Below are 125615 nucleotides of genomic sequence, written 5' to 3'. Positions count from 1 at the left end.
TCATAATAAAAATGCATAATGCCAAAAAGATATCACTTCATTTCGTCAAGTTGTGAGTCTTTGTGTCTTCAGTACACTCACGTAAAAGGTTTAACATCATATTTTATCACAGGTTTAGACTGCCCATGATCGCATATTTGTAACACTCGCATTTTTGTTCATTTTGTAAATAGCATGAATCGTTCAGAAAGCTCAATTTACTGCATCTTATCCCACAACAGTGAAATAGGCTTTGCTATCTTGCTTATCTGTGGTAAGCTGGAAATGATTGAGTTTGTGGGGATGATTGAAAAACGATTGTTACAAATATGCGACCATGGGCAGTAGAGGGCACACATCATTTTAAAAAAAGAAATTGGGTTTAAAATTACAAAAATAAAGAAAATATCTATCACCTTAGTTCTTCTTAGTTTTAAATTGTCTATTCCCCAAATGTGTCTTATAAAACATATAAGAAACCACTGCTAAAATGGTTCGACGTTTCATAAACATATTAACATATTAACCTTTTGAACCGCGCCGTTGACGATCGTCATTCCCCGCCACTCAAACCACAGTGCGAGCGCACAATTTCGGCACCACCATTCATTCAATACTTTTGAGTATCCAATTCTTCCAGGGATCCACGCGCGGTCACGGATGGATCACTGCCGAACGTCGTCGGTATGAAACAATAAGCGACCCTCTCGATGGGCAAACTGCAGGGGAACCGTGAAGCCAAAGATAAGAAACAGGTAAGAGTAGTAGTGATGGTTCACAAGAAAACAACCTAAAACGGGTAATATCTGGATCGGAACCCGGTTTGATCCGGCCTTTTGCGCCCCGAGACGAAAAACGATGACGAAAGATTAGGTTGTTGCGATATTCGAGAGCCATTATGACCAGCATGATTTCAGACCAGGCGTATGGGGAATTTTGCCGGCATGTTCCTAATGAGGGCCGTATTTTTTGAATTGCTTGTCTTCATTGTTAGTCATACCTTTGAAGATGGAAACGTGTGGGGTCATACACGTGGGTTCGGTTCCATTTGTTGTTACTAGGCCAATTCGTCTCGGATGTATGAATTCAAAGCCACACATTTAAAGTCGATTGTCAAATTGAAACATTTTTAAAGTCAATACCGTAAGTTTTGATTCAAAATATTCAGTTCATCATCTCGAATTACAGAATTGCTTGATCAATTCAGTTTTTATTCAAAATAAAAACCTATTCATTATTTCAGTCGCACTGATAATTACGATCATAATTATTGACTTGCCCGGAATTGGCACACCACTTCCTTTTTTATTTGAATTTTACATTCGATTCTTTAGCATTTTTACTATTACAGACCATTTATAAAACATTTCCAAATAGTTAACTTTGCCAATAATAAGCATTTCTTGAATGAAAATAGCAGGTTCACATTAGAGGCCTGAATAAGAGATACGCTGCAGCGCTGATAGGTATGTGCCGCCAATCGAACCGTCATAAAACAGCAGCCAGCAGCAGGAGACCTGTCAAGCAGCCAAAATGTTGGCTCAAATACTGAAAACGGCCAAATTCGATTTTATGCCATTTTAAAATAAACAAAATTGAATGTATTTTACATTAGTTTGCAATAATATAAGCAAATCATTTATAGATTATGAAATGAAATTCCATTGTTTATTGGATTCTATTATTATGTGATGTGGACTCATAAAATAGCGGATTGTGAGATTTTATCTACATAAACCATTTCTTCCTTTTCATCTGTTGTTCTTTGATGAAGAAGATTGAATGCAGTGTTGGCAGAGTCATATTTTCTATCCGCGTTTCTCTTATTCAGGCCTCTAGTTCACATATGCCTTTCTCACGACTTAAAAAAAACAACACCAATACCATTATAATGACCCATAATGAAAATGATTATACAGAATTATTCAACGAAAGGAAGCTAACATTATTTCAAAACTTTTTAAAATAGCAAATATGACAAATGCAAAAACTATATAAAAAGTGGTGAAATATGTTTATTTTCTTATTTGCATTGCTTTTGAAGATATCTCCAATGTTAGACTCTTTGGTCAAATTTTGCTCGGGATACTTTTTAAACTAATTTTAATTGCTAATGATCGAACTCATTTCTTAAACTAGGTTTTCCGTAAGAAATGATCAATATTCATGCTATTTGTTTATATTACACATCACCACATTTATCATGAGCATAGCACCCAATAACGAAACATAAGCAACTAATCATTCTTTTCAGTCCTTTCGATTTCATCTGATGCATAATTGAACACAACAGAGAGAATTGGAGCAAATACCCTAATAATAAAATCACGATTGGGAAGGTATTTGCACTGACATAATCTCAAGGAAAGGCTCTTATCAATTGACGGATGTCAACAGTTATTATCATCTATTCCGGGCATCAGTTGCCTAAAAAAGAAGTTCGGATGTACTTCATCTGAATAGCACCATTTAAAAATTTGAATTACTCAGAATATGGATGTACTGAGCAAATGACGGTATAATAAAATCAAATTATCTGAATCCAGTCTGACTCTTGCATTCACCTTTTTTTTTTGCGAATTTTAATGCAAATAAGAGTTATTGCACCAAAGCCAAATGATAACATCAAAATTGAGATGAATTCACTCGAAAACAGAAACACACAGATCACCAACAGGTATGCAGCACGCTGGAAATTATGTTGATCTTTATCTACCAACCTAAGGTTTCTAATCGTTAAGGCAAAGATAAGAATAGTGATGTTGTACTATCCCCTTGAAATAAAGTGGGATATGACCTGCCTGCCAGTTACGTTGACTAACTAGGAAACGGCTAAGGGGGTGGTTTTCCGCATGTGCTTAAACTCCATTCAAAGCAAAAATGGAGGGAGCGTGGAAGACGTCTCACGTTTTTAGTTCGTCAAGTCTGTTTTAAAATTGCCGCAAAACCGTTTATAACAATCCCATCATGCGCGATTTGCATGTTGTATGACAACAGTTTTCCGATTACTTCGGCCATCAATCATTCGAACGACCTATTTTCTAATTGAGCAAATACTGCATTTAGATGAATCTAGAGTTCGCTTATATTTGATAAGACACTGAACGTTTCCGACAAGGAACGTGAATGATAAGAAGAGGCCAGAAACGCTGCAAAGTAAATGGGCAAAGCAAATTTAACTTGTGATGTCGCTGATGACTGGAAGTATGCCCACACTTATTGTAACTAGCATGTTCCTATCAACATGAAGATCTTCGATGTCTCAACTCTTTTTATGAGTTGGAATAGCTCCACGGGACTTCATTACACCATTACAGACAAACTACAGAATTCGTTCGACATCTACCGCAGGAACTCTGAGAATGTTGAGATTTTTGTATACTGGTGTAATGATGTCCCGTGGGGTTGCTCCAACTATCACACAAGCTCAGGACCCTATGAATCACTCTGTTTGTGTTGTAGACTTCCAATATCTGAACTCCAGAATGGTCCAACTACTTAGAATACTTGTAGAATAGATTGAATGTATCTAAGGGCAAGAAGACTGAAATATAAGAGACTTTTTTAAACGATTTTGCTCTACGAACCCTAGACTGCCGGTGAGAGCTATGACCCATTCTCACCCCCAGACCAATTGTCACCCCCGATGGCAGTAATACGCTTTTTTCCCAAAACGGTGTTAACGAGTAGTCATGGGCGTAGATAAAGTCATGGTTTAGGGGTGGGGTGGGTGTGGTGGGCTGGCATAACTTTTTTTTATTCTTTTGTATAGAGGTTTTCAGCCCTTGTCTTACTCTAGGAAGTGGTTTAGACTCACGATTATTATTCGCGATGTTCTATAATCGTATCTGGTTTGAGCGTTTTTCATAGTATTTTCATGAATTATGCACAAGGTTTTCTAAATCAGCTATGTAATTTTTAGATCTCTTCATTTACGTTTGAATGCTTCAAAAACGTTTAAATAAAGCGGCCGTACTTTTTTCCCAATTTCATGATAATGATTCGCCTTCTTTGAGCGTGCTTATAGCGGCACACTAGGAGTTAACTTTCGGAAATCAGTATTACGGAAGGCATATAAGGTTTAATCTCTTGAAAATAAACGCATTAATCGAAAAAATTATTTAGTATGCGTAGTAGCAGACCCCTTCCTACATATTTTCATTTATTTAGTTAACAGCTAAACAGATAACACTGAATCAACAATTTGACGCCACAATGCACGGTTCAAGGCGGCATCTCTCCAAACTCGGATACGCCCCACGCTCGCCAAGTCGTTTTGCACCTGATCTCGTCTCGTACCTGCCGGATCGGAAGCGAACACCATCTTTGCAGGGTTGCTGTCCGGCATTCTTGCAACATTTCCTGCCCATCGTACCCTTCCGGCTTTAGCTACCTTCTGGATACTGGGTTCGCCGTAGAGTTGGGCGAACTCATGGTTCACTCTTCGCCGCCACACACCGTCTTCTTGCACACCGCCAAAGATGGTCCTAAGCACCCGTCTCTCGAATACTCCGAGTGCTTGCAACTCCTCGAGCATTGTCCATGTTTCATGTCCGTAGAGGACAACCGGTCTTTCAAGCGTCTTGTACATGACACATTTGGTGCGGTGGCAAATTTTTTTCGACCGCAGTTTCTTCTGGAGCCCGTAGTAGACCCGACTTCCACAGATGATGCGCCTTCGTATTTCACGACTAACGTTGTTGTCAGCCGTTAGCAAGGATCCGAGGTAGACGAATTCCTCGACCACCTCGAAGGTATCCCCGTCTATGGTAACACTGCTTCCCAGGCGGGCCCTGTCGCGCTCGGTTCCGCCCACAAGCATGTACTTTGTCTTTGACGCATTCACCACCAGTCCGACTTTTGTTGCTTCACGTTTCAGGCGGGTGTACAGTTCTGCCACCTTTGCAAATGTTCGGCCGACAATGTCCATGTCATCCGCGAAGCAAATAAATTGACTGGATCTGTTGAAAATCGTACCCCGGCTGTTACACCCGGCTCTCCGCATGACACCTTCTGGCGCAATGTTGAACAACAGGCACGAAAGTCCATCACCTTGTCTTAGTCCCCGGCGCGATTCGAACGAACTGGAGTGTTCGCCCGAAATCTTCACACAGTTTTGCACACCATCCACCGTTGCTTTGATCAGTCTGGTAAGCTTCCCAGGGAAGCTGTTCTCGTCCATAATTTTCTATAGCTCTACGCGGTCTATACTGTCGTATGCCGCCTTGAAAGCAACGAACAGATGGTGCGTTGGGACCTGGTATTCACGGCATTTTTGAAGGATTTGCCGTACAGTAAAGATCTGGTCCGTTGTCGAGCGGCCGTCAACGAAGCCGGCTTGATAACTTCCCACGAACTCATTCACTAATGGTGACAGACGACGGAAGATGATCTGGGATATTACTTTGTAGGCGGCATTAAGGATGGTGATCGCTCGAAAGTTCTCACACTCCAGTTTGTCGCCTTTCTTGTAGATGGGGCATATAACCCAGATTCTGACTGATCAGTTTGTGCAGGCAAGTGGCCAGCTTTTCCGGGCCCATCTTGATGAGCTCAGCTCCGATACCATCCTTACCAGCTGCTTTATTGGTCTTTAGCTGTTGAATGGCATCCTTAACTTCCCTCAAGGTGGGGGCTGGTTAGCTTCCTTCGTCCGCTGATCTGACGTAGTCATCTCCTCCGCTGCCTTGACTTTCACTGCCTGTACTCTCTGCGCCATTCAGATGTTCCTCGTAGTGCTGCTTCCACCTTTCGATCACCACACGTTCGTCCGTCAAGATGCTCCCATCCTTATCCCCGTACATTTCGGCTCGCGGCACGAAGCCTTTGCGGGATGCGTTGAGCTTCTGGTAGAACTTGCGTGTTTCTTGAGAACGGCACAGCTGTTCCATCTCCTCGCACTCCGCTTCTTCCAGGCGGCGTTTCTTCTCCTGAAAAAGGCAGGTCTGCTGTCTCCGCTTCCATCTATAACGTTCCACGTTCTGCCGGGTACCTTGCTGCTGCGCGACCGCCCGCGCTGCGTCCTTCTCCTCCAGATTCTGTCTGCACTCTTCGTCGAACCAATCGTTCCGTCGACTTCGACCCATATACCCGACGTTGTTCTCCGCTGCGTCGTTAATGGCTGCTTTGACTGCATTCCAGCAGTCCTCAAGAGGAGCCCCATCGAGCTCTCCCTCTTCCGGCAACGCTGCCTCGAGATGCTGCGCGTATGCAGTGGCGACATCAGGTTGCTTCAGTCGCTCTAGGTCGTACCGCGGCGGTCGTCGGTACCGAACATTGTTGATGACGGATAGTTTTAGGCGCAGTTTAACCATCACCAGATATTGGTCAGAGTCAATGTTAGCGCCACGATATGTCCTGACGTCGATAATGTCGGAGAAGGGCCGTCCTTCAATCAGAACGTGGTCGATTTGTGATTCTGTCTGTAGTGGGGATCTCCAGGTGTACCGATACGGGAGGCTGTGTTGGAAGTAGGTGCTGCGAATGGCCATATTCTTGGAGGCGGCGAAATCAATTAGTCGTAGGCCGTTTTCGTTCGTCAGCCGTCGAGTGCTGTACTTTCCAATAGTCGGTCTAAACTCCTCCTCTTGGCCAACCTGAGCGTTCAAATCTCCTATGATGATTTTTACGTCGTGGCTTGGGCAGCTGTCGTACTCACGTTTCAGCTGCACGTAGAATGCGTCCTTATCATCATCAGTGCTTCCGGAGTGTGGGCTATGGACGTTGATTATGCTGAAGTTGAAGAACCGGCCTTTGATCCTCAACCTGCACATTCTTTCATTGATCGGCCACCACCCGATCACGCGCCTTTACATATCGCCCATCACTATGAAAGCTGTTCCCAGCTCGTGTGTGTTGCCGCAGCTCTGGTAGATGGTATGATTACCTCCTAACGTTCGCACCATTGATCCCTTCCAACAAACCTCCTGCAGCGCTACGATGCCGAATCCACTGTCCTTGAGCACATCGGCGAGTATGCGTGTGCTCCCGATGAAGTTGAGAGATTTGCAGTTCCACGAACCGAGTTTCCAATCGCTAGTCCCTTTTCGTCGCAGTGGTCTTCGCCGATGGTTCCGGTCCGTACTCTCTTGTTGATTGTTCGTTGCTTATGATTTTTTAAAGGCTGGCTTGCAGGGCCTGACACCAAACCCCCTAAATTTCCGGAGGACCATTCCTCCTTATTTCCGGTGGACCATGGTGCACAGTTTCACTTAGAGTACCTCGCTGGCACTCGGACGATGATCAGCCGCCCCTAACATGGAGAACAGACGCTGTTGTGAGCCGATCCTGACATGGAGAACAGACGCTCAATAAGATTTGCACCTCCGGAGAGGAGCAAACCCCCCCTTCCCTGTCAGCATACGACCATAGTTTCCACCGGGGTTGGTTATCCGATCTTCCCTAAGGTTGCTCGTATCCCGGCCAGCACCGCGGGGAGGTAGGGATAGGAGTTGCTGGGTAAGAGGCTAAGGACCGCGAGATGGGGTCTATTTTATTCCTTCAGGTACGCGAAGTACCAATGTTACGGTTTACCCAGCATTTGCCCTGCCAAACATAACTGCCTTCCTACATAACTGGTACCAAATAGTATTCATGAAAGGTTCCTACTGTTGAGAAAACCCGCGTTAGATGTCTTTCGCTATATAAACTTCAGGTGGTTAACTTATGCTGGCTATTATCACATATACGTTAGCGCCTGAAGCTGCGAGTACGAAACCACCCACTGTATGTGATCATTGTATGTTATTCCGATTTTTGAGAGCTTTGAAGGTTGCGGACGTGCACTAATCACGTAAGGGCTAACGGAGAAAGAAGGACGTCGGTTATTTTCGCTCCCTATAAATAAAAAATATATTTTTAATGAAAAAAAATCGTACATGGTGAGACGGTAAGTTGAAATGTCTGGGAAAATCCATAACTCAATAAAAGTAGAAACGAAGATGATTTGTTTATATTGTGGGGTCCATAAAAAAATGAGAGTTTAATAATCCTAATATTTTCATACTAAAGAATTACGGCTCCGCAAAGCGTCATACACGACTGAGCCTATTATATAAATACTAATATTTGCATTGATTTTTGAGATTCTGTGAGATTTTTGTCAATTATTTCTTTGTTTTATAATTCTGGAAATATTTTAAAGATTTTTGAAAAAAAAAGTCATTGGGATCCAATGATTTATTTATTTATTTATTTATTTATTTATTTATTTCGTCAAACATAATGTAGACTACATTAAAAAACTTATAACTATGTTCTATTGTAACTAATGTTCCGTAAATATTTTCTTAGGCTCATACGAGGCATGGCTAAATCAATTGCTTCACAATACTGATTGTAAACAGACATCATTTGATTCATTGGACTAAATTTTGCATAATTTGTTCGATGATGACAGGTGGCAAACAAGTTTCGATTTCTCAATTGCCGAGTAGGAGTGTAAAAATTTAAACAAGACAATAGTTTGGTGGAATCAATGCGGTGCGAAACAATATCATTCACAAATGAGATCATGGCAAACTCACGACGCTTTTTCAATGATTGGATATCTATAAGCATACATCGCGCCTCGTACGACGGAAGTGGGAATGTTGTCCACCCTAATTTCCGGAAGGTGTTATTGAAGTATTGAATGTAAGGGACGAGAAAACCGAATTTTAATGAGATTTTGTGAATAAACCTGATTCTTTTCTTTCAGCGGAAAACCGAAGAAAGCCCTGGCAACAATAAAATTTTCTGCCATTTTCTGTCGCATCGCAACTGCATCCATCACAAGTGGTGTACATCTATTCCTCATCATGCACACTACTCGCGAAGTAGCTGAAACATCTGGAAAGATTTTCAACAAGAACTATAATACAAGCACTGTGAGAAATTCTTGTTGGTTTTCGTCAGAATTTTTAATTTCTTTAATTAAGCATAGCAAGCATTAAGCATTCAAGTAGTCTATTATAAGAAAAAAAAACCCAGATTAATCCACCTAGCGTTGGTGGTGCCTTTCTCGCATTTAGTTAAGACACCAACCTTATATGGGGTTTATATGGTCCGATGTACCATTTTCTTCATAACTTTTAAACGCAATGACCGATCGTTATAAAAATCAATAATGATCAACAAGGCCTTGTCCCCTGTCGAATGAAACTTGTTGCGATAAAATCGGTTAAGGATTACTATACGAAAAGTTGCCTAATGTTTTTTAGCTTTTGTGCACACACATACACACATACATACACAGCCCAATGAAAGAGATTGGCAATAACAATCTGAAAAATCTATATTACTGGGACTTGACAATTTGCAGCAATAAGTTTTATACTTTGCCGAAAAATTGTTAAATGAAGACATGCGATGCAATAAGGAATGAGGAAATATTTATATTTTGAATAAAAATTGACTATTTTGGAATACAATTTTCAAATTTTCTGAGAAGGGCTACAAGTGGGTCTGAAGGGGGCCTTCTCTACCACCTGAGTCTACAGTCCTACATCCTACATATATTATTTGCCTTAATACCCTGAAAACTTGGTTAGAACATACTAATGCAAGACATTGTTTATTGGAATCAAACCCGACTCCTAGTTTCAAGTCGGACAACATCAATGTGAACCCAAATATTCAAATTGAATCCCATTTTTCCGTGGCAAAACAGCACAATTGTACTACAGTAGCTTGATTTTTCAAAGTTGTAAATTCATTTTGTCAATGCAAGTAATGAACAGTGCCCGCATTTGTACAACATTTACAAACGGAGTATTTTTAAATACTGTTTTGAATCAAGTCTACGCCAAACGTGTTTTTGAAATTGAATTATCAACTCTTGGCTTTTCTTGCCGTACCGATGTGATGGGTTACGAGACAAAATAATATTTTACCGTCTATTCATCATAAGTAACACCCATGCGTCAATTGAATCATCAATATTTGTGATTCATTTGGCAACGTCTCTCACCGGTTTTACGTGCAGCGAATCACATTTATTTATGTTTCAATCATTTATTAGTGGTACTGTACGATGATAGCAATCTTTTACAAAAAAAGTGAACATAAACATGAAAATCGGGGCGAGTTAATATAAATGAGTTACAATTTTGTTATGACTTTCTGATCGGGTGGTTCGACGGTCTAGAGAACGTCCTTCAGAACGCCTCGGAAGAAGGTGAACAAGACGATTTGGTATTCCTTGACATCTCGAAGGCGTTCGATCGAACCTGGACACCACTAATTTTGCAGCAACTCAGCTAAAAAGGATTCTCGGGTACCATATTGGCTTTTGCTCGGAATTTCGTCAAGGGGCGATCGTTTCAAGTCCTCATCTGAAATCGGTCTTTTCAAATCTATCAGGCGTACCCCAAGCGTCGGTCCTGGCAGTTTACATCTTCATTAACGCCGACAACATCCTATTGGTCGGCGTCGGATACACACTCGGATGTACTAGTATTAAAGCGCCATCCACCGCAAGTGACATCCTCCGTTGGACCACCTCGGTAGAATTTAGAGTCACCGCCAGCAAATGCGTACGCGGATTGAAACATCAACGGTCAGGGTCGTGCATTAAGTTGGAACATCTCCTTCCCAACAGTGAACAAGTTAGTGAACTAAACGTCTCAATTGAACATGGGCTCACCTTTCTGTCTCCTTTACCTTCCGTTGAAGTCAACTGCCGTACCAGAGTCAACTTGATTTTTGTAAATATAAGTGTTAATAGTTTAGATAGGTTATATTTTTTCAAAACGAAACTCAAGGCTCTAATGCAAAATAGAATTTGAAAACAGAAAACATTATTGATCTGGTAATTTCAGAATAATTCCAACCAACGTTGAAGGGCCTATAGGCCAACGACTTAGCATGTAAAATACTGTTAGGGGAAGTGACAATTTTTGAATGGCATCAACTAGCTATCTTGTTTAACTGATGCATAATGTAAAAATACCCATGAATAGCGTTACAAATAATACAATAGAGCAGTGTTTGCTAAGCTAGGGCATATTGCCCCCCCTTCCCCTATACACAAAATTGGTGAATAAATGGAATTTTAGTAAAAAAAAAACACTGCTTCATTTTCTCTGTGCATAAAAAGGCTCGTGTTATGCAACGTACACACCAGTCAAGCAGTTTGACGAACATTGACTCCGCCGCCAAGAAAACGCTTCGGTTGATGCTTTGTTTGAACGTGGGTGAAGTTGTTCGAACAACCATTTGACAGTTGGCGGCTCGGTTGGAAAAAATTAAAACGGTTTGATTTTGGTTTGAGTTGTCGGGGGTGGAGTCACGGTTCGCCGAACATGTTTGAGCATAATGGAACGTACACACGTTCCATAATGGAACGTACACACGGTCAAGCAGTTTGACTAACATTGACTCCACCTCTCGTTTGTTCAAACATCCATCAAGTTTTACCAACAGCGGCACGAACAATCAATTTATTCGACCAACAATATCACACACGAACGACCGAAACGCCAACTTGAACACCAACCATCAACAAATATATGGGGGTTTGTGCAACTTCACTACAAATGCTCAAACATGTTCGGCGAACCGTGACTCCACCCCCGACAACTCAAACCAAAATCAAACCGTTTTAATTTTTTCCAACCGAGCCGCCAACTGTCAAATGGTTGTTCGAACAACTTCACACACGTTCAAACAAAACAGCAACCGGAGCGTTTTCTTGGGGGCGGAGTCAATGTTCGTTAAACTGCTTGACTGGTGTGTACTTTGCATTATGCACGCGCGTCAATATCGTTCCGGATTTTGTAGAGAGCATATGTGGCGGTTTGGCAGCAGCAGCGCGTGATTTACGTTTGAGACAGTCAGTGCCGTAGCCACGGAGTGGTTTTAGACAAAATGTTTCCGTCCATCGTCGTAGAGGCTAAAACCAACCAAACCGTCCATTTGCTAGAATTCCGCTATAGCAGAGCAATTGTGGGCTTCGTGGCCGTGCGGTTAGCGACGTCAATTGTCTAGACGCATGAGTTATGGAGCGTGGGTTCGATTCCCGCCCCGATAAGAAGAAAACTTTTCGTGATCGAAAAATTCTCCACCGGTCCACTGGGTGTTATGTGTCCTGTCCGTTGCTTAGGTGTTAAGTGATCAGTCTGTACGACCTCTGGTCGAAGACGGTGTTCCTGTCTTTTTTTTTTAATTCTGCTGAGATCACGATTTGATAAGGATGAAAAATAGATCGTAATGATGTGGTCCCCAGCATGCTTACTATCAAGGGCCGGATAACAATTTTGAGTTGTTGAAGCGGGTCGCTTTATATTTATAACATTTGTTTCATGTAGAATTTTAAAGCATTATACAAAATGTTTTTTTATATTTCATCCCTGTAATTTTTGGTTTTTCAAATAGCATACTTGAAAGGGCTTTTTATTTTTTAGATTTTATTGTCGTATTACTTGATACATTGACAAAATTTTGATTTAAATAAACTTAATACTAACATTTTAAAACTTAATACTAACACTTTAAAATTTGAGTAGAATTGCGCTGCTCTCCGGAGATAATTGAAACAGCTTGAGGCAGGAAACCAGGTATATCCAGATGTATAGAGCGCCGAAAAATAAATTAAACAAAATCAGAAAGCTGAATGTCATCTATAGAGCTCTGAAATTGTTGAAAGCAGCATTTTCGCTCTTGCATTGCTGCAGTAAAAAAACAGGGAATTTGTGGCTGTGCAGATGAGGCGACAGAAATGGGATTGGGAAAATGCCAGGCCCCTCCAGCTGATCTTGATGAAATCGATGGTGGATGTTGCGAGGGACTTGGAACCCGGGTTGAGGTTCCCGGGCAGCCCAATCTCTGGAGGGGTGGGGACTTATAGCCTTAAAGTAAACCAAAGAATGCCCAAAACACTTCTATTGTAGGGATTTACTACCGAGATTGATCTCAGGATACCTGTGAAGCCGTTTGTATTAACTGATTTTTCTGGAGCTACCAATTCAGCTATTTATCTGTTAAGTTTTATAGAACGTAACTTACTTTTAAGAATCGAATCACTCTTAAGATGAAAGAATGCATGACAACATTATTTGTGCCTGAAGTTTAACAATTTTTAATATACGATAAATAGATTAGCGTTTTTGAAGATACAAAAATAAATATATACATATTTGTTATTTTCATAATCCAGGGAAACAACATCGAAAAATTCATCCTGTTGGTCTACATGACATTTATGAAGTGATGAATTTCACTAATAATGGTGATAAAACTTCTTCTTCTTCTTATTGGCATTACATCCCCACACTGGGACAGAGCCGCCTCGCAGCTTAGTGTTCATTAAGCACTTCCACAGTTATTAACTGCGAGGTTTCTAAGCCAAGTTACCATTTTTTTGCATTCGTATATCATGAGGCTAACACGACGATACTTTTATGCCCAGGGAAGTCGAGACAATTTCCAATCCGAAAATTGCCTAGACTGGCACCGGGAATCGAACCCAGCCACCCTCAGCATGGTCTTGCTTTGTAGCCGCGCGTCTTAAGGAGGGTGATAAAACTAGTCATGTCTTATTCATGTACTTCGACACCGATTACTTGACATGTTTCGTACTTTTATCGTTATTAATTAGTTTCATGTTTTATTCATTGAGACTACCCAGTTAACCAGTAAACTTTAAATAAAGCATTTAAGTGGCATTATATGCGCCTTTTCGGCAGCCCATTAAATGCCTATAAGCCATATAGCCGCCTTAAATGCTATTTTAATGCAAGCTTTTGCCCAATATACAGCTGCTTAAGTGCTTTATCCTACTTTATCGATGAAGTAGAACTTTTTGCTGATAAATGCTCAATTTAGAAAACAAGAAAAAAACAGTGACATTTTTTCCTAATTCTATTTGTACTATGTTTTTTTTTAATATTATATCGTTATTATATTTTCATATTCAAATGGAATACAATTTTGTAATTTTTTTTTAGCAGGATTCTAACTCGCGCTCTTGCCACCCGACGCTGTAGTCGTCATCGCTTTTTACCAGCTGGTCCATAAAAGAGAAGTCGTAGTGTGAATAATTTTGCCCGACATAAGCATCACACCCCTTCAGGAACATTGAAACTTAATCTAACTCATCTCAGAATGCATTCATCACAAACGACATACCCAGGTGCAATGAAACAGATACAGTAGTGTCGCTTTAAAGCACCTTTCGAACATGGTACAATGGAATAATAAAAAGTAGACAAACTATGTAATTAGTGATAGGGTAACATGTACTCCTGACAGCGGTCGGAATGGAAAAAGATTGTTTTTGTACCGATTTCTATTCTCAACTTTAAGTTCATTGGACAAATAGTACACCCATTTAAACCTGCATCATTACCGCATAATAACTTAGTTTTCAACAAAGTGCATCGTAAGCTCTTGAGTGTATGAAAAACTCTCTTGTTTTCTAAGTCGTGAGTATTGTCAAAACGACTTCTGCCGGGAATACCTGCCAATGCCCTAATATAGAGCCGTTGAAAAAGAATAACCTAATATTAGTTCTGAATATTGTCCAATTGTACAGTGAACTCTCCATTACTCGATATTGAAGAGACCAGCGAGTTAGAGAGAGGTATCGAGTTAGAGAACACATTGATATTTGTCTTCCAAAATATCAAACACCTTTCGTAACATGTAGAAATATGGTTTAGGGTCATTTGACAGAATGCCGTTTAGACGAATAGTTAACATTGATTTGCTTATTAAATGAAGTGAGGAGTGAGATGTTCCAAATGAATAGTGAGAAGTGAGAATTGAGAAATGAAATGTTCGGAATCAGCATTTCTCACTTTTCACTTTTTACCTTTCAATACTCACTATTCACTTCTCCTTTTTCACTTCTTACTTCGCATATTTTTCACTTCTATTTTCTCATGGAAAGCAGGAAGAAGGAGAAGGAATGATGAGAAAGAATAAATATTCAGTTAAAAAATCCAAATTTCACCTCACTTTTCACTTCTCGCTACTTGATCCTTTTACTTCTCAGTTCTCACTTCACTTTTCTCTCTTTTCCCTTCCCACTACTCACTTTGTACTTCTCATTTCTCACCATTCACTTCGCACTTCTCACTTCACACTTCTTACTTCTCACTTCTCACTTGTCACAATTTTCTTTTCACTCTTTGCTATTCTTTTCTCACTTTTCGTTTCTCACATCTCACTTCACAATTCTCGCAATTTGTCACTTCTCACTTCTTGTCTTTAACTTCTTACTTTTCACTTGTGACTTCTTACTTTTCACTTCTCACTTTTCACTAGCGTGCATTGATGACAGCTAAGGTAAGACGGTATAATATGCCCCCCTAAGGCAACTCCTTGATAACTTTTTACTTTTCAACGCAATTTATGCAAACTTTGTGTTATTTGGTAGTCCAGGAAGTCGCAAATGTATTGCCCATGAGTAGTCATATAAAAATATTACAGATAACACGTAATAAAGCTTTTTTGAAAAGTCGTGAAAAAGTGGATTTCAAAAAGTGCCTGGGCAATACGCCCCACCTCAACCAAAGACGTTTCATATCACTTCATTAGTATTTTATCAATCCCATAATAAAAAGATTACAAATCCTTATGTGCTTGACATTAAAAAAACCAACATAAGTCCAATTGAGCAGGTTGGAATTACATTTCAATAGTTTCCATATAATTTGGTAGCAACTGCTGCAAGCTCGCCGCGCTTGTGTCCAGTTGGTAAGAGCATATCGTCCTGCCTACACTGGGGCGTTTTGACCAGTGAATCATATTTTTGAAAAACGTTACATTTTAGAACATGGAAGCAATTTTATGTCATATTACCCAGAGTTATTTGGTTGCCCAACTGAGTGTTCCAGTGCAAGTTTTGCGGATAGTATGCTAGCGTCGCTCCAGAATGCTGAGCAAACAACCATTGAAAGTTACATCAAAACTGTAACTTTTTGTATTTTTCTATTATTTTTATTACGTAATACAAAAATACTCCCATATTCACATAGGATGATGGTTTTATAAATATTCATAGGTACCAACTGATTTTGACCCTTAGTTAGTTATAGTTTTCTAGAAATCAAAGTGGGGCGTTTTGGCCAGGTGGGGCGCATTATACCGTCTTACCCTATGCAAATATCATCCATATAACGGTTCGGTTTCCAACATTGACTAGTGAATAGCAGGCCATAACTTTGCCTCTTTCCTCGTCGGGCAACAACCAATGGAGTTGCACGCTCGATAAGACAGCACTTTAGCGATCACACCAACGGATAACTCGTTCGGCGGAATTGGCCACACATTTGTCGATCCTGCCAGATTGTTCCTGGTTGGAAATTATTGTATCGAAATTATTGTATTGTTTAAATTATAGTATCCTTTGGGCGTGATTGGGACATTTTTTCTTCGATTTTGTTATTATGTCGAGCGTGAGGAAAGAGCGCCGGAATAAACGATTTGTTTTCTCATCGGTTTCGATTAGTAATGTCGAAGACGCACTGGAAGAGCGTCGGATTGATTGATTTGGTCATCGGTTTCGACTTGTGGTGTCGAAGACGCTCTGGAAGAGCATCGGATTGAATGATTTGGTCATCCGTTTTGACTTGTGATGTTGAAGACGCTCTGGAAGAGCGTCACATTAAATGATTTGGTCGTCGGTTTCGACTTGTGATGTCGTGGACGCTCTGGAAGAGCGTCAGATTGAATGATTTGGTCATCGGTTTCGACTTGTAATGTCGAAGACGCTCTGGTAGAGCATCGGATTGAATGATTTTGTCATTAGTTTCGACTTGTGATGTTGAAGACGCTCTGGTAGAGCATCGGATTGAATGATTTGGTCATTGGTTTCGACTTGTGATGTCGAAGACGCTCTAGAAGAGCGTCGGATTAAATGATTTGGTCATCGGTTTCGACTTATAATGTCGAAGACGCTCTCGCAGAGCGTCGGATTGAATGATATTTTCATCGGTTTCGACTTGTGATGTCAAAGACGCTCTAGAAGATTAAATCGGATTAAATGATTTGGTTATCGGTTTCGACTTGTAATGTCGAAGAAGCTCTGGAAGAGCGTCAGGTTGAATGATTTGGTCATCGGTTTCGACTTGTAATGTCGAAGACGCTCTGGAAGAGCGTCGGATTGAATGATTTGGTCATCGGTTTCGACTTGTGGTGTCAAAGACGCTCTAGAAGATTAAATCGGATTAAATGATTTGGTCGTCGGTTTCGACTTGTGATGTCGTAGACGCTCTGGAAGAGCGTCAGATTGAATGATTTGGCCATCGGTTTCGACTTGTAATGTCGAAGACGCTCTGGAAGAGCGTCGGATTGAATGATTTGGTCATCGGTTTCGACTTATGGTGTCGAAGACGCTCTGGAAGAGCATCGGATTGAATGATTTGGTCATCCGTTTTGACTTGTGATGTTGAAGACGCTCTGGAAGAGCGTCACATTAAATGATTTGGTCATCGGTTTCGACTTGTGATGTCGTAGACGCTCTGGAAGAGCGTCGGATTAAATGATTTGGTCATCGGTTTCGACTTATAATGTCGAAGACGCTCTCGCAGAGCGTCGGATTGAATGATTTTTTCATCGGTTTCGACTTGTGATGTCAAAGACGCTCTAGAAGATTAAATCGGATTAAATGATTTGGTAATCGGTTTCGACTTGTAATGTCGAAGACGCTCTGGAATAGCGTCAGACTGAATGATTTGGTCATCGGTTTCGACTTGTGGTGTCGAAGACGCTCTGGAAGAGCGTCGGATTGAATGATTTGGTCATCGGTTTCGACTTATAATGTCGAAGACGCTCTGGAAGAGCGTCAGATTGAATGATTTGGTCATCGGTTTCGACTTGTAATGTTGAAGACGCTCTGGTAGAGCATCGGATTGAATGATTTGGTCATTGGTTTCGACTTGTGATGTCGAAGACGCTCTAGAAGAGCGTCGGATTAAATGATTTGGTCATCGGTTTCGACTTATAATGTCGAAGACGCTCTCGCAGAGCGTCGGATTGAATGATTTTTTCATCGGTTTCGACTTGTGATGTCAAAGACGCTCTAGAAGATTAAATCGGATTAAATGATTTGGTCATCGGTTTTATATCGGGCTTGGTAGTCATATGGCTACTGCTTCTGCCTCATACGCAGGAGGTCGTGGATTCAATTTCAGGTCCGTTCCATTCTCCTACTTTGTATCTCTCTCTATATTTCTCATGTTCTAGCAATCGCTAGAACTGGAAATGGACTTCCATACCGTTTCCATTACTATTCCTATACTTTCAACTTGAGTATTCTAACAGTAATCTGCTAGAATTGGAAATGAACTATAGAGCTCGTTTCCTACGTCCAATTAGAAATTCCATCGATTGCCTTCTCCTATCTATCACATTGGCAGCTCGTTAACCAAGACGGACCTCTGCCTCTCGAACCTAACCCAAAAATTCCAACGAATTCCGCATGATCTCGTGGCAAGTGCAGAGGTATATTCGGCTTGCAGTGGGCGAGTGATTGCGTCATCATGTCCTCCCCCTTTCCTACATTGAATTCTGACGTGGCAGGCGCCAGTATGACCTAACAAATGAGATCACCAGTACTTGTACATTGAAGATATGTGCTAGTCCCAAGCAAACTCTGTTGGTTCCCTGTGCAAGAACAGCTGATCTGATCATAATGGAGTAGCAACTACAAGCAGTCAATCAAGCTCAAGCTCAAGCTTAAATGATTTGGTCATCGGTTTCGACTTGTAATGTCGAAGACGCTCTGGAAGAGCGTCAGATTGAATGATTTGGTCATCGGTTTCGACTTGTGGTGTCGAAGACGCTCTGGAAGAGCATCGAATTGAATGATTTGGTCATCCGTTTTGACTTGTGATGTTGAAGACGCTCTAGAAGATTAAATCGGATTAAATGATTTGGTCATCGTTTTCGACTTATAATGTCGAAGTGGAAGAGCGTCGGATTGATTGATTTGGTCATCGGTTTCAACTTGTGGTGTCGAAGACGCTCTGGAAGAGCATCGGATCGAATGATTTGGTCATCCGTTTTGACTTGTGATGTTGAAGACGCTCTGGAAGAGCGTCACATTAAATGATTTGGTCATCGGTTTCGACTTGTGATGTCGTAGACGCTCTGGAAGAGCGTCAGATTTAATGATTTGGTCATCGGTTTCGACTTATAATGTCGAAGACGCTCTGGTAGAGCATCGGATTGAATGATTTGGTCATCGGTTTCGACTTGTAATGTCGAAGACGCTCTCGCAGAGCGTGGGATTTAATGATTTTTTCATCGGTTTCGATTTGTGATGTCGAATGGAAGAGCGTCGGATTGAATAATTTGCTCATCGGTTTCGACTTGTAATGTCGAAGACGCTCTGGAAGAGCGTCAGATTGAATGATTTGGCATCGGTTTCGACTTGTAATGTTGAAGGCACTCTGTGTTGTTTCTCAACTGTTTTGACTTAAACATTTGAAGGCTCTCTGGAAGAGCGCTAGCATAAATGATTTGTGTTCTCATCGGTTTCGATATGTGGTGACAAAGCTGCTGTGGTAGAGCGCTGGATTGAATGACTTGCCCATTAGTTTTGGCTTCTGACGTGATAAGTGATTTGTTTTCTCATCGGTTTGACCTAATCGAGCTAAGATGTCGGAAGAACTCGGGATTAGCGCTGAAGCAAATGATTCGTTTTCTCATCGGTTTTCACTTGTAATGTCGAAGGTACCAGATTCAATGATTTGTTGTACTTATCGGTTTCGATTTCGAGTTAACATGATTTGTTTTTTCATCGGTATTCTGGTTGTGTTGTCGAGGTGCTCTTGAAGAGTATCGGAGTGCTGCAGCTTTTGATGGTAAAGGTTGTGTAGAAGAGGGCGAATTGTTCGTGTAAAAGAAACGTTAATGCGGTGGATTCAAACTTGAATTAGGATGTATTTGAAAATGGGAATTGAGTACTGATATTGGATTGTAAAAACAGACTTAGCAGTAATTAAAAAATGAGACGTAGGGTAAATGCTCCCATATTAATAACAGCCCGTATATCCATCACATCCATCGATAAACCAAATTGAAAATCGATTTATACACAATATCTCCCATCAAATGTTCACAATAAGTAATGGAATACATTCTTGAAAATTCGGACTATTTTTTGAAATTTTGTTTAAAATATGTATTAATTCACGAGACTCAAATTAACGAAAACAAAATTGGAAAACACATTTATTTTCATTTTCCTACCTCTGAACTGTTGAATCGTTGAGCTGCTTAATTATTACTAGCAGATTAAACTTTTATCACCACATTGTTTTCCACTGAATTTACAGGTAAAACGAATTTATTTTTTTGAAATTCACTGCTCAATTTATAAAGTACACTCCACTTTCAATATTAATCAAATTACATTTGCAAAACAACGCAATTACGTATAGTTTAATATAGGTTTAATTTTCACTACTTCTCAAATATCCTCGTCCGTATTCCAAACTGCTTACATGTCCTACAGTATCCACAAGGGTTGCCGACCTACATTTTTAATTCAGTAATGCTTGAATATATTTTCTTTGTGAAATTCATCCGTTATGTTTGTGAAATAAAGTGTATTGATGAGAAGGGATATAACAATCATCTAATTGAACGGATAAGTTAGGAAACCGTCCAAAAAACTGTAATTATGTAATTATATTTCCAATTATATGTTTTAATATTTATTCAGCAACGCAAAACATTGAAGAATTCGACATCACTGCAAATGAATATTTACGTATACACACGAGTAATAGTGTGAGTATTATTTGTTAAATAGAGCTAAACTCGCAATGACGTTATGAAGAGTTATGAATCTCTTTGATTCACCCTCCCTTGTAATGAACTATACACAAGTACATTTGAACTGTCATTCGATTTCGATGCATACCCATACTAAAAAAATAATGTTGAATGACATCAATAGCTCTACTCAAATAATATTTGTTATTTTGAAAGGGCCTAGTTGAACAAAATAGTGAACGAAACGTCATGCTTCCACCACAGACAAACAAACATAATCTTAGAAAAAATTAACAATTATTATAAATTCTCAAATATTATATTATTATATTGCAAAAGTAAGCTATTTAAAACTTATTCTACGCAAAGTTTATGTTCTAGACTGGAAATCGCATACTGTCACTGGATTTACTTCAGTTTATACCGTAGATGCTATTCATGTAACCAAAACGACTGTATCTAATTGTCTGTGCATCATGTGTAGATAGCATAACAATAATTCACATGATGTGATTTTTTGAAAAATATCTTGGAGAGTCCAAACTAAGTACTGCGTACAAAGCCGCTTTTATGTTCTCAAGCAAGTGAAGTGATATTTTGAAGACGATCCCGTAAGCAAAATTATGTTGCAGTTATTTAGCTGTCAAACCTTTCCCGCTCTACAAAATTCTCTTCTTATGCTTCATCAAGGCGCTCAAAGGCATGGAACTCTACACGACTTTACTAAGGTTTGCATACACTCCCGCTCCAATAAGCACTTGAACCTCGTGAAATTCTGTAACAAGTGCTTTTTAATTGCTTCCGAACCAATTCGCTGTTGCCATCTCTTCGGAAAAGTCCGAAAAATTTCAAAATTTCATTTCTTTCAAAAATTCGGAGAGGCAACTAAGCCGAAAGTTGTTCGGCCGATCTTTTTTTATTCTTTATTATATTGATTTTTTATTGTTAAATTTTGTTTATCACTTCACTTTGGTAAAAAGGCACTTGGTCAAGAATATCATTTGACTGAAATGGACTGCGGCCGAAAAAGTCGTTTGGCTAAGCTGGTTATTTATTCAGCCGAATCTTTCGAGAAGTGAGAACAGATGAATGAGTAACGATAAATGCGTAGTGAGGAGTGAGGAGTGAGACATCTCTCTCTTACTTTTCACTGTGTAAAATGAGAAGGGTGAAGTGAGAAGAGAGACATCTCGCTCTTACTTTTCACTGTTCATTTCTCCATTATCACTGTGAAAAGTTTGAGTTCTTATTTCTCACTTCTAAGTTTTTTACTTCTCACTTCTCAATTATCATTAATCACTTCACACTTTTCACAAATCCACTATTCTACAGCCCAGCAAACCAGCAATCGTATAAGAATGGACAAATTAAATTATATATATTCACAGATCAGATCGTAATCATATATAGATCCAGCAGAAGTTGTAAAAAATTGTAGAAAGGTTACATATAATGCAAATGTACAATCTAATTACAATCTATGTCATAAGTTGTAAATATGTAAATTTAAATTCACAACGGAATCATATATCACAAATATTTGAAAAATTGTATATATGCGCATCTGAAGTTATAATGTTGTTAAGATTTGATTGTAAAGTCCTCTGCTATAATGATTTCAAATATACAAACAACAACTCTGTTGATCCTTGAATGTTTAATAAAAAATTCTTATCCAAGAATATTAAAATGAACACATTTGTCATTAAAAACCATTCGAAGACAAATATCAAAAGTAGTAGTTGTTTTATACAAATACATTCCTCAACATTAAACTATCCCACCCACCACTGTCTGTGAAATAGAACTACATTTTGTACTATTGGCCAGAATTATAAGGGAACCTTTTCGTACCCATTCTCCATGGACTGTGTTTTTCCGTACATCTGTAGTTATGTATAACTAGACCTTCAAAGGTAGATTCTTAATAGAATACTTACTGTTATTTGTCATTAGGCATAGTAAACAGCCTGGTGTTGTTTTTTAAGTACCTACTCACTAAATGGATAGAAACATATTTGCAAGAATTTCATTATTTAGTACTTATTGGAAACATGAAATTCAATTCTTAAATTTAGCAACCAGAGAGAGAGTACTAGGTATTAGTCGTTTTATTCCATATTTTGTTCACAACATCACTGCGATCTATAGAACAATTTAGAAATACAATAAACACGATTTTAGGGAAAACAAACTTTAAGGGCAATTTTGTTATATTGACAACGTTGCATTTCTCCTCTTAGAGATGATATACATGTCAATATGAAATTGTATATGTGTTCAATTAAATCGCATATGCTGGTTGATGCAATCATTGTCGACAATGTTGTATAAGATGTAATGCAATGTCTTTTCCAGATTGTATCCGAAGATGCAATATTATCATTAGGTATAAATGATTGCTTAACAACTGCGTACACATGGAGCAACCAGGTAGCGTCTGGACTATGAAGTAGAAGGTCAAAGGATCGAAACTGGAAGCTGGAGGCTAAATTTATAACATTAATATATACATTAACTGATAAGCAACTAACAGCATTTCACATAATGATTATGTTTCGACCTAAGAAATATTTTTGTTGCAAATACAATAACACGTATGTTTTTTTCATGATAATATAATGTATGTATTATGCTGTATGTTTGTTTGAACTGTTTTTTACTGTTCTAGATTTAAAGTTGTAATAGTCCAATTATGCAACTTTAAAACTGAGCATATGCGATCTCTGATGAAAACCAACATGATTGTATATTGATTAAATTGAAATCGGAACACGTCGTATATCTTGTTATTCCATAACACTGATTTGTACGTATATGGCCTCCACTTTTGTTCACATAGAAGGAATCTATGCATTTTGTACAATCAAATTACATCGTATAAGAGTGCATTAAACACAACTGAAAGTAAGTTATGTGAACCAATTTGTTGGCTGGGAGCCAAACGACTTTAATTAAAAAAAAACTCCAAAAGGATCTTTCTTGAAACAATTTCTGGAAGTACTCTATGAGGAATACCCAGGAGAATTCCAGATTTGAAGAAGATTAGAACATAAACTCTGACTTCCAGAAATACCTTGTTTGTGTTCTCCAGCATTGGAGTAACTTAGAATCTATGTCAAATAATGAATTAATATATAGATTTCGCTTGTGGTGATAATTAAGCAGTTTTAGCAAATTTGTCAAAGTACCAAAACAAATGCTCACACTTCCAATTGTATCGAAATTAGCAAAAGCACAAACCAAAACATCATTCTTGCACCTTTTTCCACACCCCCAAAAGCTTTTTTTTGCAGTGGTGACGTCATCCATATATGGAGAAACTGGTGGGAACATATTTTGGTGGGACAAAATTTTTTGCATGGCAGTCGAACACGGCGCAAAATTTGCAATATTATGTTACAATATTTTCATAAATCAATACATATTCGTATCAATATTAGTCCAGGTACCATATACCACACAGGTGTTATAGAACAAATAGCCGATTTCAAGGTCAACTCACTGTATATATATCAAATCATCTTATGACAAGTGAAGACATTCCACTAAGAAGCTCAAAATAATTTTTCTAACTGCCAGTATTTGCCTGATACCGGGAAATATGTTCAATTTAAATTTTCACATTAGTTGATTTCCTTTTTTCAACTGCCTGCAATTATTTTACTGTATGGCGGTGCTCCGTTACTGCCCAGAGAAATAGGAATTTAAGGTGCTATGATGTACACGCATTTCACAGTCAGAATAAATAAGTTGAAGTATGAGCTATATGAGCTCCATGCTAAAAACTTAAAGCATTGTACTAGAAATGCTTTAAACAGCTTAAAACAAGCCTATTAAATAATGTTCTTGTCATATTTTTCTATACTTCGCAACTGCGGACTTCGATTTCGTAGAAGAGCGATAATATCAGTTGATTCAATCTGAATAATAATCTTGGCCCTTTTCGAAATTGCTCTGACGTTTTAGCGCTATGTTTGTAGTAGTGCGGTGTAAAAGCTTGTTTTTCTTTTTTTGCGTTTGAAAATAGTATTATTGAAATAGGTACAGGCATGAGATTAAGTTTTTTCAAATGTTATTGAAATAGGTACATGGTGGTGATGTTCCTTTTTAGTTAAATACTTTACAATTGTACTACTAGGTGAATTTTAAAAGTCATATTCTTGATTTGTATTAAAAACTATATGAGCTAAGTGTAATCCTTTCCATGGTTCTTTTTTATTGGGTGAGTAAACAATGTATTTCATGTGCACATTGCCTTATTGTGATTGATATAGGAACAGATACCCTAAATAATTGTTTATGAAAATCCCAAGTCCCTGTTTTTTTCTCTTTTTTTGTGAGAGAAGAAGGGGAATGTGAGGGTGAGATATATTAGAAAATAGGTAATCCACTTCCAGCGTGCATTGATGACAGATATGCAAATATCATCCATATAACGGTTCGGTTTCCAACATTGACTAGTGAATAGCAGGCCATGACTTTGCCTCTTTCGTTGTCGGGCAACCAATGGAGTTGCACGCTCGATAAGACAGCACTTTAGCGATCACGCCAACGGATAACTCGTTCGGCGGAATTGGCCACACAACTATTAACTATTCACTTCCAATTTCCTATTTATGAGATGTGTGAAATGTCTCATTCCTAACTTTTCGCTTCACACTTTTCGGCCAAACGGCATTCGGCCAAATGGCCCGACATTGTATATATTGTGCATGTGAACTCTTGTGTTTTGGGAAATTACTTCGACTTAGAGAATATCGAGTAAGGGAAGTATCGACTTACGGAGGTAACGCAGTATGCACAATTCAAGGGACGTACAAAATTTCAGTATAAGAAAATATTGAGTCACAGAACATCGAGAGTTCACTGTATATGGTTCCATATTGGAAAACGTTGGACGTATGAACATTGATTGCTTTAAAGTGCATCTGTAGCTGTTCCATTGCAGTTTCCACACACTACACTTTCCATTCAAAATGCTATTATAAGACTATGCCTCTCATGATTGCTTTGAGAATGCCTATTTAGAACAGCCAGGTTTTCGAAATGCTGTTATACAGCATAGAGCATATGCAATGCAATGTAATGCTGCTATAGTGCTTACCTTAATGCTTATTGGTTACCTTGGTATGTTTGCCAGCTGATTTATTACAACAAATAAACGAATACATGATGCTTATACATCATAATGATGTGAACTTGATAGGTTCACCGAGTACAACGAAAAAAATACTTACTAAAAAAAACTATTTGTAATGTTCAAATGGCTCAAAATCCTTCGCGAGCCGCAGGAAAAGGCTCAGAGTGCCGCATACGGCCGCAATTTGGGGATCACTGTCTTACACAGAACAAGAAAAGTCCAACAGTGTTCTTGCTTCTTGATGACGACTGCATATAACTTCATTCCAATTATATATACATTGATATGACATCCAACTATTTGCGTAGTTTTTCGACTAAGATGAATTTATCAATAAAACGCGTATACATCATACTCTGATGCATGACTTCTCACTTATCAACACTAATTGTGGCACAACGCCTAACGAGCCTAGAAAATTATCACCTACTAGAATTTTTTTTCATCAGCGTTAATTGAACACTTGATTCTCATCCTTAGGTTTTGTTTCGTTGAGCTGGGTAAAACTTTTCTATAAACAATTTTGCATATATAATGGAACCAACTTCCAAAAATATTCCAGAACACGGTCAAATATATATACATTGTGGATCAGTTTAAAATTATTTCCGCAACTTTTAAAATACCACCTAATTCTTTTTCGATTTTTATTTCGTGGGGTGAACATTTTGGAGGATTGCAGTTTCGTTGGGTAGCATTTGCATTTAATCCAAAGGTCATAATAAACTAAAACCAAACCGCGTTAAAAGCTGGATTTTCTTAGACATTCACATACTGAATAACCATGTAAATTAACTTGAACATTGTAAAATTACACACGTCGATATTAGTTACAATAGAACAACTACACAACTACGTGAACAACTGAATCTCCGGTTACTGCCTCATAGCACAAAATTTAATATTATTTGAGTTGAGACCTCGAATAGCTTAGGGGAGAACAGTTCAATATGCACCATTGCACCAATTAAGCTTTTTCGATGTCTTCACCAATACAAACAATACCGAATTTTAACGTGCAAATGCAACATTCACAAAACTAGCTGCATTTCACAATTATCAAATGGGCCTGGAGCAAGCGCCTGTCATCCACGAACAAATTAAGCTTACCTAATATGTATTATCCGGGCCTCGCCGGTTGGAGAAGGCGAGCCGCCCGAAAGTGTAACATTGTTTAAAATGAAATCTTGAAGGATAGGACTGATGCTGACTAACGAAATATTTGTGGAATTGTTTATGTTGATTTACACTACATGCTGGCTAGGCGCGATGCATCGCATAGGTATTACCCCTTTGGAAAACTCCCGAATGGTGGTTTATGATGATTCAACTACCTGTGAAATAATGGTGAACGCATGGTTGATTGTTTATCTTCGTGATTCGAACGAAAATTCTGCGGGTGAGGTGGAAGAATCACAAATCGTTAAATTTGAGGGAAAATTATGGGATTTTCCTCAATCTTTCCATTGCATCTCGATAATGAATAACTATTATTGAATTATGAGTGAAATATTCGTTCAGAAATGTCATACAATAGATTATATGCGTCATTTTATAGTTTGTTCACCCGTGGATGCGCTGTTTACTGTTCTTCTCTAATTGGTAAAGTCATCACCAAGCATATTTTACAGTCTGCTTCGGCGTGCGTAAGTTTTCGTATATGAAGAAATTCTTCGTTTGGAATATTGTTATACGAATACCCTTAACGAACAAATGAAACTAATCCCACAATCCATGCTATTCCTATATGTATTTGATGGAAAGATACGCAACACCCACAAAAGTTGGGAGAACATCCATTCTCATCGTCTCTCTGTAGTTCATGTATCCAACCATGGAGGAATCGCTTCGTAAATTCATTCACCAGTAATTTTCCAAGTAGAGATTCAACCTTCGACTAGGCAGGACCGAACGAATCCAGTTGTCTGCAGCATAGTCTCGTTTCAAAGACGAGACCCACCCCATCGTCTGAGAGCTAACGAATTTTAATTGTTGGATAGGTCAATCACATACAACTATCAACTGATAAGCGAATCTGAAGAACAGTTTAATCATTCCGTGTGATAAGAATATCTGCAATACGATCATGAGTTAATCGGATGATTGAAAGGCACACACTAAATGGAAAATGTGCGTCAGTTCTGATAACGGTGTTGACTACTGTGTCTGAAGCATGCATTCGCATAGAAAAGTTACTTTCCAATGATCAATGATGAAAAGCGCAGTTCTGTTTGAATCTTGAATTGAGATTGAAATATAGTGTCTCTTGTGTTCAATTGCACAGCAGTTTGCAGCAGTTTTGTTTTGATTTGAGCAGTTTTATTTTATTATTCGCTTTTTTTTAATAAGCATCAATTATTGGTTCTCTTTTGGGTCATCCTCCTTCACCACATCAGGCACATTTTTCCACTGGAATTTCGAACGCAACACCATCAGCAGAAAGAGAACATAAACATGAGAGTCATTTTGGGCGATGAATGCAAACATGCTCATCGGGGCATTTCCAATTCGCGTCGTTATTTGTTACCGGAATTAACTGGTAATTTAATCAGTTTGGAGCGAGAAGGAAGTATGACGTCGAATTGATGGATTGTATGGCAGTTTGATTGGAGGGCTTATAAACAGGCGTATTAGTGTGACTGTTTTGAAATCACAGTCCATATATATCAAACGTGCAACGATAAATAAAACCGCAAAAACAAAAGACGTCAAATGTTAAAGTTGTTTTAACAGCTTCATGAATCATCTCATCAGATTTTGGTCGCATTCTAGTGCTCTTGACAACAAGAGTATCAATAAAAAAAATTCTGTTTATATATGCATCACCAATATGCTTTGATGACAATGTTATTATCAAACGCCACCAAATATGCGATAAAAAAAAAATTATGAGCTTTAATATATGGCTCAATTATACCAATCTAGGACTGAAATCAAATATTAAACATAAAATAATATGAAAAGCATCTTGAAATGAAAAGTATATCACGAATGTAATTACTGTTCGTATTTTGTGAGAATTACACAGAAATCTAGGTATATCATAACTAGGTATATCATCTTGTACAAAGCAATCGGAATATCTTAACACACTAGCGCCTCCTGAAGGCCGTCATGATACATTATATTTTAAAAATTAAGTAGAAACATAAAAATAATAATAATAATAATAATTAGGTGGGAGCTCAGGTGAAATACCCTGGGCGTCCATGAAAAACCACCATTTCGAGTAGGTGGGAGCTGAAGGCCCAATTCCTAAGCACCAATGAAAAACCACCCTCGGGCGAGCACTGGCGCTTGAACCTAGCTATTTAGCACTGTAAAGAATTAAATAACTTTACAGAACCCGTAGCTTCCGGGAATGAAAGCACACCCAAATATGGAGTTACGCTCAAGAACAATACCACCCATGCGATTGCCCGAGGAGGGAGCCCTACTGGAGTTGGTCCTGGAACGGGGGACAGAGCGAGCGGCCAGCGGCTAGAGGAAGGAGAGGTGCAGCAGCGACCCTCTAGTCATCAGGCTCAGCCCGTGCCGACAAGGCAAAACAGAAACGGCAGCAGAAGAAATCACCAAGGCAATGCTGCACCTGCTGATGTTGCTGTGGTTGATCGACGTCAATCACTCACGTTAGCGGGCCGCCGACGGCAACGGATCATGTGGACAAGGGAGATGAATCAGTACGTGATCCGTTGCTACTACGTTTGCACCAGGATGGAGACGGATATGTCCGGCAGACCGGCGATGCTGGAGATTTGCCCCTCGGTTTGCACCCCAGCTTGACCAGAACAAGTTGTACACACGCCAGAGAGCTATTATGTCACATAATATGCTGACTCCAGAAGACGTAGAGTACATCAAGCGGGAAGTGCAGAGGGAATTAGGAGAGGAGGAGGAGGCAAGATCGAGCGATACGTCGAGAAGGAGTTCTGTTGGGTTGGATGCATCAATCGCAAGTAACCGTCGCGATTCGATTGCACCCGCCGCTCCAGGACCAACAGTGGAATTGCAACGACAGCAATTGAAGGACGAACTAGCTAATCATATGGGCACAGCAGTTACACAGTTCCGTGGGACAGACCCCATGTCCCGACACCGGATACCCAAGTTGCAGTACTCCTATCGGTTGACGAGTACAGTAAGCATCCTTAACCAGGATATTTTGCCACAGTACTTGGAAACCGTGGAGAACCTTGAGGAGCTGCAATTTATCGTGTATTCGGCTGCAGTGGCTGCTGTAAGAACGTTGGGATTGCGAACGCGCCCGCAAGGTGAGAGTGATGGACACGCACGCCCCAAAGCACGAAAACCCGCGTGGATGCGACGTCTGGAGACCCGCATCGCCACACTGCGGTCAAAGGTTGGTCGATTAACACAGTACAAGCAGGGGAATCGATCAACCAGGCTAGTTCGGAATGTTGCTGAAATTGTGAAACCCACAGAACTCCGTGATCTCACCGAGGCGAACATAACTGAGATCCTCGACACCCATGTACAGCGGTTGAGTGCTCTTGCTAAACGACTGCGACGTTATGGAGAATGTTCGAAGAGGAAGGAGCAAAATCGAATGTTCAACATCAACGAAAGGGAGTTCTACAACCACATCCGAAACGACAAAGCCGACTTTGGCGAGGGCCTTCCGGAGATTGGAGAAGTCACGCAGTTTTGGTCCAATCTATGGGAGAACCCCGTCATACACAACGGCGACGGGTGTGGATGGCAGAAGAAGAGCAATATTGTGGTGGAATTGGAGACATGACCGCTATCAACGTGACCGCCCAAGACATACGTGAGGCTACTCGGTATACCAGGAATTGGGCTGCACCAGGACCCGATTTTGTGCATAATTTCTGGTATAAAAACTCACAACGGTCCACGGGCGGATGGCGGAATGCTTCAACACGGTACTAGATAACCCCAGGCAGCTACCGGAATTCATCACTAGGGTGTAACTTATCTTCTGCCGAAGGATCGGAACACTTTGAACCCAGCCAAGTACAGACCAATAACGTGCCTTTCGAGTCTGTACAAAGTGCTGTTATCGGTAATAGCGAGGAGGGTGCAGAACCATTGCGACGTCAACAACCTGATGACCGAGGAACAAAAAGGTTGTCGACGTAACACACGAGGCTGCAAGGATCAGGTCATCATTGATGCAGTCGTTGTTGGGCAGGCCACCCACAAGCAAAGAAACCTGAGCATGGCGTATATCGACTATAAAAAGGCATACGACTCAGTACCTCACTCGTACCTTCTTAAGGTACTGCAGTTGTATAAGATAGACGGTAACGTCATCAGGCTAATGCAGCACGCTATGGGGATGTGGAGCACATCCCTACACATTACCGACGGAGAAAAGGTGTTACGGTCCAGGACTCTCAGCATCAGGAGGGGCATATTCCAAGGCGATACCTTTAGTCCTCTATGGTTTTGCCTTGCCATGAACCCTCTTAGCAGAGCACTCAACCAACACAACTATGGCTATCATTTGAAGAGTGGGGAAAGGAGTACAAACATTACCCACACCTTCTTTATGGACGACTTGAAGCTGTTTGCGGAATCTGTGGAGAAGCTGCACCAATTTCTGCGGCTTGTAACGGTATTCAGCAACGACATCCGGATGGAGTTTGGTATCGATAAATGTCGATCCATACATCTACACCAGGGTCACCTGGTGGATGCCGACAGTTTCCGCGTCAACGAACAGGAGGAGATTCGAAACATGGTTGAAGGCGAAACGTACAAGTTCCTAGGTTTCCTGCAACTGAAAGGAATTCGCCATACGACAATCAAGAAAGAGCTGCAGGAAAAGTTCTTGCATCGTGTCAACGGTATTTTGAAGAGCCTCTTGTCGGCCGGCAACAAGGTGAAGGCGATAAACACGTTTGCTGTGCCCTTGTTGACATACAGTTTCGGGGTGGTGAAGTGGACCAAGACTGACTTGGAGGCGTTAGAACGAGCAGTACGAGTGGCGTTCACTAAGCATCGCATGCGCCATCCAAAATCGTCCATTGAGAGAGTCACCCTGCCACGTACAGTAGGAGGAAGAGGCGTCACCGATATACAAACACTATGTGTTTCCCAGATCCAGCAGTTACGAAGATACTTCGTGGAAAGCCAGAACCGCCACGAAATCTATCGCGCTGTGTGTGAAGCTGACCACGGATTCAGTGCCCTGCATCTGGCGCAGGAGGACTATCAGCTGAATTGCGACATCAAATCTGTCGACGAGATGATCGTATCGTGGAAGCAGAAGGAGTTGCATGGGACGCACCCCCATCAACTGGAGCTGGAATATATCGACAAAGCGGCGTCGAATACGTGGCTGGTGCGGGGTGAACTCTTCTCGGAAACAGAAGGATTCATGGTAGCCGTCCAGGACAGGGTAATTGCGACGAAGAACTATCGGCACTATATATTGCACGAAAACGTGGAGGACCGCTGCAGGAAGTGCAATTCAGTAGGAGAGACGATCGAACATATCGTGTCCGGGTGTTCAGCCTTAGCTGATTCAGCCTATCTCGGTCGTCATAACGAAGTAGCCAAGATCGTGCACCAACAGCTTGCTTTAAAGCACAACTTGGTTAACCAGTTTGTCGCCTACTACAAATATGTGCCTGTCCCGGTTCTGGAAAATAGTTTCGTGAAGCTGTACTGGGATCGCGAGATCATAACGGATGTCCTCATTCGTGCCAATCGGCCCGATATTGTGGTCTACGACAAAAGGATGAAGCGGGTAACCCTCATCGACATTGCTGTACCGCTAGACCATAATGTCCAAACAACATTCTCCAACAAGATAACGAAGTACCACGACTTGGCGGAGGAGTTGAAGCAGATGTGGCACCTGGAGGACGTGCGTATAATTCCGGTTGTTATCTCAGCAACCGGAATCGTCCCGAAATCTCTTCTGAGATCCTTAGGAGAGCTGGAACTATCTCATAACCTCTATAGCATCCAAAAGACAGTGGTTCTTGGAACTTGCAGCATCGTAAGAAGATTCCTGAACCACCATAACTAATACATCCGGTGCAAACGTTTATTATAGGATTTTAAGTCAACCGGCGAATGAGATCCACAGAGCCTAATCCCCTTTGGCATTCAGATTGCCCGGGGTAGGTGAAAATTCCCAGCACGCTTGCTGAGGAAGTGCCAAAACTCTATAATAATAATAATTAAAATTGAAGTTGGAGGGCCAAGCCGGCCGATCACTGTACATGTCAAAAATAATTGTAAAACAAAAAATGTGTAAATAAAGAAGAATTTTACTACTTATCGGAATATCTTGAGTCATAGAAATACAAACTCCCGATCTGATAGCCAGCGTGACCCAATAAATGCCCAGAACATACCGTTCTCTTTTCGTGACATATTATAGAACGAGATAATTGATTGCTCCGCCCCATTCACCCTATGAATTTTTATTTTTTTATTAGCGCCGACAAGTTGATACATTTATACAGTATTCCTGCTAATTTGGAAAATGCAATACCGTGTCATGCTCTCAATAACGTCTAAATTGTTGATTTGAATCCACCCTGTCCGTGATAAAAAAAATGTGTAAGGGAGTTGAAACTAAAATGATCCGAATCTCCATTTGACTAAACAGTTCACTGGCAAAAATTTAATCATATTATGTATGTGTGGCACACATGGATTTTGACTATAGTATTTCCCACATAACGGCTATGTGAATTAGCATAGCAAATATGTAGAAACATACATATCCCTTATTATGATGCATTTCAACTTATTCTACACAGCTGTGTGGTCCCCAACACAAAATGAGCGAAAACAAAGCGAGAATCATCACTTCTCTTCATTTTTTTCACTTATATACAGGTTTGATAAATTTGTTATCATGACTTGTTATGATTCGGAACAGTTTTTGCCTTTCTTTTATCGGTGTTCGATATCTATTGAGAGCCATTTCTGCAAACCCTGGTCATATATGCCCAGCGTTTTAGATAGGCTGTGTAAAATCACAGAAAAGCTAGATCCCCACTTTTTTTAGCAAAATTGTTAATCAGGATGATAGCTTTACCGGAAAAATATGGAAGGTCAAGTTTGACTATACCCTGAAGTCCCAGATATCCAAAACCTTGGAAAGATCTCGCTTCTGAATGTAACAGCCAGGAATACGAGATGTTCAAGGTTCTCCAAAATGTTTTCGAGATCAGCCCACGATATCTGCCGGCTAAACCAAGGCTTTTGCAATATCCTCATCCATGCACATTCTGTATCACAACTATTCATTGCATTACATTGATATTAATGTGGCCCATTTAAATATGAGCTGAAAAATTCATTAAAAGGTGCAAAATAACCACTTTGGAAAAAATATATAATATATTTTTTGACCGATATTTATTTCAAATTGCAGTCAGTTGCCAACAACTAACACGAAAAATGAAGTTGTATACAGAAACGGATGAAACAGAGCTTTGTTCTCAGTAATTTAGCAGAAATAGGTCGAGTACGGCACATTCCTTCGAAATAGATAGTGAAAACTATAGATAGTGGAATATATAGATGAACAAAGATAATTCCCCTGTCTCCAAATGAACTGTCAAACGTGTCTCCAAACGAGCATGACGTCACGATTTCAATGGAAACGGCTGTGACGTCATATGCGCGTGTGCACGGGCAAAAAAATCGACTCAGCCATGCTTTCGCTCATCTATAGATTCTACTATCTATAGTGCGAGTGAAAACGAAATCCTACAATGATGCATGTCTCTTTTTCAGTGAAATCGGTCCTAAAGGCTTCCGATCACATACCGTAGTCGAAGGATTTCAGGAAAATTTCAATGATGGCCATCCCGAAGACAAACGAGGAAAGAGAAGCCAGCTTAGGGAACATCCATAAATTACGTAACGCTTAGAGGGGGGAGAGGGGTTGCCTGAAGTGTGACAACCCATACAAAAATTTCAGATGTTTCATACAAAAAGTGCGACATATGGGGGAAGAGGGGGTTTAAAAATGATCGATTTTTGCGTTACTTAATTATTGGATCTTCCCTTACGGCAAAATATGAGCGAAGAAATTTTATGGAAACAGTGAAGGAGCATCCATAGATTACGCAACGTTTATAGGGGGAGGAGAGTTCTCCGAATCCATATAAAAATTTAAATGATTCATACAAAAAATGTAACACAGGGGGAAGACGTTGAAAATGGTCAATTTTTGTAATTAATAGATCTTCCCTGAACTAAAAGATTAAATAATACCAAAATCGTGCAGAATTGCTATATTGAATGACAACAAGATATGTGAGCCAAATTCTGCCAAGCAACGAAAATTTTAAGTGGCGCAAAAGGCTCGGCAAGCTCTATTTTAAAATCAACAGAAACATAAAAGCAATTTTATTATTGTCTTTATTAAAGAGGTTTTCGGCCTTGAACCGGTTCACCTCGTAAAGCAATTTTAATAAGGTGTACATGAATGTACTTCCTTCGATCGAGAAGTTCAATTTTGATGGTCTTGGTGGTTGACAATACTGACGAATTTCGCGCCAACTCTTCTATGGGGCTGGCCGCACCATCTCAGAATCGAATGAAACTTGGTAGGCATAAAGATATGGTATTTTTAAGCCACTCTGCATACTTAGATTTTCAAAAATTGTCAAGAGTAACATTTGATGAGGGCCTAATTTTTTTCATTGATTTTGAAAAAAATCGATGTAACTCTAAAATGACAAGACCTACAAAAAAGTGTTGTATGGCGGATTGTCGTGAAATTCCCTGAAGTTTTTTGGAAAAATATCAAAAAAATAAAAAACCGATTTCTACACTGAAAAAAATTAGTTTCAAAAATTAAAATCGATATTACAAAAAAAAACCTCTTGTCAGAAATCGATGAAATTTTTTCTGTGGGTAGGTATTTCAATTATCTAACTCTTCTGGGAATAATGTTCCTGTGACATATTTAAGGAAAAAAAGTTTTTCTAACAAAAACTTTTTTCCGTGTCCATATTGAGTAAAAATTTATCAGCGTGTTTTATGCTTACAGCGCCAAATATAGGTTCAGCAGCCTATCATGAACCAACGCCACATTTTGGACGTATAAAAATTTGTTTGGGGAGCAATTTTGCATAATCTAACATATTTGTGGACCAACATTTGAAAAGGGTTTATATTTTCTTTGACTTTTTGTATCGAAGTAACTTAAAAACAATAGAGTTTACAAAAAAACAAATAATTGCTTTGAAAACGGGCAAATGTTGCCGAAACGAAATTGAACTGATATTTAATTGTAATACAAGTCGGACTCGATTATCTGGAGTATCGATTTTATTTTCACTCCGGATAATCGAATCACCACAACAAAAAAATCAAATAACAAAAAACTTATGTTTTATTTTATTTGCAGTGGTGTAGTCGGAATTTATTGGAGAAAAACATTAATTAATCCACCTAGCGGTATCGGTGACTTTGTGTTGTCTACTACGGCTGTCGACAGCTTTATCATTTTATTAGTTTCCGTAGGACTCTCTGTTTCATATATTGAGAGGTGATCAGTCTCTCTTGTTTCTTTGATATTTTCTTTTTCTTTATTCTTTGGTTGTGTTTTCTTGCGGGTCATTGCCCTTGTATTTACTAATAATATTGTTGATTGCTTTAATTCTTCTGATGTAGTAACTATACGCGATAATGCGTCAGCTGCTACGTTTTCCTTACCTTTAATATATACAACATCGTAGTCAAATCCTTCAAGATCGACACGCATTCTAGTTAACTTAGATGTAGGGTTTTTAATATTGAACAGATAGACAAGAGGTCTGTGGTCTGTTCTTACAGTAAATCGTCTTCCGTAAAGGTATGACTCAAAATAATTTATCGCCCAATGTATGGCTGTTAATTCTTTGAGTATTACTGGTTTATTTTTCTCGGCTGGAGTAAAAGTTTTACTCGCAAATGCTATAGGTCGGTCTCCGTTTTCGGTAATCTGCGACAGAACAGCTCCGCATCCAATGTCAGAAGCGTCTGTCGTCAGTATGAATTGGTTTGTAAAATCTGGGTATTGTAGTAATTTTGGTGACATTAATTGTTGTCTGAGAAAATCAAATGCATTTTGACACTCTTGTGTCCATTTGAAAGTTGCATTTTTCTTCAGAAGTTGGTTTAAAGGATAAGCAATGTTGGAAAAATTTGCTACGAATTTACGATAATAGTTGCAGAAAGCAACAAATCTTCGTACATCGTCCGCATTTTTAGGAGTAGGATAATTTTTTATGGTTTCGAATTTAGATTCGTCAGGTAATATCCCTCTATCTGTTATCTTATGACCGAGATAAGTCACTTCGGTTCTAAGAAATTTACATTTTGTTAAGTTAAGTTTAAGGTTGTAATTTCTCAAACGTTCAAATACTGATTGTAAATTTTTCAAGTGATGCTTCAAAGAACATCCAATAACGACAATATCGTCAATGTAAATAAAGGCTTTTTCTGGTGTCAAACCTGCCATTGCGATTGTCATCATTCGCTGAAAACTGTTTGGACTAATATTTAATCCAAATGGTAATCTTTTGAATTGATAATGACCTGAATTACTTGAGAATGCTGTATATTTTCTTGAATTTGCATCTAAAGGTATTTGATGAAATCCAGACATCAAATCTAATGTAGAAAAATATTTTGCTCTACCGAGTTGATCCAATATGCTCTCAATTCTCGGTAGTGGGAATTTATCTGGCATTATTTTCTTATTAAGTTGTCGGAAATCTACGACTAAACGCCATTTTTTGTCTGAATTTTCCGATTTCTTTGGTACTAAAAGTATCGGAGAGTTGTACGATGAAACTGAAGGTTCAATTATCTCTTCGGTTATCATCTTTTGAATTTGCCTTTCAATTTCTTCACCTTGAGCATGAATTGTTTTATAATTTGGGATGTACACAGGAACATTATCATTTAGGCTAATGTTCTGTGTATAAAAATTGTTCGTTGATAATTTTTCATCTTCTATATTAAAAATGTCTTCGTATTGAATTATCAATTTTTCTAATTCTCCTTTTGCATACGTAGGCATATGCTTAGTATCAATTTGATCTAATATTATTTTTCGTCTGTATTTTTGATTTTTTGAACGACCTTTAGGTGAAACTACTTGGAAATTTCGAAGGGGTTCCATCTTAGGCTTAAATTTTGAATATGTTATAAACACAGAACTTTTGGTAGTGTTCATAAATTTGAAAATTGGTTGATTTGCAGATATGATAGTGTTTCCACAGAAAACACCAGGTTCAATTTCTTGTGAATAAACTACCATATCTTCTGTCAACTTAAAATTTGGTATGTATCGAACTACTTCATGCCTAGGGGGTAAGAATATTTTGTTTCGATAGTTATCCTCTATTGGTATTGATATTTCGGTTTGATTAATTGTAAAAGTAAGCAACCATGGCTCATAACTAATGTTACATTTGTATTTTGTTAAAAAATCTCTTCCAAGAATACCATCGGTAGGAATTGGAAAATCATTGTTAACTATGTGAAATTTATGCTCGATTTGTATAGTTTCTGCTTTTATTTTAGCAAAAGTACTACCCAATGAGTATATTCCATCTTGTCCTATCCCAGTTATAATGCATTTTTCGGCGGCGTAATAGATTTGTGTTGGTTTTACCTTATTTATTTTGATTATAGATATATCTGATCCAGTATCTACTATAAAAGTACATTTCGAATCTGATAAATCTACGTTTAAATAGACATAGTTCGATATGGACGCGTTCACTGTGTACGCGGTACACACTGGCCTAAAAAATGAAATTGAGATTCTGTTTGCATGGGTGCCTGATTTGCTAGGTGTTGCTGAAAATTTAGATTTTGTGGTTGTCGTGCTGGTTGCATGTTTGGCGGGGTTTGTGATTGGGCGAAATATGTCGCTTGCTGTGGATGGTAAAAGGAAGTTGGTCTATATCTGCCTCTTCCACGATTACCTTGTCCTCTGTAATTCGGGGCTCTGAACTCCTGTTGATTATAACGATAATCTGAATGACTACTCTGGTTGTTATATTGGATTCGGTTAGGAAAATTATATTGTCTCCTGTATCCTGCTGTATATTTCCCTTTGCCTCGACTACGTTGCGCGTAGTTTCCGCGAGTCATAAAGACTTGCGCTTGCGAGGTATTTGCCTTAATTTTGTCTTCATTGTTACATTCGTGTACTTTCTGAGTTGCATCACTTATTGAAGTGAATGTCCCAGCTCTCAATATGATTTTTGTATCGCTATTACTTACACCATTTATTAATGCTTGCACACCGGCCTTTGTTGCCATTTGGGTGGCTTTGTTTATCGGTATGGCTTCTTGTACGTACGTTGTTGCTAGACGTAAAGTTAGTTGCTCAATTTGGTCGCAAAAATTATCAATTGAGTCTTTTTGCTTGAGACCTTTCAATTTCGCCATTAGGTTTTCTGAATTAATCTTGGTAGAACACTGAGTTTTGAGCTTTGTTATTATTTCGTTTAAATTTTGTGCTCCTGTAATGGCTTGGCGGGCTGTTCCCGTAAGCCTAGTCTTAATAAATTTATATACGGTGTCGTCAGCAGCTGCTTTTTGATCTGCAGTAGCTTGTAAAAATTCTCCTTCGACATTGTCTTTGAAGAGTTCTACTGCATCAAGGAAAGTATTGAGATTATCTGGTGTGCCATCATAGGCTTGCACCAGAGCCGTTCCCAATTTTATGTCGACTTTTGGCATTTTGATTTCAATGTTTGTGTTAGGTAATGATCGAATTGATTTTTGTAATCTTGAGCAGAGCACTACTGCTTTGGCGATTGTTTTCAACTTAAGTATGCGCTTAGGATTTTCTAAGACTTTACTGTTGTCAAGTAGTGATAAACAAGATTTAAATTCTAATTTTGTGTTTTCGTAAATGTCACACTCGACATTCCAATTGAAGGTAGAAAGCTTTCCTTTGAGCCTGTTTAAATTTACCTTGTATTTATGTATAAGGTCTTTCAAATTTTCTGTCTTGGCTAAGATATTTTCAAGCGATCTTGGCCTATTTATATTTTTTTTTAGATTCAAATGTTCCCTTTTTATGATTGTGGCAATTCTTATTAACTCTTCCTTTGACATTTGTAAAAATATGTCATGATGAATATCATTTTTATCGCAAATAAGGTATTTAGAAATTTTATTCACTCACATCCAAATCACAGTTAATTAAAAAAAAATTATAAGCAATCCTCGTAATGTAATACATATTAGAAAATACAAGTTTATAAATATTTCTTACTTTTCACTTACTACTTAAACCACAGGGGTGAATTTCCTGGATGCTGTTGCCGTCAGTCCTCCGGGTGCAGCAAGTTAAGCTGCTTTTCGATGCCGTTGTTTTTCGTTGTTTCCTCGATCGTTGCTTCCAACTGTTCGTTACTGCCTGTTATATTGTTATTCTTTTTATCACTGTTCCTCTTCCTGAGGGAATTGTCATTTTCACACCTCCGCGATGCGATCCATACTTTTCGCAAGGATAAACGCACGTTTTCGCTCTCTTCGTTTGAGCATCGCGTATAGAGTTAACGCCAATTGAAGTATGACCACCACTGCGATTATGTATATTATAAGTTCATGGTGTTCCAGAATCGCGGTGTGATAGTCTTGTGTATTCACTATGCGGATTTGTGGATCCGCGTTATGCACCACTTCTGACTTTGATGATGTTTTTCCCATTTTTTTTTTCTTGTTAACTATTCATAGTATATAATTTTTCCCGATCGCTCTCAGTACACTAGGCCAATAATTTGACCACCAATGCGATTATTCACTGCCTGTATATGGGTTTGTATCCCCATTCTAGTGTAGACAATCAAATTTCCGGCTAACGTGGGTAAACACAGCGTTGCCCACTGTAGTAGGTCGTTCCTTCTAGCGGACACTATTCCTGGTACTACACTAAATTTCACTGCTTCTGTTGTCACTTTAACTAATATTTCATGTTCTTCGCGATTTATTATTTCGACCATTTGCGTTTCTGATAAAATGTTCAGCAATTCTTCTACTGCTTTACTTCGTTTAACTTTTATCGGCGCCTTTGCCGTTCTTGCACGTTCTAATGTCACTATTGCCGTTTTTAATTCTCTTATTGTGGCCATCACGCACTTTGTAGTCTATTCTCACTGTTAATTAATATGGCCTTTCATCTTTGTTAGTGAATTAATATGGCTTTTGATCACCGAATAACACTAATCCTTTGTCGGTAATTGTTATTTTACCATATCTTCTCTGCCAGTACTTCACTAGCCAATTTTCACAGCACTTTTCTTCACATGGTCCGTTTTTGTGCTTGGCAATATGTTCTTCCTCCTTTATTTGGTCTTGCCTCGCTTGAGCATCGATTTGCTCCCAAAACTCGATGCTTTCCTGTTTCTCCATTTTTTTTTTTTCACCAAAAAAAATGTTTCTTGACCACTTTTCACTAATCTTGGCGGCAAGTTCACTGCCGGACGGTCGCCATTTGCTATGATTATTCACTCTTTAATCATATCACTAAATCACAAGTACACTATACGATCATGTTAAATTCCGAGTCTGACAACGGGATGTAAGCGCGGCGATATCGCGAGGACTTTCTCTATTTGTGTGAATGCCTAACTGAAGATTTCCAGCAGGGTCACAAGAGAATACACTTGTTTAAAGTAGTCGAATGCTTAGCTAGAGTCAACTAGTAAGGTCGAGCTTCAAAATCAGAATCGTTTATTTCTCGTAACTGTGGGCATATTTATACCCGTTCGGGTTCAATGTTATAACAATTATTGTATTGTATAAAGAAGACGACTGGAGTGACAAATATCCAAAATAGCATGGCCTTGCATTATCAGTGTGTTTGGTTAACTTGGTTTGAATGCCCTTGTTTGATATTTGACTCCTTCGAACTGCATTGTATCGACCCTCGCGTCCCGCAGTAGGTAGAGAGAGAGACGAGAGAACGATGCAGTTCGACGGTGAATGACTTCCAGATGTACTGTTTACAATTACATAATCCTGCGTTGCACTTTGCGTTCGTTCGTTACATCGGTGCTAGGTTGGTTGGTATGCTATATTAGTTTACTGTGGTTCGATTGATTTTAATTACGCTTTCGTATAAAGGAATGCCACACTGGTGTAATATGGAAAAATAGTATTTTTGCCATAACTTTCGAGTCTATAGTCCGATTCAGTCTTGATGCATCGCAACTTGATGGTTGAGAATAGGTGCCAATAAAATAGCTAGACTATTTAAATGTTTTGTATGTAAAATAGTATGTTTGCCTTTATTTCTTTTGAGTCCATTGTCCGATAAATGAAATTATCAATACAAAACAATATGCTTCAATAGGAAACAGGATTTCCCACTAAATGCAACCAGTTGGAAGCAAATAAGAATAAGGATAAGTACCGCAAAATGGGTTTAGGCCTGGTAGCGGGTCACTTTTTAGAGACTTGGTCACTTTTTTCGGGTCAGTCACTAAAAAGTCTCTTTTTTCGACCTCAAGTCACTAAAGTCACCTTTTCTCCGAAAAAGTCACTATTTTCAACTATTTTGAAATTATTGACTAGATCTCGCTAAAAGCATAGTTACGGAATGAAAAAAATATTCATAAATTTAAAGCATCATCCGTTGAAAGATGCTTTATTCATGACGGATTTAGGAAAAAATAAGGGGTTTTGTATCACAGTGATCCAATTGGGTACATAGTGATGCAAGCAGGATGAGCACAGGGGATTGTGATTTTTAATATATTCACAAGGCCAAGAGGAGACAATTAAACTCCTTATCAATTGAACTGTTAAGTATTCAAATTCATCTTTTCACTAAAATTTTTATATTTTCATCCCAATCGTACACAATTTTAGATACATAGATAGATAGTTTCGGAGAAATCATTAAGGAGCGATGGCTTGATCTCATGCTCATTAGTGCAAACCCAAAACTAGCAAGCTTTTAAGTTATTTTTTTTATAACAAATGTGTTTTATTCATAAACATATATACTTTAAAACATTTTTTTTTTAAATCAAAATGGGAAAAATTGAATGCCTGATACTGAAAACGACTTGGCGTTCAGAACATTTATTATGTAAGGGATCTCTAATAGGAAGATCTATTCCATATTTTTCCGTAAGGAGCAAAATGAATGGTCTCTCGACATCGGTTCCAATAAATACCTACTTAAAAAATATCAAAAATATATTCTGATGACAAGTTAAACATGCGAGACTGCATAAACAAGATAAAATCGTGATTTCTCAGATTTTTATTATTTTGAGTTTTATTCACCGATTACTGACTGAAAACTTCTTTTTTAGGCTTTTTGAAATTCTGAACAAAGGGTTTCGGTTTTGCAAATTCTGAACAAGGCTTCAGGTTTCCAAATGGTGCTTGGGTTTCAGATTTATAAATTTTATAAGTCAAATTAAATCTATGTCGAAAAATTATTTAAATAAATTTCAATAATAAAAAAGTGCCATTTTCACAAACAAAAGAAAATTTTCAGAATAAGTTCGAACCCGTAATAAACATTATTGCACCTTATTTTGTATGAATTGCCTCAAATTGTGTTTTCCAGTGGTAAAAGGAGCGGAAAATACAAAAATAAATATTAAAAAGAATAAAATAAAACATATTCATCAGATTTCATTTGTCACAAAACGAACTATTCCATTTAAGTCCATCACTTTGTAAATATTGATCAGTGATCAGTGTCTCATACTTGATTCGACTTGAGAGACTAAAGACGTCAGTACCGTCATTAGGGTAAGACGGTATAATGCGCCCCACCTGGCCAAAACGCCCCATTTTGATTTCTAGAAAACTATAACTATTTAAGGGTCAAAATCAGTTGGTATCCATAAGTATTTGTAAACCCATTATACTATGTGAATGTGGAAGTATTTTTGTATTACACAATGAAAATAATAGCAAAATACAAAAAGTTATAGTTTTGATGTAACTTTTAATGTTTGTTTGCTCAACATTCTGGAGCGACTCTGGCATACTGTCCGCAAAACTTGCACTGGAACACTCAGTTGGAACACACTGGAACATAAGTTTTCTCAGTGGTTAATATGATATAAAATTGCTTCCATCTTCAAAAATGTAACGATTTTCGAAAACATGTTTCACTGGCCAAAACGCCCCAGTGTAGGCAGGACGATATGCCCTTACCAACTGGACACAAGCGCAGCGAGCCTGTAGCGGTTGCTTCCAAATTGTATGGAAAATATTGAAATGTAATTCACACCTGCTTAAATGGACCTATGATGATTTTTTAATGTCAAGCGCATAAGGATTTGTAGCCATTTTGTTATGGGATTGATAAAATACTAATGAAGGGCTTTGAAATGTCTTTGGTTAAGGTGGGGCGTATTGCCTAGGCATTTTTTGAAATTCACTTTTTCACGACTTTTCAAACCAGCATTATTACGTGTTATCTGTAATATTTTTATATGACTACTCACGGACAACGCATTAGCGACTTCCTGGACTACCAAATAACACAAAGTTTGCATAAATTGCGTTGAAAAGTAAAAAGTTATCGAGGAGTTGCCTTAGGGGGGGCATATTATACCGTCTTACCCTACTATTGATTTCGAAATACGTATAGTTGCAAACAATGCGAAGTAATGGAATTAAATAATTCATTAGACATTCCACTAAATTAGCAGAGATGTTTTGGCAATTCATAATTTTTACAAAATTTATTGCCCCTTCGAATTGGAATTTTCGACCAAAAGTTAATAAAGGGAGACATAATTTTGAAAACTATTTGTGTTCGCCTTATTAACTTCATAGAAATGTCAATTTTTGTCACTGCAAATGAAATTAAAAGTCACTATTCCGTCACTTTTTCTGCAGCTGAAAGTCACTATTTGGTTCCTTTTTCACCAGTGTTGGTCACTAAAGTCACTTTTTTGAGCGGCATTGGCCGCTACCAGCCCTGTGGGTTAGATTTAGTGCTCTCAAAAACACAGACATCACCTCAATTCGCCGATCATAGACGGTTAGTATGTAATACTATGGATCTCCGAGCCATCTAAAATAATGTTAAAAATGTTAAAAATTTAAAATTAACTGAATGTTAAAAATTTAAAGATAATTTGGGAGATTTCCTCTGAAAGCTAGAAGGGGACGCCGTGGTCACTACTAACAATTTGGTTTAGCTGAAGTTGTTAACTAAATCTAAACTCTACTTACCTAAATGAACATCCATGAATTACATAAGTGTGACAATCAATACACAATTTTAAAATGATTGATATAAAAAGTTTGAAGGAGGGTTGGAGGATAGGGTTGAAAATGGTCGATTTTCGTGTTACGAAATTAATGTGTAATTTCAATTCAAAACATGTCTTAGAAGCAGAATAGCACTTTTTTGCAACATCGCACGGAAAAGGCCCTTGCGAAGCTATTGGTGGCTCTCTCAAACGAATGGCAAAACGATCAAGTCTTGGCAAAGATTATGGAAATACTATTAAGTCTCCTCAGTAGTTGTACGAATGGGTAATAACACAATCAGTCAAAAATATCTCTATAAATTACATTTCTGTTATATCTCGATTGATCAATACTCAACAATGGCAGACGAGTTTGATGAACTATTCAAAAAAGTAAAAACTATAACTGGCACACAAAAGTTTCATTATTTTATACCAATCGCTCATAATAAAATCCTGTCTAAAAATGTTCCAACTCAGATGAATACCCAAATGTCTTCAAATTGTTCGAGTAAATTTACAAATTAATGAGTTTTTTTGCTAAACCAATTTTAATCTTTACATTCATTGATTTATTTTCTCGGTGAACGAAACGCTCTTTTATCTTTCAGATTCTACAGTTCAGACAAATTTGCAATAGTCCATCAAACATCACAATTTTGTAAATCTGGTAATTTGTGTGTAACATTGATATAAGAAATCTAGGAAAATATACGCCCTTTTCAAATGTTGGTCCACATTAATAAGCTTCATAAACAAATTTTTAAACGTCCAAAATGTGTCGTTGGTTGATGATAGGCTGCTGAACCTATATTTGGCGCTGTATGCATAAAACACGCTGATAAATTTTCACTCAATATGGACATGAAAAAAGTTTTTGTTAGAAAAACTTTTTTTCCTTAAATATGTCACAGGAACATTATTCCCAGAAAAGTTAGATAATTGAAATACCTATCCGCAGAAAAAATTTCATCAATTTCTGACATAAGGTTTTTTGTAATATCGATTTTTATTTTTAAAACTATTTTTTTTTCAGTGTTTCGGTTTTTTATTTTTTTGATATTTTTCCAAAAAAAACTTCAAGGAATTTCACGACAGTCCGCACAACAACACTTTTTTGTAGGTCTTGTCATTTAAGAGTTACATCGATTTTTTAAAAATCAATGAAAAAAATTAGGCCCTCATCAAATGTTACTCTTGACAATTTTTGAAAAACTAAGTATGCAGAGTGGCTTAGAAATACCATATATTTATGCCCACCACCACATGTGGCAGTGTTGGTTTGAGAAATGGATTGCGAGTGATTTGACTATGCGTCCAATTTGGGAATCTCGAGCTCGTTCAGTAGCCGCTAGGTTGCGAAGGCCGACGGAGGTCCTTCGTAGCTTAGTTGGTTAAAGCACCAGTCTAGCGTACTGTAGGGTCATGGGTTCGAGTCCCATCGAAGGAAAGTGGTTACCTCCAATACATTTTCCAAATCAATATCTTCCACATAACGTACATATTCACATATGAGTTTTCATAACATTGTAAATTAACGTCCAAGTCGGGTGGTTTAATCCCCGGATATAGGCAATTAACTTTGATTGAGCTGCCCACCAAGTTTCATTCGATTCTGAGATGGTGCTGCCAACCGCTGGTCGAGTCTACTATTTGTGCGATTTTCACAAAGAACTGGTTGTTGAAATTTTCTGAAACTTCGGTGATAAAGAAATGGTGCTTTTTTGAAACTTCGGGTAAACCTTTTATTTTTGTGAGTATCGACGAGGATTAAAATGCAAGATCACATCGAAATGCTAGCGATAAGCCTAATCAAACACGGCGAGTCAGAGACGACTCACATCTTTGAATTGACTAAAACAAGGTTTTTAAAGAATAATATAGAGAGTAATATAGTTCCTTACAAAACCTTTGGTTTATACTTGCTCTTTACTTTTATAATAAAGGTGAACGATTCGAAACCATAAATATGATAAAATTTCGTTTTCGTGAATGCTGGGAAAAATAATTCTGTCCATACAATATCGAATTTATAAAGTATTTCCATAGAAAGATGCGTGCTGACATCTCAAAGCACTTTATCATGTATTTTAAGAAGGTTTTTTCTAAAATATGAGCAAACATTGATGAAAAAACTGAAGTAGTGTTAATTTTATTTCGCACCTCTTTTTATTAATTTTTCAGCTTAAATGTAAATCGTCCGCATAAACAGCAATGCAATGTACTGAAAAGTTGTGAAACAGAATGTGCTTGTTCATAATTTCATGAAATATAGGGAAAAAAACATTGTGATTTTATTTCGCTCAGTATACATAATATGTGTTGTTAACACGGAGGCTGGATAAGGAGGAGTGTCCTGTTCTGGATGTTCTCGGTGGGATTATTCTTCGCCTCACCTGCACATCAAAGTTTAAGAATTGAACGACATTCAAAAAAGGAACTGTGAACGCAACCACATAAACATTCGTTAATTAATTGAAGGAGATTGAATTGTACAAGCTAGTGAATTTTGAATTAATTCTAATGTAAAATAGCAGCAGTTCAATTGAAATTTGCGTGATAAAATATTTTACTCTGGTTGTACTTAGTGAATTATTCCTGCCTGTACAATCATACAAGCTGAAAAGCGATTCAAGTTCTACCAGAGCTATAATTGAACAAGAGGAAGACTTATTTTTAAAAATTTGACCAACTTGGCCATTTTTTCGATTTTCGACATTTTCACGTCAAGATTACTTATTTTGATATACTCAATTCACTCCAAATGGAAGTTGGCCTGTTTTCAACTTGATATTCTATTAGCATTTCTTCAGTTATTAATTGAAAGCTTTCTATGCCCTGCCCGCCATTGCATGATTATGTATCTTGTATTGTGTGGCAAAAGTACAATGGATACACTATGCCCAGGGAGCCTAAAACATCCTAGACCGGACCGAGAATCGAACTCGCCATCTCCGGATTGGCAATCCTACGCCTTTGCTCGCAAGCCTAACTAATTGCTTTACCAGATTTACAAGATTTGCGAAATAAACCAAATTCGTTTTCATCAATTCCACTGAGATAGCATTTTTACACAATTGCTTATTTTTCATTTTGCGCAATTGTCCAACCAACCAAATGTTTTATTTTTATTGCACATTTGACGATTTGATTCACTTTCCGATTTGCACAATATGATCAATTATCTTGATCTGCTTGGAAGACACGAATTTCGCAATTTGTTAATTTTTCCCGATTTTTCATTGTACATATTGTTTTTGTTCTATATCAACTTGTCCAATTTGGTCAACTCGTCCGAGCTCAAAAAGTCAAAAACTGAATGATTGGACCGATCTTCGAACATAATGTTCTGCAGGAAAAATAGTCATCCAATGATTTTTTTTATGAGGACATTCTGCTGTGGCATGTTACGTTCCTAAACTAAACTGCAAAAGCCGTATATTGGCGATGCGGAGTTGGTATTTCAGCGTGAATGGGGGCGTACTTTCAGTTACCTGCAATTTATAAATGCGAGGAGATGCTCGAAAAAATTTCCTAAAACTATTTCCAATTTTTCACCTCAGGTTACGTCAACAACAGTTGATACTCATTATATTGGAATTTATGTGCCGAAAATTACAACCCAAATCTATCGGATAATATATAGAACATATTTCGACGTGAGCGGCATATATCACACATAATTATACATAAGTTACAATTAAAAAAGAAAATCTGACTAATTTTCTAAAGTTTCATGTAAGTCTCACACATAAAACTTATCTCCGATAAATTTGAGTGTGCTTTGTTATCAACTAAAGAAAAACATTGTTGGCTTGTTTTGAATATGATTAGTTGGTCGATTTATATAATTAATTATACCTATATTAGTGCATTACGCTTGGATTGATTCGTCGTCGTCTCGTGGATAATAATCTGAACTGCGGTTCCCTTGAGATTTGTTTAGTGTTATTGAATTGTTTTTGTTTGTAAATTTAGCTACATTAAGATTTCAAGGCTTTTGGATACGTATGACATTTTATGTCTTTATGTCGGTAATTTTTAATCAACGAAAGTTAATCACCATTGTGTGTAGTACAGGCATTGAAAGTCCAGGCAGCGGAAGAGATGACTACGTCAGTTCAGCGGGCGATGAAAGCAAACCAGCCCCCACCTTGAGAGAAATTGAGGATGCCACTAAACAGCTAAAGACTAATAAGATCATCTAAAGACCTAAGCTCATCAAGATTGGCCCGGAAAAGTTTTCCACTTGCCTGCACAAACTGATGGTCAGAATTCGGGAAACTTAACAGCTACCAGAGGAGTGGAAAAAAGGGGTCATATGCCCCATGTACAAGAAAGGTGACAGGTTAGAATGTGAGAGGTTTCGAGCGATCACCATCCCAAATGTCACATACAAAAAATCTTTCGCTGTCTATCACAAATAGTGAACGAATTAATGGGAAGATAACTTCGGTAACGCCCGCTCGACAACGAGCCAGATCTTTACTGTACAGCAAAATGCTTTGAATATCAGATCACGATGCACCATCAGTTTGTCGACTACGACAGCATAGACCAAGAAGAGCTTTATCGGGAAGCTTACAAGACTGATGAAAGCAACGATGAATGGTGACTATGAAGAGCATTTCGTTCAGGAGTTCCCCCAGGTTTTCTTCCGGATTGATATATAATTCTCCAAAATACATCAAAAGATAAAGTCGAAATCTTACATAATTTTGTGACAGTACCCAATTTTAGATTCTGATTTGGGACCTATTGCCTTCGGGTAAGACATTGTCCAACGTCAAAAAAATCAAAGAGATTATCATTATGGCTCATGATTTAAAAAATATAATATAACTAGCTTTATGTACCCGGCCTTGCTCGGAATTGCCAGTTTGATTCGCAGTTTTTTTTTTCACAATCGGAAAATGAATAAACCAATTGGTCAACAGGATAATTGCGTTTTCTTATCGATACTTCATCATTTGATCAAAAGAAGGCAGATTTCATTTGAAAACATTGACTGATTTTGAAGAAGGGAGCAAACCCATAATCGCCATATTCCGGGCAAACGTCTATTTCTAAAGAAGGAAAAACATCCACCGATGCCTTATTCCGGGCAAACGTCTATTTTTAAAGAAGGGATCACATTCACCATCCAGAAGGAAACACATTAATCATTGCTTTTCACGTTGGGCAAACCATGATTTCGATAAATGGTTGAATTGATCGATAACTAAACAATACAATAATGGGTTCAGAAGTTAGGCTGGAGCATACACACAAACATACAAACATTGAGTTTTATATATCTCGGCAACTTATTCAAAACGACGTATGTGATTTTGTAAACAAAGATGCATACGTCGATTTGTCAAATATGATGACACTCCCACGCAAACCAACACAACGAACATGTAGCCGAAACCTTCCCCTACCTGTATGTGGCGATAGTTTGCGTGGGAGTGCTATCAGATTGCAGAAATCAACGTTTAAATTTTTGTTTACAAAATCACATACGTCACATACGTTGAATAAGTATCCGAGATATATAGATAGCTAATAGCTATATGTATCCGGCTTTGCTAGGGACTGAAAAGTAAATTATAGAATTAAAATGTCCAATGCTGTAGCACGAAACCCACAGAGGTAGATCTACCGGTCATAGAATTGAACCTTTGTATCAATATATTTTATATCTTTGTTTGGCCCTTCCACCTTTTCAATAAACATCTTCCAAAAATAGAGAATAAGTGTACCAAATCTGGTTGAAATTTATCCTGGGAGTTACACTGAATTGCTCATTTTTAAAGACAACCCTTCCCCCATAACTTCCCTTTTTCCAAAATGACCCTCCCACCTTCTTTGTTATCTTCTCCTTAGGATAGAAAATGTGTGCACCAAATTTGGCTGAAATCGGTCCTGGGAGTTGGGTGTTACACTGAATTGCTCTTTTTCTAAAGACAACCCTTCCCCCTTACCCTCCCCTTTTCCCAATGATCATCCCACCCCTTTGTTATTTTCTCCTTAGGATAGAGAATGTGTTTGGATGAAAGCGGTCCAGGGGTTCAAAAGAAACACTGAATTGCCTGTTTTCTGAACAATACCCCTCCCCCCAGACCCCTCCTCTTTTTCCCAAATTACACTTCCATGTGATCGACTTCTCTTAGTGAATATGTGTACAATATTTGGTTGATATGGGTACTGGAAGTTGGGAGTAACACTGAATTGCTCGTTTTATAAAGACAACCCCTCCCCCCCATACCCTCCCTCTTTTTACAATGACCGCCCCACCCCCTTTGTTATCTTTTCTTTAGGGTAGAGAATGTGTGTATCAAATTTGGTTGAAATCGGTGCAGGGGTTCAGAATTTACTCTAAATTACCCGTTTTCTGAACAATACCCCTCCTCCAGACCCCTCCCCTTTCCAAAATCTCTCATATGATTGTTTCCTTATAGTGAATATGTGTACAAAATTTGGTTGAAATCGGTCCTGGGAGATGAAAGTTACACATAATTGTTCGTTTTCTAAACAAAACCCCTCCCCCTTTCTTAAATGACCCTCCCACCCCCTTTGTTAACTTCCCCTGAGGATAGAGAACGTGTGTACCAAATTTGGGTGGATTCGGCCAAGTGGTTCAGAAGTAGTTAGCGAACATACATACATAGATTGGTTTTTATATATATAGATAGATAGATAGATAGATAGATATAGATCATGATATATTGACAATTTGGAAACTGCTTTTGGATTGTGAATCTGCTGTTTTGCCTTTCTCGTATACTAAGTATACGTAAAGGCTATATGATCGCTGCAAAAACAAACTTTTTATAGAAGGCCCGGAGACCCATAGTGTTATATACCGATCGACTCAGCTCGACGAATTGAGGTGATGTCTGTGTGTATGTGTGTGTGTGTGTGTGTGTGTGTGTGTGTGTGTGTGTGTGTGTGTGTGTGTATGTGTGTGTGTCTGTGCGCACCCACCCAAAAAAAATGTCACTCATTTTTCAGGTACTTATCCTTAACCGATTTACTCACAACAAGTTGAATTCGACGCAGGACACTCTGCCATTGTTTCCTATTGAAAATTGGTCAGATCGGACTATGGGCTCGGAAGTTATGGCCAAAATACCACTTTTTTTTTAAAGAAAAATTGAGTAAAAAATTGTCACTCATTTTTCAGGCACTTATCCTTAACAGATTTACTCGCAACAAGTTGCATTCGACGCAGGATACTCGACCATTGTTTCCTATTGAAAATTGGCCAGATAGGACTATGGGCTCAAGAGTAATAGCCAAAATACTATTTTTATAATGCACGAGAAAGGCACCATTACCGCTAGGTGGATTAATCAGGGTTTTTTAGAATTAATATCTGTAAAAAGATAAAAGTCGTCTCATATTATAGTGTCCATGGAAGAAGTATTTTGAATGCGATAAAAAACATTTTTTTAATTAAAAAGCAATGAATAACTTTATCAACTAATTGCATATTATTCTGCAACTGGGCCGTGCGAAAGTCATTTTTTGTTAAATATCTTAGTTGTGCTTATGGATAGCACATGTTTCGAAGTGGACAAATTGACATGAAATTTGCGAAAAATAATCCACGTGTCTTGGAGGGACTCGAACCTTGGGCAAATCAAGCATCGAAAAGATATTCAAATTTGCAACAAAAGAGCTAACCTCGGCGGAAGTTGGTACTTGGTAAACGGGACTTGTTGTGTAGGGGTTATCACGCCTATCTAGAGAGTAGGAGGTTGAGTCTTTTTCGCAAATTTCAAATCAATTTGTCCATTTCGAAACATATATATTATAATATATTTAACAAAAAAAAACTTTATCAAGCTTAAACATGTTAAAGTTGGACAAAAAATAGAAAATAAATAATCAAAAAAAAAAATTTATCAAATCTACAATCAAAATTTATCATCAAATCATTATTTCACAAGTTCGTCAATCACCACATGACTACAAAGAACAAACAGCACCCTGGGTAATCTGTCATCTGATAAACAGCAAGATAGTACTCAGGGTACTAAGTGTACTTCACCTCTAGTCATAATCTGCCAATGAGAAAAGTAAACATTAGAGAGCGTATTTTAATTGCACTATCACATATCAGGCTTCCCCAGACCTACCCAACATGAGCCACCCTAGTCCACCACCCACAGCGCGCGAAAAAATATGTACGTCCGTTATCGAAGAGAGACGCGCCAACGCCTCCTCTCGAGAGCCTCCGACTCAGACAATAGCAACATCAAATCAACACAAGGGAAGCTTTTGTTTGGCTTTAATTTACACTCCGATATGTCCATATCATCGCCGACCGACGCGACCGCGAGCGAGCGGCGCGCGGCACATTGATGACCGTTGAGAACCTATATAATGGGGTAGCCACAAATGCCACTTTTCACAGTAGATCGGTTGACGGCGCGCGCTTTGAGCATTAGAGCACGAGTATCCTGCGGTTTCGGGTGTCGATCGGATTCAAACGGCTGTGGGTGACCAAACGTGCGGGTGCCCTTTTTGGGGCAAACAGTGGCGGGCCGGGAAACTTATGGCGAACGGCGTCCGATCTTAGTGATGCGGCAGAGATTTTTAGTGTAGTGACTGCAACGGAGGGATTGACACGAACTTGGTTCTAGTTCTGCAGCGATAGTGAATAGTGGTGAAAGCCGACCTTAGAACTTGGTTTGGAGAAAAGTGAAACGATTGTGACAGATTTTACTTAACTTGGGGAAGTTATGCGTAGCGTATTGCCAAACTTGAAGCACTTGCATTATATTTCTCAGCGAGTTTGGACGTTTTAGTATTGGTGAAAGTGAGTAAAAAATCTAAAGTTTTGGCAGCTGACAAGAAGATGGGTGATGTGCTCCACAAAATATGGATTTCAAAAATCATTTTCTGAAGATGGTGATTATCGTATAGCTTATATCGAAAAAAGTGGAGTTACACAGAACACTGAATGAATAATTTACGTTGAAAAGTGTCTCGAATAACTTGCTTCAAAGTGTCCCATATTATATGAAAAAATATCGAAAGGTTAATTCATTTATACAAATGGAAGCTGAATTGGAGTGTTCCAGAATTAAGAAATGTTTTTTTTATTATTTATTATCAAAGGTAAAGTAGTAAAGAGCTGAACCCAGATTTCAAAGTAAATTATAATAATATTCAAGAAAAACAAAGGTAACAATTATCTTCGTACCTGTTTTACAGTTTGTATTTGAGCTGTAAAACGGTCTAAAATCGACTCTTTTTCAATACATTGAAGGCGCAGAGGATGCGTGGTTATAGAACCCAGAAAGTTACATATCCAATTTTATTGGAGTTTCGTTAGGTGCAAAACCATCACAAGATGATAATACTCACATTTTTCTGCTGAAGAAATATTGTGTAGAAATATTGTATAGGCACACGTATAATATGCCTAAAAACACTAGAGGTCGATTAGCACAATTCAATATCATAATTGTGAAAGTTTATTTGAAAAACTGGTTTCTTAGCTCATGTGCTGCAATGTCGGCAAATTTATTAAAATTTAACCTCAATTTATTAAATTAACCTCAATTTATTCAAATTCACGTAATTTCTTGAATTACTTTTCAAACTTCTTTAATTATTCATTTTACAAATCAGGATTATCTATTTTACTCAAGATCAATACACAAAGATTTTTTTACGTCGATCTTTTTCAATGTAAATCAAAACCGCGTTGTTTAAAAAAAACTGACCTGAAAAATCGTGTTATTTCCAAAATCCGATAAAAAAAATTCCGCTAAAAAAAGCTCCTCGCCGTTTCTGCGTTATAAGTTTTCCTGATCTTTACACGTTGTGTTTTGAATTCATGCGCTACCGCGTGAAAATAAACCTCAGTGTAATAAACATTGCCTAGCTATCTGATAATTTTCTCCGTAAATCTGATCTCAAAAGTTTTCAAAGGTCCAAAAAAATCAAAATTTTTATAGCAAGATTTTGAGCACCCCCAAATGTCCGATGGAGCTAAAATTTTGCATAAGGGCATATTTTAGGGCTTAGGACATGTTTGCGTATCGTGCGGTTTCTAGATTCTATGAAAAATTGTTTTCGCGTTAAGAAATATGTTCAAAGTCCCAAAACAGTCGATTTTTTTTCAAAAAAATAATTCTCAAAGTTTCATGCATTTTGAGTCCTTTGTCACCAAAACCAAAAAAAATATTTCCCCCTTGTGAGAAAATAAATTTGATTTTTTTGAGCACCCCTAAATCATGTTCGATTTAGCTCAAATTTTACATAGGGCGATATTTTTAGCTACGAAAACGTTTGCGTAACGTCCGATGTTAAAGTCGATGAAAAAAATTTCATCATCTGAAAAAATAATAACATCAGATCTCGACGTTTCATGCATTTTTAAGTCATTTGGCATTAAAAACAAAAATTCGATTTTCGACTTTTCTATTGGAATTCCCTTGGAAAAATTTCAACCACTAAATCATGTCCGATTGAGCTCAAATTTTGCATGGGGCATATTTTGGGGTAATGAAACTTGCGAGAAATGTCGTTTTTTTGGAATTCGAAAATGTCAACTCCTCCTGACATTCTCTCTGGAGCTACTTCAGAAATTCCACCAAGACTTCTAAATTGATTACTTCGAGGTCTTTCCAGAAATTCCCTTTAAATTTCTTCAGTAACTAACGTGGAAGACCTCGATAGCCAAGAACTCTCCCGGTAAATTGTTCAGGGATTTTTTCTTCGGGAATTCTCCCAGAAATTTCTTGTCTGCAACTTAATCTGCCTATTATTCCAGATATTCTTCTTAAAATTCCGTCAAAACTCTTCCGGAGTATTTTCAAAAAGTCCCATTTAAATTCCTCTGGAACTTATTTAAGGAATTTTCCCGGAAGATCCTGCTGGAATTCTCAATGTATCGGGGGTACTTCGACTAAAATTTCTACAAAAAAAAATCTTCTAAAAAGCCCTTCAGGATTTGCCGAGAATTACTTCCAGGAATTCGCAGCAAAATCTTAAAATAATTACCCTGGCAAATCCTCTAAAAACTCTCCCACTTTTTTCCAGTAATTCCTCCATTGATTCTCCCAAAAATTCCGTTAAGAATTTCCCCGGAGATTATGTGAAGAATTCCTCTAGAAATTCCTTTACAAATTCCTTTATAAGTTCATCGGAAAATTTCTTCAAGATTTTTCCGGGAGTTCGTTTCGTGTTCTCAAGATATTCTGCAGAAAATTCCTCCAAGAATTACTCCGGGAAGCTCATATTTCAGGAAGAATTTCGTAAGAAATATTTGGAGGAGTATTCGAAGGAGTTTCCAAAGGATTTCCTGGAGAATTTCCTTAAGTAATTCCTGAAGAAAAACGCGATGCAGTGCGTGGTTTGAGTCCCAGGAGGATTTTCTGGATACATTCTCGATGGATTTTTTTTTATGTATTTACTGGAGAAATACTTAGAAGGACTCATAGGGAAGAGTATCTGAAACAAATCCAGGAGAAATTCTAAAATAAAAAGTTTTTTCAAATGAAGTTCATAAAGAATTTTCAGAGAAAAATATTTTTCCAAATTCCAAATAAAGTTATAAAATAATTTCAGACTCAAATACGAAAGAAATTGTGGTAGCAATTTCAGGAGCCGTCAGAAGCTATTTTTGAAGATCGATTTCCACATTTTCAGAAAAAAGTGTCTTTACGTTTGGGGGTCTAGCGGCCTGTTGCCAAAGATATCTCTCCACGTCGCTCTTTTTGGTCATCCAATCGCCATCCAATGATTAAGATTTAAAGACTTTATCAGACATTACATTGATTCGTCGAGTTAAGTTGATATTCATATAACTACGATTCATAAAAAAGGTTCCTCCAAACTAACGCGATATGACTGTTGCTATAACCAACAGTTTGTCGCTTTGGTAAGGAAGCGTCAATGGAGCCAATAGAGTCGCAACGAGCTTGACGATAAATAAATAAAAAGTCGCAATGACAGTGACAGTTCAGGGCAACTTTGAAGCTTTTCATTCCCATAAAACAAATCGAAATCCATAAAATACGTTACGCAAAATTTAGTGATCTTTCAACCATCCCCAATCGTCGCGTTTTGTAATAACATGCATAATTATGTACAATGTCATCTTTGGAACATTACTCCTATAAATTTTTCTCAGCGTAATTTATGGATGTTCCAAGGCATTAAAATGCCTCACATTTACAAAGATGCTCAATGCTACATGTAGGCACCATTTCAAGAAAAATCCGGGCCCTGTTAGTCCGTTGTGTACTATATCAAATACAATGTGCTTAGAGCACAGAGCCTTCTATCGAAAGTTTGGCTTCCAGTTGGTTTTATAAACATTCTTCTACTCCTAAATAAACAAAAAAGGCAAAAAAAAAGTTTTTTTTGCTTCGATAGTACGTACACTAAAATAACGCAGGTGTACGTACTATCGAGGTATGCCTGTATATATCCATTGTTAATGCAACTGCCAAAAGCAAATTCGATTAAATTGATATTTTGATTTTTGACAAAATACAATAGTGGAAAAAGACGAAATAAAATAGTGAACGATCAATGTTATGTAGAAACTGAACACAGAAAAAAATCTGAAAACTAATTAGCGCGTAAGAAATATAGACGCGGAAAATTACATTATTCCGGGCGGCCATGGATCTCATCCAACAAGTTCGCCCTAAATGTATGCAATTTTTATAGCATTATGTCAATTCCTATAGCATAAATCAAATAAAAACTGACATAATGCAATGGAAATTGCATACATTCAGGCGATAATATCGTTTAAATTTACGCTCTTTTTGGCGTTCCCTTTATGTGCATTACTTTCCGTGTAAATTTCAACAACTTTTTCTAACAAACAGCACTCTCTAACATTTTAATTATTATCATTTTGCTCTACTATATAATCTACGTTGCTGTTTTATAGTGAGATTTTTTTTAACAAAAAGCTTTAAAGTTTCGGTTAAACTTACATTACCTTTGCAACCGAAACAATTCCTGCTGAAAACACTGAAAACATCACCTTTGGATAGGAACACCTTTGGAGCATCACCTATACCATTTCACAAACACGAAAAGTTTCGGGGTTCGATTTGATTCTACAGAATTCAGAATTCAAATGTTGCACTTAGAATCTGTTAAAGGTAGACATACCTATTTATATTTTTAATGCATATTAAATATATTGGAAATTTGATATCAGTGTGAAAGTGGTCAATTTTGTGAGCTGACAAATGTTATGCTCTGTTTCGGAATAATAAAAGTTTACCTCATATTTATGAACTAATATTGGTGGAGTAGAGTAAAGATATGCATGGCAAATCATGCAAGTAACATAAGACATCTGTATATTGTGCGAATTACTAAATTGCCCCTTATGTCCTAATTAACAACGAAACCCATTTGTATCCAACTAGGGTAAATGATGTATTTTAGACATCTGAATATATTTTGGACTTTTGGCTATATTTTGAGTATACTTAGGTTTCTTAGGAATCATGTGTCTGTTTAGTCTCTTTTATAATCACGTTTCTAACAAAATTTATATAACAAATTGAAGAAAATTTGTAAAAAGTACAAAATATTTTCAGATGTCCAAAATACCATCGTTACCCGAAATTGAATTATTTTTGAAAATCACGCTCATTTTTGAAATTCAGCAGCCACTATACGAATTACAATCAAATATGTCCCATCAGAATTTCCACTAAAATGAAACAGTTCAAGCAGCATAGCTTCACGAAAAATGAGATATTCGTTGACATATTTTTAATATCAACGATTGAGTTAACAAAACGAAAATTATTTTGCTTGATAAGGTAACGCCAATTTGGAATTTTAGCTCGACGATAGCAAGAGATTCTATGCGAAGGAAAATTGGGATAACGTCAATTGGGACAAAACTTACAAAAAATTATTTCCCTGAAAGAGTTTTGATACGATATAGTTGATGTATCGGGATTCATATTGTGGCAGGTGAATTTCAAATTATGAGCGAGATTATGAAAAATAATTCGATTTAATTGGATATTAATTTTGGGGTCAATTGGGGTAAAATAAACAATTTAATATTTTTCACAATATGCAAATGGTTTGTATTACTTGTTCGTGACCTGCCACGTACATCTTGATTGTACTCCATCTGAATTTGTTGAAAATAAGGGGTGTCGAGCTTTTATTGCTCCAGTACAGAGCCTAAAATGGGTCAAAACGGGGCAAAATGGATCACTTTTAGTTGAGGGGGTCAAACGCAAAGGGGTGTAAGCAGTGGCGCCGGAAGTGGGTGGGACACATAGGTCATGTCATACGCCTGAAATACTTGGGTGGGACACTCGAAGCTTTGTCCTACCCATGATTATGACAAAAACTTTAATACTACTAAATATCAAGTTTAATATTGATGCAGTTATTAGATAACAAGAATCTGTATATAAGTAAGGGAAAGACTCAGAGCTAATCAAAGGATTTTCCTAATATCCAAAATATTTTTGGGATTTGAAAAGATTTTTTCCTAAACAGACTCACGAGATTTTATTATGATTCCAGGACATCTAATCTTGTAAGTTTTTTGGACGATTTAATATTACTTGTGTGGTCTTTAGTCTTCCGACATTCCAATGGATTCCTGATAGTTAGACAGATAGTGATATCCGGTTGACACCATTAAAAATCTGCATAGAATGTCTTGAACAATTTGAGTATTATACCCGGAGATACCTCTTAAAGTACAAAAGGATTTTTTGAATCCTTCAGATATTTCTTGAAAGTTGCTTAGATTACAGAGTGTTACAGAGTAAACATTTAAAAAAAAATCCTCAGCTTTGCTATCTCCTACCATTATGGGAATGCAGAAGCTTGGTGGATCGTGCTTCTGTGGTAGCCGTCGTTTCGATCGAAAAAAAAGCGCAATCCTCCTCAAAATACAGAAGGCAATGGGCGTGCGTGGTTATTTTCTCGTCGAGAAACAAAGAAGATAAATAATTTTGTGTTTGATAGATCATGATTTTGTAATGCGCATGATTTGATCGGAAAAAGAACGATTCTTCTCAGGACGCATAGGTCGTCGGCCGTGCATTGCGCTGAGTAGATTTCGAATCGTGCTATCGCTCATCAAGCGAAACACATCAATTAAGTTCGAAATAATGATTTTTTGATCGCTTACCAAGATTATCCTCTAAACTAATCAATTATTACTTTCCCGTGGCACACACGGAGATGCAGAGGATTCATTGGTCTCTTGAAACAATGAGTGTTGAACTTATTTTCTTCTTCTCATCCTAAATTGACTGTAAGGACGTAACCGGCATCGTTGGTGGTTTTGAATTTATGAAACTCTAAAGCATGTACAGTGAGAATAGTTGATTCTCGGCCAATCATGATTCGACTATGAAGGAGAGTATAGCTTTTTTAATAGAATCGAGATTTATACCAAAGTTATTCCTGTCAAATTCGTTTTCCTCCTGTTTGATAAATCTTTTTTTTTGTCCTACCCACGTCTCGGAAGGTGACCGCGCCTCTGGGTGTAAATGACAAAAACATAGTTTTGAGGAAAAAGGGGGAAAAATTTTTCAATATTTTTTCATCCTATACAAATCGTATAAAAGTTTAAAAAAAATACTAACTTTCAGTGAATTTTCACATTTTTTACAAATAACGTATTACGGAGAAAAAGAAAAAAAATGCATAGCTCCGCGGAAATAACGCGCAATGAGCAATCCCCGCAAGGAGGAAGTGTAACAAAGAATGCGTTGATTTCAATTATTGTTTTGAACATACATGATTGATAAGTTTGGTTTGATTTTTCTGCAATTAAGCAGATTGTTGTTCCTAGGAGGTTTGGTGTAAAGTTCGAAAAGCTTTGCGTTTACCCAATCTAACTAAACGAAGAAAGGAAAAATTAGAGCTTGTAACTCAGCATGAGGGTTGCCGATGTATTGCAAATATCAAAATGATCAACTTATAAGGTATGGGTTGGAACTGGCTGCATTGAAATAAGTCTAACCCGTATGCATTTTTACAACATAATTATTCTAAGATTATTCTACCAAATAACCTCTTTTACCCTTTCTACCTCTCCGAAGTTAAAAAAAGCCCCAAAAACACAGTTAAGAGACAATGTCACTAGTTCATCTTTCTTTCCCTCCTGTCAATCCACATAGCTCGTAATTCTTATTCCTATGGCGATAGGACATGCCTACCTATGCCTGAATACAAGACAAAATTTTCAAAACGACTTATCTGCTTTTGTAAACAAAGATTCAAACGACGATTTGACGAATCTGATAGCTCTCTCACGCAAATCAACATCATCAACAGGTAGCGGAAACCTTCACCTACCTATTGATGGTTTGCGTGGGAGAGCTATCAGATTCGTCAAATCATCGTTTGAATCTTTGTTTACAAAAGCAGATAAGTCGTTTTGAAAATTTTGTCTTGAATATTGAGCTAGTATATGAGAGAAAACTATAATTAAAAGTAAAAAGAATTGAATTAATGCTTAGCATTTCCTGACTTATTTGCATAATGACTTACAAAGTGCGCAACTTTGTGTAGATAGTTATTTCACTAAATGACATATTGAAAGTAAACATTGTTACGTTCGGCAAAGCTGTCTAAGATCATTTACTACGGAAATACTCGCTCACTGTGGTTTGGATTTTCCTCTAATCCAATTTTTTCTTGCAATGCGTAATACAAACTATATCAATATATTGCCGCAAAGCTCTAGAACCAGAGCATTTTTCGCTGAAGTCAACTCAAATTTGACAAAAATGTCACTTACACCCCTCTGCTTCTAACCCCCTCAGTTGTTTCCAGCCTACTCAACAAACAATTTGAGCCGAATGAGCTAGTTTTAGGAGAACAGATGGTAAAATGAATGAATAAAAATTGTTGAAAATTACATCAGACCCTACTTTTACGGCCTCGTTTAATATTTTGAATAATAATAGCTATTCGTTCGGTTTCAAAACCAAAACATTAGCTCAGGTACTTCATTTTATTTCGAGGAAAACTTGTGCATGGTTAACATACGCCTAAATAGTGTTTAAATCTAAATATAACCTTCTGTTCATTTTACCATCCCTGTTCATTTTAACACCTCTTCCCATATAGCAGAAAAAGGCTCTTTTTAGCTTTTTGAGCGCTTCACTTGTCTCCAATATTTGTTGGATATTAAGCCCCCTCCAAAAGCTTTATCTAACGTTTTCCCTGCAAAAACACAATTTTGGGATAACTAAAATTGGCGGAAATAAAAAAACATCCGTTTTTCTGCTCCGTTTTTCCGTTTCGTATTGAAATCTAACAATTTTAGTATTATTTTATTTCAGTATCCGTATTAAAAACTTACATTTTTCGGTATTAAAATCTTGCAGAATTGTATATGCCAAGATTTTATTGTAGTTTTCACGAATGATAAGACTCGGTCAACGAAATTCAAGAGTTAATTGTTAATTTTTTCTTTACAAGCATTTTCTACAACCTTTTTATAGATTACCTCTCAAGATTAGATTCTGAAGCACGTGGTCGATTGAGAACAATGGCACTAAATGTAAACATTGAAGGACCAGCTGGTTTTGTTGTGCAAACTTGATCAGTTGGTGAGCTGAGAATAATGAAAAATATGTAAACATGAAGGGGAGAGGCGACAGCTCTGTGTATTATAATCTACTTTAATTAACGATCGGCTGAAAGCAATGTTATTACCTCTAAAATGTTCGTTATTTTTATCAAAAATCAATCAGTACTTGGTAAAATGTCAAATCAATTAATGTCAATGCAGCGGATAATTATTATTTCAAGCCTTGGCATTGATCATGTTTATTAGAAGAGATTTCAAAGAAGTACATTTGGAGTGTACTCAATTTTGCAACAACGTATAGGTCTTTTTAGCAATAACTTTCAAATGAATTCACATTCGCAAAAAAAAATCAAATTTTGCACCCCCGTATTAAAAACAGAAATAAAAATATTGGTCTTGGTCGAATGGCGTTTCGTCAAACAGATATTTAAAAAAGGAGCTTTAAAAACTAAATGATTCATTGGGGTGTTTCAAAAAGTCACATAACTGATGCTCCAATATTGACCAAAGAATGAAGGGTTCATAAAAAGAATAGATAAGGGGAAAACGGTAAATATTTTCGACAGCATATTGACTTTGGCGAACCCCTATATGATGAATCTATACCACCTGGACAAAATACATTTAGTCGAATGATGTTTCGTCGAATGCCACTTGGTCGAAAAGGCATTGCGTCGTATGGACATTACGTCGAATGGCCAATTGGTCAAAAATAAGTTTTCATTCATCCAATAAAGAATTATGATAAGAAAATTATTTTGAGCTTTTTAGTGGAATGTTTTCACCTGTCATAAGACGAGTTTGAACAATCCCATTGAATTCCACCACTTAATTGTATCCTGACAGATACGTATTTCGACCTCAACAGTAAGGCCGTCTTCAGTGTCTTGTACTTGACTCGACTTATATGTCAGCATAATAAGTCGAGTCAAGTACAAGACACTGAAGACGGCCTTACTGTTGAGGTCGAAATACGTATCTGTCAGGATACAATTAAGTGGTGGAATTCAATGGGATTGTTCAAACACGTCTTATGACAGGGGGAAAGAATTATGGTTGGAGGTGAATTTCATACACCCAAAAACCAAATCTGACAATTATTGTATAAAATTCTGTAAGTTTTTTTATACAAATATTGTATTAAAATGATACAAATCTTTTCAATTTCATATTTCATTAAAAACACTATTGTATTAAAATCATCCGATTCTCCTCCTTCTTGTATATACAAAAATACTATACAGTTTCTGTAAGGTTCTTATACAGAACTGTATTAAAATCTGACATCCGTGTACTAAACTAATTATTGTATGAATAGGAAAATAAAGTGAAAAAAAGACTATCCATGATAAGAATAAGAAAACCTATGCTGTACTTAACTTTTGATTTATGCATGCTTTTTCATCTATTGACGATTTTCATTGTTAGATCTAACTAGACAGAACTTTATTTCCAAATTCGATTTTTTTTGTTAGTTTATCTTGAAATTAACAAAATTTCCTTTCTATTAAAATAATCAAATTAATAATAAAAAATAAGAATATTTTAATCTAAAAACCAATGACTAATTATCCATTTTACTCAATTACCTATTACGGATCTATTATGCTGAAATTTACTTTCAGCATTAGACTAAATGTCCTTGCGACCAAATGTCCTTTCGAATAAATGTCCATTGGGCTAAATATCCATTCGACAAAATGTCCATTCAATCAAATGTCCTTTCGACCAAACGTCATTCGACCAACTGTCCCAAAGCCAACTAAATGTCCCTTCGACAAAATGTTATTCGACTAAAGGTCATTCGACGAAATATCATTCCCAAAGCCACTGTAAATATAGTTACTGGTTTTATTATTCCATAGCTAGTGACTATAAATACTAATGATCGCAAGTTGTTGTTTTATGTACAAATCAGTCGAAAAATTCTCACATGTTATACACAGCACAAGTGAAACGTTGTGCACGTGATGATAAATTAGTCTAGTAATTAAATCAAAGATATATTCCATCTTTAATAATTTATGAGTAGTAAACCACCACTGACGTTAGTATCGTGTTTACTGTGGTTACTTCAACGAACGCCAAATTTGTTGAACAAAGTGAACAAATTGCATTCCAGCGTCCCAAGCTAGGGCGCATTGGATCGAACAGTTTGTTAGTAACTATGATTCACAAGATACAAATCAATTATATAAAGGGCAACTGGTCCACTCTTAATTGAGCTATTGATCTGTTGATTGAAAACGTATGATGTTTGCTTTTGAGATAACAATATACAAACAACTTGTATTCAATATTTTTGATGTATAGGATTTTTTTTTCAACAAAAGCCTTTTAAAATACGGTTTTATTCAAATGAAATTAACATTAATTGTAGAACTTAAAGATGAGCCTTTTTGCCTCACGTTTGGCCCATCTACCCCGGAATTTTTTGATTGACAGAAAAATTGCCAAAGAACATGACTTGAAATGAACGAAAAAGTTGGATACCCATTATGAGCTATTTTAATAGATTCATGTGAGTTAAACTAAAATTAATGCCCTTAGATATTACAAATGCTACAGTTTCCAGAACCCAGCAGTCGTTGAACTTAAACACGGTTATCTCCATCCATTCGGTTTATATTATTTTAAATGTAGCTCACACTCACGGAATAACATACGTTTGTACAACCGGAACAAACTACAGTAAAATATGCATATGTAGATGACAGTTGAGCCCCTAAGTGTCTTTGCACTGATTTGGTATGTAAACCAGACGTACGTGCTTATTGAGAATAAAGCTCTCTTGCATTCTAATTTCCAAACAAAAAGTAAGTTCAAGTCCTATGGAAATCTGTTATCATATTACACGAATGATCAATTTCTCAATCGGATAGAATGTCTGTGAAGCCTTCAAATGTTATTAATAGCTTCAGGATTTTAGATTAATTAGCTAATAATTAATAAATTTAGCCAAATTTCTCTCAATCGACTTCTAGGAATATGCTCTGGTGCACGAAATACTGAAAAGGACTTTGATAACTAAAAACGAAACCATTGGTTAAAAGTATTTTTGATGTACGAGGCAACTGCAGTATGAATGTTTGAACCATAAACCCTTCAATAAACAATATGAGTTTGTAGGTAAATTATTTAACAACCACTGACACCAACCATCCCATTGTACGACACTTTAAAGCAAATTAATATATCATTGCGCTAGTGGAATGCTCATCACTCATCATCTTGTCACCTGGCGTGGCATGCAAGCCAACAAACGTCGGCCGCCGCTGCTCGGCGTACTTTCCAACAAATTGCCATCATTTTCCGTCGACATCTCGTGAACAAACGACGCGCCTATTGTTGCGATTCCAACGTCCACACGTGCTAATGCAGTCTAATCTCCCCACAGTTAAGTCCGAAAGTAGCCAGCTGGAATGTTGTACACTTTCTGATTTCGACGCTGCGAGTGTACTCGGTGTCGAACTTTTCGATCACTCCGACCGGCCTGTAACGTATCGCCGTCGAACACAATGAAGCTGCTCGAACGATTCTCGATAACTCGACTCAGTAACAGCATCCTGGGCAGACCGAATGGTAACAAAACTAACAGCAACGATGCCGGCAAGAATGGTAAGAGTCGAGAGCCGTCGGCTACTTTCACCATTCACGAGAACGGCGCCATACCGGGAAATGAGTCAACAGCGGTGGACTTCACCTCGGTCGCTTCATCCGAAGATAGTGAACGGCGCTGCAGTGTGTTTCATCTGACGAGGTAAGTTGCGGGGCGAGCACGCATGTCGGCGGCACACAGTTACGATTGGCACATCAGATAAACGCTAGAGATCTGGCTCAGTCTTGGCACATAGATCGCTCTGAATCACTTGATGATTGCGATCTACAAGATTCTAGGGGGTGTAAATGAGGGGGACTGGGAGCATCAGCAGTGGTTATCAAATTGAGATTTGCGGCTAGTTTTATTGCATCTTACAAGGTGTATTTAGCGATTTAACCAGTAGTTTTATATCCACGAATGGTAAACATATAGGCATATATTGTGTATTATTATAGATGATGATTTTATTTGACTATATTGAACCATGACATCTAAATCAATAAATGAATGTTGAGAAGATTTTTTTGGGCAGGATTTCTATTATTTGTCCGTTTACACTTTCGCTAATTCAACAATACTAGCTCAAAATTAGCATAGTTTAAACGTTTATTAGCAGATGATAATTCATATTTACATTGTGCTAATTTGACGCTAGTATTACCTAATAGTGAATTGATGGATTTAGCGAATATGGAAACGGGCCATGAAGATTTTTTTTCTGGTTGTCTCTTATAAGAATAATCGTCATTATTGCCTAGATTGAGAATCGATGCACTACTGCAATTATAGAAACTTCAATCATCGCATTATTGTGATGCAATTTAGCAACTACGTCTCAGCTGTATCAATGGTTGCTACGTCATTGATTGATAGCAATGAGAGTCCTACGGTGATAAAAATCACCAGAAAGGGTGAGAGTTTATTGGCAAGGGTTGATGTACCTATGCAAATGCGATATGATTGTTTTGCGTGTTTCTCAAGAAATATTAAAGGACTAGTAAAATGCGCTTTCAATTAACGTGGAACAATGCGCATAAACTATTGAATATTTCTGACGACTTGCTTCAAAATATAGATAGATAGTAATTCACACGGGAAAATTTTAGATCATTTGTAACGTATAGAATATTACAAATTAATGAAGACGTTATCCAATGTTATTTAATACAACTGCAAGAAATTCTCATTATCAATCACTCGACGGAGATCGCATCTCAATTAATGATAATTAACGATTTGACGAATTAAATAATCAGCGAACTAACGAGTTAACCAATTGGAGATTTGCCGTAATCAATCACCTGCGAGAAAGGCTGATAAAATTCATATATGCTTCCCTTCATAAGCTTTATTTATGTTCCTCAAGCAAACTTTCATACAAATACTGGCCTACATGTACATTTATTTAATCAATAAAAGCTGACATTTGCACCATGCGTCTCCATCTCTTATTATTTTTATAAAATAATTAGCTGGCCCGGTATACTTTGTATTTTCAAATCAAAATCCCCGATTCATCGCAAAGATTTAATAATTCAAAGTATTCCAATTTTACCAAAGCAATTTTCCAACACCAAGACCAACACAAATACAGAACATGCAAATGATTATTTAAAGAAAATTCACAATCGACAAACCCAAGCTCCATTTTTGTGATCAAATAATATTGGAATTAACCCAATCTTTCAACAAATGGCAGTCACCATGAACACTCTTAAGTTTTATCTCCCTTCCCCTCGATTTTTGACCAATAATAACAATTCAAATAAAATTTGGCAAAAATTTCACTTTGTTCTTACTTTTTCCTCTTTCCTTCTTCCTTCATCCTCTTACTTTGTTTTTTCGTTCTTCCTTCTTCCTTATTTCTTCTTCTACCTTTTTCTTTTCTGCTTCTGCTTTCTTTTTACTTCCTTCTTTAAACTTCCTTCTTTATACTTTCCACTTCCTACTTCCTTCTTCCATTTTTCTTCTTTCTTCTTCCTTCTTCATTTTTCCGTCTTCCTTATTTTTTCTCGCTTCTTCCTTCTTTTTTCTTTATTCTTACATCTTCTTTTTTCCTTACTTCTTCTTCCTTCTTTCTTCTTTCTTCCTTTTTCCTTATTCCTTTATTCCTTCTTCCTTTTCTTTTTTCCTTCTTCCTTTTTCTTTCTTCCTTCTTCAGTATTGCTACTTTCTTCTTCTTTGGGGCAGCAGGGACTATGTCCAAGGGCTTGACGATCCCTCCCCAGGCCATCTGCGAGTTTTGGCGCCTGCCTAGGATGTGGTGGGGCTCTATAAAAAGCTGCATGAATCCGCAAGTAGGCTCCGCCAAAGCGACCGTGTGCCGCTCAAAGCGCACAAGCCCAAGTCCTGGTGTTAGGTGGGACGCTAAACAGCCCTGACACGACGGCCCTCCGACGAGACAAGAGGTTTGCGCAGGCCCAATACCCCCCTTTAAAAACAACTATTACGAACAACATAGAAGATAATACGACTCGATACAATCGGCAACGACCTAGGCGACGAATAAAGGATCACGATTGGAAGCTTAGAACATGGAACTGCAAGTCGCTAGGCTTCGCAGGTTGCGACAGGATAATCTACGATGAATTACATCCCCGCAACTTCGATGTCGTAGCGCTGCAGGAAATCTGCTGGACAGGACAGAAAGTGTGGAAAAGCGGGCATCGAGCGGCTACCTTCTACTAAAGCTGTGGCACCACCAACGAGTTGGGAACCGACTTCATAGTGCTGGGAAAGATGCGCCAACGCGTGATTGGGTGGCAGCCAATCAACGCAAGGATGTGCAAGCTGAGGATAAAACGCCGTTTCTTCAACTATAACATCATCAACGTGCACTGCCCACACGAAGGGAGATCCGACGACGACCCAGCCAACACAAAATCGTATGTGCTAGCGAATAAGTGTACAAGGTGGAGGCGATATAGGCGCGTTCCTCCATTTGACTGCGTGCAAAATGCACGTATATGGCCTCCACTTTGTACACTTATTCGTTATGATATACGATCCTGTGTTTGCTGGGGATAAAGAAGCGTTCTATGCGCAGGTGGAGCAGACATACGATGGATGCCCACTGCGGGACGTCAAACTCGTCATCGGTGACATGAACGCTCAGGTAGGAAGGGAAGAAATCTATAGACCGGTCATCGGACCGGATAGTCTGCATACCGTATCGAACGACAACGGCCAACGATGAATAAACTTTGCAGCCTCCCGCGGAATGGTCCGAAGCACTTTCTTCCCCCGCAAGAATATCCACAAGGCCACATGGAAATCACCTAATCAAGTAACGGAAAACCAAATCAACCACGTTCTAATCGACGGTAAATTCTTCTCCGACATGACGAACGTTCGCACTTACCGCAGTGCGAATATTGAATCCGACCACTACCTCGTTGCAGTATGTCTGCGCTTAAAACTCTCGACGGTGATGAACACGCGTCGGAGTCGTCCGCCGCGGCTAAACATTGGGCGGCTACAAGACGGTAGACTAGCCCAAGACTACGCGCAGCAGCTGGAAGTGGCACTCCCAACGGAAAAGCAGCTAGGCGGAGTATCTCTTGAAGATGGCTGGAGAGATATTCGATCCGCCATTGGAAGCACCGCAACCGCTGCACTAGGCACGGTGGCTCCGGATCAGAGAAACGACTGGTATGACGGCGAATGTGAGCAGTTAGTTGAGGAGAAGAATGCAGCATGGGTGAGATTGCTGCAACACCGCACGAGGGCGAACGAGGCACGATACAAACGGGCGCGGAACAGACAAAACTCGATTTTCCGGAGGAAAAAGCGCCAGCAGGAAGATCGAGACCGCGAGAAGACGGAGGAACTGTACCGCGCTAATAACGCACGAAAGTTCTATGAGAAGTTGAACCATTCACGTAAGGGCCACGTGCCACAGCTCGATATGTATAAGGACATAAACGGGAACCTTCTTACAAACGAGCATGAGGTGCTCCAAAGGTGGCGGCAGCACTACGAAGAGCACCTGAATGGCGATATGGCAGACAACGGTGGCGGTATGGTAATGAACCTAGGAGCACGCGCGCAGGACATTCGACTTCCGGCTCCGAATCTCCAGGAAATCCAGGAGGAGATCGGTCGGCTGAAAAACAACAAAGCCCCTGAAGTTGACCAACTACCAGGAGAGCTGTTTAAACACGGTGGTGAGCCACTGGCTAGAGCGCTGCACTGGGTGATTACCAAGGTGTCGTGTGTCCCATCTACAAAAAGGGTGATAAGCTGGATTGTAGCAACTACCGCGCAATCACATTGCTGAACACCGCCTACAAGGTACTCTCCCAAATTTTATGCCGCCGACTAACACCAATTGCAAGAGAGTTCGTGGGGCAGTACCAGGCGGGATTTATGGGTGAACGCTCTACCACAGACCAGGCCAGACCGCCATACGTCAGGTATTGCAGAAATGCCGCGAATACAACGTGCCCACACATCATCTATTTATCGACTTCAAAGCCGCATATGATACAATCGATCGGGATCAGCTATGGCAGCTAATGCACGAAAACGGATTTCCGGATAAACTGATACGGTTGATCAAGGCGACGATGGATCGGGTGATGTGCGTAGTTCGAGTTTCAGGGGCATTCTCGAGTCCCTTCGAAACGCGTAGAGGGTTACGGCAAGGTGATGGTCTTTCGTGTCTGCTATTCAACATCGCTTTGGAGGGAGTAATACGAAGGGCAGGTATTGACACGAGTGGTACGATTTTCACGAAGTCCGTCCAGTTATTTGGTTTCGCCGACGACATTGATATCATGGCACGTAACTTTGAGAGGATGGAGGAAGCCTACATCAGACTGAAAAGCGAAGCTAAACGGATTGGACTAGTCATCAACACGTCGAAGACGAAGTACATGATAGGAAGAGGCTCAAGAGAGGTCAATGTAAGCCACCCACCACGAGTTTCTACCGGTGGTGACGAAATCGAGGTGGTTGAAGAGTTCGTGTACTTGGGCTCACTGATGACCGCCGATAACGATACTAGCAGAGAAATTCGGAGGCGCATAGTGGCTGGAAATCGTACGTACTTTGGACTCCGTAAGACGCTCCGATCGAATAGAGTTCGCCGCCGTACCAAACTGACTATCTACAAAACGCTTATAAGACCGGTAGTTCTCTACGGACACGAGACCTGGACGATGCTCGTGGAGAACCAACGCGCATTGGGTGTTTTTGAAAGGAAAGTGTTGCGTACCATCTATGGTGGGGTGCAGATGGCGGACGGTACGTGGAGGAGGCGAATGAACCACGAGTTGCATCAGCTGTTGGGAGAACCATACATCGTTCACACCGCGAAAATCGGACGACTGCGGTGAATGCTGAGCTGAATGGAGAAGACTTTTATGTGCAGCACAGGCCACTCCGGCCTTGGTCTGATAATCTTCTTCTTCTTATTGGCATTACATCCCCACACTGAGACAGAGCCGCCTCGCAGCTTAGTGTTCATTAATTAACATTCACTTCCACAGTTTTCGAGGTTTCTAAGCCAGATTACCATTTTTGCATTCGTATATCGTGACTCGTGAGGCTAACACGATGAAACTTTTATGCCTAGGGAAGTCGAGACAATTTCCAATCCGAAAATTGCCTAGACCGGCACCGGGAATCGAACCCAGCCACCCTCAGCATGGTCTTGCTTTGTAGCCGCGCATCTTACCGCACGGCTAAGGAGGGTCTGATAATAAATAAAATAAATAAACTTTCTTCTTCCTTCATCATCCTCTCTCCTTCTTACTTATATTTTCTGAATTCTTCCTCCTTTCTCCTTCTTCTTCTTTTTTTCTTCCATCTTACTTGTTTCTTCTTTTTTTTCAAATTCTTCCATTCTGCTTCTTCCTTCTATCTACCTTCTTTATTTTTTCTTTCTCTCTTTTCCTTTTTATCTTCTACCTTCTTTCTTTCTTCTGCCTTTTTATTTTACACAGTATAAAATGTTACAGCATATATGATGTAACAAAAAAGGCTCCGCTCGATTCAACTCATTTTTCCATAGCTTTTTAAAATTACAGGTCGTCGTTACTATGGAGCTTGTATTCAATATTGTATACAAGAAAAATGAATGTAAAATTAGAGGCTATTGAACACAAAAATAAGCGTTTGAATATTTCCATGGCGTGTAAGTTTCAGGATTTTTAACTGTGTACCTTTTGTTATTTTCAACTTTTTGTCCCTTTCGACATTTTGTTCCTTTCGACTTTTCGTCCATTTCAACCGTTAGTCATAGTTTCGTCGAAATGTTACTTTGAGGAGACATAAATAAAACTTCAGATTTATTCAATTTCTTAACCTTCCTAGTGCATTAAAAAAAAATGACACACTGTGCTTTACCTGGGTCAAAAATGACCCAACTTCAATTCGCTGACAAAACTTCATTTTCGAACGTTTTTTCAATCTTTTGGAATCAAATTGAAGGTATGGATTCCGCGGATGTCGTTACGGACTGATTTTTTCAATTTGGCCATTCTGGCTCTCAGGAATCGGTTTTGAAAGAAAATAGATTCTTAGGCCAATTTTGACGTGATTTCTTGCCTTTTGAAGGGTAACGTTGGAAATGCTTTCCAATTTGTCTAGCAACAATCCCAATAAAATGTAGCCATTGTCTATTTCCATGGATCAACACGATTTTGGGTTATTCCACTGTCCGATGCCTCTCCGGAAGATCCGGAACGACCGTTAAGACAATCAATTCACGAAACTCATCATAGAAAAGCGCGGTTTTTTCCAAAGCTTTTCATTACCAAGCGCTGAGTAACAAATGATTGTGGTGGCCCATTTTGATGGACCTGAGTGACCACCGGAGGTCCATCCGGAAATCTGAAACGCCCGTAAAAGTGATCAATTGATGAAACTCATAATAGAAGAGCAAGGTTTTTTCACTAGCTTTACAATATCGAACGCTGCGTAACAAACGATTGTGGTGATCCATTTTGACCACCGGAGATCCTCCAGAAGATCCGGAACGTTGGTAAAAGTGGTCAATTCATGAAACATATCACTCACACTCAGGAAAAGCGCGCAAATTTCCAACCCGAAAATTTTCTAGACCGGACCGGGAATCGAACCCAGCCACCCTCAGCATAGTCTTGCTTGTCTTAGAGGGCCCCGCAGAAAGCATCACACGTCTTGTTTTGACTTGTCTTAGCACATGCACAGCCAGTAGGGCCCCGCAGAAAGCATTACAAGTATTAAAAAACAACCCTCTTGAGATGATCAATGAGTAGAATAACAAATAGTTTAAAAAATATCGTGCTCTAGTAGGATGAGTGTCATGTATGGACCAATTCGGAGGAACTATAGGAGGACCTCCAGAGGTCACTCAAGTCAATGTGTATGGATCACGAGAGGGCCTTTTTTTACGGACGTTTTGGATCTTCCGGAAGACCTCCAGTGCCACCCAGATCCAGCAAAATGCGTCACCACAATCATTAATTACTCAGCGTTCGAGAATAAGAAACTTTGGAAAAACCACGCTCTTCTATGATAATTTTCATTAATTGACCACTTTCATGGATGTTCCGGATTTTCAATGTGTAACTTTTTTGTTGTGGTCACTGAAAGCTAGCCACAAATTACTGTATCCAAAAGTTAGAAAAAGTCATAAAATTCCAAAACACCCATCTCATTTCGGTACAAAACTGCAATGTTTTTAAATCATCTCTGGGCGAAAATAGAACCCAAAGTTAAAACAACATTTTTGAGAACTTTTTTTGATTTTGAACATTTTTTTATTATATACCCCTCTAACTCTCGTAGAACATTAGGATATTTGAACACAAATGTAACTTAACTTACCTTAGCCTACTATCAATCGATTATTTAAAACTAAAATTTTCATACCAATCGATTAATGAAATTTCTAACATTTTATACAACTGTTGAACACAATTAGTTTAAGGTAGGTACATACAGAATGATTGAAAAAATAATTTTGCCAGGCACTATTAAAATAAATGAATCCGCTGCTAATTTATCCCAAACACAGACATCACATTTGCACTATTTTGGGTTCGCTTCTAATGATCGAGATTGCACTGCAATGGTTTGGCTATACAAAATTTAATTGCAACGATGGCGTCGGAAAGAAAGCTGTGTCTGTGACAAACCATCAGTGGCGGTCGTCAGCGATTGTTCTTCTTCTTCTTAAATGGCTCTACATTCGAACTGGAGCTTGGCCTGCTTTTCGACTTAGTGTTCTATTGGCACTTCCACAGTTTTTGTTAGATTTTCTATGACAGCCAATTGCATGTATATGTATCTTGTGTGGCATGTAGGGGAACTGTTCCGTTTTCCATCTCACTGTACATATATTCATCTCATCGCAAAACAAAGAAATACAGCATCAAACTCGTCGCTTCTTTTTGCTAACATGCGTGCTCACTGATGAAAAAATCACAAAAATAATGAACAAACAAAATTCCTTTTCGTTGCTTTGTTTTCGATGGGATGAATATTGGAGCTATGAGATGAAGTGCCGAACCGTTCCTCTACAATGGATACACTATGCCCAGGGAACCGGAAATGTTTCGACGATGAAGCTACTGCACAAATTTTATTCCCAGTGACAATGCAACGGTTGCGTTTGTGAAGATGATCATCGAGTGGTCTTTGTCGACGATTATGAACAAGTTTTCACATTTTTCCCCCAAGCGAATTTTTTTTTTTACAAACCAATTTTCAACTGTTTTCTATTAAACCAACTTTGTGAATTTTAACAGAAAATGAACCCAAAACAACGTGTACACATTCTTTCTAGTGAAAATAATGTTTATAAATACACATATTGTCGCTTATAGAACATTAGAATTTATTTATAGTGGAAATCTTTGTAGTATAAGAAAAATACAAATCATGTCAGATTTGGCATTCACAAACTTCAATCCTAACGTATTCCTACGTAAGTTTGTGATCGTGTCTCAGAAACAAACTTCTACTTTTTTTATTTAAGTAGATAGATACATTTTGGAGCTTAAGTTTTCTGAAATCAAGTAGACGTTCTTTCAGGGTACAATAAATTAATTTTACTAACAAGATTTATCTGACCATATTATGCGAAATATAGCACTACGCCTTTAAACGGTACGTACGGCACCTGTTCCATTGCTTTAGTTTTAGTGTCGGCGATAACAGTTCAAGTCGTAGATCTTACCAATTATAAAATTAATTACATTTCATAAGTCCCGACTACCGCGCATGAATGAGTTCATCTCCGTGCCTTTGAGTGCTTAATATCTAGGAAATCGACTATATGATTAACTCGAGCACAAGTTCAATTATTTTATAAATCTAACTTTAACATCGCTGAAAGCATTTAACGATTAGCATATACAATCGTACAATAATTTAGCAATAATATCTTGTTGTGAACCACTAGCACTAGATGTGGACGACCACTGGAGTGGTGTTATCGATTTATTCTACACCCATTGACGAATTCGACAGGTTAAAAGAATAAGATTGGCGTTGATGAGAGTCATGAAAACTTCCATGGTGAAGTGCCGCCGTAAACTCTTTGATATCGTCGAGGTGAACTGAAAGGGGGATATTATCGAAAAATCATTTATTATGTTGCTTGTTTGAATGTTAGAATTCTTCATTAGCTTTTATCGGTGGACTAACACCTTACCTGTCTTGGTATGATACTTCCCACGCTAACAGTCAAGCCGTAACTGGGTGGACGTTAGCCAAAATACCAGCGATTGCAATTAATATGGTTCCGAGCCTACTTTCACCTTCCATTGAATAAAAAAAAAACAGATTAATCCACCTAGCGTTGGTGGTGCCTTTCTCGCGCATTATAAAAATGGGCAAAACACATAAGAGGTCAATTTAACACTTTTGGGAGATAGTTTTTACATTTCAGGCCATTTGGACAACTAAAAAGCGTTCCTTCGTCCTCCAGATTATTTCAATCGTTTAGTGGATTTTATCAAGCGTACCGCCATCGGGGGTGACAATGGGTCATCGCTCTCACCGGCAGCGTGGAGGTCGGATAGCAAAATCGTTCAAAAAGGTCTCTTATATTTTAGTCTTCTTGCCCACAGATACATTCAATCTTTTCTACAAGCATTCTAAGTACTTGAATCAGTGACCCATTCTCACCCCCATTTGGCCCATTGTCACCCCCGACGATGGTACGCATCCCCAGTAACATTTTGGTTTTATACTGGTTTTATGAAGGTGATAAAGAGCAAATTATAGTTTTGAAGATCGTTATAAAACTAAAAATGTTACTTGGGATGTGATGTGATAGTATCGCCTAGAAACCTGACATCATTGGTGACACGAGTCAGTCGTAGCTATACCCAAGAACAAACCCGCAACAGGGACGTTATAGAACGGCGAACGCTCAGGAAGATGTTTCTTTAGATCTGCCGGAGTTTCCTGGCGATCCAGAGGTATATCCTAATTTTTAAAGCCGTTTCTACAATTCCACGACGGCGTGCACGGTTACAATACAACGGTGTCTGAAGGGCAACGCGCTGAAGGCAGTTCGGTACCATCTTCTTTCATCTGAGTCAGTACCGACCGTAATGGAGACTCTGCGGACCCTGTCCCGAGTAGCACAAATGTCACAAACAAGCTACAGTGACTTCTGTATGACTGAATCTAGTCGTAAACAAGTTGCTGCAACCAAAAGTGATTGAATTGTGCTGCTGGGTGGTCGCCTGGAGATTATCATTAACAAGTTAATCCTAAATGCAATGAGCTAGACTTTACTAAGACTTTACTGCGTGCCCCTAGTCGTCTCCTTCACTCTCCCGCATGACGTCTCTCCACGAGCATCGTTCAGGTCTCGTGTCCATGGAGGACTACCGGTCTAATAAGCGATTTATAGATAGTCAGTTTGGAACTGTGGCGAGCCCTTGAAAAAATACTTCCGAGCCTCTTGAAGGGAAACTTTCGAGCGTCGAGCTTACGAGCCTCTTGAAAGGAGGCTTACGAGCATCTTGAAAAAAGACTTCCAAGCCTCTTGAAAGGAGCCTCCCGAGCTTCTTGATAGGAGGCCTCATGACCGTTTTGAAGGAAAACTTCAGAGCCTCTTGAAAGAAGTCTCCCGGGCTTCTTCAAAGGAGGCTTCATGAGCCTTCGAAGGGAAGCTTCCGGTCATCTTGAAAACTTCGAGCCACTTTAAAGGCGGCTTTTGAGCAAGACACTACTAAGCCTCTTGAAGGGTTCCGAGTTCTCTTGAAAGGAGTCTTCCGAGTCTCTTAAAATCAGACTTCCAAGCCACTTAAAAGGAGGCTACTAAGCCTCTGAATGTACGCTACCAAGCCTCTTGAAAGAAGAATGTCGAGCCTCTTGAAGGAAATCTTTCGAGCCTCTTGAAAGGAGGCTTACGAGCCTTTTGGAAGTAGGCTCCCAGACCTCTTGAAGGGAGGCTTCAGAGCCTCTTGAGGGGAGGTTTCCGAGCCACTTTAATGGCAGCTTTTGAGCATCTGAAAGGAAACTTCCGAATCTCTTCAAAGGATCCTATCAAGCCTCTTGAAAGGAGCCCTTCAAAGCTCTTGAAAGGAGGCTTCTGAACCTCTTATCAAATCGTTAAATTTGAGTGTTTTAATGATTGAGGCCATTTTGCTCCAACTGCTAAAACTTTTCATTCCCTAGATGATTTTTTTTTAAATTTTCAAAGCAGACGCCTGGATATTATATCTTTCAAAATTGATGGACTTTTTTTCGTTAATAACGGTCATAGACACACCGTGTATGTATTATCTGCCGAATTTAATTCATAGCTCTCAGTTGGGTCTCCAGTAGTCTTGCGAGCAATAGCGTAGGACTGCCAATCTGGAGATAGTGAGTTAGATTCTCGGTCCGGTCTATGATTTTTTAGGGTTGCAAACATTCTCGACACCCTGGACATAGTGTATCCGTTGTGTCTGCCACACAAGATACATACTCATGCAGTAGCGGGCACAGAAAATAACAACTGAGTAAACGGTAATAGAATACTACGTTAAAAAGCAGGCCAAGATCCAGTTGGAATGTAGAGCCATTGAAGGAAAAAAGAACTCTCAGAAGATAACGAGTACTTGATGCTCATGGCAAAACAAAACTACTCATCAGCAACAATAATTTCGCTAATCGCCATATATAGCAAAACACCGGTGGGGTATCTAACAACAGCATGTAAGCTACGGGGCTTCCGCTATACATATTTCATTTAAACAATATCTCCCACTTTGCTAGATAACATCTTGCCGATCGGAAGAAAATTTTCGCAGACAGTAGAATCAGCAAATTTGACAATCCGGTTCCACTAGTTTGCGGAAGTACCGGTCTGCACGCGTCTACCGCAAGCAACTAACCGAACGACCAAAACTGCCCACACATATGACCGATCGTTTGATGAGCGCATAAGCGTACATTATTTAACGCATAATGTTAGCTAATGATCGCGCGCTGATAACGGTGCGACAGCGTCGTAGCTCTTCAATCGAGATACTATATCGCGCAATAAAGCTATTACAATCGGTCAACATTGTTCAAATCGCACACAGAATTTGCGCGCGTCGCGTTCTCACACCCGAAGCAAGTTCCCATCATCGTCATCATCATCGCATCGGGCGAAATCGAATCGTTCGGTATGGAGGAAACCAAGGACTGCGACAGAACAAGATGCCACCCGCACTATTTAACCGGAGTGGATATTTAATAGCTCCTGATATTGCTGAACGATCGTCTCGATGAGACGCATGTACTACGTGGTTGTTCGCCAGGTGAAAAATGAAACTCTTCCAAGCGAGTAGACTGTTTCGAAGTGAGAGTACTGATGACAAAAAAAATCGACAAAATCGATCGGTGCTTCTAGACGTTGGGGCGTACATGTGCCATGTAACAAGGTGCCTAGCCGGGATTAGTGATTTAGTGCTTTTCTAATGAGTGTTAAACAGTACTGACAAGTAATAAACAATTCTATAATTATATTTTTGTCAGGGAACCACTACCACGGTTGGAGTACTACCGAACGTCAAACCGAGGGCTGAAACGACCATCTCTCGGAGAGCTTCATGGGGATAAGGACCGAAATCCAGTAAGTATAATGTGCAATTGTTAGTTATAAATTTGCGAACAGGAAACTGAAAATCATCTTTTGTGTAGATGTGGTGTGAAGGGTTACGAAAATTAATTACAAAATTAATGTAAAAATTTAGTTCCTAAGTAAAGAGTGACTGTTTCTGCAAAGTTGTTCTGGTAGGTAGTTGTTTTTGAACAACACAGTTTCACTTTTGGGACTTCCCATTTGAACTTATGTGCGTACATCAGTTTAAAAGGGTCTATTAAGCGTGCTTGTTGTTGCTAGATAACTTTTCCTCTAAAAATATTTCATATGCCATCATGATTTATTTCATAGAAGGTCCTTAACTATAACAAGCTGTGACTTACTGTTCAAACCACGCACCCTAGGTTAGGGTCAGGGAAGTTCATTCAGGACGATCACGCATGCATGTCATGTGTAATCCATTCAAAGGACAGTTCGTCTTCAAGGAAATCGACTCTTCTGAATTAAGACATAGCATTATATAAGTGCATTGGTGTGCAGTTTAATAGCCGATTTTCACATAGGATGGACAGCATATTGACGGATTTTTTTAAACTTAATTAATGTATTTTTTACATATTCACGGAACTTTTTTCTTCTATGAGCGATTCATCTAGGTATAGCTTCAAAGGTGAATTATAAATAAATTTATGCTTTGGAAATTACAATGCTTATGTGTTTGTTAAATTTCAACTTTGAGTAGATAGTAACACTCAGGTCACAAATTGAAATCACGTGATTTTTTCACAGGAATTGATAGGGTAATGTCTCCGGTTGCGGGCCACCCTGAATTATGTATGTTACTTGACAAATACGACAAATCTGAGCAATATCAAATTTGTAGTTTGACAGCACACACTCAGAGCCAGTATCGAAACGTGCACATGCATATAGCACAGAGAACAGACATGGATGCTCGAACAAAATTTCGTTTAAAACGGGTGTAAAGATTTAAATCGCACCTTAGCGCCGCCAACGCAGGCTGCCCGACATAAAACTCAATCTCACTAAGCGATTAGCATCTGCCACATAAACAATGTAGTGCTGTAACCTAGCAGCGAGCCTAGGAGCAATTCGGAATGAACACTAGCGCTAAAAAGCAAAACACGGAAATTTTTAACCACATTTATCAGCACACTAGCACCGCGCAATGGAGGCATAAGGACATGCCACACAACCACGCGAATTAAGATGAACGTCTGTTCTCTGTGCATATAGTTTCTTCACAGAGAAAAGACGTTCATCTTCATTCGTGCGGTTGTGTAAAACTTTGCACTGGTAATTTTGAAGTATGTGCTAGTGTGTTGATAAATATGGAGGAAATTTGCCGTGTTTTACTTTTGAGCGCTAGTGTTTATACCGAATTGCCCCTAAGTGGTAGCACTATCTTGTTTATGTAGTGTAAGCCAACGCCATAGCTTAGTGAGATTGAGTTTGTATGTCGAGCAGCATGCGACTAGAGTCCTATAAGAAGAGTAACGCCATGTGGCACGTTTGACAGGTCTCCTGCTCGTTTGGAACGCGCATTCGTATGGAACTGACAGACGATTCTGTTCCAATTCTGACACTTGACGACACTGTTATTATAGTCACTGTACCTGCGACGACGATAGCGACGGTGATGAGCAATTTGAATCTTTACACACGTTTTTAATGAAATTTTGTTAGAGCATCCATGTCTATTCTCTGTGGTTGCTTGACGCAAGCAAACAAAAAAATATATGAAAATTCAAAATTTTGTCGTTTTTAAATGTGAAGCAGAACATTAGAAAGAGGTGAGTGTTCATTAGGGTGGTTCAAATTAGTATGGGAAAAACTTTTTTCAATTTTTTTGATGGGCCGCCCTTTTATTCGGTTCTTTTTGATGCCCTGATGCTCTGGACAAAATTTCAGCCAAATCGGTCAACTTTTGGGCGGTGCTAAACTCGTTGGAAGTTTATATGCAAAAATGTATGCAGAAACATCCAAAAACAGTGAATTGCAGTTGGACGGCACAACATACGATGAAGAACTATGATACTCATTCAGATCTTAAAGAATTTAATACATAATGTTATGCAGAAAACCGCGAGAAGATTAGAGTTTGCCCGGCTAAGTTATTAGCATTTCTCTGAAGTGGGGTTTCAGCAAATTTCATTTCTTTTACCTTTGAAAAGAAATAAATTCACCCCTACAACACTACAGTAAAATGCTAATATCTTTGCCTGATAAACTCTAATCTTCTCGCGGGTTTCAGCATAACAATCTGTATTTAATTCAATGAGTATCATGACTCTTGATCGTAAATTGTGCCGTCCAACTGCAAATCACTGTTTTCGATGTTTCTGCATACATTTTTCTATATAAACTTCCAACGAGTTTAGCACCGCCCAAACGTTGACCGATTTGGCTGAAATTTTGTCCAGAGCATCAGGGCATCAAATAGATCCGAATAACTCAAATAGCATCAAAAAATTTGAAAAAGTGTTTTTTGAGCCACCCTAGTGTTCATATTTGACTTCTCATCTCACACTAATATGCCTTCCAGACCAGAGCTTTTAATAATCGATTATTTTTTATAAAGCCCATCGGCCTTCTTTGTCACTTCATTTCTTAACATATTTATATTCGGCTCTGCACCGTCAATTTTCAGAATGAATATGGATCAGTAAATACACGCATAGATCTAATCCCGACGTTCAATTGAGGGTCAATTTTAGCGCCATATTATGATTAGCATTAGCAATTCGCACAAATTCGTAGGTGGTACAAGCCAAGACTATTGTATGAGAGTAGAATCACTTCCAACCGGTACCACAGATATTGATTTGAAACTAATCACTATCTCTTAGATGGAAGCAATGCACTCTCCAATAGTTGAGATCTGTCCTGGCCACGTCCACGTCCGAATGCTGAGGAAGGGGAAGGATGGTTAATTGGACACCTACTTAAGAAAGATGCAGAGAACTCTACGACCTCTCATAGGTGCCACGGGAGGTTTTGGGATTGTGTGGAAGGTTATAACAGTAGGAATCGTTTTGGTAGAACGTGAAACACAGAAAGAACTAAGATAGAAATACAAAGTAGGAAAGTGACGAGCCTGGAATTAAACCTATCACACTTAAAATAAATCGCCGAATTCGGTAAAATTTTACCGAAATCTCAACAGCAGAACTGTTCGGTAAATAATTTTACTGATTTTCGGTGATTTTGACAGTTGAACAATGGAAAAAAATACAAAAAATCGGTATAATATTCACTGAACAGATCTGCTGTTGATATTTCGGTAAAATTTACCGAATCCTGTGAAATGAGTTAAGTGTGTACGACCAGCAAGACAGCAGCATGACGTCACGAATGAATTCGGTCCTCGTGAAAATTTGTCATACGTTCATGGTAAAATAGCAGGAATTGTATTGTTTTTCTTGATTATGTTAATGGAACATATTTTCCCATTAATTGCTAAATTTTAGTTTAGTTATGGATCGAAAAAGTATTCTTTATGGGATCTCCTGAACTATTTTATGGATTTATGGTAGCGTTTTATGGAACATTCAGAAGTTATTTATGGATCGATTTTCGTTTTTTTAAGGATCCGTCTTTATTGTTTATATGCAAAAGTATGTTTTGCCTTAAGCAAAATTCTTGCCATTTCCATCGGTGTACGGGATTTTCAAAGCCGCAGCTTCGAACAGGATGCGCACAAACCGGGTAATTTGCTAGCGACATCCAGAGCGACACTGAATTCTAATGTAATTTGAATAAGTGTAAATTCCGAATTAAAACTATAAAATTACCTTTTGAATTTTCGGACAAATCGTACGAACACGAAGTCTTAACACGATTTTCCTAATATAAAGCGTTTTGAAGACGTGAAGTGTATAAACTATCATTTCAGTTTGTTTTTAAACTGATTTATGTTGCTTCAAACAAGAATATGGTCGTTCATACGTCAAATCAAATCAACGGGGACAATCCATATATTGTTTGAAATAACCTAATATTTTGTTTGGAATAATAATAATAATTGTTTCAAACAAACAGATATCGCTTTGAAAGAACTAAATTTCATAGTTTGTTCAAAGCAAAAATTGCTGGTTAATATAACCAAAAATACGAACTAGTATCAACAAATTTTTAGTTTGAAACAAACAAAAAATTGGTTTGAATTTCAACCAACGATTTGGTTGTTTCAAACTAAAAGCCTTTTTCTCCGTGCACTAGCTGGAGGAAACCCCACTGGCGTTCCTGTGGTGAGGGGAAGGGAAAAAAGGCCTTTTCGTCTGCGAGTTTTCCTCCAGCTAGTGTCAAAAAGTACAGTGACCGATTGATTTTTACACATCGACAAGCCGCCATTACCGAGCGTGGAAAGCTGGATAGAACAAGAAATGCATCTTCAGTAGCAGTTATAAGCTGAATATGTTTTATACTGGAAAACGAAAAAAATAGTCTTTCGAGGCCAATTCAAATGTCAAACTGTTATGATGTCGAGGAAATAGTATTTTTTGTAGCAGATGACGTCATCTTCTATTGTTTTGAACGAAATAAAACTCGAATAAATTCTGTTGCAAATTCGTACAAAAATACAACTGAGCAGTATTCCAGTTATGAATTTCCTGACGAAACTGTTCGAATTTTTGAAACTATAACGCCTGTTGAAGATGGCATTTTTACAGTTTCAATTTAATTTCCTAACGATTACGATCCCATACGATTTATAACTCTACTAAAGATGCCCTTATATTTTAGTCTTCTTGCCCTCAGATACATTTAGTATATTTTACAAGCACTCTAAGTAGTTGAAACAGTAACCCATTCTCACCCCCATTTGACCCATTGTCACCCCCGAATACGGTACGTCGCCGTTTTCAAAATCAACTCTCTTGACGTCCGGCAGGAACATTAGCATGAGAACGCTGTTGTCAATTCCTCATTTCACATTCCACAACAGTGTGTCCAGGATGGATCCCTGTGAGACTTCAACCATACCCATATACACAGGTAGCACACATGTTGTAAGCAAGTTTTTAATGGTCATATACAACCAAATTCAGTCATATATGAGTAACTACAACAAAATCGGTCTAAGTGTGCTGCTAAGGTAGCAGTACCAGGTTCTGGCAGTAGCTTTCCAGGATCTTGTATAGCCCTGTCACAATAACGTGTTCGATATTTCCGTAGTAGTGAGTGCTACATCGCTTGCGTTACATAGCGACCTCCGCGGTGGCAACCATAGGCTTGATCGCATCTGTCGTTGGCCTTCTTCTATGAAACCCGAAATTATCGATGTACAAACGCCTGCAGGCCCCTCATAACGTGTGTTACGGAGACAACCTATTTAGGATGATTCTCTCGAGAAGTTTCTTTGGGATGTCGATCAAGCAGATTGATCTATACATCGATGACTCACACAGTGGTTTACCATGTTTCGGTAGTAGCACCCGTAGCGCCAATCAACAATCACGAATAAGTAACTGCAAAGAGTAATTCAATGATGTGGCAGACAACGCGGGTAGTATGATGACTAACTTGAGATTACGTGCGAAGATCATACAGTTCACAGATCACCTTTTGGAGGTTTAGATGGAAATTATAATCGGTCGGCAATCTTTAATGGTTTACTAACTACTAGACAAGACGCGTGGTCAGAACATGATTACCGGAGGTTAGAAGGAATCGACAGTCAACTAATAGGTGACAATCTGTTTAGTTAAAAAAAAAATAATAGGTTTCCGTATCAGATTTTAATTTAGAAAACATAGTATCTTTGTGTTATGTCCGAAGGATAGTACTTAACAGTATTAGCCAACTCCATCTGTTGACTAACATATTAGGGTGCAGTTCGAGTAAATTCGGTAGCGTTTAGAGAAGTTTGCGGTGATTTGATAATAATTGAGGGTGCTAGAAGCACAGGGGTGTAAGTAACATTTTGGTCACATTTCAGTTAGGTAAAACAAAAATTCAATGATTTTTAGCTCTGCGACAATTTGTTAACCTTCCGGGACTCGCAAGTTGTAAAAAGTACAACACATTGAGTAAAAATGAGAAATCTTTTCAGTTTGTTGACCAATTTGCACCAAACCACCATGTATTCCTCAAAAGATTAGTTCTTTATCAATTGAGAAGATAATAAAAGTGATCTGAGCTTTGGTGAATATAACTAAATAAAAGGCTCAGGTGCACGAGGAAAAGTGTCCAATAATGAATTATTCATTTATTTCATTAAGAATTCATTCTAAATAAGCTGATACAGCTGATCATTTCTGACTAGACCTTGGAGTTAATTCTCAGTTCTCACTCATCTATGCTCGTAAGTGCCCACCAGACGACCTTCTAAAAACCAGGAACGTCCGTAAAAATAATCATTTTGGAAAGTTCGTCCTACAGCAGCGCAATTTTTTTAAGCAATTTCTGACGGTGATATTAGAGTTTATACACAGTTCTTACTCTGTTATGACCACGTCAACAGGTGGTCTTCTGGAGAATACGAAAAACCTTTGTAAAAATGGTCATTTTGGAAAGTTTGTCCTAGAGCAGTGCAACTTTTTCTAAACCATTCCTGAGAGTGATATTCGAGTTAATACACAGCTCTTACTCAGCCATGACCGTAGTGGCCACCAGACGGCCTCTCGGATAATCCGGAACGTCCGTAAAATAGTCACTTTGGATAGTTCGTCCTAGAGTAGCGCAATTTTTCTAGGCCATTTCTGACGGTGATCTTAGTGTTAATTCACAGTTCTTACTCTGCAATGACCGCAGGTGGCTACCAGACGGCCTTTCCGCAAATCTGAAACGTCCGTGAAAATTGTCGTTTTGTACAGTTCGTCTAAGACCCACATTTTCTTTCTAAACCATTTCTGATAATAACCAGGGAGTTAATGACAATACAATGCGTGTGAAAGAGTTGGTTTTAAAAATAGATTACGAGAGGTCGGTTATGTGCCAAGTGTTGGAAATTTGATCTCATCAGTAGGGGAAGAGGCCCCAAAACGCCCCCCCGAGGCAAAACGCCTTTTGTGGTTTCCCTCATATTTACCGTCATTAAGATGTCCGTAACAAAACTAGATCTAAAATTATGTAGGTTAGGCGAAGAAAGTTTCAAAATAGTGTTTGGGAAGGTCGGAAAAACCGAAAATTTCCACATTTTGAAGAAACATCTAACATTTTTGGCGAGGCAAAACGCCCTAGTGGCACTAACCTACAATGTACTTGCGTCTCCACGCACTATCCATACCAGAATGCTGATTCGCCGACGCGTGGTGCTTTGTTCCCTAGGAGCTGCCGGCTAAAGGCGTTTTGCCTCATGAGTTTTCCGGTAACAGAATATCACCACTTTTTTAAAATGTGAATATTATCAATATGATTGCGATTTTTGACAATTTTTGAATTGCATCAACTAGCTATCTTGTTTAACTGATGCATAATGTAAAAATACCCATGAATAGCGTTACAAATAAGACAATAAAGGTTCCCCAAACACACGCGACGCGACAGTAGCGACGCGATTCTATCACTTGGCGACAGCGATTCTGTCGCCGTTGGTATGGAAGCGTAAATAGAACATTGCCTGCAGCGACCCAACGATAGAATCGCTGCGACTAGTTGTCGCCGTCGCGGCGATGAAATCGCTTAGGTTTGGGGGAGCCTTAAAGCAGTGTTTGCTTAGCTAGGGCATAATGCCCCCCCTTCCCCTAGCCTTCTAAACTGCGGATGACGATGGAGGTCCTTCGTAGCTTAGTAGGGAAAGCACTTGTCTAACGTACTGGTTTCGTAGGATCAAACCCAACCGATGGAAGTGGTTACATTCCAATACATTTTTCGAACTACAGGGTGCGGCAGAAAATAATGCGAAAATGTTTAAACTTGAATGTATAGGGTTAATTTGAGTACCTAGTGAATAATTTCTGTTGAAAGTATATTTGTTTATGTTTACTTTCAAATGCCGCATCGAGAGATTGTAATTGTTGTATTGTAAATTTGTAAAAATGTACCCAAAAGAAGTGATTATTAGTTTGTTGCTCGCCCAGAAGACGCCGAATGAGATTACTATGGGGGTAGGATGGCTTTTGGCCACAGTTAGTTGCCTCAAAATGTCTCTGCATGCTGGGTTTAAGCAACGGAATCGTGGAAATAGGACGTACGAGATTTACACGTACAGTCACTCTCAAAATTGAGCGTACGGCATGGATTAGATGAATATATTTGAAAATTCCAAAGAAAATTTTATTATTGGCTCAGTTGTTTTTAATGCATTTCAATATTCATCCCTTCCTTCAATGTATGCGTACATAAAATAGTTGAATTTTTTTCTCTAAAGTTCATTTATTTGAAAATAATCTCAAAATACGCCTATTAGATGTGACAAAATTGAGCGTACAGCGATTTTTTTCTATAAAATTTCTTATTATAAACACGATTAATGTATTTTAATATTGTTTTTTCATGATTATATTAATAATAATAAACATCCGCTACTTGAACATTCAATGTTTTGAAATTAAACCATGTTTTAATCAAAACGGAGAACAAGTAAGATGTATAAACAATGCTATTTAACAATTCAATGCTGCTGGGCAAAATAGATGCTTTAAGATATAGATTTCACCGGCATCGCGTCTTATATAAGATAGATAATTGAAATCGAGCGAGACATACGATAAATTTTGGAATATTCAGTCGGTAAATGATGAAAACAGATGTAAACATATGATGTAATATTACTCTTAATGATAGACCTGAGACAATAATCGAGATTTAAAACAAATTTACGTTAAAAACATACTAAATTTAAATTATGTCATTCCCAACATTTGTCGTTTTCTCTGTATGTTTACATTTGTTTTCATCATTTACCGACTGAATATTCCAAAATTTATCGTATGTCTCGCTCGATTTCGATTATCTATCTCACATAAGACGCGATGCCGGTGAAATCCATATTTTAAAGCATCTATTTGGCCCAGCAGCATTGAATTGTGTAATAATATTGTTTATACATCTTACTTGTTCGCCATTTTGATTAAAACATGGTTTAATTTCAAAACATTGAATGTTTAAGTAGCGGATGTTTATTATTATTAATATAATCATGAAAACCCAGATTAATCCACCTAGCGGTGATAGTGCCTTTCTCGTTTCTTGTGAGTGAGTAATTTCTTCGCACTTTTGGTATGAAAAAAAGTATTTTGGCCATAACTTCTGAGCCCATAGTCCGATCCGGCCAATTTTAGTAGGAAACAATGGGACATGATTCTGCGTCGAATGTTGCGAGTAAATCGGCCTAGAGTAAGTGCCTAAATAGAGAAAAAAAAAATCTTGTGAAAAAAGGCCATAACTCCGTAGCCTATAGTCCACTGGGCCGGTTTTCGATACGAAACAATAAGACAAGATTCCGCGTCGAATGCAACTTGTTGCGAGCAAATCGGTTGAGGATAAGTGCCCAAAAAGTGAGCTAGACTTTTTGCGCTCACACACATACACACACACAGACATCACTCCAATTCGTCAAGCTGAGTTGATCGGTATATAACACTATGGGTCTCCGGGCCTCCTAAAGAAAGTTCGTTTTTGGAGCGAACATATAGCCTTTACGTATACTTTGTATACGAGAAAGGCAAAAACAATATTAAAATACATTAATCGTGTTTATAATAAGAAATTTTATGGAAAAAAAATCGCTGTACGCTCAATTTTGTCACATCTAATAGGCGTATTTTGAGATTATTTTCAAATAAATGAACTTTAGAGAAAAAGTTTCAACCATTTTATGTACGCATACATTGAAGAAAGGGATGAATATTGAAATGCATTAAAAACAACCGAGCCAACAATTAAATTTTCTTTGAAATTTTCGAATATATTCATCTAATCCATGCTGTACGCTCAATTTTGAGAGTGACTGTATGCCAAACGTGATCAAATCGGCTCGAGGAAAGATTGCTCGCAACCTGGTGCATTCCACCAGAAAACTTGCCAAGGAAGTCAAAATTTCTGAGAAATCCATGCGAAAACCATCAAAGAAGACTTGTATGTACCTTCCAAAGCTTGAGTGAAACGCCACTTGATTACAGACCGGGTATAGGAACTACGAGTGACTCGTTCAAAATGATTGCTTTTTTTTGTTGAACGATGCGGACGCCAACGGCCGAATGGATCGGTTCATCTCACCAAAGAAAATTTCGGATGCTCTGGAGAAAGTGAAGTTTAAATTCCAAAACAATCCGGCTGGTGTCATGATGTTTGGCTTGGGGGCATTCAAAGGTTTGAAACTGCCGCCGGTTTCATTGATGTTGAGGTTAAAATTAATTATTGGTAATTAGGAATTGTTTATCGGTATTTTAAAGGACCAAGTGCTTCCCTGGGGTAAGGCCGAATTCTCCGAGGATCAAAATGTTGTCCTACAGCATGATGGAGCGCCATGTCACAAGTTTAATCGACCCAACAATGGCTGAAGAACAACATGATATTTTGGTCGAAAGATTTGTGACCCTCTAGCAGTCCGGATCTTATTCCGTTGGGTTATACGTAGAGGCGTATGTTGAAGCACGAGTCTGCAAACCATCGCACCCTTGTGATAATACCCTAACGTTACCTAAAACATGTACATGGCAGTCGATGTCAGAGGACTAGGTTCGAAAGGCGTGTTTTAGCTCCGGCGTCGTCTTGAGGATATTAATAATAAAAATAAAGCACACATTCATTAAATTTGTTTGAAAGGACCTTATAACTGAGCTCGAAAATGATGAAAATATTGCTTGGAAAATATTCTAAACTGTTTTTTCAATTAATCATATGTGGAAGAATCTATAATTTTAAACTTATGTTTTTTTTATGCTCAAGGTTTAATGTTCACTACAACCTAGCAAATAACAAAGGGGTTCTGGGAAAATCCCTTGGGTGGAAAGTGTCACGTATCATGTATGGTGTGGTACAGATGGCGGACGGTACAAGGAGAAGGCAAATAAACCACGAATTGCATCAACCGTTGCGAGAACCATTCATTGTTTATATCGCGAAAGTCGGACGACTGTGATGGGTCGGGCACGTAGCCAGAATGTCAGACAGTAATGAACAAAGACTGCATGATTGGCGACTTCCATGTCATGAACCGATCTGAATAGGCCACTCCGGCCTTAGTCTGAGAAAATAAACATAATGAGAAAACCCCTATTGGGATTCTGAGCAGAATCCGCTCGATATTCTAAGAAGCATCCACTCAGGATTCTGAGCAGAATTTGTTCGACATCCTAAACAGAATTCGTCTGGGATTCTGAAAGAAATCTGTTTGGAATTTTAATCAGAATTCGTTTAGAATTCTAAAGAGAATCCGTTTGTGCTTTTGGTTGAGATTTGGAGCAGAATCCTTTTGAACTTCGTTCTGAGTTGTGAATAAAGACTTTTTAGGATTCTGAACAGAATCCGTTCGAAGATTCTGTCTACCATACTGAAGAAGATTTCGAATGGTATGTATATTGAAAAGAATTCATTTGGGATTCTGAACAGAATACGTTCGCTATTCTGAATGAAATCTATTCAGGGTTTGAGTATAAGAAAAAAATGGTATTACACCCGATTATTTTTTACACGGGGGATGCGTTCCGTGTAAAAAAAGTTTTCAGTTAAAAATTTAAAAATCCGTGTAAAAAAAGTTTTATGATTTCTCGACGAATCGTGCAAAATGGAGCAACTTCGCAAAAAAAAATTATGGGGTTTTTTTTACACGGCCGTACACAGTAAAACTGAACACATGTTTGATGATTTAAATTGTACACGCATAGATCTAATCCAGACGTTCAATTGAGGGGCATTTTAGCGGCAAATGTCAGTATAATTAAAACTAATTATGTTTTTTTCGCGCGCAGTTACCGTACTTAGCGGTAATCAATTGCATGCATCTATGAAGAAGTAAACTGAGTAACAGGAAGTCATTCTATGTTTTGAATAATCAAAACACGATTGTCAAAACTCGGAGCGAATGTGCCTCATGAAAGTGAACATTTTATGCTTATAAAGATTTTATTAGTTAAGCCCACAAATGCTAATACTAGGTCTATGGAAATGATAGCCGAGACAATAAAAAAAATATCAGAACCGACACAATGCATACACTTTGATAATCTTAAAAAAAATAAAATAAAATTTTTCCTTATAGCACCATGTAAGACTTCATGGTATCTAATCTTCATCCACTCAAATCCAATCCGCTTGAGTTGCATTTTACCGCTACCACATAAGTACTACAACAGTACCACCTGTCCAGAATCTGAAGAGCATTTACAGATCAATGTTCGCCTGTTAGTGACCTTCATCCATATCTTTTGTACTTCCAGGAAGCCAACCACGAAGACGATAAGCCGGAATCCCACGGCCACGGTATCAAGCTAGGATGGATAGAAGGCGTACTGATTCCGTGCTTGCTCAACATATGGGGTGTGATGCTGTTCTTGCGACTCAGCTGGGTGGTGTCGCAAGCCGGAATAATCCAAACTCTAATAATTATCGGAATCTCATACTTGGTGTGCGTAATCACAGCTCTCTCACTGTCTGCCATCTGTACCAACGGTCAGGTGAAAGGCGGTGGAATATACTATTTGATATCGAGATCGCTAGGCCCGGAGTTCGGAGCATCCGTCGGAATAGTGTTTGCCTTCGCAAACTCGGTACAAGCTTCGTTGAACACGATCGGTTTCTGCAGTTCACTGAACGACCTTTTGAGTAAATTTTTGACGAAAACTAAGTGAATTACATGTTTTTAACCTACGAACCTACATTTTCAGAATCGTTCGATACGAAGATCATTGACGGTGGAGTTAACGATGTACGAATCGTTGGTACCGTGGCAATCATAGTGATGGTGATCATTTGCGCTGTCGGCATGGAGTGGGAAGCGAAGGCTCAAAACTTCCTGATCGTGACCATTGTGATCGCGATTTTCAACTTTTTGATCGGAGTAATTGTTGGACCAACGGATGACCAACAAGTTGCACGCGGTTTCATGGGATTCTCATCCGAGGTGTTTCAAGAAAACCTTCAGTCCGACTACCGGTTCAGCGAGAATTCGGCACAGAATTTCTTCAGTGTATTCGCTATATTCTTCCCCAGTGTTACTGGAGTACAAGCTGGGGCAAACATTTGCGGTGATTTAAAGGATCCTGCATCAGCTATCCCGAAGGGGACATTGTTGGCGTTGTTGATTTCCGCCGCTTCGTATATTACGTTTGTATTTTTCGCTGGAGGTGCTGCTCTTCGTGATGCTTCCGGAAATATTACAGATCTAGTGAATGGAACTTTTGTGTCCTGTACATCTGGAAATGTGCGTAAAGTCTTTGATAAAGTCTTGAATCTATATTTCAAAATATGTTTTTTTTTTCAGTGTGAATACGGCTTACATAACGACTACACAGTCATGCAACTGATGTCTCTGTCCAGTGCTGTTATCTACGCTGGATGTTTCGCAGCCACATTGAGTACAGCGTTAACCAATCTACTATCTGTACCGAAGATCATCCAAGCCTTAGGAATTGATCGTATTTACCCCGGATTGACTTTCTTTTCCAAAGGCTACGGTAAACACGGCGAACCTTACCGTGGATACGTTCTTGTTTTAGTAGTATCCGTACTATTCGTCTTAATCGCAGATATCAATGCCATCGCTCCATTAATCTCGAATTTTTACCTGGCATCGTACGCGCTAATTAACTTCTGTACATTCCATGCGGCTACAATGAAAGCTCTGGGATGGCGTCCTACCTTCAGGTTCTACCATCCATGGCTGAGTCTAATCGGATCTATACTCTGCATAGTTATCATGTTCCAGCTGGATTATATGTTCACCATCGTCACTGTGGTCGTAATTTTTATTCTTTATCTAGTAGTTGTCTACCGAAAACCTGACGTAAACTGGGGCTCTAGTACACAGCAGCAAACGTACAAAAATGCCCTCTCGGCTACACTGAAACTTCAAAATATCGGAGATCACGTAAAGAACTACCATCCTTCGGTTCTAGTTCTCGCAGGAAACCCTATGAATCGGCCGCCACTTATCGACATGGCTAACCTGATCACGAAGAACCACTCCCTGATGATCGTAGGAGATATCATTCACAATCGACTATCCCATCGGAAGCGTATGGAGTTGAACTCGGAATGCAGAAAATTTCTGGAGATTCGCAAGATTCGTGGATTCTACCAACCAATCGACAGTGTATCATTTGAAGAAGGGGTACATGCGTTGATACAAACGTCGGGAGTTGGGAAGCTATCTCCCAATATTGTCCTCGTGGGCTACAAGGCCGACTGGATGACGTGCCCCGTGAAAGATCTTCTTACCTACTATAATGTGCTACAGTGAGTTCCAAACAAAGTCCACCTTCTAATACATACTGATGAGAGTCTTACATATTACAGCGATTCCTTCGACTGTCGAATGGCGTTGGCGATTCTGCGTCTACCAAACGGTTTGGACTTTTCAGATTTAAACGCGGAGATCGTAACTAGGCCGGTTGCGACGCCAGACAACCTCAAAGAATCCAATAACGCTATCTCAACGATCTCCTCCGACGGACTCCGGCCGCCGCAAAAGCTGATGCACATTGACTCCAATCTGAATTTGGAATCCTATGGAGGAAGTACAAATCAGCTGTCATCTGTAACACCGCAGACAAGTAAGTTTCTTTTTATCCATCTGGCGCAATATCTGAGATGCCCCGTATTTTCCATGATTTTAATTACCTTTGGCTAGTTAGATGTTCTTCAGAGCCGCAACTGTGTCAGTGCTCTACCAACAAACATAAACATTCTAGCGATTGATTAATTATTTGTGAGGTTCAGAGATTTTACTCTCCATTGTAGAACAAAATGCAAATAAAATAGTGCATCTTTGAACGTGCTGTCGTATAGAACAAATATCGTTCACTAGGCTCGGTATAATTATTGTTGTATGCAGAACCTATCTCCATATTCACCATGGCGTTCGTATAGTGTTTAAATTCCGTCTAAACGATGTGCCATGGATGTTCATGTCTTGGGAGAGATGTTGAGGATCATCCGCAGGAATTTGCTTTGAACCCGTTGACGTTTTGGGAAATTGATTACAGAACAGCTTTTCCATTGCCAAACATTGCACTTCGTCACGTCAATCAGTTGTCTGACAATAAGCTTGCAGTTCAAGGTCCAGCCAAGATCATCAGACTGTTATGCAGTTTAGAATGATTTTAAAATCCCAAATGGCCCAAATGGCCAAAATTACCGTTTGGGCGAAACGGTTATGCGACGGGAAACGTTTTGGCCCTCTTCCCTAACAGGTCGTTTGGCCGAAATGGTCATTTTGCCGAATAGTTTATAAGGCCGAAAATGTCGATTGTTTGATAGAAATGGCCATTTGGCCGAGAATATTATTCGACCCATGCCCATTTCGGTCAAATGACCCTTTCTGCAACTCGCCCATTTCGACCAAACTATTTTTTCAGCCAAAGGAACTGTTTGAGCAAATGACGTTGCAGGAAGCGGAGGACCCACGACCTCCGCGGCCGCCACCAGCGACGGATCGATATTCCAACGGATGAAAAACATTTTGCGATACTGCCCAATATTGACTGCATCAATAGTTGATTTGGCTAAACTCCAAATGACGCTGGGGAATGCTGGACCAGTGGGTCGCTAAATAGTATTTCGACAAAATGCTAAATAGGCTTGAGTCGATGAACCATGTGGGATATTCGGGTTTGATCATCGAATAGACGGACGGGACTTCACAGCATCTTGAATAATGAACATATCTACCTTCACCAAAGCACGCTTGTACCTTGGAGAGTTGGACTTCAAAACAAAACGTTAGACTGACGACAACTTGGCTTCAAACGCGGGAGTGTCTTGGGTACCCGTGGAACAACGGCTATGGGGTATGACACATTTATTACTTTCTGCAAAAATAATGAAAAACAAAGACATGCTGGAATGCGGAGGCCACTGGGATATCCGAGGGTGCTGAAGCACCACCAGTAGAAGAGGCGAATCATACCTCATCGCTTGAAGCTATACGCTTGAGCTCGCTGCTCGCTGCCAGACGGAGAGACGGTTGGCTTGAATGTCTTCCAAACAAGGTTCAGCGATGGCCGTCAACGGACATTGCACTAGAAAGTGAGCTGGAGCAACGGCTTCGAAGTCTCCAGTTCCATTGTTAATGCGAGTAAACGTTCTAGAGTTCAGCACTACCTCAATCTGTGTGAGAACTGTCTGCATCTCGTCGTACTGCAACGCTCGCGGTCCGATGACCTTTTTGAAAGTGGTCTTGTAGCTCTTCACGGCTAGTTAGCAGAGGCCACCGAAGTTTGGGGACCTTGATGGTATGAAATTGAATTCAATCCCCTTTGCTGCGGCATTGCATGCTACAGCGTTCTAAAACTGCTTCTACTCGAAAAGATTTAGCAATCGTCAAAATTAAAATTGTCCCACATTAGGCCTCGACCCGGCCTCGACGAGCAATGAAACGTTTAAGTGCCGCCAGGAATGCGTCCGTGGTGAGATCTACGACAAGCACGACATGAATTGCCTTCGCAATAAGGCAGACGAATACAGCAATAAAGCATTTCACGGGATGACTTCGACGCTGCGGATACCAAGAAAGGGGCACAATAGTCCACATCAACCATCTGGAACTGTGGCCCGGGGTTTACCTTTTCTGACGGGAGTCCTGCAACTAGCGGCACATGGCATCTTGGTTTGATACGGAAGCAGGTGACGCATTCATGCAAGACCTTCCGTAACAAGTGACGTATGTTCAGGATTCAGAACCTCTCCCTGGCTAGCAATGGCAACTTATCGTGAAGTGAAGCTTCTTCAAATGATAGTGACGAACTACCAGCGATGCGAGAGGATGACGATTGTCGATGATCATTGGGTGCTTCCAATTTTCCTATACACCCGATTCTTTTTTTACACGGATTTTTTTTACACGGCCGTGTAAAAAAAAATCCCATACAAAATTTTTGCAAAGTTGCTCCATTTTGCATGATTTGTCGAGAAATCATAAAACTTTTTTTACACGGATTTTCGAATTTTGAACTGAAAACTTTTTTTACACGGAACGCATCCCCCGTGTAAAAAAAGAATCGGGTGTACAGGAGCGTTCTGAAGCCGGCCACCAACGCGGAGTATTCCATTCTGCCGATATTGCGGAGGAGTCTTTAACTTGAACCTTCCGGGACGGACTTGGACTTGGATTTTTCAAGGGAAATTATTGGGAATTTCGGCGGAAAATTCTTCGGATTTTACATGAGATTCTCTACTGAATTTTCACGGAAAGTTGATCCAAATTTCTACAGGAAAATATTCGGAATATCCGCGAAAAGTTCCTACTAAGTTTCTTTTGAGTATTCTTCGAAATTTACACGAAAATTCTTCTTAATTGGTAGAAGGGATGCTTTATAGTTGACTTTCTAAATCTAGATTAAGGAGTCGTATACTAATTACGTAAGCATTTTTTCTGGGTTTTCAAAACCAATTTCCAATTCGAAAATTGCCTAGACCGGTACCGGGAATCGAACCCAGCCACCCTCAGCATGGTCTTGCTTTGTAGCCGCATGTCTTACCGCACGGCTAACGAGGGCCCCAACTGAATTGATCATTTTGCCAAAAAATCTTTTAGCCGAATAGGTCATTTGGCAGAAAATGTCTTTTGACCGTTTTGCAGAAAAGACGGGTCAAATGCTCTTTCTGCCAAATAATCAGTTCGGTCGAATGTCACTTTCGGCTTCATGTCGCTTTTGGCCAAACTTCTTTTGCGGACAAACCATTTTCAATCTGAAAACAGTTTCGGATATACGTTCAATTCGGCTTAAGAGGATTTGGTTCGATGAAATTTCGTTTAATGGTCAAAAAACAACAAAAAGCCATTTCGCCGTTAATGACAAAAAAAGCCATTTCGCCGTTTGACGAAAAGGCCATTGACAAAAAAGCCATTTCGCCGTTAATGTCATTTGGCCAAACGGGTGGACATTTTTGACCATATTATCCGTTCAGTAATTGACATTTGGCCGTATGACCCGTTGGGCTAAACGACCTTTTCGTCGAAATGGCCCATTCTGTCAAACGACCATTTCGGCATTTTAGGGCTTAGCTTGACCAAATGACTATTTTGGTCAAACGACCTGTTAGGGAACACAGACGGATCGATATTCCAACGGATGAAAATATTTTGCGATACTGCCCAATATTGACTACATCAATAGTTGATTTGGCCAAACTCCAAATGACGCTGGGGAATGCTGGACCAGTGGGGGTCGCCAAATAGTATTTAGACAAAATGGTAAATAGGCTTGAGGCGATGAACCATGTGGGATATTCGGGTTTGATTATCGAATAGACGGACGGGACTTCACAGGATCTTGATTAACGAACATATCTACCTTCACCAAAGCACGCTTGTACCTTGGAGAGTTGGACTTCAAAACAAAACGTTAGACTGACGACAACTTGGCTTCAAACGCTGGAGTGTCCTGGGTACCCGTGGAACAACGGCTATGGGGTATGACCCGTGGAACAACGGCTATGGGGTATGACACATTTATTACTTTCTGCAAAAATAATGAAAAACAAAGACATGCTGGAATGCGGAGGCCACTGGGATATCCGAGGGTGCTGAAGCACCACCAGTAGAAGAGGCGAATCATACCTCATCGCTTGAAGCTATACGCTTGAGCTCGCTGCTCGCTGCCAGACGGTTGGCTTGAATGTCTTCCAAACAAGGTTCAGCGATGGCCGTCAACGGACATTGCACTAGAAAGTGAGCTGGAGCAACGGCTTCGAAGTCTCCAATACCATTGTTAATGCGAGTAAACGTTCTAGAGTTCAACACTACCTCAATCTGTGTGAGAACTGTCTGCATCTCGTCGTACTGCAACGTTCGCGGTCCGATGACCTTTTTGAAAGTGGTCTTGTAGCTCTTCACGGCTAGTTAGCAGAGGCCATCGAAGTTTGGGGACCTTGATGGTATGAAATTGAATTCAATCCCCTTTGCTGCGGCATTGCATGCTACAGCGTTCTAAAACTGCTTCTGCTCGAAAAGATTTAGCATTCGTCAAAATTAAAATTGTCCCACATTAGGCCTCGACCCGGCCTCGACGAGCAATGAAACGTTTAAGTGCCGCCAGGAATGCGTCCGTGGTGAGATCTACGACAAGCACGACATGAATTGCCTTCGCAATAAGGCAGACGAATACAGCAATAAAGCATTTCACGGGATGACTTCGACGCTGCGGATACCAAGAAAGGGGCACAATAGTCCACATCAACCATCTGGAACTGTGGCCCGGGGTTTACCTTTTCTGACGGGAGTCCTGCAACTAGCGGCACATGGCATCTTGGTTTGATACGGAAGCAGGTGACGCATTCATGCAAGACCTTCCGTAACAAGTGACGTATGTTCAGGATTCAGAACCTCTCCCTGGCTAGCAATGGCAACTTATCGTGAAGTGAAGCTTCTTCAAATGATAGTGACGAACTACCAGCGATGCGAGAGGATGACGATTGTCGATGATCATTGGATGCTTCCAATTTTCCAATACAGGAGCGTTCTGAAGCCGGCCACCAACGCGGAGTATTCCATTCTGCAGCGTACGATTTAGTGCCGATATTGCGGAGGAATCTTTAACTTGAACCTTCCGGGACGGACTTGGACTTGGATTTTCCAAGGGAAATTATTGGGAATTTCGGCGGAAAATTCTTCGGATTTTACATGAGATTCTCTACTGAATTTTCACGGAAAGTTGATCCAAATTTCTACAGGAAAATATTCGGAATATCCGCGAAAAGTTCCTACTAAGTTTCTTTTGAGTATTCTTCGAAATTTACACGAAAATTCTTCTTAATTGGTAGAAGGGATGCTTTATAGTTGACTTTCTAAATCTAGATTAAGGAGTCGTATACTAATTACGTAAGCATTTTTTCTGGGTTTTCAAAACCAACCCACCCCCCCTCAGATTTTTCCTATACAAATTATTTTTTGTTTGTATGGATCGTAGGAAAACGACAGACCTTCCCTCCCCCTTACGTAATAAATGTACGGTCCCTAATTAAGACGACTAGTTTGGCATAGCCAACGTTAAAACAGGAAATTCTTTGGAATATCCACAGAAGACTCTCTGAAATTTTCCTGAATTTCCGCGGAAAACTTTTCAGAGTTTCCGCGGAAGATTATTCAAAATGTAGATTTTAAAAAAGTCTTCGATTTTTAACGAAAAATTGCTCGGAATTTTTAGACAATTTCTTCGAATTTCTACAGGAAATTCTTTGTATTATCCATAAGGGTAAAGCCAAAGTAGACGCGACCACGCGATGCGACAGTGCAGTTTGACATTTCGTTGATAATAATCGCACATCTGGCGGGCACCTAAAATTTTTTTTGAGAAATTCCATTGGACTGGTAATTTGACCGAAAAAGCCTTTTGTCCTAACAGGTCGTTTGGCCGCAGAAGTCATTAGGTGAAAATGCCGTTAGGTCATTTGGCTGTAAATGTCATTTGGCATACGGCCAAATATCAATTGCTGGACGGATAATATGGTAAAAAATGACCACTCGTTTGGCGAAATGCACGATGATACTTTTATGCCCAGGGAAGTCGAGACAATTTCCAATTCGAAAATTGCCTAGACCGGTACCGGGAATCGAACCCAGCCACCCTCAGCATGGTCTTGCTTTGTAGCCGCATGTCTTACCGCACGGCTAACGAGGGCCCCAACTGAATTGATCATTTTGCCAAAAAATCTTTTAGCCGAATAGGTCATTTGGCAGAAAATGTCTTTTGGCCGAAAGGGTTGTTTTGCAGAAAAGACGGGCCAAATGCTCTTTCTGCCAAATAATCAGTTCGGTCGAATGTCCCTTTCGGCTTCATGTCGCTTTTGGCCAAACTTCTTTTGCGGACAAACCATTTTCAATCTGAAAACAGTTTCGGATATACGTTCAATTCGGCTTAAGAGGATTTGGTTCGATGAAATTTCGTTTAATGGTCAAAAAACAACAAAAAGCCATTTCGCCGTTAATGACAAAAAAAGCCATTTCGCCGTTAATGTCATTTGGCCAAACGGGTGAACATTTTTGACCATATTATCCGTTCAGTAATTGACCTAAACGACCTTTTCGTCGAAATGGCCCATTCTGTCAAACGACCATTTCGGCATTTTAGGGCTTAGCTTGACCAAATGACTATTTTGGTCAAACGACCTGTTATGGAACATAGATTTTTCGTCCACATTACCAGTTCGGCCGTGTTTTGCTTTCAGCCAATGGAATTCTCCAACAATTTCTTATGGGCATTACAATATAGTCGTTTGATAGCTGCAACATGTTTACGTTTCATTTAGCGAATGCCGTTCAATAACTGCAACGCATTCTAGATGTCAACGGTTGTCATTAAATGGAATTAAATGGGATAGTACGAACTCGTCTTATGAAAAGTGAAGAAATTCCACTAAAAAGGTTAAAAATAATTTTCTTAACATCGTTATAAAGTTTAGCGGTCCGATAACTGCAAAACTATTGCAACTATACAATTGCAGTTAAAAAGCATTGCAGTTATCAAACGTCTACTGTACAAAGAATTTCTCGTAGAAATGCGAATGAATTCCTTAAAATTCCAAGCAATTTTCCGTTGAAATTAAAAAGATTTTTTTTATTGCAATCTACATTTTAAACAATCTTCCGCGAAAACTCTAAAAAGAATTTCCCTTGAAAACTTCGTAGAGTCTCCCGAAGATATTCTGAAGAATTTTCTGTTTTAACGTTGGTCATGCCAAACTAGTTATTCTAGACTGAGCAAACCAACGTTAAAACACTCATTCTACCAGCCGCATTCTTCTCACGCCGTCGTTTCGATGCGGTGAGTGCGAAATGAGTTACCTTGATTGATCCATTATCCAGGTACGCTGAAGTCCTGAAGTCCATGTCGGCACCTCGCCAAACTTTCGGCACTAGGCGAGGACGTGCGAAGCTATCTGCTGAGTGTCGATGCAAATGATAGTGAAATGACGCTCTTGATCGTAACCATGTTATGGGTGGACCCAGAGTCTATTATAATATAAGTGCTGTCCAATGAGCAGCTCGAAGTAGCTCGAAGTTGTTCCCGTCCTTCTCGTTCTTTTTTGTAAACAAACGGGCATGAGCAGGACAGGGAGAAACTTCGAGCTACTTCAAGCTCTCATTGGCAACTCTATAGAGTTGCGCAAAAAGTGAAGCCAAATCTACATATTGAACTGTCAAACCGTCTACCTATCGATCAAAGTAAACAAATGCTTGTTGGTAAGGCGGAAGTATTGTTATCGCCTAATGATTATTAAATTAAAACGCGAATTAAGGTGAAGGTGGGTTGAGTACCAAAACAAAGCTTTGAAAGTATTGGTACAATAAAAACTGTCATATACTGTAGTAGTATTGGTGTCGTATTTATAAAAACAAACAAAGAATATTAGTAGGGTGATTCAAAAAACGACCCAGCTCCACCACGCTCAATCGATTCCGTCCCATGCTCCGAGTGTCCTTCAAAAGCCGATTGAGCATGAGCATGAGCATGAGCATTATGACCGCACAATTCGTAGTTGCTACTCCGTGATTGACTAGAACTCGCGAAATTGTACAGAGAACACAATAAATGGGGCTTGGGACTAGCTACCCATTCTCAATGTACACGTTTCGGGAGCTCAAATATCTAAAGTCAATAACGGCGCCGGCCACGTCCTTACGGTCATATAGGAAGGGAGGATTGTTAGTCCGACTCTCGTTGCTACTAGAGACCGAGAACACCTCTGCATCTCCACGATTGTCTTGGGATAGGATATCGTTTTAGTTACAAAGGATAATTTATCTGGATTCACTTCGGTAAGTGATGCGATCTATGGGATGGGAAATAACACTCTCGCTGTCTGAAACTTTCACTTTCTGATTTATTCACTCACCCGCGCAAACCAGAACAAAATTACGACGACCGGCCGATCGTTTTGCCTTCCGCACAAAGCAAAACTAAACTTCGACGACCGGCCGATCCGCTTACTGGAGAAACACGACCGGACAAGAAACAAACTTTCACTTTCTGATTCATTTACTCACCCGCGCAAATCAGAGCAAAATTACGGCGACCGGCCGATCGTTTTGCCTTCCGCACAAAGCAAAACTAAACTTCGACGACCGGCCGATCCGCTGACTGGAGAAACACGACCGGACAAGAAACAAACTTTCACTTTCTGATTTATCTACTCACCCACACAAAGCAAAACTAAACTTTGACGACCGGTCGATCCGCTGACTCGAAACAAGAGCCAACACGCACTGAACTAATTAACTTTACTACCGGCCGCGCAATGCAAATCTCAAAATTTCGGCAAATCGCGCGATCGTACGGCCGTCCGAAACAAGAGCCAACACGCACTGAACTAATTCTGTCCTTCAAAAGCCGATTTGAACAAAAACTGATTGATCATAAGCCGGTTAAAGTTTGTATGAAAGCTAGTATGGGAAACTAAACCTTGCATTACACTGGCTACAGTGCCTCTCCTCAAAATGCAGGCAAAAAGAGAACCCACATAGCTGAATGAAAACCGCACCTTGGGAAAGATCCATTGATTACGTAACGCAAAATATAGCATTTTATACCTCGCTCACTCCCATATCACACTTTTTGTATGAAGTATCTGCTCCTGGTGCGATAAATATCACAGACAAATTCTGGAAGGTCCGGTGCCATATTGACTGCCATTGTGGTACTCTTCCAACTATGTCCTTAAAACGCATGAATTGAAATGTATCCGTTTTCCGCGAGCGGTAATGGCCGCCAACTTGCTTGCGGTTCAGTCTCTGATTTGACGTGTCTGGAGGTCAACTGCACCCACCGCTCCGAGCATTCTGACCAATGTTGCATATAAGAAGGTGCTGATTCAGTGAATTCAAGCCTTCTTATATACCACATTGATCAAAATGCTCGAATGGTGGGTGCAGTTGACCTCCAGAAACGTCAAATCAGAGACTAACCCGCAGGCAAGCTGGCGGCCATTACCGCTCGCGGAAAACTGGATTAGATTCGCGAAGTCGAAGCAAAATTCTTCACACAAACAATGACAGTTCTTTATGGGTTTTTACAGTAGAGCAACAGAGAGAAGGAGATGGCGGCCATGTTTCACTCAAACTCTGACAGATAGCAATGGGTTTTCCCATAGGAGGGAAGAGCAGAATTTGCTTCGACTTCGCGAATTGGTTCTAGAAACAGCTTCAAAAAAACTCACGTCAGAAACTCTTTGGGTGACTTGGTTATCGAATTAAAATGCTTCAGAAGTGAACACTCCCGTGAAGTCACTTGAAGCGTTGAACAAAATTGAAAGTTGCCAACATAATAACAAGAGCATCATTCAGAATAAGTGTAAGAAGATCCTCTTTGCGCAGCTCTATATTAGGGATCCTATAATGAGAGATATGCAAATACTTTTCCAGACGATTTAGCAACGCTGTTACTTTTGTTAGCAAACGCTTCCAGCACTTGCCGCAGCGCAAAGTGTAGAAGCTTGTATATGACTTTACATTTGATAACAATTTGGATTATGTTTGTCTGTCCACTAACAGTGTTTAAATAAGCTTTATCACTAAAATAAAAGTGCAATACAAACAGGCGAAACACAATACAAAAACTATATTACTTCTATTCGCGAAAGTAAAACAAAATATTTATTCGATGAAACTTTTCTTAAAATCTATCTCAATACCTCTCAACCTCGTCTCAATTCGCACCGGTATGTGCCGGTATCTGGTTCAAGAAGTCGTGTGCTGTAGAGGCCACGATTATAGGGGCACTCTATTGCTGCTGCTATGACCCAGCTTAGTGGCCAATTGAACAGTTCAACCAGATGGTCGATAGGCTACCGCCCGATAGGCTCACCGACAGCCGTTTGTCATCAATGCTTATGGGCAGCGCAGTGGGATAGCCGCAATACCAAACAAAGGGGTCAGGTATTAGTCAATGACGGCTAATCCAGCACATTTCGCAGGAATGTGGTGCAGTCAATCATCGACGAAAGCTACACGCATAGCGATCATTTAGCAATCCGCTTCAAGATTGACTATGAAGTGGAGGATGAAACCAGTGCCGTAAAATTTCAATGTCAATTGAACTTTTTGAACCGCATTGGAACTTAGCCTACGTGTATCTCAATTGAATAACAGGGATGTCAATTGAGTAGCCCGATCTTTTCAGTTGACAGCAGCAAACGCATTCATTTCTTTGACTATTAGCGCATATCATGTCAGTTTGCCGTGCATCAATTTATGGAGCAATCTTTACCACAATTGGCACACATATCAATTCGGCTTCAATAATACACTTGAAATCAGGAATAAGAAATATGTTTCTCTTGCAATTTCCCATTTTTCCTACTACCAGTCATTCGAATGGTGTGTATCTCAATTGACATTGACAGAACAGAATCATTCAATTGAAGAGAGGCACTGATCAGTTGAGATGGCATGGAAAACGAAAGGGGCAAAAAAATGACTAACCAGATTTACTATTCGGTTTTCAAAGAATGAAGCAAAATTTATCAGCACTGGATGAGACATCTAGGGATCCCCGTCAGGATCATGGCTGGAAGGCCATTATCAGCACCACGGCTTTTGGACTTGAGGTGAACACCGACAGTCTATGCGGGGATGTCTACTGATAGATGCTCTATCACGCGCCTACAACAGCACTATGTCGAGGATGATTCTACCGAGAAACGGTAGGCGCCCGGTATATTAATGAAGCGCCGAAATTGCAGCTCTTTGGTCAATCTGCCTTAGCGTTAGGCGTAATGTGTATCCAATAAATGTACAGGGTGTCTGCAAATTATCCGTACAGATTTTGATAGTTTGCTTCTACAAGTCAAAAACAGACAATAATGGACTGAATCGGTAGCTATATGGGCATCAGCAGTCTGTAACAGATGTATATTCTGAGAACACTGAGCGTCATTTCATGTATAAAAATTAATTCTTTGTGAATGCTTTTTTTCGGTTTTTCGAACAAAAAAAATGGCCTTCCTACTCACCCGATTTGGATTGAATTTATCATTCGGTATGGTCTATCTTGAAGTACAGCCATCGAAACACCGAGCATATTATCGAGACATTTGAAATCATGTCACAATCGTCAAAAATGTGTAAAAAGTAGCTGTATAGAAACGTGCGGCCTTCATGATTTTTTTCCAACACGATCGAAGGCGTACAACTCAGGATACAGGGGTCATTTTAATGTGTACAAATTAGGCTTGGTTTATGTAGTCCTATTATAACAACATGCAATGCATGCTGGTTCTTTAATTTATTCCAAAAAATATTTGAAGACCTGTCTTGTTGTACGGATAATCTGCAGACACCCTGTATGCCATTGATTACTTCTTTCAACTAAAAGCGTCTTCCCCGTGCTAATTGTGGAGATACAGAGGTATTCTTGATTTCTAGTTCCACTTGAATATTCATTGGTCTATTCACTGATCTATTCATTCAGCCCCTATTCACTTGGATTGAAGTACAATTTACATCAGTTGATATACGCGATATACGTTTAACCAAATCGATGCTGCATAATCGAGGCCCAACATTATTCTACACTTTCTATCGAGCCATTTGTTCTATCACCTTTCTAATTTAACTACCTTATACACATATAACATATTATTTTTTAATATACCAAAATTGTGAAATATATTCTGACTGCAACTTGTGATTTTCGTAAAATTATAGACCTATTTGAGATAATGCCGTATGAATTAGTGAGTACTCTCAAAACAGCGAAAAAATTTCGCCCGCCTCCCATTTTGAAATGTTTTTCGTTTAACGGGTGGTCCTCTGCAGTGTTTAAAGGTAAGAAATATTTCTGCACGCAATGCATGGCCAGTTACTGTAGCAATCAGATGTAGTGCAGAAACACTAATAGAGCATCCCAGGGTTCTAAACTACCCGCAACAACCCTTTATTTTAAATGCACGACCAGCATGAACTCTAGAGAATATAGACAACAACCTTTGATTCAAACCTTTCAGCTCCTACACCAACCGGAGAAACCTCCGATATTGTCTACTCAACACGAGGCGGGTCGTGCGTACCGAAGGAAATTCTAGACCGTATCAGTGTCTTCCATCGGAAGCAACCCAAAGGCACGATCGACGTGTGGTGGCTCTACGATGACGGGGGTCTGACGATGCTCATTCCGTACATCATCTCGATGCGATCCAAGTGGGCCCGCTGCAAGATTCGAGTGTTTGCCCTTACCAATCGGCAACTTGAACTAGAAGTCGAAAAAGAAAAGTAAGTAACCTCACCAAGTCTTTGAAGAAGATTTAAATGTCATACCATTTCTCGTCTTCCACAGCATGGCCAACCTCCTCACGAAACTCCGGATCGAGTACGCTTCGTTGACGATGCTGCAAGGGGTAACGGACGCTCCTCGACAGGAAACAATCGAAATGCACAGCAGATTGTTACATCACTTTAGCGAGAACGATGGCACCCAGATTCCTATTAGCGAGCACGAACGCATGGCCCTGCAAGACAAAACCCGCCGACAGTTGCGGTTGCGTGAGATGCTGCTGGAGCACTCGAGCGAGGCCAACCTGATTGTGATGTCGATGCCAATGCCCAGATTGGTACGTATGACTTTGGTTGTTCGACCGTAATTTTAGCATGACCAATTTCCTATCTTTTAGGGCACGGTGTCAGCTCCACTGTATATGTCCTGGCTGGAGATGCTAACGAAAGGAATGCCCCCGTTTTTGCTAGTGCGAGGGAATCAAACCTCGGTGCTTACGTTCTACTCGTAAAGATTGCGAGCCAGAAAAATACCTGTCCAGTATTATGCCAGCGTAGAATATGATAAGATAAGAAGACTAGTGATATGCGAAAGTTTTCAATAGGTTAAATCTACATGAACGTAAAACTGTATTTTTTTTAAAGAAAGAAGTCCGTTTCTTAGATTTTCTTACAATATTTTTGTTGAATCGTTTTATTCATTAAATTGGCATAACGTCGAGAGACTTCCTTCCTTAGCTTAGCGATAAGCGGCTACAAACCAAGACCATGCTGGAGGTGGGTGGGATCGAAATTTTCTCGACTCTCCTGGGCTTAAGAGTATTATCGTGTTAGCCTCATGGTATACGAATGTGTGTGGCTCCAAATGGCTAGAGCGAAATGCGATGACAGCAGCTCTCCGTCGGTGCGTGTGCACGCCACGGAGATCTAACGAGAAGAGGGCAAGTCGTGGCTTGCTGCTTACCGCTTAGGGGGCAATATATAATCACACGCTGATGGTAACTTACTCAAACCCCACATTCCCCTTCTTCTCTCACAAAAAAGGAACAAAAAAATCCTCTAGCATAGGAAGCAGTGTTTTTTTTAAACTTATTTTTGCGAGACGATGATGAACGTTGAACATATTGCATTTGGAAAACCGATTAATGCATTTGAAAACTGAACTCCAAAATAAAAAACTTGTCTTAACATCGGGGTTTTCAATCGAAGAACAACTATATTGAAGTCAATAGAATGTCTCGTTTAAATGGTAATAAAGAATAGAGAATATTTGTTGGGATGATGGTCACCAGCTACCTGGTGAAAGTCATCAACAATTATCTGTCGGCGAGAACATTTTCTATTTATTATTTATTATCAGAGGCCGGATTGGCCTGTGCAGTAGATCTGTTCAAGTATGTAGGTGTTGTTCAAATCGATTTAGTGTTTTCGGCATGATTTTGCCCCTAAAAATTCGTATCTTTGAGTGAGATGAACGAAATTCATTACAACCACAACTAAATGAAAGCCATACCTATCCTCGAAAACTTTGTAGAAAATTGTTTTATAATCGGAACAGATCTTCTATTCAATCAAATTTAATTGCCTATTTCCGGGGATTAAACCACCCGACTTGGACGTTAATTTACAATGTTATGGAAACTCATATGTGAATATGTACGTTATGTGGAAGATATTGATTTGAAAAATGTATTGGAGGTAACCACTTTCCCTTCGATGGGATTCGAACCCATGACCTTACAGTACGCTAGACTGGTGCTTTAACCAACTAAGCTACGAAGGACCTCCGTCGGCCTTCGCAGCCTAGCGGCTACTGAACGAGCTCGAGATTCCGAAATTAAACGCATAGTCAAATCACTCGCAATCCATTTCTCAAGCCAACACTACCACATGTGTATAGTACACGTTCACAATAGAGGAGCGTGAGTATTTAGAATGTCTGGCGGCTGTACACATTCTTCATCTGCAACTGTACTGATCAAGTTGTGTAAGCTATTTGCCAGTCGGTCGTCAAGCTCAGACCCAGGGAGCGACTCCGGTTATTGAATGCGGCGTAATGGGGTACATATAAAGATATTCATGTTGTTGCCCACTAGCTACACCGCAGCTAGGAGAGGAGACAATTATAGGGTCGATAACCGTAGTACCTACCACGCACCGGAAACTCCCCTCAGCAGGAGCAAACACACCTTCTTGGTGTTACGCGACACGTACCAATAAATGTTACAATGCGAAAGAGCCGGCAGACCGTGTCGCACCAAGAGGGACTCAAAAGCTGCCAAGGAAAATAATCAAATATCCGCCCGCGGAAAGCGAGGCCTGGTGACTCCTTTTTGAGTCCGAGAACGAGCACAAAGAGAAAACTGTATAAAAAACCTTAGGGATTGCTTGTGTGGAAAAAAGTGCTACCTGATGTACATTTTTACATGCGATTTATTCCCCTCTGCATGGGGTTGTTTAATTGAGTGACGTCACAAAACATTGTGGGGGGGTACTTGCGGTTGTTGATGATCACCGGCATCCGGTGGCGAATGGGTGGCAGGAGGCAGGTAGGTTGACGTTGACGCAGGCCGGGTTTTGCACCGGACGGAGGCTTGGTAGCGTAACGGATGGAGGTTGAACGATGCGCCTGTACGCTAGCTGGACGATGATCAAGGCTGGAGGATGAACCGGGCGAAGGCCGGGGTGGCGTACGGTATGGAGGCTTGGCGACGCACCGGGTGAAGGCTTGATGAGGCGCCGGGCGAGGGCTTGGCGACGTACAGGATGGAGGCTTGACGAGGCGCCGGGCGAGGGCTTGGCGACGTACAGGATGGAGGCTTGACGAGGCGCCGGGCGAGGTTTGTCGATCCACCGGACGACGGCTTGACGATGCGCCGGATGAGAGCTTGGCGATCTGGCTTGATGATGATGATGATGATGATGATGATGATGATGGTCCCGCCACATACCCCTACAAAGGTTTGAGCTAGACGATTTATCTTTAAGATAATTAATTGAATGATATAATAACAATTTAATCAGATTTGCAAAAAACAAAAACGATCTGATTACCATCACAGATATGAATTACATAACTTTTCATTACTATCCAGCAAAAAAGGTAAATTAAGAAAAAAAAAACTGTTGTTTTCATCTACAGATTCTCATAAGCATCGGTAGTGATACTTCGAGTTTATACTAAAATGCAAAACTTGTGATACCTCTCGCACAGATTTCAAAAGTTCCACCAAGAATCGCGATTCATGTTTAAACAAGACCACTTAACGTTTATCACTCGTAAGCATCAATAAAATTAATAATCTAAGTCGTCAACAAAACTAAAACTTGTGTTACCGCTCCGTCGATATCAAAAGTTTCGGTATCAACCACGGGAACAAAACTCTACCAGATAGCCCATTACTAATCCGAAGAATCATTCAAACAGTTGAAAATGCGCAAGTCTGTACATAAATTTTAAAATCATCCATATCTGCTTTTGCGCGCGCGAGACTCAAACTTTTGTAGACTACACAAAAAAGGTCAAATTACAATTACGTCAATATATATAAAATCCATCATCATCATCAAGGCGAACAAAACAGTTTATCAAGTGCCTCAATAAATAAAAATAAAATTGTCCAAACAAACAATCCGTAGGTCAAACTTCGTCAAGATACAAAATTTATTGAATTATAAAAGTCAACTAAGTAGCTGCTCAAAACGCAGCTTTGACGTGTGATAGTCAAAGTCTCTTAATCTGTGATAGTGTAGTTGGACGTTGGATATGTGTAGGCATCGAATTGCAATAATTGATACCTTTAAAAACAAAGAATTTTGTGAAGCTCCATGCAAAAGTACGGTGTTCTTATATCTTCCGCGTTTCTAGTGTTATATCTATGAATGTCACTTCCTCTTTCAATTCGATTACACAAATATCGAGGCAGCAATCCGTTAATTACTTTAAAATGAACACCATTGCTAAATACACAATTCATTGCTTCACCGAGAGCCACTGCAAAGCATCCAACAAAAAGTTGAGGAAGTGAATCTGTTACATCTCAAAATCAAACGCATAATCTTATTCTGCAAACGCTGCAATCTCGATATTTGTGTCTGATTTGCTAAAAACAAAATGGAAGGACAAAAGTCCAAGTGAGGAGAGATGATTGATTTGTACAACTGTATTTTGCTAGCAATATTTAATTCGTTTTCAGTCGACAGAGGATTCCATACTTCTTGGCTATTTTCTTGATGACATTGTCAATGTGTTGGTCAAATTTCAATTTATCATCAATAATCACGCCAAGATATTTAATTTCCCGTACGCGATCAAGTGTCTCGTCATCAATTTTCACAGAGACATTATCTATTGAACGATTTCGCGAAATAATCATATACTTTGTTTTACTAATATTCAATTTCAACTGTTTGTACTTCAACCATCTACTTAAAGAATGCAAGTCTTCATTCAAGCGTTCAATCGCATCTTCTATTAAGTCTCTAGCTGCAATGAATACCACAGTATCGTCTGCGAATAAGTTTATATCACAAAAACGTAAAACCCGTCGCATGTCATTTATATACATAATAAACAGAAGGGGCCCCAATACACTTCCCTGTGGCACTCCGAGGGTGTTCTCCACGGGATTAGATACAGAATCATTAAAAGCAGTCCGTTGAGTTCTGTCAGACAAATAGCTTTTAAACCAATTGTATGCAGAACCCGAAAATCCAAAGTGCTCTATAGTTTTCAACAATAAGGGCCTAGAAATTGTCTCAAAAGCGCGTTTCAGATCCAAGAACACAGCAACAATCGTATCTTTACGCTCTATGCTTTCTTTCCATTTAGCTAATACCAAGTTCAAAGCGGTTTCGCAGGAGTGACCCTCCAGTATCCCGATTGTTCCGGTATTAACAAGCTATTACTATTTAAATACATAAGTAGCTGGCCTTTCACAACAAGTTCTAAAATTTTCTCTACTGTGTGCAACATGTTGATGGGACGAAACTCTTCGGCTTTAATCGTTCCAGCAACTTTTTGAATTGGAATCACTAACGATTCCTTCCAAACTTGCGGCATGTGCCCAGTTTGCAATGATTCATTTATCAGGTCCAGCAGGTTGTGTCCGATGACATGAAAGCAATCTTGTATAATTTTAGCATTAACATTATCAATACCAGCCGTTATTCCTAAATTAAAACAAATCGTTTCAAGTTCTTGAAATGTTATGGGGTGAAAACTTTCGAATCTTAAGTTACTGTTTACTGGCTGTTTTATTCCACCAGTTCATACACTAACTCGATAGATCGGTTAATAGTTGGAATACTTTCGACAAAATGATCATTTAATTTTCACGCAATTACTTCTTCTGACACTTGCCATTAAAAGTTATGTAACTCACTTTACAAGAACTAGGTCTTAACAATGATTTCAATATTTTTCATAACTCTTTGCTGTTGTTTTGATGTTGATAAATTTTCCTCTGAATATATACACATCGAGTTTGCTTTAAATATTGCGAATGTTAATTCCACGCAACCTGGTACCTATTCCAATGATTTTCATTATTACTTTTGCGACATTTTTTGTACAACTTATCTCTTTTACGTTTAAGACGTAAAAGATCTAGATTGTACCAGCTGTTTGAATTATTCAAAGTTACTAATTTCTGTTCAACTAATTGATTGGTACAGGATTTTAAGACGCTCGTGATAACAGCTGCTCTTTGATCTAAATTACCAGTATTTTATTGAAAATCCACGTTTGTTTCGATAAGGCTCGTAATTGCTTGTTTCGAATATTTTCTCCAGCACTTAAGTTTTATCAAATCGTTATTATTACTACTGTCATCTGTAATGCTAATGACTAGTGTTTCATGATCGGTTACTTTTAAATCACAATTCGTAACACTAGTGACACAATCAAAGTTAGAGTAAACATGATCAATCAAAGTTCTACTGTGCCGAGAAATACGCGTATACTCATTTACTTTTGTTTTAAATTAAAAAGTCAACTAATAGCTTCAAATGATTCGAATTTGAATCGTCAGACCACTTGACATTAAAATCTCTCGCAATAACATTTAATCTACTACGATCCATAAACGACTCTAACCAGTTTTCAAAAATTCCAAAAATGCTGGTCATTAGCACTGGGAGAGTGATATAAAATACCGTAATTACCCAACTTCATGCCACGTACAACTGCAATGCCTAAGAACCAATTGCCATCGCAAACTTCGTTCAATTGAAGCTTGAACTGAACTGATTCTTTGACATAAATAGCAACTCCGCCGGTGTGTCTCGAATGTGATAGACAAGCAGCAACACTATATCCCGGAATACTATATTGATCAAATGCTTCTAAGTTAACAATATGAGTTTCAGATAGAAATACTAGAAGTGGACGTTTATCTTCTACAATCTTACGTAGTGCAACGTAGTTTGTAGACAAACCAGCAATATTCAAATACAAAATATCTAAATTATTCACATTTCTACTGGAACTTGGTTGCTATTCATTGAAACGTAAGCTGCTCTTTTTACGATCAAATAACCTTTTATAAACTTTACACTCAGTACTAAATGCTCCGTGGTTTACGTCCAGATTCATTTTACGTTCTTTATTCATTTTCAAACAATTGATACATTTCAAATCAGTTGACGTGCAATCAGATGTTTTGTGACCTTCACTGCACTTAGAACACGCCATACTATTCTTGCATTCCGTACTCATGTGTCCAAATTCTCTCTTGGCGATCCGGCTTGGCGATCCGGCTTGGCGATCCACCGGACGACGGCTTGACGATGGGCAAGGGCTTGGCGATCCACAGCACGAGGGCTTGACGATGCGCCGGATGAGAGCTTGGCGATCCGCCGGACGACGGCTTGACGATGGGCACGGGCTTGGCGATCCACAGCACGGGCTTGGCGATCTGGCTTGGCGATCCACAGAACGAGAGCTTGGCGATGCGCCAACAAAGCCCAAAATGGCCGCGTTCACTGGCGACCGGCGTGATGCGATGGGTGACGCCGAAAGCTGTCCCGAGATGTCGATGGTGACGCCCCGGCCACGTGGATACCGTGATGCCGGAATGGCCGCTGACGGAACACAGATAGGAATGGCACTCTCGCCAAGATGGCCACGCACGCTTCGACGAGAACGATGTCCAAGATGGCGGAATTCTTCCACGAAAGACCGTTGCTGTATCCAGAGCCCTGTCCGAATCGTCCGACGTTAATCCTGGGGAATACAATCCACCGCTTGTGCCACCAAGCGATGGGGAAAAAAGAAAAAGGCCGCTCTGGACCTGACCGCATGGTTACCCAAGTAACATTTCAAGTTTTATTCCACTCTTGGAATGGTTTTCGCGATCAAATTATAAGAACTCACAATAAAACTTATTATTATACGACAACCATCTGATGACCACTATAAGAGTAAGATATTGCTAAGTGGCCCTCTCTAGATGACCACTATAAACCTCTTATAAGCGAATTTGAAAACCCTTTTTAAACCACCCGCAAAAAAGGGAATTTGGCTGCGGCAGCTGTCAAAAATGTTGGTTTGAAAAAAAGGGAAACAAAATTACGGAGAAATAATAACAAAATGGACTGATGATGAAAATTATGATAAGGATGTTATCACAATAATATTTTGTTTTGTTTTGCAACATTCTATCATTGAATTAAGTGGCGCTTTCGATTTTATGGTGAAAGCCAGGTAAATAATAAGATTCTATACTATGCGCTCGCAAAATAATGTAGTTCAGCGCAATAAATTGAAATCAATTAAAATATCAAAATTGCAAATATCCACTTAATCTGTAGATTTTCACCCTGATATGTTTCCAATTCTAATCATTCACCAGGAGAAGTGTTCTACGCGACGAAAAAATTATCTAATTATGGATTTCAGCGATAAATTTGACTGATTTGAAAATGCTTCTTCTTTTCCAATATGGCCATCATCAATTCCGATCAGAAAAATGTTGCTCTTATTTCACACCCTTATAAACTCTTTGCAATGCAAATATTCTTATTGCGGTTATTCATTTGACTACATTACGACCAAAATTTTTGGCTTTTATCGAGCTTTGAAAATATGGCTTATTGCGCTCTTCATCACAACCGTAGAGCAGCTCATAAAATCAATTGGAATTTGACGTTTGAGGCTTTTTCAGCAGATTTATGAGAGTATTATTAATAGTAATAAGAGTGCCAATAAAACTGAGCAACTAGCCATGGTGATTGCTATCATAAATCCGTTATAAGAATTAAATAAATCCAAAAAGCATTGAAATTGTTACTTGGGTAGCACCCCCTGTGACGTCACGAATGTGATTTTTACCTTTTTCTCCGTTTTCTAACTCGCCCTTCTCGGTAATCACACTTGCGAACACCGGCAATCCGATTAAAGAATCTTACACAGTATTTATATATATATAATACTTTTTTAACTACGTTATATTTATATGTTCCGACGCGCACTTCCACTCTTTTCGCGGTCATGGAACTTAATAATCTTCCTCCGGCTGAAAGCTGAGTTGTTCGATTAATTTTAAGATACGACAAAGCACGAACATTGCCGAACATTGACAGGCTTGTCGATCTGGCAACCCTTCCGTGCACCATCTATTGGTACATGAAAAAAGTATGGTGGGCACTCTTTTTGGCTCACGCTCAAACCGCTGTAAGCTTGTTACTCAGTGTCGAAGTACACGGTGGGTTTGATGGTGGAGGGAATATGCACTTGCGGTGGAGCCGACAAGCAACAAAAATGGGACCACTGGTTACAATGTATTACATCTTTCCAGTCAGTTCCTTTATTCTTGCTGATCCGTAACACCTTCAGAAGCGACTGGTTTTGTCGCTCAGCTTCTCCATTCGCGCTTGGCCAATAAGGAGTAGTGTGTGTTAGTTTAATCCCACGATCAACACAAAAATCCTTCATCAGCTGACTTGAAAAGTTCATGGCGTTATCCAATGTAATCACTTGTGGAAGACCCAGTCTGGTAAATATCTCCTTCAAAACACGGATTACCTCGTTCGAAGTTGTTTGCTTCATTGGTTCTACTATCATGTATCTACTGTACAAGTCAATCAGCACAAACAAATAGTAACCGTTAGGAGTGGTCCCAGAAAATCTCCCGCCAAATGAATCCATGGAGCACGCGGAAGTTCTCTCATTCGTAGAGGCTCCGGTTTTTCAAATGTTGCCACCAGCCGACAATCAAAACACTCGTTACACGATCTCTTCACATCACTGTCTATACCCGGCCACCATACAGCAACTCTGAGTCTTCTTTTCATTTTTTCTTGTCCGGGATGTCCTGTGTGTGCTGATTTTAGCACGGTTTTTCGAAGTTGATTCGGGATCACGATTTTGTTCTTCCTCAATAGAACTTCACCAGCAAAGCACAACTCCGACTTGAATGGTACATATTTTCTTGTAGCTTCATTCCAATTGTCACTATGCAAAGCTCCTCCAACCTGCTGTGTTTCCGTGTCCTCTTGAGAATACTGAACGATTTCATCAAACGTTATTGCCGTTGGTCTATTGACTTCCACTACTGCGTTCAGAACTTTCTCGGATTCTCCGTCAAACGATCTCTCATTAGGAGCTCCGACAATCTAAATAAAGGGTCGGCGATATTTAGTTCCCCCAGGAACGTGACGTATCATATACCGAAACGATTGCATTCGTAGCACCCATCTTTCTTGTCGTTGGTTTGTGTGTGGGGCGAGACAGCCCTGTTGTATACCGCTCTATATTATATACTGTTTATGCCGCCTTGGTGTTGATGATGAGCAAGCCGCCAAGGCGGCATAAACAGTATATAATATAGAGCGGTATACAACAGGGCTGTCTCGCCCCACACATCCCCCTTTCTCTCCGGATTGTTTTTAGTGTAAGTGTTTTTGTTCGGTGTTCTGCAATAATAACTTGTAATTTTTATTTAAATTCACTTCCGTCGTCTTCGACGTGTTCAGGTTTCCTCCATAGCGTTCATGTCAAATTTAGGTATCAAAGCATCAACGTCGTCGGCTTTGCCGATATGCTTGCCGTTACTCTCTGCCTTGAGTATCGATCGTCGCCTTGTGTTATCTTGTACAGTATCCCCCCGCTTATCCGGACCTCGCTAGTCCGACGACTCGTTAGTCCGGACCTCGCTAATTCAGAATTTTCCGGATTAAAAAGTATCAACACCCATTTAAATACATTATGCTGTCAGTTTTCAAATTTGTGCTGAGATTTTGTTTTGGTTCATTTGTATGGATCTGACAGTCGGATTAACGAGAGAAACCCCGATAGTCCGGCCATACATTTGTCGGATCAGCGGGGGTATACTGTAGTTTATCTTAGAATTCAGTTGAAAAAAAAACAGAAAACCTCGAAATTGTCAAATCAAGCGTGAGTCGAGATATGCCGGACTGCTACTCTACTTTTTCAATAGCACTACACTCTAACTGGGACTTGGTCCCAACTCCCTTGTTATACCCGACATTCCATGAATATGTATCTTGTCTGGCAAGAACAATGGATACACTATGCTCAGAAAGCCGAAAATGCTTCCAACCCGATAACACCTTAGTACGGACCGAGAAACGAACTCGCCATTTCCGGATTGGCAATCCTAAGCCTTTGCTTACAAGACTACTGGAGACCAGGTCTTATTAACAAAAACTATTAGTTAAAGCATGACTCATCCCTTTAAATCATTGCATAATTTTCTATATTCTACATTGTTGAATGCAATGCTCTTCTCATAATCAAGAGACAATCTCGAACACCTGGCTGATCATAGAGCTAAGTGAAGGTTCCTAAAAAAGGGGATTTGACTTTCCGACACTTGGGTAGGCATCATGTTACTGTGCATTTTTCTCCAAGTTCTGTGCAAAGTTATCCTAAATCGGATACACGAGAAGAAAGACACGACTCTCCGACGACATCAGGCAGGATTCCGCCCCGCAAGATCATGTGTGGACCATATTGTCTCGCTCCGTATTATCCTGGAGCAGAACAACTAATTCCAAGAGTCATTTGGTATTCATTGACTACGAAAAAGCAGAACCACGAAAACCCACGCCTTTAGACGCAATGGTGTTCCAGACAAGATCGTCGGGCTCATCGAATCGAAGTACGAAGCTTTTACGTGCAGAGTCCTGCATAACGGATCTTTGTCTGATTCCACCCGGGTAGTCGCTGAAGTGAGGCAAAGATATATTCTATCTTCGCTGCTGTTCCTCATCGTAATCGACGAGATCATGGTGGGTACGATTGACCGTGTACCAAACCGTAGGATGCTCTGGCAGCCTATTACTATGAAGCATCTAACGACTTCGATTTGGCTGATGATTTTGCTCTACTAGCACAACGGCGCTCTGACATGCAGAGTCAGCTGAACGACATGGCCGAACGCTCATCTACGGCGGGTCTCACCATCAACATCAACAAGGCCAATTCATTGGATATTAACATGAACAAACGCTCCAACTTTACAGTAGCCGGGCAAGCAGTGGAAAAGGTCGAAAACTTATACGAGCACGGATCAAGAAGGCTAGCATGTGCTGCTTCTGCAAGTTCACGAAATGTATGGAGATTTAATCAGATTAGTCAACGCACCAAATTTTAAATATTCAATTTCAACGTGAAATCTGTTTTGCTACCCGCCAGTGAGACTTGGTGCGTATCACCAGAGATCACGAAGAAACTGCAACTATTCATCAACCGATGCCTACGTTTCTTAATTCGGGCCTGGTGGCCTCATAACTGGATCTCGAATACTGAGCTCCATCGATGTTGCCATCAAAAACCGATATTAACTGAAATTCGAGAGTATAAATGAAGGTGGGTCTGCCACACATTACGAAATACCGGAGACGAAATCTACAAGCAAGCAAGTGTTGGACTGGAATCCTACAGGACATTCTAGCAAAGGCAGACCCAGAGGCTCGCGACGACGTAGCCTCAATAAAGAAATAAAGGGAGTTGATACGAATCTAACCTGGGCTTATGTCAAGGCATAAGCCAGCAGGCACTCGAGATCTGCGTTGCGTTGAACCTATACACCCCTAGGGGTACTCAGGACACATGAGGGAGTGAGTGAGATTTTTTGTTGGTACGGTGGAAGAAACTTACGTCTGCGCCATGGAAGGTAATGAAGTGCATATCGTATAAAAGCTTTCTGTAATCGTTCCAGGCGGGCATTTTGTACGGCATGATACGGATCCCAGATAGTAATACCATATTCCAAAATATTTTGAGCAATCGAAACGTATAACGAATTAAGACAATAAGCGTCAGTGAAAGTCCTAGTGCTACGCCTTATCATTCCCAAAGTAGCTTTGGCAATAACAAATGCGAAGTTCTCAGGAAAACTGAGCATACTATCAAAAGTCATACCCAAGTCCTTGACGAATGCAACTCGTTACGATCTGGGTGCTGCGGATAGAGCCGCTTTTCTGCGCTCAAGCGAGTAGAGGGATATTTTGAAATCACTCCCATAAACAAAATTATTTTGCAGTTACTTGGCTGTCAAACATTTCGCGCTCTTCGAATTTCTCTTTCCACGCTGCAGGAGGGCGCACAAATGCGCTAGACTCTACATGACTTAACAATTGTTTACATACATTCATGCTCCAATCAGCTTCTGAAACTCAAGAAATTTCGTAACGAGTGCTTTTTAGTTGCATTCTTACTAATTTTCCACTCGAAATATAATGTGAGAATATTTGTTACAAAGAATACAAAACTCAAACAAAGTTTATTTTTATTTTTTCTCCAAATAATAACAATACTTGTCAATATTAAATCAGAAACGAACATAACCACAATCTTCAATGTTTGGCTCCGGCACAATAGAAATTTTTGGCTTCAGTTTGACAACCAAATCGATTCTATCCGCACCACCCAGGTTACGATATTCCCTATCGTGTATTAAACATTAGTTGAATAGGGTAAGCGAGAAAAGGTAATTACGCTGCATTTTTTTGGCGTTTACTTCCATTTTGAGTGTTACGCACCAGATAAGCTAAGCATCCATGTCCATCTGAAGAGCATAGCAGTCCAGTAGAGATTACACCACTCGATAAAATTTCAAGTCATCTGCTTACATTACGGTGGGCAGATTGTTGATGAAGAGCACGAACAATAGTGACCCTATATTGCTACACTGAGGAACTGCGGAGTGTACCGAAAAAGGTGCAGAAAATGTTGACTCAATTCTAACATAAGCTCTATGATCAGCCAGGTGTTCGAGATTGTCTCTTGATTATGAGAAGAGCATTGCATTCAACAATGTAGAATATAGAAAATTATACAATGATTTAAAGGGATGAGTCATGCTTTAACTAATAGTTTTTGTTAATAAGACCTGGTCTCCAGTAGTCTTGTAAGCAAAGGCTTAGGATTGCCAATCCGGAAATGGCGAGTTCGTTTCTCGGTCCGTACTAAGGTGTTATCGGGTTGGAAGCATTTTCGGCTTTCTGAGCATAGTGTATCCATTGTTCTTGCCAGACAAGATACATATTCATGGAATGTCGGGTATAACAAGGGAGTTGGGACCAAGTCCCAGTTGGAGTGCAGTGCCATTGAAGAAGTAGAGTAGCAGTCCGGCATATCTCGACTCACGCTTGATTTGACAATTTCGAGGTTTTCTGTTTTTTCAACTGAATTCTAAGATAAACTACAGTATACCCCGCTGATCCGACAAATGTATGGCCGGACTATCGGGTTTCTCTCGTTAATCCGACTGTCAGATCCATACAAATGAACCAAAACAAAATCTCAGCACAAATTTGAAAACTGACAGCATAATGTATTTAAATGGGTGTTGATACTTTTAATCCGGAAAATTCTGAATTAGCGAGATCCGGACTAACGAGTCGTCGGACTAGCGAGGTCCGGATAAGCGGGGGATACTGTACAAGATTACTCAAGGCGACGATCGATACTCAAGGCAGAGAGTAACGGCAAGCAAATCGGCAAAGCCGACGACGTTGATGCTTTGATACGTAAATTTGACACGAACGCGATGGAGGAAACCTGAACACGTCGAAGACGATGGAAGTGAATTTAAATAAAATAGACAAGTTATTATTGCAGAACACCGAACAAAAACACTTACACTAAAAACAATCCGGAGAGAAAGGGGGATGTGTGGGGCGAGACAGCCCTGTTGTATACCGCTCTATATTATATACTGTTTATGTCGTCTTGGTGTTGATGATGAGCAAGCAGCCAAGCACCGTTATCCCTCAGTCAGATGTCAACAGTGACCCGAGCAAGGCGAACCCTCCGCCGAGTGTAATAGTGCGTAATGGGTGATTTCCTGGCGCAGTAGCAGGTCACACAGTTTGGAGTAGATGTTCGCTAAAAATATTGACCAATGGCTTATGATCCGTCAAGATCGTAAAATGTAATCCTCGTAGGTACATTTGAAAACGTTCTGTAGCCCATACGATTCCCAGGGCTTCCTTGTCCAGGGTATAGGATATTTTTTCTCAGATGGCGAAAGAGTTTTACTGGCGAAGCTGATGACTCGTGGTATGTTATTGACCGTTTGCATCAGTACAGCACCGAGACCACGGTCGCTGGCATCCGTGACTAGAGTTGTCGGATTGTTCGGGCTGTAGTAGCCAAGAGATACACTTCTCTGACCAATGGAATTCGGTTCGGTACCTTTTACTGACATTTCACGAAGCGGTGCTGAAATTGTAGATAAGTTTGGTTCAAACTAGGGACGTTCCGATACTTCCGATGAATCGGAATATCGATATTTTGGTTTCAATATCCGATATTTTTGTTTCGATATCCGATATTTTTGTATCGATATTTTGCTTCCAATATATCGGTCATATCGATATTTTTGCTTTCGATATCGATATATTGAATCAGAACAAAGTACAAAGTACTACAAAATGGATCTGAAAGACCGTATTTTTAATGGTTAAGAGGATTTTGTTCCGGTAGCGTGGATGGTGTGAGGTGTGTGCTTCCATCACAAATAGTTTTGGAAACTCGACACTTTGCATTGACGCGCCGTTGTGCAACATCTGTCACGCCGTTGGTCCTTGAAATCTTATGCGAATTCAATTACATATTTGACGTGTTCCTATGATAAATTAGATAAATAAACTTGAGAAATTAGGAAGAGATTTGCGGAAATGGGAGTTTTGAAGAATTGGGAAACATGAATTTTCTTAAAATATTTCTACGGGTTTTCTGATGAAAATATTCAATTTTTTATAGAACTTTTTGCGTAAATTTTGAAGAATGCCCGTGAAAATCGAAGAGAATTTTCTGCCGAAGTTAAAGATAATTTCATTCGAAGCGAAAAGATAATTTCTCGTGATTTTTTTAGTTAAAAATACTTCAATAGAATGAATTTTCTTTGACTTCAAAAAACTTCCTTGGAAATTCTGAACAGAGAATTTTCTGTTGTCAAGAATTAGAAAAACCCGAGGAGGAATACAAAAAAATTGTCATTAGAATTTCAGCAAATTTCTCGAAACTTCAGTTGATCGCGCGAACGGAAATTAGTGAGGTCAGTATCAGGCCGAAGAACGCCGCCGCCGATGATTGTTAGACTGGCACACTCCGGAAGCAAATTGGATTAAGTAATAGAAAACAAAAGTCATTTCCAATAATTATTTTGAAGGGGTGATTCGGTTATACGATAGTAATTGAATAAATACAACAAATATATTCTAAATATGTTCTTTTTAGAAATATCATATGATTTTCCGATATATCGATATTTTCATTCCAATATATCGGTGATATCGATACTTTGATTCGATTATCGTATCGAATCAAATATCGATATTTTGAAGTATCGGAACGTCCCTAGTTCAAACTTACCCAGGTAATTTACCAATCCCAAGAAACTTCGCATTCTGTGGTTGTCGAAAAGCTTGCACTGCTGATACTTTTTCGTTCGTTGGCCTTATCCCTTTCGACGATAGCGTATGTCCCATGAAATTCACCGTTTCTTTACCGATCTCGCACTTGTCTTCGTTTACCGTTAGTCCATGTTCCTCTAGCCGTTTTAAAGCTGCTTCCACTCGTTCGTTGTGTTCCTGCTTCGTAGCGGCATACACTAAGACGTCATCGATGAACACTTTCGTTCCGGGTAGGCCTTGTAGGACCCGTTCTATTTGCCGCTGAAATAGTTCTGCGGCACAATTCATGCCAAACATCAATCTTTTATAGCGGTAGTAGGCGTTCGACGTAACAAAAGTGGTGATTTCTCTCGATTCTGGTGACAACTCTATCTGATGAAAGGCTTGCACCAAATCTATTTTGCTGAAAAATCGTCAACCATCAAGATGCGGCATGATCTCCTCAAACGTTGGCAACGGGTGTCGGTCCGGGATAATTGCCCTGTTTGCTTGTCGCATGTCGACGCATATTCTAACGTTTTTTCCTCCATTTTTGGTGTTACAACCAGTGGTGACGCCCAATTAATCCGCAGCGGGGCTGGTTTGATAATATCGTGATCCAAGAGTTCCTGCAGCTTGTCTTCAACTGATTTTTGCAGTGGTATAGGCAAACGTCTGCATGGTTGCTGCACAGGGGCTACGCTCTTATCGATTTTAACTTCAACTTGCACATTCTTAAGTTTCCCCACCGTCAGCTTCGTTCTTCGCGATACGTTGGATATTTCACCTCGGATTTCTAGAATCCCCAGATCGATCGACGTCTGTTTACTCAGAAGATTCACTCCTTCCGGCTGATCCACCACATATATCTTATGGTTCACTTTGCTGAAATCAGTTGCGATCTCGGTGTCTTCGTGGCGTAAATGTGGCAAACATCACTGTCGCTTTCATTGGCGCTGTTATCAGCGGAGCTATTTCTTCGTACTTGCTCTCTTCTGGTATCCGCCACCATCAATATCTTGTCATGCTTCTTATTTTTCGTAGCAGCGTAGTTTTTAGTTTTGCACATTTTTGTGAAATGGCCAACGATATTGCATCTATCGCACGACTTATTTTTCGCGGGGCATGCTTTATCGTTTGCAAAATGGCCTGCTAGCCCACATCGAAAGCAAACTGACTTCTTGTTTGTTTTAATTCGATTGACGGTGAGGTTCTCGACACCATGGTTCATTGCATCTCCCTTTGCTTCGATGTTTTCCTTCGCCATTAACTCCTTATTCCGATGCACCGTCTCTACCATCCGTGCCTAGGGTATCGTTCACTGTCATGAGCTTTTTCTTCAGTATGACTTCACGTAGTTCTTCGGAACGGCAGTGGTCGAATATTTGTTCCGTAATTCTCATATCAAGTGCATCGCCGTAGTCGCATAATCTTCCCTGTTCTCGATGGCGGCTGGCAAATTGATCAACTGTTTCGCCCTCTTTTTGTCTAATGCTGCGGAATACAAACCGATCGTAGGAAATACTTGCCATAGGTGCAAAATAGTTATTCAGTAATTTGATCGCTTGATATCGGAGCCCATTGGTGCTGCGGCATCATGACCTTCAAGCTCATAGAATATATCTTGCACGGCTGGTCCAGCATAATGAAGCAAATACGATCTTTTGCGGGACGCCAATGCCACCGAATTAACTTCCAAGAAGAGCTCTAGCGATCGTTTCCATTTCTTCCACCTCGTAGCAATTGAAGAAGTATCCTTCGTATCGAACGGAGGCTGCTGGCTTCCATAACAAATTCTTATTTATGCATATTAGGCGAAATCACTTTTTCTTCAATATTTCTTCGGATTTTCACAGATGCGGTCTGTTTTCCACTGTGGCACAGTATTTTTTTTTTTTTTTTATAGCGGTACCCTTGCTCTACACTGAACCAAATCATCCGCCAGTTAATGTATGAAAAATCATCCAGTGGACTGTTAATTTGATATTTCCTAATACTGAATGATACATCCTTTTGGATGATTTTCTGCTCGAACTTGATTTAAATGTATATCAGAAGTTGAATGCGAAAATGACAAACATTATCCCATTTTGCATTCACATCATCACTATAACTAATTTCATTCATGGGCAGTGTGATGATTCGATTCATCTAGTTCATATGAAAATCATTCAAATGGGACTTTGGGTTATCGACAGTCAGAAGAGAAGAAGATTTTGCACTCGCAAGTTGGTAAATTTCATTTCTTTATTGAAAAATTGATTTTGAAAATAGCACGTACCTTATTATAATTGCATTGTATATATTGCTTTTGCCAGTGGTCAAAAAGGTCTTTTCAAGATGAGCATATACAGAATGCTCTGCTAAACCCGTGGCTAAACCATTTTGTGGCGATTCACAATTGATGTGTACAAAAGTTTGTTTTTGTCTAAAGGAAAAACCTGGTAACGATGTACGAGGTAACGATATGTCCAATCTGTTTGTAGGTAAGCCTATAGAATTTAGAATTAGATCCCATGAATAAGGAATAGTTATTTTTTTCTAGATGATATCGTAGTAATGATCTACAAATGAAAGAGTCTTCAAAACAGGTTAGCGCCAGGGCTGGCGTAGTTTCCGAAAAGTTGGCGAACCACTTAACCGTCCTACATCATCAAGGTTTGATATTTTTTGTTCCAGAACATCACTTACTCTCATGTGATTAACTATAATAATGATACAAATAAAGATAATACACTTTATTATTTTCATTTATTATTAATATGAGACTATATTTTAATTATTATGAGTAGAAAAAAATCCAATAATAATACAAAGTTCTTTCTTATTCGTAATAATTTTCATTAGACAAATGAGTGCTAATTCGATTACATTTTAAATGAAAATCATCCACCTATTTATTTTTTTTATGATTATCATCCGAATGATTATGTGAAGCATTCTGGATGACAATCATATCGATTTTCATAGAATTGGCATATGATAAACTGAATGACGGTCTTTTGAGAATCATCTGTTTTTAGTTATGGGGCTTGAGTGAGGCAAAAATCATACTGTAACTGGCGGAATTTTTCGTTCAGTGTAGACGTTGTTCACCTGTGACATCACTCGCCTCCAGTTGCAGCCGATATTATGTTTCGTCTATAGTCGACGTTTCCGGCTGTCTGGGCTCTTTTCACCCTAAACACGA

General features: G+C 39.3%; 2 protein-coding genes across 4 annotated transcripts; one reads left to right on the top strand and one right to left on the bottom strand.

Moving 5' to 3' along the window:
- The first annotated feature begins 53442 nt into the window (after positions 1-53442).
- Positions 53443-107206, top strand: LOC134227931 (bumetanide-sensitive sodium-(potassium)-chloride cotransporter). Of its 2 annotated transcripts, XM_062709641.1 has the most exons (10): positions 53443-53845; positions 65997-66359; positions 79158-79254; positions 91572-91956; positions 92019-92554; positions 92615-93588; positions 93649-93905; positions 106294-106558; positions 106623-106896; positions 106957-107205. In XM_062709641.1, exons 2-10 carry the CDS (start codon positions 66118-66120, stop codon positions 107068-107070), a joined length of 3144 nt encoding a protein of 1047 aa, XP_062565625.1. In that variant the 5' UTR covers positions 53443-53845; positions 65997-66117; the 3' UTR covers positions 107071-107205. The 2 variants fall into 2 exon arrangements, with proteins under 2 accessions (XP_062565625.1, XP_062565624.1); XM_062709640.1 differs by having other exon boundaries at positions 92019-93588; positions 106957-107206.
- A 5503-nt stretch (positions 107207-112709) lies between these two features.
- LOC134219665 (uncharacterized) lies at positions 112710-116328 on the bottom strand. Of its 2 annotated transcripts, XM_062698470.1 has the most exons (3): positions 115389-116328; positions 114891-115081; positions 112710-113758 (listed from the first exon to the last, which is right to left on the bottom strand). In XM_062698470.1, the coding sequence occupies exons 1-3, from the start codon at positions 115704-115706 to the stop codon at positions 113254-113256; spliced, it is 1014 nt and encodes a 337-aa protein (XP_062554454.1). In that variant the 5' UTR covers positions 115707-116328; the 3' UTR covers positions 112710-113253. The 2 variants fall into 2 exon arrangements, 1 of the variants encoding a protein (XP_062554454.1); XR_009981628.1 differs by having other exon boundaries at positions 112710-113850; positions 114891-116328.
- Between the last annotated feature and the right edge of the window lie 9287 nt (positions 116329-125615).

This window comes from Armigeres subalbatus, chromosome 3, assembly GCF_024139115.2.
Source record: "Armigeres subalbatus isolate Guangzhou_Male chromosome 3, GZ_Asu_2, whole genome shotgun sequence".
Lineage (NCBI taxonomy): Eukaryota > Metazoa > Arthropoda > Insecta > Diptera > Culicidae > Armigeres > Armigeres subalbatus.
Note: the sequence above shows the minus strand (reverse complement) of the source record. Positions and strands in the feature narration are given on the sequence as shown.

What these genes read in the sequence shown, in the direction of transcription:
- LOC134227931 (XM_062709640.1), top strand. Translation starts at nt 66,118, where the DNA reads ATGAAGCTGCTCGAACGATTCTCGATAACTCGACTCAGTAACAGCATC. An exon ending in AGTGTGTTTCATCTGACGAG is followed by an intron (nt 66,360 to 79,157) that starts GTAAGTTGCGGG and finishes TATTTTTGTCAG; the next exon opens with GGAACCACTACCACGGTTGG. An exon ending in ATCTGTAACACCGCAGACAA is followed by an intron (nt 93,906 to 106,293) that starts GTAAGTTTCTTT and finishes CAAACCTTTCAG; the next exon opens with CTCCTACACCAACCGGAGAA.
- LOC134219665 (XM_062698470.1), bottom strand. Translation starts at nt 115,706, where the DNA reads ATGGATTCATTTGGCGGGAGATTTTCTGGGACCACTCCTAACGGTTAC. An exon ending in AAAACCAGTCGCTTCTGAAG is followed by an intron (nt 115,082 to 115,388) that starts GTGTTACGGATC and finishes CGAACAACTCAG; the next exon opens with CTTTCAGCCGGAGGAAGATT. An exon ending in GTTAGAAAACGGAGAAAAAG is followed by an intron (nt 113,759 to 114,890) that starts GTAAAAATCACA and finishes CGATTCGGACAG; the next exon opens with GGCTCTGGATACAGCAACGG.